Source organism: Camelus bactrianus, chromosome 7 (assembly GCF_048773025.1).
Source record: "Camelus bactrianus isolate YW-2024 breed Bactrian camel chromosome 7, ASM4877302v1, whole genome shotgun sequence".
NCBI lineage: Eukaryota > Metazoa > Chordata > Mammalia > Artiodactyla > Camelidae > Camelus > Camelus bactrianus.
Genome location: NC_133545.1, coordinates 15663663 through 15805990, shown reverse-complemented (window position 1 = coordinate 15805990; position 142328 = coordinate 15663663). Strand labels below are relative to the sequence as shown.

Sequence of the window (142328 nt, the reverse complement as noted above, 5' to 3'; positions counted from 1 at the left end):
ACCACATTGAAATTAGACATTAACTTATAGAGACACAATGTATTCTTAAAATACTGAGTCTTCTATTCAAGGTAGTATAAGATGTGCAGTTCTGATACCATACCTGCTAAAAAACATAAAGCAGAGGGACCAAGTAATAAGCAATCAAGGAGTTGAATGCTTCCTCATGATATAATGGATCAGGTATTCATTGAGTTCCTCCTGTGCTCCAGATACCTATGCTAGGAGTTGTGAAGAAGACAAATGAATAGGAGACTCATTCCCTGCCAGCAGAGAATGTTTAAGCTAGTTGGCAAAATAAGATAAGATATACACAGAGAAATATAGGTAGTAACAGTAAGTAAATGACAAGTGTAGACAGTAAATTACAATGGATTTCTTAGGCTAAGGCTATCTCACTCAGGACTAAGCTAGTCAATGAGTGTTTATCAGATAACTTGAGCCTTCATCAGCTTTGAAGGACGTGATAGATTAACATCATAGAATTTTAGAATAGGAAGAAATCTTTCGTTTTACAGTTGTGTAAATGAAGCCCTAGAAAGGGTTAAGGCTTTAACTTTTTCCTAATTGTTAGCCCAGAAGGGAGTTTTATTATGGAAAGATAATGGTGATTTGGAAAAGATGAAGGCTGAGAGGAGTTCGAATAGACAAAGTCATAAATGGCTTGGATAGAGGGGACGGTGTAGCTCAAGTGGTAGAGCACATGCTTAGCATGCACAAGGTCCTGGGTTCAATCCCTAGTACCTCCTCTAAAAAATAAATGAACCTAATTACCTGCCCCCCAATAAACAAACAAACAAACGGCTTGGATAGAGTAAACAGTGAAGTTACTCTCACAATTCTGGGGTACTAGAGTTTTGTTAACAGATACAGTACTATTTAGGTTATCTATTTCTCCTTGAATGGACTTCGGTGGTTTGTGTCTGTCAGTGAATTTGTACATTTCATTCCAGTTATCAAATTGATTCAGCATAAAATTATTCCTAATATTCCTATATTAATACTTTTTATGTCTATATGATCTGTAGTGATATTTCTTTTTTCATCCCTAATATTAGTAGTTTGTGTCTTCTTTCTTTTTTCTTAACCTGGCTAGAGGTTTATCAATCTTATTGATCTCTCCAGTGAGCCAGCTGTTGGCTTCATTGATTTTCTTGTATTTTCTTTCACTATTACTAATTTCTGCTTCTGTTATTTTCTTCCTCTCTATTTGGGTTTTAACTTGCCCTTATCATTTCAGTTTTTTAAGGTGGAAGCTTAGGTTATTGATTGAAACTTTTCTTTTTTTCTAATGTAGACATTTAATGTTATAAATTTACCTGTAATTACTGCTTTAGCTTGTTTTATAACTAAGTATATAACCTATTTTGATAAATGTTCTATATGCATGTGAAAGGGATATATTGTTGCCGTTCTATGGAGTGTTCTTTAAATGTCAATTAGGTAAAGTTGGTTGATAATGTTATTTAAATTTACCATATTGTTACTGATTTTTTGTGTACTTGTTCTATTGTATATTCAGAGAAGAGTGTTGAAATCTCCAACAGTAATTGTGAATTTGTTTAGCTATGATTTCTTATGTCAGTTGACATTTAATTGACACACATTGTAAGGCAATGGTTCTTAACCCTAGTAGTCCTTCAGAATGTGTTTGGGAAATGAGTGGGGCTACTTTTGCTCTCGACATTGACTGTAGTGGTGGCATTGGTGGTAGGTAATTCCAGGGATGCTAAATGTCGTGTTAAGTTCAGGATTATCCATCCCAGTAAAGAAATGTTCTGCCCCAAATGTCAGTAATTGAGAAACACTGGTTAAAATCAACTTAACCTGTAGTGGAAAATACATTGAAGTTTTAAGATATAAATTATGGGTAATAATATTGCAATAAAATTCCTAACATATTTTTTCACATCATTAAAGTAGAATAGATATTTAAACAGTGTTTTTCTTTCATGTGATCACTTTTAGACAGTTGCCTGATTTGCTGATTTCATTATTATTAATCCATATAATAAATTTACATATAAACCATATATAATTAATAGGTGAAACAGTTGAGGAATCGGGCAGATGAAGATGCTCGAATGATTCACATGAGTATGCAGATGGGCAACGAACCACCCATTTCACTTAGAAGGGATCTGGAACACTTAATGCTCTTGGTAAGCCATTACATTGGATGGATTGTCATCTCCCTCCCTCCGTTTATGTTTTCAGTAACTTTGGAAGATTTCAGGTCTAATATCTTAAATATACAAATGAGTTCAATAAGAATGTAAATTTTTATTTGAAAGTAATTTGTAACTTATAGACGTTTTCCTACTGTCTTTGTTTACTCTTTGCAGATTGGTGAACTATATAAAAAGAACCCTTTTAATTTGGAGCTTGCGCTAGAATATTGGTGTCCCTCAGAGCCTCTTCAGACTTCCACTATCCTGGGTTCCTACCTTGGGGTGGCTCATCAGCGACCCCCTCAACGCCAGGTGAGCTTTTAGTTTTTCTACTTTCATACTCTGGGGTGGTGATTGGAAATCTTAAAGACATGAAAAACGATATTTCCTGATGTTATTGCTATTAACAGAAATGAATAGTATTATAACCTTTAGACATTTACACTTTATTTAAGGAAATTGAAACTCTTAAATTGAAGATCTGATCATTTTGGGGTTTATATAGTCAGCCCTTGTATGCATTGAATCATAAAGACACAAAAAGGTGTCTAGTTTCTTTATAAGTCACTAATTTGGACTTTGTTAGTATTTATTAGCTTCTGTCTGTCCTATATAGGCATACAATGACCAATGTACGTCATTCTTAGCAAGGTAGGGAAGATAGGGGAGGCACAAATACTAAAGGAAAAGGCCTAGAAGTTATAATTAATGACAAAATGCCTATGAGTCAGTAGATAATATAGGAAAAAGTCCATTTTCTATCCTGTATTAACTAAAGTTTGATATGCAGCAACAAATAAGATGGATTGCCATATCTGTCATCATCTTTTTGGGATTTTCTATTCTAGATGCTTTCATACCATATAATATAATTTCATTTATGCTAGAGTTGAAGATCAGACCCCTCCCCTCCTTTTACTGTATTTCTTACATTTATTGTTCTACTTTTTTCCCCATTTAAAAAATGTTTTGGAGAGGATTTACTAAAAAATTTTAAAGATTAAAAAAACTTTCCATTATGAAAGTTTTCAAACATATGGAAGAGAATAATTATAATGAATACCAACATATCTATTTAATAGCTGTTAACATCTTGCCATGTTTACTTCTCTTGTTACTTCTACTGCTTTTATTTTGCTGGGGTATTTTAAAGTAAATTATAGACAGCATGGCATTTTACCTCTCATGGGTTACTATCTCTTAAAAATAAGGATATTTTTCTTCATAATCACAAAACCATTGTCATTGTTAAACCTAACAGACTTGACAATTTTCCAGAGATCTGTAACATTTTCAGTGCTGAGTTCCAACTAATAAGTCTGAATGTTTTGTTATTGATAATAGATTTAAGGCATAAGCAAGAGTAAAGAGAAAACTAAGAAGTGAACTTACAGAAGTGTAGGAACATGATACAGGCAAGAACACAAAATAGAGTATGTGTAGGTTACCATCAAAAATTCTCTCAGGTTCCTAAATATACTAGATTTGACTAGGATTTGGGAACTCTGGGTTCTAAATATGTCTTTGAATTTGCTGATTAATTTTAGATAAGTAAATTTCTTTTAATTCTTTTATATATTTAGAAAGTGAACAGTCTTATGTTTTGTAACATTGAGATGTTTTGAAAAAATGTACTTTATGTTCATAAAGATATTCTATAATTGCATTAAATTGCTAATGACAAAGTTGAAAATGTAATTTTTCATAAATAGAATACCAGATTATTTTGCTTTGGGGGGTTTTAAATGAGAGTACTTAATTTGTTTTAGTGCATACATAGTCTTTATTAGCTACTCCATGTTGGCTTAAAGTTAAGGTATGCTTTATGTAAACTATTGGCTTTTTCCTATTTCAGGTTGTCTTGTCCAAATTTGTTAGGCAAATGGGTGACCTGTTGCCTCCAACTATTTATATTCCTTATTTGAAAATGCTTCAGGGATTGGCCAGTGGGCCCCAGTGTGCCCACTACTGTTTTAGCCTGCTCAAAGTCAATGGCAGCAGTCATGGTAAGAAAAATCTGAATGTTCTCTGAGCTTGTTGTGACGTTCTTGAGTTCAGTATCCATGTACCTAGTAAAGCATATTATGCTAGGCATATGCATTATTTTTGTAATGGAGAGAAGCACACTGCTGGCTCTATGTAGATGATGCCTTGATTATGGTCTCACAGATTGGGGAATTTTACCATTTGCTTTGTAAAATACAGTTCAGTTTAAGAAATCAGAATTGATATAAATTTTCAAGAACACATCTGGTGCTCAAAGCAAAATATATACCCTTGCTACATAAGTTTGATTTCTTTAGTTTATCTTCATAAGTCCTTGTTTTCTAAATTTCTGTGCTTACAGTTTTTCTGTCAACCTTCTCCCAGTTTCCTCATTAAATTTTCAGACTTGAGTCTGGTTAAACCAAAAATACTATAAAAGGGAAAAGAAAGAAATATATATTAAACATCTCTGTTAGGTAGATATTATTACTTTAATTTTCACATGTGAGGAATCCGGTTTAGAGAAGTTAAGTAATTTACTGAAGGTCATAGGTAATAGGGGAACCATGATCGGAGCTGAGATCTGTCTGGCTCCAAGACGGTGTTTTGGCTATTCTGTCAAGGCATGCTTATATTGTCTGCTAGACTTTTGGTCTCAGTGTTTGGTATGTAACGGAGTAGTGTAGTTTACAAATCTAGATCACAGTTATCTCTTTCTTTGGGAATTTAAGCTCAACATTTTGGAACTACTCATGACATGAGTTATATGACAACACAGAGTACTGGCCTGGAAATGAAGTAGGTTAACTGACATCCAAAGTAATTTACTTTTGCCTTTATATGGGCACCACCCAATCTTAAGTCTCAAAGAATTAATCCAGAGTTGTAGTTTACAGAGGGTTTCTAACTCATTTTCAACGTACTACTTATCTAGGACAAAGGCAAACAAAGTTTATTGTTTTAAATTTATTGTCTCCCTCCATTTCCAAGCAACTGCTTAGACACTTTTGAAAAGAAGTTCTGTGCTGTGTTTCTTTACAGGTGAAAATATTCAGGGAGCAGGTGGCAGTCCTGTTTCCTGGGAACATTTTTTTCATTCCTTAATGCTTTACCATGAACACCTCCGGAAGGATCTTCCAAGTGCAGATAGTGTCCAATACCGTCACCTTCCTTCACGTGGCATCACTCAGAAGGAGCAAGATGGATTGATTGCTTTTTTACAGCTCACATCTACCATCATTACTTGGGTAGGTAACCCATCCGCAGCATGTGAGAACATAATTTTATTTGTATTCTAGCACAGTGGCATTTTAAGGAGCCCCCAAGTTTTCTTGTTATGCTTAAAGTGTATGAATGGTAAATTTAGCATGTGTAAAGCATTCTGTTCTTAAGCTCTTTGTTTCTTCATGTAGAGGGTGTCATTATGATAACCCCTGCTTATTCCAGTAAGCTTATATTAAAATAATAACCTAAGCCCAAATGAAAATAGAAGGGCAAATAAGAGTCAGTTGTTCAATACACATCCTTTTAGAAGGTTTCCTAACATAGGTATGGATATATATGTGTTAGTGTGTATAAAGAATATTTTTAATTAAAAAGAAAATATTTACTCAATCTTTTTTTCTTTCCTTACACCAAACCATTTTACCTGCCACTAGCAAATGAATTTTTGTAAAAACATTATTATCATTATATAATTTCCCTGCTCAGAAATCTCTTCTAGTTATTTTTTTATTGAAGTATATTTGATGTACAATATTATATAAGTTACAGGTGTACTGTATAGTGATTTACAATTTTTAAAGGTTATACTCCATTTTTAGTTGTTATAGAATTTTGGCTAATATTCCCCATGTTGTACAATATATCCTTGTAGCTTATTTTATACATAATAGTTTGTACCTGTTAATCCCTTACCCCTGTATTGCCCCCCCTTCCCTCTTCCCATTGGAAACCACTAATTTGTTCTCTGTATCTATGAGTCTGTTCTTTTTGTTAATATTCACCAATTTGTTGTTCCACATATAAGTGATATACAGTATTTGTCTTTTTCTGTCTGACTTATTTCACTTAGCATGTAATACCCTCCAAGTCCATTCATGCTGTTGCAAATGGCAAAATTCCACTCTTTTTTATGGCTGAGTAATATTGCAGTGTGTGCGCGTGCGTGCGTGTGTGTGTGTGTGTGTGTGTGTATCACATTTTCTTAATCCATTAATCTGTTGATGGACACTTAGGTTGCTTCCATGTCTTAGCTATAGTAAATAATGCTGCTATGAACATGGGAGGTTCATGTATCTTTTGGAATTAGTGTTTTTGTTTTTTTCAGATATATACCCAGGATATATTGCTAGGTCATATGGTAGTTCTAATTTTAGTTTTATGAAGCACCTCCATGCTGTTTTCCACAGTGTCTGCACCAATTCACATGCCCACCAACAGTGTACAAGGGTTCTCTTTTTTCTACATCTTTGCCAACATTTGTTATTTATGTTCTTTTTGATGATAGCTATTCTGACGGGTGTAAGGTGGTATCTAATAGTGGTTTTGATTTGTGTTTCCCTGATAATTGGCAATGTTGAGCATCTTTTCATGTGCCTGTTGGCCATCTGAATGTCCTCTCTGGAGAAATGTCTGTTCAGGTCTTCTGCCTATTTTTTAAACGGGCTGTTTATTTATTTATTTTTTTTGATGTTGAGTTGTACGAACTGTTTATACCTTTTGGATATTAACCCCTTATGGGTCATGTCATTTGCAAGTATCTTCTCCCATTCAGTAGGTTGCTTTTCTGTTATGTTGATGGTTTCCTTTGCTATGCAAAAGCTTTTAAGTCACATCTGTTCTTCTAGTTGTTTATATTGTTCAAAGCTAAGTTCTTCAGTCTGATATTCTCTCTGAAGGATAGATACAGTGTCTTCTAACTTTTTGGTTTTAATAATGCTTTAACATTGTTGAAAAATCAAAACATAAAGTGTATAATTATTTCTCATTGAATTAAAATGGAGTGATACTTGATGCTATGTGTGTATTTCCATTTTTTTTCCTTAGAAAAAGACAAGGTATTTTATTCATTGATATATTACATTATAGTACAATATATTACATTGTTCCAGAAAGGATTTCAAATGCCTAGGTAAGATTTATGTGACCCTGGCAGACTGTTTATCTTTTTTTGTATGAATTATTTTCCGTTGTTAGAGCTGTAAAAGTAACTCTACAAAGGCTGTTTTTCCTCCATGTTTTACATTGTCTGGGCTGGTGATCTGGTTTGATCTCTTGGTAGAATTCAGGCATTTGCCATGGGCTTATCTTTGTTTTAGGATGTCTTAAGCCTGTGAATACTCAGTATAAGTGTTAGCAATCTAGCTGATTGCTGGTCATTTTTCTTAGCTTTTAAAGATGGAAAGTCTCTTATTCTTTTTGTATTCTGTTCTTAGAGTGAAAATGCTCGTTTGGCACTCTGTGAACATCCTCAGTGGACCCCGGTGGTCGTGATTCTGGGACTCCTGCAGTGCAGCATCCCTCCTATACTAAAGGCTGAACTACTGAAGACACTTGCAGCATTTGGGAAATCTCCTGAAATCGCTGCTTCCCTCTGGCAGTCACTGGAATACACTCAGGTAGTGTTACAATCTTTCTTACTTACATTTTTACAGTTTGAAAAGTGAGGTTTCATAATGTATAAGCAAGCACATCCAATTTGAAACTTATAGTATACCATGAACTTCCCAGATAGGGAGTTAGGATTTGGTACCAAGCATAACATCAGAAACTAATAGGCTTGGGTTTTTCTCTTGGATCAGTTCACAACTTCACTGGGTTGCTGGAGACTGGCTCTTCTCTTAAGACTTTGTTTCCCGTTGTCTGTAAGATTAAAAAATGGACAGAATTCCTCAACTCTGTCTTTGAGACTTAGCTGATATAAGCCTTCAGAAGTCATCTGTACTCAGTAAACGTGGGGAATGCCTATTTTTCCTTTTTGCTAGTTCCTTCTGTGCCCTTTATGTCCCAAAGCAGATGAGTGAAGTGTCTCTATCAACTCTTACTTCTTTAGATGTAAGCCCTATTGGAATTGTTCTGTTGAGACAGTTATTCGATATGTGGTAAAGAGAAAAAGGAAAATGAGAATGTGTTCTATAGAGAAACTTGTAGGAAAATGGTTAGGTGAAATACGAGTTTGTCTTAGAAGTAATACAACATAGGGAGCCTGTGCTTCTAACACACTGGTGGAAGCAGCTGTTATGAAGCAGCATTCTAGTTATTTTCTAACGTATGTGTCCAGAAGATGTTAGTGAGAGTTATCAAAACAAAAGTTAAGGGAATGGGTGTGTCCTGAGAGGCTGAGTCACTTTTAGTTTAGTATTGATACTTCATTTTTTCATTCATGAGTGTGTCAGTGCTTATCATTGTCCTAAATGCTTAGTGCTTCTTAATACCTAAGATGGAGTGTGATTGGGTTTAGACATTTTTATCCTTAGAGTAAGACTTTTTTCAAAAAAGGATTACACCTAATACTATATTCTCAATTTGCAAGAGATTAAGTAACATGACGTTAAGTATGATTAATTATACCATAGACTATTTATGCCTCTAGCAAGATCAGGACAGAACTTCTTAACTCAAAACTTCTGCCCACATAAGAAACCTGTTTTTAACAAATTTACTTCTTGGTTTTCCGGTGCCAATAGTAGACCTGGTTGTAAAGGACCAGTGTCATAAGCACTGGTGAGATTTCATCCCATAAATTCTTTCAAGATTCATTCCTAGAATATCTGGGAGGAAATTTGCTGAAAACATATCTTGTGTGCACTTAGAAATTACCACTTTTCTGAAGTCTAGGTAATTGAAAGTTTTCCCTGGTGCTGGATGCAATTGCTAATGAAAGTTCATCAGAGACTTCTCAGTTGTCATTTCTGATTGACATTTTAAGATGTATGGATGTGGTGGGTGAGCTGTATGACTGTTATTGCAAAGCTGCTACTTTCACTGATAAATGAGGACTGATCCTAACATTTAATTCTTATTATTTTAAGATACTGCAGACTGTAAGGGTTCCAAGCCAGAGGCAAGCTATTGGTATTGAGGTAAAGTTTTCCTTTTAGCTTTAAATGCTATATTCATACATTCACATGATAAAAAGACTAAGAAAAAAAAATTCTTACCTTATGGAGTTCTATAATTTTCAAATTTAACATATTTTCATTTGAGGGTTTTCTGTGTTGAAATGGAGAAACTTTTTATGAAAGGAACCAAAATACTTTGGGCTTCAGAGTTGGAAAAGTATATTAGATGGTAGCCATCCAAACTGAAAATTTGGTTTGAACTCAATTTAATTAGGTTACTTTAGTCAACCTAAAGTGGGAATTTACTTGTTTTAGTCTCTTCTTCTCATACTCCCTTCCTCTTTTTTGAAGAAACCCTTAAGATTTCTATTTGTAACTTTTGTGTCTTTACCTGTAAATGAAAAATGGTAATATCAGTATGGGTCTTTGGGTGTGATATTATACTAATATTAATGAGTTAATGTTTGAAAAATGCTTTGCACTATATTACAGCTGATGGTTTTATATTACTGAAATTTATTTATTCATTCATTCATTCATTCATTTATTTTGGAAGGTGGAACTAAATGAAATAGAATCCCGGTGTGAAGAATACCCGTTGACTCGCGCCTTTTGCCAGCTAATTAGTACCCTGGTGGAGAGCTCCTTTCCTTCTAATTTGGGTGCTGGACTGCGGCCCCCTGGCTTTGACCCGTATTTGCAATTCCTTAGAGATTCTGTGTTTCTCCGATTCCGTACGAGAGCTTACCGGAGAGCAGCTGAAAAGGTTATGTTCAGAGAAAAACTTTTGTCTCCTTATTCATTTATTGCTCCTTTTTCTTTTATTTAAAGGCATTAGATGCTATAAATTCACTTTAGCTTTTAAAAACTAGTAAAATTCATGTTCTTTTACTGACACATCCATGATCCAGTTGGTTTATTTGTATTAGAAAATAAATTTGGGCATTAAAACCAAAGCATTGACTTTTTAGTGATCAGCAGTTTAACTGATATGAATTCATAGTTACTCAGATCCTTAATTGAACAAATTTTGACCAAAATTGAATGAAAAGTTGTATACTTTTGGCAGTTCAAAACACAGTATCCTTTATCGGGATGATTTAGGTTAGGGATTGAAATAAGTTTACACGTGCACAGCAATTTCTATTGATTAGTAGCACTTCTGGATTGTAGAGTCTTGGCTTAGTGGGAAGTGAGTATTGTAGCTCAATAGGTGTGTTTGCCATGGGTAGAGGCTGAAGGAGCACTGACATTTATGCACATAATTGCTCTGGTTGCAACACATATGTAACTGAGCTTACTGTATGTATCATCTTATGTCATTCTAATGTTACTGTGAGGCAGGTACTATTAATATTCCCATTTTACAGATGGAGGCTTAGCAAGGTTAAGGAACTTGCCTAAGGTCCAGGACCAAGATTTGAACCTAGGACTCTGATTCCAGATCCAAGCTCATAACCACTAAGCTATGTAAGAGACCCTTCCAGGTTCTGATGTAATTACTTTAGTTTATAATACTGTATATTGATTCACAGAGTACCCTTGGATGTATGCAGTGTCATTTCTGCTTTATTTTTATAGTTTGCTGTTTTTGAACCTGTTGGGTTTACTTGTTGTATTAGTGATGATAAAATAATTGAGTTCATGCTAATTTGGGTCAATTAGGAAAATATAGAAAAATATGAGAAGAAATTATATCTCCTGTAATCCTGTTGCCAAAGGAAAGATAACCACTTCTATTCTTTTTCCTTTGCATTTCTACTTAAATAGAGAGAATTAGCTACATTAGCTTGTATCCCTTTTTAACCACTAAACATAGTGTTATGAGGATTTTTTTCATGGTGTTACTGGTTTTTGAAAACAGTCTTTTAATGACTGCATAATCATTACGTGTACCTAGCGTAGTTTATTTTTCATTGCCCTATCATTGGACGTAGTTTGTTTCTAATATTTAGCCCCAAATGACTAAAGTTTATTTTTTGTCAATTGCTTTACAGTTTTTGCCTCTCATGTGATAGAAATAAACCCTGAAAGGGGTATACATTTTATCGAAGCCCTAGAATTCCCTCATTAACATGTATTTCCTTATTTAATGAAAACAATAACAGCAACCATGCCTCATCAATAAAAGTCACTTCTGATGGATAGTGGATGCTGATAATTGCAATCTCTTCAACAAACTGTTCTGATACTTTTTGGCATTTCTTTTAAATATCTTACTTACCTTTTCTTAAGAAGGTCATCATGACCTAAGTGTTTAGAACTTTAGTCAGCCAAGTTCTTTCTTGGTGTTTATTATTTTTCACCCATATGTTTCTGTCTTTCTAGTGCTGCTGCTCTCCCTGGCTACCACTGGTTTCAGTTTTACCCCAACATCTTACCCTAAGAAATTATCCCTCAATTCTGTGAATTTATTTTACTTGGAAGTCTTTTTCAGATTTAACTTAACATCATTATATTAAGAACACTAATCTCACAAAAACAGTGCTTTGGATTGAGATAAATAACTATAAACAGAGAGTTAAAGACGGTGTGTATATTTATTAATCCTAAAACCCACTATTATGTGGCAGTAAGCCTATTTTTTAAATAAATGACTTTGAAATTTTTAAAAAATATAGAAAAATGAATAATTAAAAAAATTTTTTTTCAATGACTGTTGTAGTCCCAGTTCTCAAAATCAGCCTTGAGAAAATTATGTGCCGTGGAAATAATGACTTTAAAATAATAATTTTAAAAACCACCATCTACAGTTACCAAACTTGGATAGAAAATTCTATGTAATGGACTTTTTAAGCAAAGTTTAATTTTACTGTCTGTATAGTTGTATATACTTTTCCTTTGCCAGAAATATTTTTCCTTGTTGATACATAGCTTTTAAAAACACTTTTAATGAAGAGGTGATAATAGGGTCATTTGGGGGAGGTCTACCAGTGATTCTTAACTTCTTTGGTTCAAGCCATGGGATAGAACACTGGTCTGGGAATGAGAAGTGCAGGGTGGACTTACAGCACATTTGCTGCCAGGCTTTATGGTCTTGGGGAAATCATTCACTGCTCTGAGCTTCACATGCTTCACCTGTGAAATAAGGGTGATTAGAGGAGATGCTTTCTCAGATCTGGTCCATCTGAGATCCTGAGAGAAACTGAAATATTTGAAACTTCGGAGAAGTGTTCAAATCTGATGTTGTTTAATTCTAAATTGCCTATGGCTAGATACTGAGTGCTTTAGATTTATTAACAAATCCTAAATAACTGCTATAGAAATGTTTCTTTTACGAACGTTTTACCTTGAAAAATTAGCCTTTAGCATTGTCCTTTAGCAAAGCAAAGCAAAATGAATTGGGATCTCTATATTGCTTGGCATAAAAAAAGTAGAAAAGGGACTTCACTCATTTTCTGGAGAAAAGTGAGATGAATGAAAAACCTAGCAGGCTGTCACCTTGGACTGTTGCTGTTACTGAAATACTTGTGTCTCTGTAGTGGGAAGTGGCTGAGGTCGTTTTGGAGGTGTTTTATAAATTGCTTCGAGATTATGAACCTCAACTTGAAGATTTTGTAGACCAGTTTGTGGAACTACAAGGTAAGTTAATTCTGTCACTTTCAAATAAGATGTTAGCTATTTATAAAGCTATTTCTAATTTATAAATTATTATACATAAGATATAAATTATTTCTGTTTATAGATTAAATTAGAATTTTATATTTTTTGTTAACATTGTTTTAGTCATTTTGATTGTTCTGAGCAAGAGAAAATAAAGTGAAATTTTACTGAGTGGAAGACTAAGAACACTATCTTACAGATTCTTTAATGAGTTAACATGTAATCTGTGGACTAACTGCTGTGTGCAGATCAGCCCTTTTGGGAATTACCACGGTATACAATTTGTGTCACTGTCTCTAAAATTGAAACTTACCTTCATCTGCTTAGATACCGTTTAATTTACAAAGCTCATACGTTTCATAGAAATCAAGGGTGTGACAAAGACACTGATTCACCGTCTCTTGGACTGTGTTATGTTCTATTTAGGAGAAGAAATCATAGCCTATAAGCCACCAGGATTTAGTCTGATGTATCATCTTCTGAATGAGTCACCCATGTTGGAGCTTGCTCTTAGTTTACTGGAGGAGGGCGTTAAGCAGCTTGATACCTATGCTCCTTTCCCTGGTATGTGTCTGAATGTCTTCATATCTTGAAAACCATTTTGATATTTTTGTTTTTTGTAAACTGAAGGTTTGAAGTAGATGACCTCTGAAGTTCTTTTTCACTGTAAGATTCTTTCTGTATTTACAGTGTTGTTTTAGTGAGCCATACAATGCAAGTATATTAAATGCAAGTATATTAAAACTGAATGCAGACTAAAGTACAGAGACTCTCATTATAATATAACTCATATTATTGCAGGGTCTCTGGTAGGTAATTATAATGTCTCTTATCACTTTAACTTCTTTAACATGCCTAACTTTAAAGTACCTTTTGTTTTATTTTCTCCATAGGATTTGTAAAAGCACTTAACTATTGTGCATGGTACATAGTATTCAATAAATTTCATTTAATATTGCTGTTACTACTAATTTAATTCACTTACTGAGTGCTTACTCTGCACCTGGCACTTTTAAAAACACAGTACGTATATTAATACATTTAACCTGTGCAGAGGTCCTATGTGGTAGATATTGTTTCCATTTAATGAATAAGGAAGTTGATACAGAAGGAGGTTGCACATCTCTCTCCAGGGTCAGGGCTGTGATTTGAACATAAGCAGTTTGGCTCCAGAGCCCATATGTTTTAAATTTGAATGATCGGATTATAGATGACCCTTATATTTTCTACGTCCTTATTTTCCAAATTGTCCACAGTGAATGTGTATTATTCTAAATCAGTTTCTTGGCCTCAGCACCATTGACGTTTTTGACAGAATAATTCTTTGATGTGGAGGCTGTCCTGTGTTTTAGGCCTGAACCCACCAAATGCCTGCAGCACATTCCTTGTTGTGACAGCCAATGTCTCCAGACATTGCCAGATGTGTTCTGGGTCCAGAGTCACTCCCGTTTGAGAACCGTTGCTGTAAATAATTATGGAAAAGATACAGAAAAAAACACTGAGAAGCCATTGCATTAATGTAATCTGGGTCACAGAAGTTACTCTGATTTGCCTGGGTGAGCAGTTTTGTGAAGTTACTGCTGAAGGTTTGAAAACTTGAGGGCTTTTTGAATCTGGAACTTTTCCTTTATCATGTTTTCCTAAGAATTGACTATGAGTTTCTAAGATTCACGTGGAACTTTCTAAGTTTGATTTTGGTCCTTAGGGAAGAAACACCTGGAGAAAGCAGTGCAGCACTGCCTTGCACTTCTCAATCTTACCCTGCAGAAGGAAAACCTCTTCATGGATCTTCTAAGAGAGAGTCAGCTGGCTCTAATAGTCTCTCCTTTAGAACAGCTGTTGCAGGGAATCAATCCCAGAACTAAGAAAGCTGATAATGTGGTGAACATTGCCAGGTAGGTTCCATTTGTAGGTAAGGAAATGATGTAATGAATCAGATGACACTCTAGCTTTGATTTCCAAATCTGGTCAGAACTCTAATGCATCACATAAAAATCTTTTTAGTCTCATTATTGTCTTCTCTAGCTCCTCTGATTTTAGTTACTCTGAACCTTATAATTTCTTTTTTTTCTTTCTGATTTATTCTATGTCCTAAAAATTTCTAAGTATAAAATGACATAATATTGTTTGCCTCCTGTAGGGAAGTTGGATGTTTGGAGGATAGGGCTGAGGAGCAAACTTTTCTTTGTATACATCTGAACTTCTGGTGGTTTGCTGGCAGTGCTTGGTGGTCCATGACTTGTAGAGGCATCACTCCAATCTCTGCCTTCAGCTTTACATGGCATTCTCTCTCTGTGCGTGTCTGTGTCCAAATTTCCTCTTTTTATAAGGGGATCAGTCGTTGAGTTAGGGCTCTCCCTGATGACCTCATCTTAACTTAGTTGACTGTATCTGCAAAGGCCCTATTTCGAAATAAGGTCATTCTGGATTTGGCTATCAAAGTAAAAATTCTGGGGAAACACAGTTCAACCCTAACAGGCTACATCTAGTTAGAAGGGGAAACTTTTGTCTAATTTACCCAAAAGTGTGTCTCAAATGTTTTTTTGTTTTAAAGATACCTATATCATGGCAATAGTAATCCAGAATTGGCTTTTGAAAGTGCCAAGATCCTCTGCTGTATCTCTTGCAATTCCAATATTCAGATAAAATTGGTTGGAGATTTCACACATGACCAGGTAACTGATTTTGTTGTGGTTGTTATTTTTTGGTGCCTCCTAAGTATATCTTATTCTTGTTTGTGGAGAATTTCTCTGAGGATAAGTACATTTGTTTATGATGGATGAAAGCCTCTTGATGTGTTGGGCTCTGGTTTGTGTTTGAAGACAATACCATTTCCAGTGCTATTACGCACACTGTGGTGTGTGATTCTACCATATATACTATAGTATGTGACCGTATGGCCTAGTGAGACTGTTGCTGCGCTGAGTACATTAAAGTGATTATTAGGTTTATAAGTGTAACTTCTGTTTGTTTTTTGCATCCTTTGTTTCATCCTTTCTCAGTTGCCTCTCCTGAGTGAGCCTCTGCAATTCTGATTTCACTGTTGTGAGTTGTCTAGTTCTGTGGCTTTCTGCTGACCTACATTTGTATCTCTTCATTTGATAACACACTATGGAGAGTTTTTAGATGTTCCTCTTTTAATCCAGTCTGTAAGTTCTCTATTCACTGGATAGCTATAATTGGGGAATCCAGTTCACTAGATAGCTATAATTGGGGAATCTTCTGGGTTTTTTTCTCTTTATAGACATTTGTCCCCTTGTATTTTATGTTGGAAAGCACTGCTTTAGCTAGTTGAGTTTTATTGTGTATTCCTTCACAGTGTTTTGAAATAGCGACTCTTCTGGAATTTTGGGTGGACAGATCATTTTATGTGTAACTGCGCCTCAAATTGCAGGACTCTTAGCATCCCTGGTGCCCTCCCACCGTCTGTCAGTATTAATCTCTAGTTGTGACAACTCAAAATGCCCCCATATATTTCTAAGTGCCTTCTAAAGGCAGTGCACCCAGATTGAGAACCACTATTTATAGTAAAACAGAGATGTCTAATCTGGTTTTTGGATGAGATTCATGAAACCACATGATCATCAGGAGATGTTGAAGATGCAGATTTTCAGGTCATTGGCATTCATTTTAGTATGAATAATTATTACCAGTTTTGTCCTCCTGCTAAATTTCTTAAAGGAATAGTATCTGATCTCTCAGCCCAGAAATATAAAACTGGTGTAAGGAGTACATTTCTAAATAGAGGAGAATTTTATTTTATATTTTAGTTAAGATCTGATAGAACTGAGTATATAATGAAGAGGTTATAAAACAGCAATTTCATTTTTTTTTTTTAAACTAGTCTGATTCTTTGGGAAAGAAGATTAGGGAAGCAAGTTTTGAAACCAATAAACTTTAAAAGTTTTTATTTCTTTAATTATTTTTGTAGTGAGCTAAATGGCAATTTATGGAACTGAGTTTTCTATTAATTAAAAATGTAACTAGATTTAAATACTTTCCTTGGAGCAAACTTCCTTTTTTCTCTACAGACAAATGTTTACGAATATGTCATGCTTATCATAGTTTTTCTAATATTTAGAAACTTACTATAATTTATCTTATTGTAATCTTTATATGGCTTCAGAGTGTAAGTCAGAAGCTGATGGCTGGATTTGTGGAGTGTTTGGATAGTGAAGATACAGAAGAATTTGTACGTCTAGAAGAGGGTAATGTCTTAGATTAACATGATTTTTTTTTTTTTACTTTATATAAATAATATAAAGAAAACTGTTAAATATCTAGTAGTGATGTAACAGAAATTTGAGAATTTGCTAGCATAAATGTATATAAGGCTTTTAGGAAACCTTAAATCTGAACTCAATGTAATGGCTAATCAAGTAACTAAAACTGAAATAAACATGGAGCTTTGGAATACAAGTTTTATATTTTGCAATCTGACTTAGGTTAACCTTTTATTGTTTTGTAATTTTGTTTGTGATTTCCACATTAAGGATCAGAACTTGAGAAGAAATTAGCTGGAATCCGTCATGAAACGAGAATCCACATCTTGAATCTTCTCATCACCTCTCTGGAACGCAATCCACCCAATCTTGCTCTCTACCTTTTGGGCTTTGAATTGAAGAAACCTGTCAGTACCACAAACCTACAAGACCCAGGTATGGCCGTAAGACACACAGGCATTTATTTCTTTTGATACTTATGTATCTAAATGGTCATTTATTGAATTCTGGACTCATGGGGATAATTCACTGAAAGAAAGAAAGAATGTATGAAAGGTAATGTAATGGGTCAATCTTTAGGGCTTAGATCAAGTCTGCACAAACTAAGGCTTAGAAAATCAATATTTAACAGGTTTTCTGTGTCAGTAGTTGAAAAGATGTTTGCAGTAGAGTATATGTGTATGGAATTTAGCTTTTGTAAAGGTTTTTCAGGTTTTTAATGCAGACATTTTAAAAGAAAAACTGAATTTCCTTTTTGGTTTCATGCAGGAGTGCTAGGTTGCCCTCGGACATGCCTTCACGCCATCTTAAACATCTTGGAGAAGGGAACTGAAGGGAGAACAGGCCCGGTGGCCGTGAGGGAATCTCCTCAACTTGCTGAACTGTGTTACCAGGTACACAGAAGGCTGCACTTTGTAGCACTTAACGATAGAAGAAGCTTAACTAGGTGCTTCAATCCATCACAGATAGGAAAGTATAACAGTTAGGACTGAGCTGAAATGAGTTCATTTAGTAGTTTGACCAGTCTTTCATTAATGTATAAAATCCATAAAGCACAAACCCAAGATCCTGTAGATCCATAAGATCCTATATGTTAATCACTTGAAAAATAAGGGAAATTGGATGGCCTTAGACCAGACAACGTAGGAACTTCCCAAGGATGCTATGTTTCAAATTGTTTCTTTTTGGTGTAGAAAGTAGTGGATTTGGGTCAGAAGACCTCTGGTTCCTATCTTTACCCCTTAAGTAGCTAAGTCACTTTGGGCATCCTGTGAAACTTCTCTTGAGTTTTTAAAGCTGTGAAATGGACTGTTGTGAGACTTAAATGAGAATGTAAGAATGTAAGGGAAAGTGCTTTTTAAGAACCATGTAAATTATGCAGCCCTGTAGCTATATATAAGGTGGTAGAAAGTCAAATTAATGTAAGATTAGACTATAATGAGAACTGCTGTTTTACTTGTGTTTTATTGTTTTATTTTTTGTTTTCTTTATTTTATAAGTATTTAAAGAACTAGGCTTTGTAAGATACAACTAATTTCTCCATTTAAGTTGTACTCTGATTCACATTTTCATGACAAGAAATACGTCATTAACTTTTAGTAACATGGAGCTTTTTTTTTGTTATTCTCCTATTTTTCTTTTTGTAATTCTTTGCTCTTTTCTTCTGTCCCTGGCTATCCAAACAGCCCTCATGCTAAGTACTACAGGGAGGTCTTCCTGTGAATCCCTTAGTAAGGGAACAAACTTGATGTATATTTTAGCACAGTGTTTACAGAATTTGAGATACTTAGGTAGAAGCAATTGATGTGGTTAATCATCTGAGCTAATGGAGTTAGGCAGGTTAAGTAATTGAATGAAGCCAGATTTAAGAAACATAGATGGGGAGGGAGAGAGGGTCGGAGAACCTGGCAGACTGGAGAGCACATGCCCTGCTACTCGGCCCCTGCTCATTTGTACCAGTTTGGAATGCGAGCCCTGGTTTGCCAGATCCTCTGCTTTTCAAAACACTGTACTGGCCAAACAAAACATGTCTAAACCAGCAGTCTGCCAGTTTATTACATATGCTCTGTGACTCTGCTACTTGAAGTGTAGACCAGCATCATCAGCATCCCCTCCTGGGAGCTTGTTAGTGTAGAATCTCAGGCCCTACTCCAGACCTGCTGATTCAGAACCTGCATTTTAATAAGAAGTGCTATTCCATATTTAATGAGAGACACTTCCATTACCTCTAGGTTTATACTCTACTATGCTTCAGGAAAAAAAACAAACCTCTAAGAAGAGCTTGTTAGTTTAAAAATAAATCTCAGTATATGAGAGGGAAATAATTTGGGCTTTATTGGTACTTTCATCATCTAGCCTTGGAAGGCCTTCTGGGTGAAGAGTTGACACTGAGCTTTTTGCCTTTGCTCTCTTCTCTTTAAGGATGGAGAGTTTTTCCTACCTGCTTTTGGGAACTAGGAAGGATACTGGGTACACCCTTGTAAAGAGGCTTTTCATGCTTTTGGAACTCACTTTTTGTGTCCTTCTCATTCTAACAGTATTACCTCCCATATTTTTGAGCATCTGTCCTTGTGTCTTTTTAACCTGCCATCAGTAGGAATAACTAGTTTTTGTTTTGAGAAGTTCAATATTTATAGCGTATCAAAAACAGTATCAAAGCTGTTTAAAAGAAAAGCTTATATCTGCAACAGAACTATTTACGTTTTTACCTTGTGTTCTCTTATCTTTTTGTTGTGCATACATATTGTATATTTAGTTACGTTCAGTAGACATACCAGCTTGTGTCCTTCCCCTAACTCCACCTCTGTAAATGTTCTATGCTGCTACAATGTAAATTACACTTAGATTGTTTCCAGTTTTTTACTGTGCTTTACTCAACATTAGTTATCTTTTGTTGTTTTATATTTTTCTTAAGACTATATTTCTGGACACAGATTTAATTTACAGCCAGTTGTCATTACTAGTTTTCTAAAGTCACAGCGAACACTGAATTGGTGAATACTGAACCACTGCTCTTTGGAAATATATAAGGTTAGATTCCTGCAAGGTATACTCTAGTCACAACACTTTCATCAACTGATGAATGTATAACCTTGGTTTTCAGAAGTTACTTCCAAGTAATTTGCTACTAATAATAGTTAAAATACTAAAACTTGATAATTAACTATATATGATTTCAAGATTAGTCCTATAATAATGTCATCAGCATTCTCCAGTTGTATTCCAATATATTTTGAGTTAGTGTGCCAAGAACTGCTTATAATGCTGAGCTTCTGTTTTATATATACATGTGTTTATCCATTTTGAGTTGTTAATGGGTCTTAGTTTCCACTTAGTAGACTTAAGCTCACTTTTAATCTTAAAATGTGTAATGCAGAAAACTGATTTGGGGATTTTCTTATTTTATTGTAATTCTTTAGGTGATATATCAGTTGTGTGCGTGCTCTGATACATCTGGTCCTACTATGAGATACTTGAGAACCAGCCAGGATTTCTTATTTTCTCAGTTGCAACATTTACCGTTTTCTAACAAAGGTAGGATATTATTTTCCCTTATTCCTATAACAAATTTGTAAAATTTGTGTTGAGTGATTTTAATTTCCCAGCATTTGAAGGTAGCAGTTTTAGAATTCGTGGAATTTCATTCTCATTTTGTTACTTTGCTTCTGTGTTACATTAGGTTGCTTTTGTAATTTGTGTTTGAGAAACCTGATATTTTAACTGCCAGCATAAACTTATTTTAAAGTAGCCTGTTAATGATGGAATCTGAACCTTATACTAACATAAAATTTTTTAATTGTTTTGAAGGAATAAGAAAATATTTATATAAGATTTCAGAAATTTAGATTTTTTGAGTGAAAATTGTTTTGTAAAAATCTCTGTTTTACTTCTGTTTCTTGTCTATATATTGAAACCAATTCAAGTCTTGAAATGAAAAGTAGAAAACTATTTATGGTAACTTTAGTTTATTGACCTGATCAACACAATTATCCCAGGCTTACCTATGTTTTATAGGATTCTATTTTATATAATATTCTTTTTGATCAATTTTTAATAATATTCTGAGTTATATTATATCCACATAGTAGTGGTTTTATTGAACTTCTTAAAAGTTAATTTTGTATCATCTTTATGTTTTAGGAAATCTAAGCTCACAAATTTCATAATAAATTTCCATTACTGGTGATTATCAGCTTCTATTTACTTTTTAAAGTATGGTGTGAGAGACTGTTGGGAATTATCTAATGGCAAAAATTTTTCACGTCATTTTTATTATAAGTGTATTTTAGTTTTAGTCTGAAGATTTTGTTTATAAGGTTTTTAAGAAACCTTTTTTTATACCTAATTAGAAAAAAAAAGTTAATATCTTGCCTATTATGGTGTCTACTTAAAAAAATGTACCTAACTTTGCTCATAGTAATAATTATTATTAGTAGTAGTAGCAGTGTTTGGTGAACTTTATATAATTTAGGACTTCAAAGCCAGGCATTTAAAAATAATATTGGATTCAGAAACTTCTGTTGTAAGTGATTCCCGATCCGAATTATATGTTAGACCAAATGTCCTTGGTAATCATAAGACATCATAAAATTGTGGAATTTAAATTTATTTCAGTTTTTAAAAATGTATTTTTTTAATAAAAATCAAATTGTATCATAGTTAAAAAGTTAAATATTTGAGAATTACTTAGGTTTTCTGTTTAAATACTAAATTCTGTGTTAATGAATTATGTCATAGACTCAGAATTCTGTAGATTTGTGTGAAATTATTCTGGCAACAGAAACTTGATTCTCTTTTGTTCTTCAGTTGCTTTTGCTCACTTTTCATAGACAGGTACTAACTTATTTTTTCTCCCTTGGCATCTGTTTTTTTTTTTTCTTTTTAACTTTACAGAGTGATAAATTATTATGTTGCCAAGTTTCATAAATTATTAACTTTATGATATATGTGAAAATGTCTGATGAGTTACGGATTTTAAGTCTGTTCTGATCTTGTGTTATTGTTCTGAGAAATTAAGCATGTCTTTAAATTTCAGAATATGAAATATCTATGCTGAACCAAATGTCATGGCTGATGAAGACTGCCTCAATAGAACTAAGGGTAACTTCTCTGAATCGTCAGCGGTCACATACCCAGAGGCTCCTACACCTCTTACTGGATGACATGCCGGTGAAACCATACTCAGGTGAACATGTGAATGTTGGCATTTGTTTTGTTGTGTTGCCGCCTGGTCTCTGAATGCAAGCACAAATCTGAGTCTTGTGTTTAGTATGTGATTGGAGGCCAAACAACTTCTTTCTGCCTTTAGAATTTTTTTTTTCTTTAAACACAAAATTTAAAAATCACCCATAATTGCCATTATATTATTGTTTGAAGCATCCACATTTTGCTATATTCATATACACAAATATTCATTGGAGTTTGTCACACTTAGCCCGCATGACCCAAGATATTCTAACATGTATTTTACATGCAAATTAAGCATGAGCTTTTCTGATCATCTCAGTGGCATGATTAGGTCCTGCCTCTTTTGGAGCTTTGATTATCCTCATTACAGTTGTGAACTGGATCCCATAGAGACAGAAATAATTAGATGAATGTTGCTGATAAGTCCTCATCATCTTTGCATTTTAATTATCCATTTGTAAGGGGCTTTTTGACCTAGAAACAATGACATAGAAATAAAATACCTTATGTTTGTTATTTCCAAATAAATTTTTTGAGTGTGTTGTTCTTTTTCTGATCTGTTATTACTGATGCTCCAACAGATGGGGAAGGAGGAATAGAAGATGAAAATAGATCTGTCTCTGGGTTCCTGCACTTTGACACTGCTACAAAAGGTAAAGCCCTTTGATTTGGTAATACATTTGTCGATAAGTATATATCAAATTGCCTAAAATTTCAGGAGAGAAATAATGCCTTTATCTGCAAAATCTGAACTGGTATAGAAAAGCTATGTAAAGGGTTATTTATCATCAAAAAAATTTTTTATAACTAGAATGATAGGATGGGAAAAATAATTTTGCAAATGGATATATTAGAAATAAAATCAAATTTAGATTTCAGCACAGTCTTCAGTTTCCAGAATGATAGTACTGTCTTTGTGAGCTGAGTACAATGGTTTGCTCTTCTCCTCAGTGTCCCAAGTAAAATTGAACTACTTTTTATTATTTCTAGTGCGTCGAAAAATTCTAAGTATTCTCGACTCCATTGACTTCAGTCAGGAGATCCCTGAGCCTTTGCAGTTGGATTTCTTTGATCGAGCCCAGATTGAACAAGTTATTGCTAACTGTGAACACAAGAATTTACGGGGACAGACAGTCTGCAATGTCAAGGTGAGCATTGTTTTAGACTGTGTACAGTATTAAGTAGTTCAGGCATTGAGTTGTTAGGAAAAAATAACTTTTTTAATCTAACAGAAATAGTGGTTTATTGGTGTTCACTTTTCAAACAGCCAGGAAATAAAAGTGAATAGGCCACACTACAGGGTTCCCTGTTACCTTCCTCTTAGTAGTCATGCCGCCCAGCTATGACTGTGGAGTGGTTTTAACTGTTTAACTCCCTACCAGGTAAGTGGTAATGGCCTCACTAGTAGGAAGAAGATACCCAGGCTGCACTGAGTTTCCTGCCACAGAGGCTCTTTGGTACCACTGTTTGGAATGGGATATACCCACTGTTTTTGACAGAAATTGGACAGTGCCACTATTAGTTCACATGTAAAGGCATCTGAAACTTTTCCCTTTAGGGCAGTTTATAGTAATTGCTAGGTAATTATTCTACTGGTGTCTGAAATGGTCTTATTTTTTCTCTTTTCTCAATTATATAGCTTCTCCATAGAGTTCTGGTAGCAGAAGTAAACGCCCTTCAGGGTATGGCAGCCATAGGACAGAGACCTCTACTGATGGAGGTGAGCCCTGTTGAGTATATGTCAGTTTAACCTTTTAACTGCTTAAACTACTTAAATTGCCAGTAACAACTGGTTGATTGAAAAACAATAAATTGATTTCTAGTTCATCAATCAGTAAACTACTTAAAAAATTAAACTTTAATCTTTCAGTTTTGATTTAGAGCCGTTATAAGCTGAACTCGGGTTAATGTCTGGATGCCAGAGTAAATAACATCTTTTCTGCTAAGCTAGTTGAGGATTTACAACCTGCCTATATTGTGTAATAGACTTCACTTGCTCCCTCTCAGTGAGGGAGGAAAGAGTCGTTTCTCATCACACATGGGGAAATATGGGTAAGAGGTCAGATGGGAAGGACCACATACATGGAAATGGAAACACAGCCAGCTAGCCCAAAGCAGGAGACAGAGAAATAAATGACACATCAAGGAAACATGCCATTGAACTTGAGTTTTAGGCAACTCTCGTGCTCCACAGTAAGTATAAGTAGACAGTTGCAAGAAGGAAGATGGGTTAAAAAACTCATTTCCACCCATATCACCTCTGCCTTCTGCCTTCTGCCTTATACACTCACCCACCCGCCCACACAAATACACACACACACACACACACACACACAGCCTTATGTATTATTTTTCATAGCTCTGGCCACCAGTATAACATGAAAAGTTATCTGCTGGCTGGCATGCATGCATAAGGTTTCCACAGTATACTATAAATGTTTTCAGATCAACTGGCAGTGTTAAAAATATAAACCTGTTGGTAAAAGACATTATTTGCCTGTGTGTTAACCTTGTGATTCAATTTCTGTGGCTTCAGGAAATCAGCACTATACTTCAGTATGTGGTAGGAAGAAACAAGCTGCTGCAGTGTCTTCATGCAAAACGGCACGCACTGGAGTCATGGAGGCAGCTGGTAGAAATTATACTGACAGCTTGTCCCCAGGACCTCATTCAGACAGAGGATCGACAACTGATTATTCGTGATATTTTACAAGATGTGCATGATAAGGTGACATGCTTTTTAAATTACTCTATACTGCTGAACAAATATTTACATCATTTAAATAGTTTGCCACTCTCCTCTTTTTCCATTTTAGATTTGGAGTAAATAGAGTTGTGCAATGCCAGTGTTAAGACTTTCCTTGAGAAATGTATTAACTCTGTACAGTAATGGCTCTCAACTAGAGTGTGTATCAGAATTTTCTAGGAAGCTTTTTAAAAATAAACATAACAGATCCTACCCTAGACATACTAAATGGAACACTCTAGTGGTAAGCCCATTGTGTCAATTTCCTTTGAAAACCTTAGGAAATATAATAGGGATTTCTTCTGGTTAAGAACACATCACTCAGCATCCAATTTAAATTTCTTTTTATATATTAGCTTTCATTTTCTTTGCACAATACAATTCCATTCTTACATTCTTATGGCAGATGAAAAGCTAAATGTATAAAACATGTTAATGACTGTACCTGAAAGCAGGATCCTCACTCTGATTTGTCTTTCTGCTTTAAGATACTGGATGATGAAGCAGCACAGGAGTTAATGCCGGTGGTGGCAGGTGCTGTGTTCACCCTGACTGCTCACCTCAGCCAAGCCGTTCGCACAGAACAGAAGCAACCATTGGTCTTGGGACCCGGAGAGGCCCATTATGCGCTTATGCTTGATAGTCCTTTCGCCTCACCTCCTCCAGCAGAAAATCCAGTGGTGGGCTTTGCTTCTATTGGCGATTCTTCACTTCACATCATACTGAAGAAACTGTTAGACTTCATTTTGAAGACAGGTTTTTTAATCTGAATTTTCTATAAATTACAACTTTTGTATTTGTTTTAACCTTAATTTGAAAAAAGGTTTTTTACTTTACTGTATTTTCCTAGGTGGTGGATTCCAGCGAGTGAGGACACACCTATATGGCTCTCTGCTTTATTACTTACAGATTGCCCAGAGACCAGATGAACCAGACACCTTAGAAGCAGGTATAATTAGAGAGATTTCTAATCTTTTCTGTTCTTAGAGATTGGGGGTTACTTTAAATTTTTTAAGAATCACTTTTTCATCTTTGGATAAGCCAAGCAATAATAAATGACTCTTTGTGGATAGAATCATTAAATTGCTTATTCTAACGTCAAGGAAGAATGTTTAGTTTTCTGAGATTGTGATGATAGTACATGAGAGATATAAAAACAAACCCTCAAATACTACTTTAGCTTGTATATTTTTATAACTCCCTCTCACCTCTGGTCCCATTGAACAACACAAACAGTACATATCTAGTTGAATCTTTAAAAATGGCTGTTATTCCACAGTTTGGAAGTAACATTTATTTAACCATTTGCTTTATTCATAAGCATTTAAATTGTTTCTAATTTTTTACATAATATCTTCTTAGAAAGTAATAATAGCCAAGTGATATATTTATAGTAATGTCCTACCAGCTTAAATAATGCACAAAAATACCTTTAAGGTCATTACAAATAATAGTTCAGAGACGCTTTTTAAACAAATAGCTTTTTTAAGAGATAGTAATGGAGATTTCACTCCCCACTGCTTTCTGCCAACACACCTCCCCCATTTTCCTCTTGACTGAAAGAAAAATTTTAACTTTGTATTTAGTTGAATTGGCAAAAATCACCACTTAACCACTAGGTGGAGTTCTACAACATGCTGTATAAGAAGTCATTATCAAGATGTGAATATAGTGAGATCATAAAAGAAAATTCTCCTTTGTTTTTAATTAAGTGATCTACTTTTATCCCTTAATCATTTTTTCTTAGTCATAATTATTGCTTATTTTGATTTATTTTAAATAGCAAAGTACTTTATTCCCTAGATACTATTTTTTTAAGTTTAAAGTTAGAAATATTAAATTTAATAAACATTTATTGAGCATATACTTTTGTGCCAGACACTGTACCTACTTCACATTTGTTTTAAGACAAAACTGAATTTTTAATATTTGTGTACTTATTTTTCCATACCACTTTTACTTTATTTTTAACATTACCATATATAGTGGGTACTGGGCAGCCATGTTCCCTGTTTTGTTTAAAAGGAATCTGACAAATAGAGGCTAAGTGACTTGCTTGTTTGTGACATGTCTGAGAATTAGAATTCAGTTCTCTCAATTTGTAGCAGAATGTTGTTTCTCTCAACCTTAGCATGTCACATCTTCATCTTTTTATTTTATCTTTTTGTAATTGATAATTTTTCCTTATTGTAATTTGGTAGGTAATACCAGCAATGTGTTTATAACTTGTATCACAGTTGATTAATTTCTAATATATAAAGGGCATCTACAAAACAAAAATCTCTGTAAGTAGATCCTATTACCTTGAGCTGGCAATGCAGTAGGTCTAGGGAGGAACCAAAGATTATGTATTTTTTGATAAAATTATTTGGAGGATCTTATATTTCTCCCTAATTAAGAACAGTGTAGTTGAAATCTGACATTGCTTTTGCATATCTAATTCCTGGGGGTTAGCTGACAACCATTGACATCATGAGTCTCTCTCTTTGTCTGTATTCTTTTCGCTTTCTATTTTCTCTTGTTTCTGCCAGAGATCACCAGGAGGAAAATGTAGGTTATTTGACCAGAGCCTACATGTTTAATAGGAACCACAATTATTATATTCTAGATTTCCTTATTGATCTGTTTCTTAAGCTCTAGTATTATAAAAATATTTCACACTTAAAAACAGATTGATAGTGACACAAATATACATTTTTCAGCATATTCTTAATCAGATTAATTAAAAAAATTTATTGAAGTACAGTCAGTTATAATGTGTCAGTTTCTGGTGCAAGATTAATGTTTTTAGTAAAAGTTTATATAGCCAACCTATAGCATTATGTATGTACCTTGGTGTAGAGGATATAGTGTATCCTGCTTAGTTTTATTTCCGTGAGATTAGCCTTGTTTGAATGTTTTGTTGTAATTTTAATAAAATGGACTCTATTGCTGTTTAAAACAGATTCATTTTTAACTTTCCATTTTTGTAGAACCTTATCATTCAACTTTATAGTTGATTTATGGAAGATGTCAGTTTGAATTCTTACTCCTAAAATTGTTTAAATTGTTGCAATTTTAAACATTATTATAGGTTTTTCTCACATGTTCTTTTTTCTTTTAAACTGGCTTTTCTTTTTTTTAAGTTTGACCAGTTAATGATATTCAATAGTATCTTTTATTTGTAAGTAAGAATTAGGGATTATGGTAAGAGTAAGCAATTTTCTGCTCTGCTCATAATTCTTTTGCACTATTGTAACTTTTGATCAGGAATATTGTTGTTCTTTGTTTATGAAACGGAGTATCCATTCATCTTAAAAAAAACAATTAGAAAAGACACTCCATTGCCATTATTAAATTTTTAAGAATCCTATCATGAGATTTTCAGTTTTTTTGGTCCAGGTGTTAGTATGATGCAGAATTACAGTATAACTGTATCTGTGATTTTAGTCAAAGTAGTGGAACTGAAAGGATTTCATAAAACATCTTGCCTATTGTTGACTCTGTTCTTTTGAATCCAACTCCACTAATGACTTAAAACACTAGTGTGTAGTAGATGCAGGCCTTTTGCTTGAGGTAAATTTAGATGTCCATTTCTCACCACTCCTTTTACTTTTTTACAACCTGAGTCAGGTCCTAGAACCTTAGAACGTCTAAAAATTAATACTCAGTTATTTAAAAAATATCTTTTAGCTTTCATTTTTTATTTCAAAATAAATATTGATTGTGGGAAATTTAGAATATAGTAATGAACAAAAGGAAAAGAAAAGTCACACATTCTACCCTTCTAAGATAATTACCACATTTTGTTTATAGCCAGCCATCTTTTTTTACTGATGTATGTCTTCCTTTTTCTTTCTACTTAGTATTTTATCAGCTTTTACCCTGTCATTATATAACATTTTTAATACCTCTGTAGATTTTGCCAGTTATGGATATACCATAATTTATTTAGCTTACCCATTGTTAGCCAAATTCTCAAAGATAAAAACAGACTGATTAGCAGGATAAATACAGAAATTGGTTCTCTTGGAGTCTCATAATTCATTTTGATTTTTTTTTTCTTATTGAAGTGTAGTTGATGTTCAATACTATATAATTTATAGGTGTACAATATAGTGATTTACAATTTTTAAAGGTTATACTCCATTTATAGTTATTATAAAATATGGGTTGTATTCCCTGTGTTGCGCAATATATCCTTGTAGCTTATTTTACACGTAATAGTTTCTACCTCTTAATCCTCTATCTCTGTATTGCCCTTCTCCCCATTTTGATTTCGTTAATAGTTTAGCCTTTTCCTAATGCCATTTAGTGGCATCTTAGTTATCTTAGTGTACATTCATGGAATGGTGCATTGTGTTCTTTAAGTTTACCTGCTCAGACTCATTGGTTTATGGGTCTTTGTGTACAGACAGTAATGGAAGGATTTTTTTTGTTGTGTGTAAGGTGTAATTACTCAGTTACCAAGCTGCTTTTTGTTGAAGTGTTTTACATGTCTTCTTTATAACCCTTTAGCCAAGAAAACCATGTGGGAAAGGCTGACAGCCCCCGAGGATGTATTTAGTAAATTACAGCGAGAAAACATAGCCATCATTGAGAGCTACGGTGCCGCCCTTATGGAAGTGGTCTGTCGAGATGCTTGTGATGGTCATGAAATTGGAAGGGTACGGTAACTCCTGCTTAGTATTGTAATTGGATAAATATTTTGACTTATTAAGGTATAAATTGAATCAACTTTTCAAGTGTATGTTACATATTGAGAATTATTTTCTGTAATGTATTTTAGTGAATTTGCTTATTTGCTTTAATTTGGGATTTTTTTGTTTGCTGATATGTTTTGTTTAATTCTGTTCAGAATCTTAATTCGTTCAGAATGTACCCTCAGAGTAATCTTTTTGCTAATTTTGTTTCCTTTCACTAATAGAAACAGCAGAGATGCTGCTTGATAAATATCTGAGTAAGAATGCTGGATAAGTAGCCTTTATACTAGTGTATCTTTCTCTGCTTTGTGGAGGAGTATGTGTATTTATATATCTTTTAAGTATTGTGTCATACTGCAGTGAGGAGGTAATTTCCTGCTGAGAGAAAATTACGTAGCATTTGAGTCTTGTAGTATGCTCTCAACTATGTTTTTAAAAATGTTTTTATGCATAGAAAAAAGGCTGGGAGGCTATAGATCAAAATTGTCTGTGTTTATCAGATAATATGTTTTCTGTATACTTTTCTTTTTTTCTACAATGAGCATGTAAAACTTCACCATTGGAGGGAAAAGCTATTTTTAAAAATCCTCTTTTTTCCAACAAGTAATGTTTAGATTCTGCTAAAATATATTTAATGCCATTACTTTAATGTGTTGAATTTTGTTTCGGAAGTATAACTATCCTGAACTTCTTCCTTTTATTAATAAATTGAGATTCTGGGTATATAGCTTTCAACTTTTAAAAAAGGAAAGGAAGAATGTTGTATTGCTGGCAGCCATTCTCCTTGTAAGAAAAGTTCCAGGAGTTAGTGTTGTTGATTTGGGTAGTCATCTCCGTGTTTTGGACTTTGATTTGTTTTCCCTGCAGATGCTGGCATTGGCTCTACTTGATCGGATTGTCTCCGTAGACAAGCAGCAGCAGTGGCTTTTGTATCTTTCTAACAGCGGCTATTTGAAGGTGCTTGTGGACAGCTTGGTAGAAGATGACCGCACTTTGCAAAGCTTACTCTCTCCACAACCTCCCCTTTTAAAAGCACTTTATACTTACGAATCCAAAATGGTAAGGCTTTATATTCATTTGAAGTTAGATCAACAGGTCATTTCCTCTTGGGGTTAAAGATGTATTAAAGAAAATTAACATGGCCTATGTTTTGAATATTTCTATCTTGTAAGCTGTAATCATTTCTGAGGAGTTTTGAATTTGGGGACAAGTGCTAGAAATGTTTCTTCTGAGCATGCCAGATTGGGTTGATATGATTCTGAGAGGGTTGGTTGGATGCTGAGACAGCTGCTTACTCACATTGCTGATGGTGGCGAAGCAAGATGATGCTCGCTGCTCTATGAGAAGAGTGAGCAAAGATGTGCTTCCTGACAAAAATCAGACTGCATTAGTTGCCTACTGAAATTCCAATGGAGATGTGCTGGTTCTACTTTAAACACAGGATTTTCAGTACTGTATATAGAACATATCATTTCCTTTCCTCCAGATCTGTTTTAATTTCTGTTTCCTCCTGGTTAAAAATGCCACAGGTGCCACAATAAGAGAAGCAATAAAGTCTTACCTCTTTTTTCCCTCCTTCTTTCATTTATTCAACAAGTATTTATTAAATACCTGTTATATACCAGGCATGGCACTAGGCAGTAGAGACAAAACTGTGAGCAAAACAGTCTTTTCTACCCTCCATAAGCCCACGTGATGATAACAGAAACTACGGTTTAGTTGAATGCTTAATCCATGCGAGGCACATGTGGCATTTCAGATATGCTGTGCCATTTACTCCTCATAAAAATCCCATGGTAAAGGTGGTATAGGGTGCCCCGTCATAGCTAGCCCAGAACTTCTCTTTAGCGATGATTATAGATCAGAAATGTGCCGTGAGAAAGTCTCATTTTTATATGAGATCCTTGCATATGATCTCTGTACTAATGATTGCTGTTTTATAACTTCTTAGGCATTTCTCACAAGAGTGGCTAAGATACAGCAGGGTGCTTTAGAGCTGCTGAGATCTGGGGTGATTGTGAGGCTGGCACAGTGCCAAGTCTATGACATGCGCCCAGAAATGGACCCACAGGGGTAAGTGTCCATATTGATTGGCTTTTTAAAAAGTTCCCAGTAAAGGATTATTACGGAAAACATTCCAAACATAATTTTGCCATTTATAATTGTGTTTGAGCAGTACTCTTTCGTCTTGATGATTTTCTTTGGTCGAATACCCCAGCCATTTTACCAGTAAATGGATGTTGCTAGTGAGGGTAAACGTGGGTAGGGACCTAACGCTTTCCATTTTAGAGCAGTAACATAAGAGGAAAATGGGAGAGCATTTTTGTTGGTTGATGTTTTTCTTCATGACTTTATTGTTCTGTTCAGTAGAAATACATGTTTTCAGTTATAGTGGCCTTTTAAAGTACTGTGAAATTATAATTTGTTGTGGATTTTCTATTCCTAATGACTTGAATAGTATTTTATATTTTTCTCATTTTAACATTTTACCAACTGCTTGCTAATTTGAAAGCTTCAAGTAAAATTATTTTAAGTTTCAAACTTTTTAGCAGATTTCTCAGTTGAGTTTGATGATGGATTTTTTTTTTTTTCTTTTTTGTCTACATGGCTGCAGTACTGTTAGGCCAATAGCACACCCTCCTAGCATTAAATAACATTTAGGTCAGTCTTAGTAGTTTTCTTCGAACGATCCATTGCCAAATTGAATGTTTGAGTTTTTCAGGCTTAACTATAGAACTATTTTACTTCTAGAGAAAAAAGTTTTTTAAAATATCACTTCCTAAAGTTTTAAACATGAGAGTGATTATTCTCACCTTATTTGAAGAGGTTGAGTTAATTATATTTCTCAGTTCATGGCATATTTTTATCACCTGTCTTTGGAAAGTCTTTCTATTATTTCTTTTTATTTCCATTTTCTGTTTTCATTCTCTTCTCTTCAACAGGCGATCTTTTTTTTTGTCTAAAAATTTAAATGTAAACAGTTACAATAAATAATAGTTTATGAATACAATATTCTGAGGTGTAATCTTAAATGTTAAATAATTTTACAACCTCATTTTAACTTTTTAAAATCTAGTTCTATTTCACAGAGTGGACGATGTAGATTCCTTTTTGGCTTTGGGTATAGGAGAGGGAAATTTGGGGAAAGTAATTTTTGTTTCTGTCTGTTTCTCACTCATAGTCTCTGTGGCCCAAGGGAACATTTAGAGTAGAATAAATATGTGCATTCGGGAATTTTAAGCATTGTCTTTTCAAATTATGCAAATAGGCTTTACTAAGAGTTTTCAAAGTTCAAATAACTCTGTTTGCACTAACTGTACATATAGGATACAGAGTACTCATTAGTAGCTTCATATCTTACTCAGCCCCCTGTGATTGTTTGCCATGGAGATGGTCAGGGACTGTTGGCGTGTACCTTAACTCTTGGACTGTTGCTCTCTCCTTGTTCATTGGGAATGAATCCAGCATGTTTGGTATGAGAGACCCCCCAGTGTTCATCCCTACTCCGGTGGACCGGTACCGCCAGATTCTCCTTCCAGCTCTTCGCTTGTGTCAGGTCATCCTCACGTCTAGTATGGCCCAGCACTTGCAGGCAGCAGGGCAGGTAAGAGGAATCCTTAGCGTAGAAATTATCTAGTGCAAATATCGTTATTTTACAAATGCAGAAGCCCTAGGCTTAGAATGCTTAAGTGAATTTACCTTAATCAGTCTGTTTGTAGCAGAGCTGGATATTGAAAATAGCCCCTTGACCTTTGCTCTGAACTTCATGGCCTGTTTCTATAGTCTTTTTTGAATGAAACACTACAGCTAATTAATAGAATAGTGAGATGCAAGCAAGCGATATATATTTGTTCTTCTACAAAAGGAAGCAGCTATGTGATAGAAATAAACTGGCTTCTAAATTATAATTTAATTAGTTTTTATTAGAGAAAGCCATACCCTTTATTAGACCTTGCAGAAAGTACAAAAGATAGATGATAACACCACATTTAGTTGTGATATTTAAAGAATGAGTAATTTAAATGTGAATGTCTAATTAATAAAATGTTTTTCCTTTAACCACCAGAAGTTAGTTTTATTTTCATTGATTTTCAGTGAAATCTTTAAAAATATATTTTTTCTTTAGTAATGCAATATACAGTTTAGCCTCTCAGTGGGTAACTGGGCTTGTTGTTATGAATCTGCAGGTAATTTATTGTATTGCTCTGACCTGTGGTACCCCCAGGACCTGTGTCCTAATAATTTATGGTATTTTATCTGCTTTCCCTACCATCCATCTTCAGACTTACCTCACTAAGGTGGACTGCTGTGGTTTGTAGTGTGGCACCTGATTTTACACTGCATTGGTCTAGCGGACATTCTGCTCCCTTTGTACATGGGCTTTGAGTCAGTTCTTTAACACTCGGAGACTTTCTTTGTCTTCTACTTTATTGAGATTAAGATTTTTTAGTAGAAGCAAGACATTATGATATAAGACCAGTCTTGTCCTGAGCATAGTGGAATCATCTTAGTAGCTTCTTTAAAAAATACAGATTACTGAATTTCATGTCTAGCAGTGATGGGCTGAGCCAGGAATCTGCATTCATGTATAGAAGGGCACAGTTCTGAGTGATTCAAATGTTCAGACTGTTGTGGCAGAGTCCCTGCCTTCAAGGCATTTATAATCTAGTTAAGATGTTTGGATGTGAAAATGAGTCCTCTATGATGGTATGTTATAAAGTGCTAAGCTGGAAGGGCAAGAGTATGGAGGTCAAGGTTTATATCTTCTTTATTTTCACCTTATCAAAAGGAGAATTAGACGAAAGCTTTTATGTGATTATCCCCATATCACACTAGCCAGACTTCCATAGAGCCAACTTGAATTCAGTAAGTCATTTTTGTATGCACTCATTTTAAATTCATCTTCTAGTTTCAAAAAAGTCAAAAATAAAATAGGGGTCAAATAATAGTTTTCATACAATAGTTCCAAGTTATACTCTTCTACAGTAGCTTCTAAATATATTAATTTCTTAGCTTTCTTGTGAAATTTAGTTAAATGTTTGCTTCTTGAAGAAATAAACTATGCAAGTGCAAAAGACAGCTGCATGTCTAATCTTCATTACATTAAATTGCTTGTCTCCATGTTATTAAACAGATGAATATAACATATATCCATTTCTCCTCCTTTTCCTCTCCTTAGGTATTACAGTTTCTCATTTCACATTCCGACACCATACAAGCAATCCTGCGCTGTCAGGATGTTAGTGCTGGGTCTTTGCAGGAATTGGCTCTGCTGACAGGAATTATAAGTAAAGCAGCACTTCCTGGTGAGTTGATTATGTTGAATGGATTTTTATCAGTGCTTTACAGACTGACCTACACTTGCTAGGAGGAGGTTATTATTACTTTGCAGCTGTGTATGACTTAACTGGAAATTAAAATTAAGAGTTAATTGCCTTTTAAAAAGTAATACATTTATAAAAATGATATAGGGTCAGTATAAAAAACTCCAAAAGTTCAAAAAATAATTAACACTCAAAATCCCACTATGTAGAAATTACCAAACGTTAACATTTGGTAAGTAGCTTTTGAAACATTGTTCTATTTGTATGTTCTTGTGGAGGAGATGGTGTGATGGAGAGAAACAGGGACATACAGAGATAACTTATGAGAATGGGATACCTTTTACATGCAGTTTTCGAAAACTGCTATTATTTTACATGAACTTAACAGATAAACTAATTGAAGAGACTGAAGACTGATGAATTCCAGAGAAATGTTTCTTTACTACAAGTGTACAAGAGTATTAGTTCTTAAAGATCTCTATGATTAAGAAGAAGAAAAGATTATGAAAAATTAATAAGATATTTTGGTCATTAAAAAAATTTTTTTTACTACATGTAGATTTTAGACAGAATTAACTAGCTCCTGATACGAAAGATGAAGTAATGACTTATTTTACAGTTTTTTTTTCTACCTACAGATATTATATATTATCTTTACTTTTTCAAGTAAATACCATTTACATTCAGTCCTGCAACATAATACCTCAGCTATTTAGTTTTGTTTGTTTATTTACATGGATTCACAGAAAAACACCAATTCTTTTTTTTCCTCCCATAACGTCACCATTCCTGAGTTTGTTCTTTTGGTTTATCGCTTGGTATTTTTAATTTGTATTGAGTACCCTTTCCCCAAGCAAAAGTAGATAATATTCCTTGAATTCGCTAATGTTTATGAATGTCTTAAGTTTGCCTTTGTTCTTGAGTGACAGTATGGCCAAGTATGAGTTTCTTTTCCTCAGAACTGGTAATATTAATGGTAACTCGTATTTATTAAGCATTTACGTGCCAGGTACTATTTTAAACACATCATGTTAATTGACTTAATCCTCACAACAGTCTTATGAGGTAGAACCATTATTGTCCGCATTTCACAGATGAGGAAACTGAGGCACAGAGAGGTTAACTATTTCAGAGTCACACAGATAATACTGTAGGGTTTTCCAGGCAGTGTGGCCTCAGCCTGTGCACCTAACTGCGAGGCCATATTGCCCCCGTTTTTATGCTGCTTTGAAGAAGTCTGAGACCAACCCCTGGTTCTGCTCCACCACCCCCAGGATTTTTTCCTCTCCGGGCATGCCTTTGTGCCTGAGCCCTTCATGCTGGGAAGAGGAGAGAGTTTGGCAGGGCAGAGAGCAGTGCGTATTAAGGCACTTGGAGCCTGTGCTCCTTCTGAGGGGATCCCAGCATCAGCTCCACCCAGCCTTGGTGTGTCTCAGTCCTGTGTGCGTATTATGCTCATTTCCCTGATTCATTCCAGTGTCCTTAGATGACACCAAGACAGGCCACCCTTCTTGCCTCTGCTAAGATCCTGTAGTGCTATGTAGTAGTTCTCCTCCTAATGGTTTTTACCTTGATTTCTCATAATTACTAATTCTGCTAATTACTTAATTTACTTAATCACTCCAGTATGCCTCTTTGCAAATTGCAGGGTCTCCACGAGAATTTGCTGGAGTTTGTTGACTTATCCTCTTTCCTCTGTACGGCTTCTGAGGGGTGGGATGAGAGTCATGAGTTGAATCGTGCTGCTTACTCCCCTGGGATTTTCTCTGTCTCTCTTTTTTTCTTAACCATCACCATTCTTTAGTATTTATGGCATAAGTTGGCCTCTTTCTTTTTTTTGGTGAATTTCATTTATTTGTAGGTTGATGACAGGAGGGACATTCTATGATACTACTCCATTCTGCTATCTTAATCCAGAAGCCCTGAGCAGGTATAGAGGGAATTTACCTTTTATCAAATCCTCTGGCAGGGTGATTTTATTGATGAATTCTCCTTTCATTAATTTTTGTAAACACTTGAACATTCTGTATTTTGCTAATCGCAGCATTTGACCCTGTCACTGTATTAAGGTTATATTCAGAAAAGCACAGTTTATTTTAATATGCTCATGATAAATTCTAACAAAATAAAACAAGAGTAAAAGCACCCTGACCAGCAATATCTGCTCCCTAAAAGGAACCAGTTATCAATTTATACTTCATTTTTCTAGCAATTTCTCTGCATATGTATATAAATTGTTTTCCTCCTTATACAAATGAAATCATACCATACACACTGCTCTGTAATTTTTTTCTCCCATTATGTCTTGGAGATCTTTTCTCATCAGCATCTGTAGTTCCTACTTCATTCTTTTAATTTTTTGTTTTTATTTTTTAAATTATTTTTTAGTTGAAGTGTAGTTGATATAAAATGTTAGTTTCATGTGTACAGCAAAACAATTCAGTTATACGTACACATACATATATATATATTTTCAGATTCTTTTCCATTACCGCTCATTACGAGAAATTGAATATAGTTCCCTGTGCTATGCAATAGGTCCTTGTTGATACTTCATTCTTTTTAATTGGCTGAATAGTTTCCCAGTTGTGATGTAGTTAACCTGACCCCTATGACATGTTGACTATTTCCAGTCTTTTTAAAAATTTCAAATAGTGTGGCCTTTAATAACTTGTGTGTATATGTATGCATTTTTGTATATTTGAGCTGGTGTGTTTGATAAATTCCTGGCAGTGTTTGTTCACAAGTATATATACTTTAAAATATATATATATTTTAAGATAATACAAATACCCTCCTAATTTTAAAAAACAATTCAAACTCCTATCAACCCTACTCTCCCAGTTCAGCCCTTGATTGCATATGGTTTTGTATTATCATATAATTTCACAATATATTTTTGTCTTAAATACTAGCACAGTACTGGATATGTTGTACCTCCTCAAATACATATCAGCAGGCTAATTTTTTGTCTGTGACCTACAGATATTCTGTACAGTGTTTTGGAGTTGAGGATGATATATATGGTACGCAACACTCAGGTGGCATTCAACTGAAAGTACTTACAGTATCTGAGAATTGGTGGTCTTTTAAAATAGAGGCAGCAGTTTTGTGCAGGAGGAGTGAAAGAAGTGGGGAACAGCAACACAGGTTGCAGAGATCAGAAGGTTTAAGGACAAACAGGAAAAAGCCAAAGTTCCATGTTGGTGTTAAGTGCAAACTCCAGCTTTCAAGGGGTTAAGATGGAAAAAGGAAAAAGAAGGTGTAAGAATTACAAGCAGCAAATGTGGAAAAAAAATATTTCCAGAATTTGATATTAATCAAGTTTTTGCTTTTGTTTTGTTTTGGAGTACAAGGAGGACCTGAACACATTTTCAGATGGTGAGGAAAAATCCTCTGTGGCAGGGTAAATTTTAGAACGTAATTGAAGGAAGTGATTCTGGGAGCAGACTCCCAGAGGAGGTGGAGGTGGGAAGGGATAGGATCCAGTGGAACAGTGAGGCGCCGGTGAGGTGTAACAAGCCGGCATGTGCCAGGTCATATGAGTATTTTCCATTTGTGTTGAGGTGATGGGCTGAGAAATCTAGAAAGAGGAGGGCTTGTCATTATAAGGAGCAAAGGATAAGGTTCTGGGTTATGGGCTATGAAGTGTATAATTGGAAGTAAGAAATGGTTTAAAGGACCTGTGAAAACACATGGAAAGTTAGGGAGGCTAGGATAGGTTCAGGTGGGTTCTTCTCAGCATGACGGCAGACAGGGAACAAAGAAATAAACCAGTGGGGAGAATGACCTATGGGTTTGTTTGGAGGGCTCAATAGAAATGAAGAGAGCTCATGGTACTATAAAAGCTTGATCAGCTTGGTTTAGGAATTTTGTAATGAGTCCAAGCTGAGAAATTGAATGGAAACTTCTGTGTCTGTGCAAGCTATACTTTGCCTAATGGAAAAGGGAAAAAAATCAAATAATACAATACCTATAAGAGTTAAAAGAAAAAAGGAATGTATTTCAGTCTTACTGTTTTATATTCTAAACTGTTTCATGAGAAAGTAATTTATTGCTGAGTTTAGAACACTTTTAATTTTTATGGTTATAAATAAAAAGATTTTTCTCAAAAACTTTTAAAAGTGCCTTTTAAATATCACTAGATTTAGATTTCATAGCAATGAACATGTGATGGTACACTTACAATCTTTGTAAAGTCGTATGTCTCAAAACTCCTTCATGGCAGAGTCTGTCTATTCACGCATTAAAGAATATAAAGTATTAAAACTTTTTTCTAGTTTTTTAAAATGTTTTTATTTTGTCTATTATAATACAACATTTTAAAGCATTCTAAATTTTATAGGTATATTAAGTGAACTTGATGTTGATGTAAATGAAGGCTCTCTAATGGAGTTACAGGGACATATTGGAAGATTCCAGGTAACTGATTCTTTCTTCTTTAAAGAGCAGCTATAAGACTTGTAACAAAATACAGCCGTCCTCTCACCCATCCTCCCCTTGCTGCCCCCGGACCTGGGTAAACCCTTTCAGTGGTTTTAATTGCTTCTTTGGTATCTCTGAATAACATGCTTGTGTTGGTACTACTTGATTTTCCAGTTTTAGTAATCATCTATTGACCTTCCATCAAGGAGGATGAGAATTAGATCTCTTTACTCCTGTTCTTTCCCCCACACGATATGTACATTTTTCATAACACACCCTCCCCGACTCAACCTAATCATATGATTTGATTAGATTAATATTTAGTGTCACATTATTCCTGCTATGTAATTTATGAATAAACCATGGGCCATATGTTACTTTCCTGTGCAACTTTATGTTTTCCCTAGAGTAAAAAATTGTTTCTTTATTTGCTTGGTTTTATATACTTATTTCTAATTCACTCCCAAACTCTCCTCGAGTTGTATAATCTCCTTCCAGTATATTCAAACATATTAGATAGCTTATCAATTAGGTATTTTATCACAGTCTTTCTGGGAGCCTCCTGGCCTGCTTTGACATGAACATCTTCACTTTTTTTGACAGCAGAGGAATTATATGTATGAGGTAGAATTTATATTGAATTGTTTTTGATACAGTAATTTTCTTAACTAATCCTCTTTTTATGAGCTATTACTCTAGTTTCCAAAAGAAAAACTGCCAAAAGCATTTTTGTGTACCAGTTTTTAAACTATAGATTAAATAACGTAAGCGTTATCACTGGGTCCAAGGGTATATAAGTAGTACTTTTTGAGTCATTGTCAAATAGCACTCCAGAAAGGCTTGCACTCTCTCCAGCCAAGCCAGAGTACTCTGATTTTTTCTCAGTCTTCTAACTTTTTTCATTGTTGGGGAGAAAAAAATATTTTTGATGGCTCTTTCATAATGTGGCCTCTGGAAATGCATTAGTGCATCTGATTTATCTGTAAGAGTAGCCAACAACCAGTTTCAAGTTTTAAAAATAGATAACAGCTATTTTGGCAAAGTAAGTTAAAATTATAGTCTCCTGAATATATTTTACTTTATCCAAACTTTTAATTTAAACTAACATCAGTTTAAATCAGATATTATATATGTATTATATCTGTATAGGTAGGTATGTGTGTGTATAATATCAATTTTTAAAATACATTTTTTTATTGTGCACTTACTATGTGCAGAACGCTATATACTAAGCACTTCAAATACAATTCAATGTCTCGGGTAACCCTAACAACAATCTTATAAGGTAGAAGTTGGTATTATTACTGTAGAAATATGAACTTAGAGGCTTTCGGACACATAGTAAAAAGTCATGTACCTATAACTGGAACCCACATCTCTTGATTCCAAACCCATATGCTAACCACTGGACATACTGCCAATTTTGCAAAGCTTGTCCTTTCCCTCTGAAAACCTGAGGAACAATTGTATTCTCAGGCAAAAAGTACTAACATTTCAAACAAATGACCTTTGTGTTTTATCTGCCGAGGTTACCTCTGTGTTCCCATCTCCTTTTTTCCCCCATCTCCTTTATGAAATCTCCCGAAGCAGCCACAGGAGTAACAGCCTTTACATTTGAGCCTCAGTAGATAAGATTATCATGGACTTGCTTTTATTTGCCATCTTATTTTGCTTCTCATTGTTTATTGACTAGTATTTATGTAATGGGTATCTACCAAGAAGTTATTTGGTGTGATACAGGAAATCTTTTGGCAAGCACATAGGTTATAATGGGGATTAACTGCTAAAAAATGTTGATTTTTAATGAGTTGACTGCCAAACAAATACATTTGCAGAAAGGTGGATTTTAGTAGTGCTAAGTTCAGCTGACTCAGTTGGAAGTAAGAAATCAGATGCTGTAAAGAGTGATTTCTACTGCCTGCTGAATTTTTCTTTTTTATATCCCTTTAGAAAGAGAGGTCACTAACTTTAAACATATCCAACTAGATATGAACAAAGTATCTTTTTCTTCCTTAGCGCCAGTGCTTAGGACTACTAAGTCGCTTTGGTGGCTCTGACAGACTGCGTCAGTTTAAATTTCAAGATGGTAACGTGGAGGGGGATAGAGTGAGCAAGAAAGATGAGATCGAACTGGCTATGCAGCAGGTAAGAGGAATGAGAATTGTGTAACTATTCTTTAAGATTTTTATGTTTTTGGAAATACTTGAGAAAAATAACAGATGTGGGTAATTTTACAAATTGATCTATTACTTTGTTCTCCTTCAAATATGAATTTCCATGATATTAGGGTATTTAGGGAGCTAATATTTTTGTTCCTGTTGTTCTTCCTTTGTAGATTTGTGCCAATGTCATGGAATATTGCCAGTCCCTCATGCTACAGAATTCCCCTGTACAGAGTGCCGTGTGTCTCTTCACCCCCAGCCTGTCAGAAACAATTAACAGAGATGGGCCCCGGCAAGGTGAGCTAGTTCTCTCTTCCTGTATTTGAGGAGTGAAGTTGCTGGGATCATGACAAGGTCTAGTTGGCTCCAGTAAGATGTAATTTTTTCTTTTCCAGTAATTGATGGGAAATTTTTTTAAATGACTTCTGTAAGAAGGGGTGATGAGGAGGTACTATTGTCAGACCTGTGGATGTAGCTGGAGAGCTTGAGAGAATAGAGACATTCAGGATTTTCTGAGGCTGAATCTGGAAGAGCCATGTGGGAAGAATATAGTTTTATATAGTACTTGAACCCCAAAGAAAGAATCTAGAAGTGGAGAGTAAACAAGCTGGGTAAAAAGTATGAAAATATAATAAATGGTTTGTATGTTAAATCATGTTAAGCTGAATTTAGTGCTTTAGTTGGGTTTTGTATTATAGCTCCAAATTTCTGTCACATAGCAAAGTAAAATTTAGATAATTAGTAAACTGATGTTGCCTATTATTTCTTAATGACCCAGTAGGGAAGATTTAGAACATGAAGCAGGATTTTGCATTGGTTAAAGCTGTTCTCCCATGGGACATTCAAAAGCCAAAAGCCCATTTGGATCTTGGTGGTTGTAATGAACTGGTGGTGATTTCAGTAAATCTTCTGTTTGCGGTTTCTGAGAATCGTTTTGTCACGTTTTCATCCTCTTATATATCGTATTTTCCTTGAAAATTGCTTAATCCGATAAAGTATGTATTTAACAGAGTGACATTATGAAAGCTGTATTAGTTTAACAGCATATAACTTCTAATTTATATAAGTTATGCTAAGAACTCTTGTTTGTCTAGCTTCATTATACAATGTCCCAGCTGGTGGAATTAAGAAAAAATTTTTATTGAGATTTTATTTGCATACAACAAAATTCCCCCATTTTAGGTATACAGTTTGAGTAATTTTGGTCATTATATATAGTGTGTAACCACTACCACAACCAAAATACAAATTCCCTCCTCCTTAAAAGTTTCTTCTTGCCCCTTTGTGTTTCATATAAAAAGAATCATATAGTATGTAGTCTTTTCTGTGTTTTGACTTCCTTCATTTAGCTCAATGTTTTAGAAATCCATCTGTGAGTATTACTATTTTGTTCCTTTTATTTCTGACTAGTATTCCATATTAAAAATATACCACCATTATACACTAGTTGATAGACATTTGGGTTATTTGCATGTAATGTTATCTGGGGACCAGGGCACCTAATTTCACTAGGAGAAGGGTCTCTGTAAAGACCTGTATCATGAGGACTGTCAGATCTTCACTAAAGACTGGTAAAGGAAACCTGGCAAGTCAAATGAGTCTAAGATGGTTTTTTTGGTGGCCACGTCCACTGACAAGGGACTCTTCCTCTCCTCATGAGGATTTATGAGATTTGACTTTGGAGTGAATTCAAGGGAGATTACCATCTGGAAGGAAGCAGACACAGATCTCTCCTTCAGTATTCATGGCAGTTGGGGCCATTAAACAAAGATTATCTCCAAATTAAACTTGAAATTACTAAGGTATTTCTCAAGAAATCCCTCTGTCACCAGAGGAGATTGCTCTGTTTGCCCCACATAAACCATTTCTAGCATTACCGCTCTCTAGTTCTTCCCTCAGCAGACAGCTTTTCCAGCATTGCTCTGTTCCTTCACACCTTCATCAGAAAGTAGTCAAGTAAAAGGCAGAGCATTTTGTTTTGCTATCCCGATGGAGTTGTTGTGGTAAAAGACTTATTAAATTGTAAATTTAATTACATTTTTTGAATATTTGTTAGTGTTCTTGTCTCTTTGAAAGAATGATTTGAGCTGGGAATTCAGCAACAAGAAAGATGCAGACTAGAAATGAATCCATATGACTAGAGCCATAGGGTGAGGCAGGAGTTACTCACCTGGGGTCAGGAAACTACAAACGGTGCATTTGTGTGCATGGGGTGGAGAGTAGGGGGTGGAGAGATGGGTGTAAAGGTCTGTAACTTCCATAGAGCTCTCAAAGAGGTCTTCACCCAGTAAAAGGTAAGCATTATTGGTGTCCATCAGCCAGATATCCTTATTTTCTCGAGGCTCCAGCCTTATGTACCTGCCTCATTACAGTAGTTCTTAACCACTTCTTTGAACTGTCTCTTCTTGGCTTGGTTTACATGCTCTTAAATTCCTGGGCTTTCCTTTTTAGAAACCAGGCCATTTGAAATTCATATAAAATGGTTGTAAGTAGAATTTTTTTTTTTTAATCATTAACTCTGCTAGATACCCAAGCCCCAGTGGTTCCATACTGGCGCCTGCCTGGTTTGGGCATTATTGTCTACCTGCTGAAACAGAGTGCTAACGATTTCTTCAGCTATTATGACAGTCATCGAAGGAGTGTCAACAAGCTACAGAACGTGGAGCAGCTTCCCCCAGATGAGATAAAAGAGGTATGAACCTTATAATGAGCCGTGGAGACTTTTGAGAAGCCATTGCTTTCAGTAATAAGGACCAGGGGACTTGTGTCAGACTTGCAAGTAAAGATGATATGTGCAGTGAGACAAAAGGAATTAAGGCGATTCCGCCGCGTAGCTTGAAGAAGAGGCCCTCACACTTCGTAAACACAGAAAGTCGACAGAATGACAGTGAAGTTGCACCTGCTCAAGAAAACCGCCTGCCATTCAGTAGAAAGGCTGCTGACCTTTGAATAAAGAGTTTTGCTAATTTATATGCTAAAAATTGGTGCTGAGAAACTTAGGTTTCTATTGAAGATGCTTTTTCAGTTAGAAGTGATTCCTTAGGTAAGATGTCTCTGTGTCTTAAGCATCTTCAGTATCTGTAGGTGAATTTTTCAGACAAATGGGATGGTGTATCAGACTTGACTGGCTTCTCTCAATGACCCAGAATCATCCCTTGGCATCGATTGTAGCTACAGATGCTGAGTTCCTAGGCTTGCTCCCTAAGCAGCCTGCCTTCTTTTCCATTTGGCCCAGATGAACTCTTAGGCATCCCTTGGCCAGTGCTGAAGCTTCTCGGTGTCCCATGTGGCGACCTGGCTGTTGAGCCATTTTGCCATTCCTGGTTCACACCAGGTTTTCTGAAAAACACCATGTCACTCTTAAGAATAGTCAGAGCCTACTCCCTCTCACCATTCTCCTGATAGTTCTAGGGAATATTTATTAAGACTTTATGATGTACCAAGCCCTAAGCTACATGTTCTACCTGAATACATGAGGCTTATATTATTGCTTCTCCCATTTCTCAGATGAGGAAACTGAGGCACTGAAAGATTGAATAACTTACCCAAAGCCGCACAGCTGGCAAGCACAGGTTGAGGCAGGCATTACTGACTGGGTTCAGGTAACTCCTGAAATTATGTGGTTTACACCCAGAAGTTCTTCCCCTTTGTGTACAGCTTATGGGTGATGGTAGTACTCACAAGAGGAACTGCAGTATCACAATGAAGCATGTGGACCCCATCAGCCCCACTTCAGTACACCTTCTGGCCCCTGTCCGTGTCTGCATATTAAATCGAACCGTTGTGCTTGCAGGTGTGCCAGATGGAGAAGTGGTCAGGGGATGATCTGGTTGATGATCATATATTTGTTACACTCCAGAAGTCTGATTTGCCTTTTCTTCATAAGAGATCTGACAGCTGTTGCAGAAATCCTCCATGGCACTGTGACCCTTACTGCTTGAAAATCCCACTGTTTTGCTTTGTTTTACTTTGACAGGAAGTTCAGGGTTGGTGGGCCCATCAGCAGATTGGAAGTGCCTATTTCAGGAACTGGGCTTTTTCAAAAAGCAGCAGATGAACATTCATTTATGAATTCAACTGCTTCTTTGGCTCTTGTTTTTTAAAATTACTAGCTTCCTAACTAGGTAATAAATTCTTGTCTGCAAGGATGTTTAAATTTATTTGAATGTTTTTCACAGTACTTATCACAAGTGACCACTGATAGTAGATTTTCATTAAATTTTTGTTACCATATATGTCATTCTTAATACCGTTGTTTGTTTCTTTTTCTTAGTTGTGTCAGTCTGTGATGCCTGCTGGTGTTGATAAAATCTCCACTGCCCAGAAATATGTTCTAGCAAGACGGCGTTTGGTGAAGTTGATCAACAATCGAGCTAAATTGCTTTCCCTTTGTTCTTGTATCCTTAATGGAACCACAGTGGGGCCTGAAGGGTGACCTATAAGAGTCTTCAAATGTGGGAACTGTTTCCTTATTGTCACATTATTTGGGTATCAAAACCGTATGGAAAGGGACATAATTACTGTTCATTTTATTCCAGTAAATGCCTGATATATTTTTAAATTGAAAATTTTTTTCTTACCTTTGAGAGTAACTAGTAATCCTCATAATATACACAGACAGTTTCTGCCAGGACAGGAGACGAGGACACTGAGGGCTTTGCTGGCTTTGCTTCCTCTCAGCACATCATGCTGCTTTCTGGGGAGACACCTTCAGTGGCTCCTTACGCCTAGCCTGTTAGACTGAAGCTGTGTGTACATGACTGAATGGTGCACTGTCTTTCTCCCTCTGCTCAGAAGCTGGTTTGTAAAATGGTGTGAGGAGTTTGTTTTCCTTTAACCTGAGCTCTCTAGTTATCATAGAGACCTGCCTGTTTATTCTTTGGCGCCATCTGGAGTACTACTTGTTAAATTGCACTCCCACAGATTCTCAGGATTCGTTGTTTGCCTCCAGGACCTCGTTTAAAGGCAGAAGACTACAAGGTAAACTTTATTCTGAGTCACAATGCCTGTAGATTTTAGCACCTTGAAAAACTAGTTAGATTTTAGTCTGTTTTTACTCTACAGGTTACTAAGGGTGGATTAGGTGTTCGAGAGCTACATAGTTACTATGCATAGCTGTGTTTTGTCTTTCCCTCTGTCCATGGGAAATTGTGTGGAGCACAAGAGCATCTTAGAGGCTGCTCTTCAGATGCTGCAGTCGATGGCTGATGCAGGTTCCAGAGTCCTTTGGGCACAAACAATTTTCCAGAAGATTGGAAGTGGGTCAGCCTAGGCCATTATGCTTGTTGCTAGAGCGAGCTTCTGTGACTGATGGGCATGTATTGGATCCCTTAGGTGGAAGGAAACAGAGGGAAAGCGTGAGAACCCTAGTCTAGAACAGTGAAATGCTTCTGAAGGGCTTCCGTTTACTGAAAGCTGAAATAGAGTTCTCAGTTTTGACCTGTGCTTTTCATGGCCCTGTGGTTCGTTGTCATCAGGTTCTTCCACTGTGTAGTGGGCAGACACTTGCAAAGCTGATTTGACTGTGTCTTTTATCTCTAGATTCCTTCGCTTCAGAAACCAGTCTGGATTTTAGACGTGGGCTGACTGTAGTGAGCCAACATGATATCGACCAGGTAAGGTTCTTTTCTCTTTCCTTTTCTTTTCTTTTGGAAAGTTAAAAAGGGAAATCCCGTATGTTAGTAAGATTATAGTTTTCAAGGTTGCATATAAAGACCTGATTTGAATGCTGGCATAGCCATCAAATAGCTTTGTGACTCAGAACAATTTCCTTAGCTTCTGAGCCTCCATTTCCTCAGCTAAGAAATGGGAATGATAATTCAGCTTCAAAGCATTTTGTCACAATTAAATGAGGCTTTATGTGTGAGACTCCTAGGGTAATGTCTAGAACACAGTGAAAGGTCAGTAGTAATTAGTAGGCATTGTGATCTGGAAACTCCATGTATCAGCAGCAGCATCAACAGTCACTGCTATTTAAAGCAAAATTTAAAATTTACATGTTCATACAAGAAGGGAAAGAAGAAAACACATTAATGTCATACCAATAAATTCTAGGGTGGAAAATGTGAATGTTGACTTAATTTGGCACAGGAGTAAAGCCCACATTACAAAAATTTAAAGATATTTTAAATTGGAGGACACAGAATGAAAGAAATCTTTGAGACTACTTTATAATGAAATGTCATCTGTGTTACCTCTAGCTTCAGGCTGACGCCATCAATGCTTTTGGAGAGTCACTACAAAAGAAACTTCTGGACATTGAAGGATTGTATTCAAAAGTTCGATCTCGCTATAGTTTCATACAAGCTCTTGTCAGACGTATCCGAGGCCTGCTGAGGATATCACGGAACTGAGAGCTGGTGCTTGTCCTCTTCTGAGGAAGAGATGAATTGGGGAAACCTGTCTCCTTTTTATAGTTTCTTTCTAAATTATGACCAAAAGATATTTTGCTATTTCTTTCTTTATATATGGACATCTTTTCTGTAAACTTCTTTGCCTGGTTCCATCTTCACTAGTGAAAAAATAAATACTTTTTTAAAAAAAAGTATGGTCAGTCTCTTGAAATTTATCTAGAAAATGGTCAACATCATCAGGAATTCAACAAATAAACCTTCCACAGCGATGGTTTCTCCCCAGGGGTATTATTCTGATGTAAATTAAAGGCATAGTCTGGAAATTCTAATTTTTTCTCCCTTTGTTGCTACATTAAACTTTTACGATAATGCTGTTTAATAGAAAAGTGTACTCAGTACTGTGTATTATAGAAATGTCTCAAAAAGTCAAGCCATCTCTTTACTAAAATTATTTTTTTCTTTTCTGCATGTAAATGACAAAATAATTATTTGCATTTGTTCCTTAAAATGACTGAAATTTTTCAAATTGATCATCTACCTACATTTCTCATATAATTAGTATGATGGCTGCAGTTAGGGAAAAATTCTTTTTCCCTATCACCATTCACCATCCTGTTACTTGTCTGGTTGTATTTAAGTGCATATGACTGCATCATCTGAAAGACTACTTTTCCCTTTCCGGTCACCAGTATTCAGCCTAATATATAGAAGAAACTGCTGAGAGGAGAAAGAGTCTTGACTCTCATGTAGTGATAAAAAATGAATACTTAATTCTACAGTGTTCCTTTTTTTCCCCTTTCTTACTCTTGAAAGAAAATTTCCATGGTTTTTTAGGCATCTTTTAAAAAAAAGGTTTTGTCACTGTTGTATTTTGAAATTAATCTACTGCCCACCACTTAGTAACATCAATCTTTAACTAAAAGCAGCCTGTTAATAAATAGCATTCTTAGAGGGATGTGAATGAATAAATAACTGGTACAAAATGTAGTAATATTGACTGTTGCTCCATTGGTCAAGCATATGGTAAGCTTTATCATCTGGAACACAGACATAACACAGAAATAATCAGAAAAGAGCCTGGGGCACAGAATCAAAGCAGTTTATAAACTTCTGAAGTGTGACGACTTCCACAGGACAAAGATGCTAGCTAAATTTGGAGTTAGTTAAGATTTTGGATTTACTAAGCTTCACTATTTTTTTTCCTCTTCATTTCTTCCAAACTTACAGCAGAGCATGGAACAGAATGTGGGGCAGTGGAGAAGTGTGGGAGGGAGGAGCAGGAAGGACTGCAGCTGCATGGATTCTGCTTAGAAGGCTGACAGAAATGCTGTTTGTGTGATAAAACATGACAGGGAGAGGCAAACTCAGGGCTGCAGGGGACATGCCTGACTTGGCATTATCTGGGGTGTGGCGAGAAGCTATTGGATGCAGCATGTGCTCTTCAGCAAAGTAAAGGAGATTAAACAGATTTTAGATAATTTGTTCAAAAAAGCTTTAGCATTTAAAGGGTAGATTCGGGGGGGGAGGGTATAGCTCAGTGGTAGAGTATGTGCTTAGCATGCATGAGGTCCTAGGTTCAGTCTCCAGTACTTCCATTAAGAATTAAACCTAATTACCACTTCCCCCCAAATAAGGGTAGATTCATCTATTCCTCAACAATAGCAAATAAATATAGGAACTTAATATGTTGTTTTTTACTGAGTTAATCAGTTTGGTGGGATTAGAAAATAATCTGAATGCACATTAAGTTTGAGATCCATCTTATCTGTGTTTGATGCTCAGAATCACTAGTATGGGACTGAAAAAGGCAGACTGATCAAGAATTAAAATTTGGAAGGCAAGTATCACAGAATGGCAAACAAAAAGGAATAGATAAGGGAATTGAGGCTAATGGGCTTGACTGAGGTTCTGATCTCTTGGGTTTAGACCAGCTAGAAAGGGAGGGAAGCCAGGAGGAAGCGCTAGCTTGTGAGAATATGGAACAGCTGAGAGTTTGGACCTCTGGCAAAGGTCAAAGGTGATAGGATAGAAGGTAGGATTTTTGGGATATAATACTTCACAGGTGGATTGACACAGTGTGGGTTATGAACATGGTGGATTGCTGAAGTAGGGTGAGGATCAAGGCCACTGGAGGTATGGAATCTGAAAATGCAAGGGTTCTTGGCCTTTGAAATCACCCATGATTATGATAGCTTGGGGCTGAAAGGCAAGCTATTAGATACCAAAGTCTTCTGCCTAGGAAGTCAACAGATTAAGGCATTGTAAAGGAGTAGAGGGAAGCCACGAATTTTAAAGGAATTTTTTTAATATATGAGGACATTTAAGTAATAACCTGAAAGTAGCAAGAGTCCTGCCTTTCTTGAGAACCCCTGGTTAAGACTTGACTGACTCAAATTTTTACCTAGACATATTGGAATGTAGTGTGTTACAGCCATCCATCAGCATCTCCTCCTTCTTGGCAGCCACTTTACTTCAGAGACCCTGTCCCTTCTAGTTATAATTGATTGGGAAGCAACTGATACCAATCATCATTCCTTTCCCAGGAATTTGAAAATTGTAATGAAAGAGTGATCCAGTCTTTCTATTGGATGGACCATTTAATGAGTAGATTCAAGTAAGTTACAGTGGCCATATTTTGAAAAGCAGAAAATAAAAAGGCAGAGAGAACACTGAAGCAGATGTTTGAAGAAGGGCAGAAATGGGGAGGGAATGCTGCTTAAATTCCTAAAGCTTTCCTCCCATTCCATTTAAGCAAATATGATTTTGTTATTATTTGGAACCAGAATTCTACCTAATATAGCAGATGAGGGTGGATTCATTAGGCTGAGAAGAAAAAGAAAATGGTGGTCTTGCTTTGTGTGTGTTTGTGTGTGTTGATGGAGGTTGTAGAGGGATTTAAGACCAGGAGTAGGTGGTGGCCCACAGGGTGAGGGGGTGGCCCTGTGTGGAGCGAAGACAGGAAGAACTCACTGTCCACACCAGACACAGAATAAGCATTTATTGATCTTTTACATTGTCTTACATTATCCCCTCAATAATTCAGCAAGGAAGCTGGTGCTGGCCCCATTTACACTGAACAAACGGAGGTTAAGTAACTTGTTTATGGCTGCCAGGAAGTGCCAGCCAGTCATGAATTGGACCCAGCTGTGCCAGACTCCGAAGGCCTCCATCCTACTACTAAATCTCTATCATACATTCTCAGTGCAGGTTACCCAGCATATCCATGGAGCTTCTGAAAAATACAACTCTCTGCGTGGGGCCCCGATGGAGTATGGTGCAAAAGCTCCACAGGTGATTCTGCTTTGCATGTGGATGTGAACCACTGCCTCCTGGAGTCCTTCTAGGTCAGGGAGGCCTAAGACTGGCTGTGCATTAGAATCGTTGAGATGCTGGTAATAATACAGGTTCCTGGGCCCCAATCCAGGTTAACAGAAGCGGGATTTGGGGACTGGGTCCCAGAATCTGAATGTTCAAAACTTCAGGGCAGCCTTGGAACTTGGAACTTGCTCATAGCGAGCCCCACGTGGTCTGGCAGGTCCGCCAGTTCAGGAGGTGATCCAGAGGTGCCCCGCCATGGGGAGCCCGGGCGCCGAGAGCCGCTTCCGGGCGAGGCGGGAGGTGCTGGAGGGGCGGAGCGGGCCGTGAACCGGAAGTCGACTGCAGGCTCCGCCCATCGCGCCGGGGGAGGCAAGCTCGGACCGGCCCACGGAGCTGCTGCCGCCCTTCGCGCCCTCCTTGCCGACATCATGCTCCAGTTCCTGGTGAGTGGAGCTGCCGCGGAGCGAGCCGGGGGCTTGGCCCAGGGCCCTCGGGGCCTCCGGCCTGGGCCCGGGGGCCTGGGTGGGGATCCCGGGGATCCCGCGGGCCCCGCAGCCCCCTCGCCTGCCCATCGCCTGTCGGGTGGGCTGTTTTGTTTTGTTTCTGCCTCGCCCAAATCTTTTTGCCAGTATTTTTCTGCAGCTATTCGAGCCCCTAAAATTTTTGAAGTGTCAAAGCGTGCGTTTTCAAAACTGTTCTGTGACGTGCCTTGAGTAGCTCCCGGGGTCCTTAATGACTTCTGCCTTCCCGCCCCGACGTAGACACGTACCCCATTCCCGACTTAGAGCCCTGCTGGTTGGCATCTTTGAGAACGGAGGAGGGCCAGGAGGGGCCAGGAATAAACTCTAAATGAGTAAACCACCAGAGTTAAAGGCTTAGGGAGCTCTCATAGCTTCCGGACTGAGGATGTCTGGTTGCTGGCATGAGTCAGACCCTGGTGTACAAGTAATTTTTCCAAAATGCTCATTCTAGGGGAAAATGAGTGTTACCACGGGTAAATAAATAATTTCTAATGGCTCTTTATTTCAGTTAAAAACGAGTTTTCTGGCAAAGCCCAGTGTGTTTCAAAGATTGTCTGGTTAAAGGTTTCAGGAGGACTTGCCAAATTTCCAAGTGAAAGTCTTTCAAGTTTTTGTGCCTTTAAAAGTTCGTGTTTAAACTCTGATTCTGATAAGAGGTAGGTGTTCTAATAACCTTCCAGGTGGCCAGTGGAAATTGAGTGCTCTTAGGATGAGGTATTTTCCGAAATGTTTCGATCTTTTTTGGGGGAGGGGGGCGAATTTAAGGCTTTGATTGAAGAATAACATGTAGAAAAACACACACTAATAAGTGTGCAGCTCTTGAATTTTCATCAAATAAGCTCACCTATGTGACCAGCACTCAGATCAAAAATCTGAACATTACCATCTCCCCAGAACCAAATGTTATATTCTTTATCAGAGAGATTAAAAAAAAAAAGTGCCCCTTTGTCCTTTTTGAGATGGTAATTGAGTTTTAAATCTTTAGGCCAGAAGAGGGTATCTTTGATGTAAATTGCCCAACTAAGACATGGCTGCTCCTCGACGCCTGGAAGTTTCTCCAGTGTCCTAACAAGGTATTAATTTAGGCGTCAGTAGAAATAATTACAGCCATTTAATTGTAGGAAACACTCAGGTTAAAAACAGTATCAGCCCCAAAGTGTAATGTGACATAATTGAGCATCTTACTGCAGCTGTAGCTCATTGATAACTGGGAGGACATGGATTCATTTACACTTAAACTCACTCTGCAGAAGCACTTACAAAGTTAGTTTTGGAATAAACTTGGCTTTTGTATAAATATGGATGTGACTGATTTGAAAATTCAGAATTCTCAGCATTTCAAGGAGAGGTGCTGAAGCCATTCGTTAAATTCCTAGCTCAGAAGTAACACAGGTGTTCTCTCACCTCCTCATTGCATTTGAAAGAAGTGATAGCATTACTTTACTTTGTACCTCTGTCAGATGACTCACTGGCTCAGTGATCTTGGGCAAGTCTTTCTCTTTGCTGAAAGCTGTTTCATCTATAGAACAGTGGGGTTGAAATAGATGATCCCTAAGATCTCCTCTAGCTCTTACCCTGTGACCAGCTATCATGTCCTCGTGCTTAAGAAGTCAGTCTACAGAACCATCATTTTTAAGCACCGGGAACTTGGGCAAGTTATTTAAATACTCCATGCTTCATTTTCCGCATCTGAAAATGGGAACCCACTTCATGGTTTTATTGGACTAAAAGTGGTTAATACATTAAAGTACTCAAAACAGTGACACTTAGTAAGGACTCAAATAATGTTCAGTTTCTCTTTTGCAAGATATCAGTTGAACTCTGATTTAGTTCCTTCTTAGGAATGAGGATTAGTTTTCCTCAGAAGGGAAGTGATGGAATAGTCACAAGCTAAGTATCTTGGAGGGTTCACTGTCACCACCCGCGTGGGACCCTCCGGGGTGTTTCCTACAGTTGTCATTTCCAGGAGCACTATGTGGAAGCCACAGCACCTGACTGTGTTGCTTATATGTTCTTTTCATTGTTCATTTCTCCTTGAATTAAAATATTTCCCCATCGTCCCTATATCGAAACTTGTTCCTGTGGTTCAGCTGCCTCTTTCCTCTTCCTTCTACTGCAGTAGCTTCTTTAACTGCAGCATGGTTTAGCCACAGGTTTTGTAAGGAAGCTTTTGCAACCTTAAAGGGAAACGTGATACGATGGGCGCTGCTTGGGGCTTGAGCACACTGCCTGTTGTACTGTAACTGGGGTCACACGCTGCTTTTCTTACCTCTCAAAGTGGCCACACTTGGCACTCTTAATCACCTCTTCTTTAATCCCCTCCCTACCCGCCTTGGCTTTTGGATCATGCATCCCAATACTTTCCAACATTCTTTCACGTTATAACGCATGTGGTCTTATTTTTATGGAGGAACCTGCACTGAGTGCAGGTGACCGGCCCTGGGTGCTGGCCTCTCCAGGGGCCGAGGGGATCAGTATCTTGGTGCACCAGCCGGGAAATGGCCCTATCTAATCTCTCCAGTTTGTACTGGCTGCTTCTCCGTGCTTTTGGTTTCTGGTGTTTCTCAAGACTCAGTCCTTGACTCTCTGCTCTTTTCTCCTACACCCTTAGGGGGTGTGTTCTTGTCATGTGTCACCTTCCCCCCCTTGTTGACAGCTTCCAAACTACCTTGAGTCTTTTTCTCTGAGCTCAGTTCCCAGTCATTGACTGCCTACCGAACATCTCTTGTTGTACGTACCCTCTACCTTAGACCCATTACCTCTTCCCTTCTCTACCCCGTACCCCCACCTAACTTCTTTCTTTGTTCACTGGTCCTGGCTTTCTCAAATTGGAAATATTGACATAAACTTTGATTTTCTTCCCTCCTTCATTCTCCATATCATTTACCAGCTGTATATTCTTGAGCAAGTTACTTATCTGCTCTCTGCCTCAGTTTCCCCAACATAAACTGGACAGTAATAGTACCTGCTTTATAAGATTATGAAGAGCATGTATTAATTCCTGAAAAAGAGTTAAAATGCTGCCTTGTGCATAGTTAGCCCTTCATAAATGTTAGCATTGCTTTAAGCCATCAAATAGTTGTTACCTTATGAAAAGTTCTGTTTTTATGTTCCCACTACCAAGTTTGTTGAACAGGTCTTTTTCTCTCCACGCTTGGACTAGCTACCCTAGCCTAGTAGGTATGAGTTGGAAAAGTTATTTTAGGTTTTCTAGTTCAGCTAATATGCTGATGCTAAAGTCTTCACTACTGAGGGGGCATCCAGTTCATGTTTGGTCACCTCTAGTTACAACAGGCTATTTCTGTTTCACTTTTGGTCAGTGTCTCCTTCCCTGGTTCTACTCTGATGTGAAAGAGCAATTCTCGTTCACATGACAACTTTTTACGCATTTGAAGAGCATTACCTGGTACCTCTGCCTAACCCCTCACCTCCACCAGTCTTTTCTTTAGGCCACACAGCTCTACTTTTTCCATCCATTCTATCCATTCTTCATGATTTCAGGTTCATGCTGATCACTCTTCTCTGAATATTCTAGTTTTAAAATCTTTTTTAAAAACAGTCCCAGTACAGTCTGATCACCCATAGAAAAGCAAAGCTGTTTGTTGCCTTTTGTTCAGTGTTTTCCTTGACACCCTTGGTTCTGTCCTTTCTTACAGCTGCTAAAGTCCAAAATCCATCCAGGATTTGTTGCCTTATTCACATGCTCAGAAACTGTCATTGGTTCCTGTGTCCTTACCTATCACATTGTAACCACTTTTACTAGATTTTCAAGGGTTTCTAGTTTGGCCCCATTTTCCTTTCCTACTGCCCGTCAGCATATATCCTTTGTTTTAGGTTGGTGGGTTCATCTCACCCATCCGTACCAGCCTGCAGACCTTCGTGCCTACATACCTTCCCGCCTGGTTTCCCTTCATCCTCCTTTTTGCCTTCCCAGCTACTCTTAGTGGCCCAACTCCCATCTTTTTCCAGGAGCCTTCCTGATGACTTTAAGCTTCTGAAACCATTACACTGTTGCAATCCATCTCCTCATTTATGTTGTACATGTCTTTCATCAGCTTTTTTTTATTTTCTAAGAAATAGTCTTGCCCTTTGTTTTTCTAGGTACTTTTTGGATTTACCTAGTATTTTTTTTTTCTTCCAGTTTTATTGTATTTAGTTTTGCCTGGGATTTCTAGGTACTTTTTAGTTTTGTGGTTTGTTAGTGACATTCTTTTTAAAATTTTACACTGTAACAGAGCAAAGGGCTTATTTGCTCTCTGAGCAGAAAGCCAGACTAACAGCGGGTGTTTGCTGCAAAGTAAGGGTTTCATTGCAGGGCACCCAGCTCGGGAGTGGGAGACAAGCCTCAGATCCTCTTCAGCTTGGTCTTTGAATTTGGGGTTTTTTAAAGGGGAAGAACAAGAAGCTGGGGTTAATCATCGTCTTGTGATATTTCTTCATTGTTGTTTTTGAGTCAGGATGTCTCTGGTTTGCAATTCTTTGGCCGGTGGTCCGTGGCTTGGGGGCCTGTTAGTTCATCTTGTCCTGGAGAAACAACCTGAGTTTATACGTTGGGGATGCTATCGACAACAGCAGTTTGGTACATTAATGGTGTTATTAACAATGGTGATTTTACTCACCTGACTCTGTTTGATTAGTGTCAGTTAGCAGAGGGTTGAGGTCAGAGGAGACAAGAAAGGAGATAAAAGTTTTGGATAGAGAGGTTGGTTAATCATAGACTCAGCAGGGGAATTCGGTTTTCGGAGGATGCGGATTCAGCATTTTCAGATTAGTTGTCACAGATGTGTAGAAAAGCTAATTATTTTGGTGTACTGATTTTATATCTAGCAGTCTTGCCTGTCTTACAGCTCTAGTAGTTTGTAGATTCAGTTCTAAGTGAATCAGGGAAGGCAGTGCTGTGAAGGCAATTATATCTCCAGTAAAGGCAAAAGTGACAGTTTTGTGTTCTTTTCCAGTTTTTCTTCCTGTCTCTCTTGCTCTCACTCTCAAGCTAGAAGTAGAGTGTATTCTAGTGTTGTTTCTGCTTTTAGTGCAAATGCTTCTCAGGTTTTAGTATGATTGTGTTTCTGATATTTTCTAACATATTAAGGAAATTCTATTTCTTAAGAGTTTTTATTACGACTGACTGTTGAATTTTATTATGTTGTTTTCCCTTCTGGTGATCATATGACTTTTCTCCTTTAATATGTTACTGGGAATTCCATTAGATTTCCTAACACAAAACACTTAAACTCTGTGGCCTAGTCAGACCATCATTTGGTGATGTGCTGTGTTTTGTTCATTTGTACCTTCATGTATTTTATTGTAGTCTTTTTAGAATAGATCATAAATTCCATAGGAAGAGGCAGCATGCCTTATACTTAGATTTCCCAAGCAAATGGCACTTAGTCCATACTTTGTGGTTGATTTTATTTATTTAATTAGATATTCCTCTCTTGCCTATTACTACTCTCAGATATTCATGAGATACTTGCATATTTGAATCAGCTTCTGTGAGAAAAGGCAAACCAGTTCGGCCTGATGTACCTCTTTCCAGAGTGTTACTGGCTAACTTTTATACATGACCCTGTTTAATTTACTGGTTCAGTTGAAGAATTAATGGCTTCTTTTTGGTTCTTTCTTCATTCACTGAGGAAAATTATTGAATATAATAAAATCTAGCTTACATCTTAAAAATGTGCTTCTCTGTGGTGGTAGTAGAAGGGATATAGATTATATCCTCAGCAGATTTTTATTTTAATGTCCAGAATGTGAGTTTTATTATTACTTGAAGCAATTGTTAAACATATTTGAAAATCTCCACACCAAGTCTTGTGTGTTTAAAGGCTAAGGTACAGAAAAGGGTGAATTTTTTTCCTGCTTCCTTGGAATGGAGAGGCCCTCTGACAGCTTCTGTAGCTGAGACTAAAACTGAGAAATAAAATTATCAATTTATCTTTTATTAGTGTTAGATAATGTGTACTTTTGGTTTTCTTGTCAGTTTGTAGCTTTTCTCATCTGAGACCATGAAACATTTTTAGGTGTCTTTTTGAATGCTAGTTGTGGCTATATTTGCTAAATAAAGTGACATAATTTTTAGATTTCTTACATCCTTGTTGGTAACTATAAGATGGTTCAGATTCTGTGTCATAACTTGGGTTTGGGTGTGTACTTTTTAAAATTATAGTTTAATGAGTCATATTTCAGACTTGTCAGGTTGTAGTTACTCTGAGTTACTGCCACCAGCCATCCCCAGATAAAAATTATAAATTATTTACTGATCTACACATGTGACTTTTTGATTGGGGCAGGAGTTGAGCAGCAAATGGTGAGAAGAGTCAGATTACTTTGGAGTTGGCTTCCTTCTTTTTTTTAAGACTTAGTGCTTCTTTATATAAATAGATACAGTGCTGTAACTAACCTGCTCATGTGTCTGTACACAAAAAAGAGTCAGCTGACAACATTTTCTGTGGACGTCATACACACAGCAAACCATTTATCTGATGGTCCTCATTTTTTCACCCTCACATTTCCATTCTTTTAAAACACTTGTCCAGTGTTGTCTTTGATTTCCTCAGTTTTATCCCACATAGCTGACATTCTACCAAATCTTACTGATTTTTTTAATATACAATTCACATCTCATACAATTCACAGTATAGAATTTAATGGTTTTTAAAAATATGTTCACACAGAGTTGTGCTAGCATCACCACCATCTATTTTTTATATCTAATATTTCACTGCCCCTAGAGAAACTCCATACCATTAGGATTTATTTCTCATTCCCCTCACACCCAACCCTGGACAACCACTTATTTTGTGTCTCTCTGGATTTACCTATTCTGGACATTTCCTTTAAGCAGAATCATAGCAGTATGTGGTCTTTTCTGACTGCCTTTCACTTAGCATAATGTTTTCAAGTTTCATCCATGTTGTAGCATGAATCAGTGCTTCATTCTTTGTTATGACTGATTAATATTACATTGTATGAATATACTACATTTTGTTAATCCATTCACCAGCTGATGGACATTTGGGTGGTTTCCATCTTCTGGCTATTATGAATAATATTGCTGTGAACATTCATGTGCAAGTTTTTGTGTAGCTATATGTTTGTTTTCTTGGTTATACACCCTAAAGTGAAATTGCTTCCTCAGATCGTAACTCAGTGCTGAACTTTTTGACAATTTGCAAGACTGTTTTCCAAAGTGATTGCACCATTTTACATTCCCAACAATGTATGAAGGTTCCAGTTGCTACATATCGTTGCCAACCCTTAATCATCTTTTCAGTTTAAGTCATCCTAGTGGGTGTGATGAGGCACCTCATTGTGGTTTTGATTTGCATTTCCTTAATGACTAATGTTGTGGGGCATCTTTTCATATGTGTGTTGGCCATTTATTTATATCTTCTTTGGAAAGATGTCTATTTGAATCCTTTGCCCATTTTTAAATTGGGTTATTTGTCTTTTTATTGTTCAGTCATAAGAATTCCTTATATATTCTGGATACTTATGTAAGTCCCTTATCAGATATATGACTTGCACATACTTATTTCATTCTGTGGGTTGTCTTTTCACTTTCTTGTTGGTGTTCTTTGAAGCACAGACATTTTAAATTTTGATAAAATCAAATATTTCTTTTGTCACTTCTGCTTTTGGTATCATATCTAAGAAACCATTGCCTATCTCAAAAGATTTACTCCTGTGTTTTCTGCTAAGATATTTATAGTTTCAATTCTTACATTTAGGCCTTTGATCCATTTTAAGTTGTTTTGTTTATGGTGTGAGGTAGGAGTTCAACTTCATTCTTTTGCACGTGGGTGTCCTATTGTCCCAGCATCGTTTCTTGAGAAGACCGTTCCTTCCCCATTGATTATCTTAGCATCCTTTATTGAAAATCACATGACTGTAGATGAACAGGTTTATTCCTGGACCCTTTGATTCTAGTCCATTGATCTTCATTGATCATGAAAAACAACTCATTCACATTTGCTTGCTATCCCTTGTGCCTTTTCTAGTCTATATTTATTCAGTTCTTTTTGAGTCCAGCTACCAGGTATACTCAATGTTTACAAAGCAGTGCTTTTATCATGTTGCTGATAAGAGTAGTCAGTGGCTCCCTGCCATCTTCCATGTAAACTAAACTCCTTTGCTTGTTTTTGAAGTCCATCAGCTAGCCCACCCAGCTCTGCATACTTATATTTCTCTCCATTTTTTAGTTCAAATTCTCTTTTCTAATCAGACTTACTTTTATTCAGGTCATCATCACATTGTCATCCCTGTCTTGTATCTTGATTCTCCACTGTCACTTCCTTTTCCAGTTTAAATTTAAAACTTCTTCAGCATCTTTAGAGCCTTTAATAACAAATTGAGGTACTTTGATCTCTTTCAGGTATGATTTCTGGAAAAAAAATCACTTCTGAATCATTCATTTTGTTACTTGCATCCATTACATTCAAGGTCCTGTGCTGGGTGCTGTTTTCTGTTGTTACATAGTTATTTTACTTATATGGAGTTTTTCTTCCTATACATCATATACATTCTTTAAGATAGAGACCATTTTATAATCCTTTCACAGGGCTGATTATGAAATTGAGTTTTAGTATATAAGGGTCTGCAATCCTTTAATCAAAACAATTGGAGGCCAGATGTATTTGGGATAATTTTTTTTTTTTTTTCAGATTTCTTCTCACCCATTTGTCCGCTATATCACTGCTCATGTCACTCCTCAGTCCCCAAACTTCTGGTATTTTACCATTTATTGTCCTCAGTATGTTTGTAAGAAGAAGCCACATATACCTAAAGTCTCAAAATGATGCAGAGAGGAGTCACATATTTAGTGTTGTAGGCATTTCCCTTCCTCTGTACTATCTTCTCTGCAGGGAGTACGCTGGGGGGCCCATGTGATGTGGAGGAGGACTGTGGTGAGGGCATCCAGCCACCGGGTGGACTGCTGATGAGGCTTCCAGGTCTTGGCCTGGAAGAGGTTAAGCGTCCTTGGCCTGCACAGAGGTTTCTGACTCATTTAAGACCTTCTGTATTCTGGCGCCATCTAACTTCTCAGACTGATGAGTCACTGTTCCTCAGATTTAGATTTTACTCTTTTAGATTCTTTATTTATTCAGATTAAAAAAAATTTTTTCTCTGTGTAAACTTGTCTGTTGAGTATCCCATAAACAACATATAAATGCTTTTCTGGCTTCATGCATTTTCCTCGACATTTCTCTTAATGTGCACCATTTCTCTTATTTTGTGTATTTAATTTTACAATATCCCTTTGGTAGACTTGGCAGTATTTCTGAAACTGGAATTGGATATGACTTGTCTAGAGGCCCATGGTTTTTGTTTTGTTTTGTGTTTTTAAATAACTGCTATTTTTTTCATGTGCCCTGAATGCCTGGTAAAGTAGCCAGAATGAAGCCACATTGGATATGCCATATTTATTTTGAGACACACATGGTAAGAACCAGGAATCCTAGAATGTTGGAGATGGAAGGAACATTGTTAATGTAATGTTTTATAAAATCAGGAAATGCAAATCAGCAAAGCGCCAAGGAATTTAAGTGTCTTGCCTGAAGGCAAACAGCTAGATAGTGGTAGGACCAGAAATGTAATTTCTTTTTCTTAAAAATTTTCAACTCTCTGTTCTTTCTGTTTGGTGTTAGAGCTAACATTTTCAGATGACTTTTTCCCCCCTCTTCGTTTAAGCAAATTTAATACTCTTTCTGGATCTGGGAAGCCTCTGACTACCTGGTTTCAACTCATGGAAATGAAAAAAAAAATCATTTTGCTTCTTGGTAAAAATATTTCAGATGTGTGATTAATCAGATGATCAGAAAATGGTTTATATGTGTACTTGATAACCTCTTTTATGCTTCTTAATTACCAGCAAACCAATTTAAATTAGGCTTTTGGTGTTTAAAACTTAGTAAGGATCCAGCTGTATTCTGTGCCCCATATGCATCTCCAGTTTGAAGACAGCTCACACCACTGTGACCAGTACTGTTAAGTGCCACACTGTTTTTCTGTTTGCCTCTGCTGTGTATTGAGTAGGAGCAACACTGATTGAAGAAATGATTTTTAAAAAAATCAGATACCAGTCTGAATTTATGCAATTAGAAATTAGGCATTCAGTTGGAGATTTTTAATTATTAGGGGAAAAAAACCCCAGGGCTTTATAGATCATCATTAAAATTCAATGTTTAAGGAGTTTTGAAGCTCTTTTGATGTGAAGGGGGTGATTTAAATTTTCACCAAGTAGTTTTTGTTCAGGAAAACGTCACCAAGTGGGATAAACACTTACAGTTCTCTAAAACCATACCCATCTCTCTTGTCAGAGCTGGTCAGGGGACCTGTGTCATCTGCAGGTCCTAATTGTCCTGCCCGTTAGCCTCCACCCACCGCAGAGTGCTAAGCTGTATGCTCTCTCAGTTGTATGTCAGTTTCCTGTGCTTTATGTCATCGTATATTTCAGTTTTTGAGTAGTTTCCTAGGCCTCTGTTTCCTCTTGAAATATGAAAAGGTTGAACTGTGAAAGTCCCTTTTCTGAGATCCTGTGATTTAGCTGAATACTTTTTTAATCGAATACTTTTTATTTGATGTAGCAAGAAATAACAAATCTCATACCCCCCCCACAAAAGACAAAAATAAATTGGAGCTTTTAACAACAAAAAAGAGAATATTAGCTTGGGTTTCTAGAACTTATAGCCAAGTATTTATGGGGGTTCTGAGGGGAGGGGCAAGGAGAATTTGGGGTAGATGTATTCAGTGCTACTGTGTATTCTTTTGTATGCTCTTTAACCTTTCGGGAGGATATTTGTATGCTTATTTTATGGAAGGAAGATATGAATTTCATGCTATACACAGACTGGGCACTGGTGTTGTCTAACTGTCCTGAGCTCCTTGGGACAGTATTGTCTGGTTTGGTATCAGATGGCACAGAACTCAGTCTCCAGTGTGACTCTTCCCATTCTGTTCTTACAGCTTGGATTTACTCTTGGCAACGTGGTTGGAATGTATCTGGCTCAGAACTATGACGTAAGTGACGATATTCACATCCTCCTTGATTCCACATGATTAATACATAGTGACTTGTGTTAGTTGGAGTAAAGTGTGCCTTCTGGTGTAAAGGAGGGCCATAGGTCTGAGGGAAAAGTCCTGAACTTCGTAGAAAGATTTTCCAGTGTTTGAAAAAAATATTAGAATGCACAGAAACATCTGTCCTCCTTTTCACGGGAAGAGGGCACAGTCCCATCTGTCCCATTCGTTTAGGTAGTCTCGTCATGATCCTGGGCTGTGTGTTTAGCTCAGAGTAATGTTAAGTTAGAGGCTTACAGTTCTCTGGAAAAGCATGTGAACTGAGGCTGTAATTGGGTCACCTGCTCAGTCTCCTACCCGGGAGTAGAGATGACTGAGTAGTTTGGAGGTGGCTCTGTCTACTGCAGCACACTTAGGGAGGACAGAGTTGCGTGAAGTGGGGAGTTGTATTAGCTTCGCGTTACAGATGGGGAAGTTGAAAACCAGGTGACAGCACCACCCATAAATGGGGATCCTGAAAGGATTTTGTTTTAAAGAGACAAGGAAGGGAAACATGATAGTAACTTTTGATTTGTTTGGTAGTGAAGCTTTCAATGTGACAGAGGGAGTTCCCTTAGTCAACCTTCACTTGAGTCATACGGTTTTCTGGGCAGGGCCTTATTGACGTATGTCACGTGTAGCGTTCATGTGTACAGCTTTTACTTGGCGCTGGATTGAGGGGCTGAGTGGGTATATAAAAGTAGAAGTCAAGTCTGGCTTTTGGAGAGGGAGCCTCCTTTAACTTACAGCCTTTGATACCCTTCTTATGCAGGGTATCAAAGGCTAAAAAACATGACTGTTTAGAAGGTTTCTTTTAGAGGAAAATAAAAAACCATTTATCTTTGGAGGAAGACAAGTGAAAGAATATTGATTAGGTAGATGTGAAATTATAATAATTTCTTTTCTCTTTAAAGATACCAAACCTGGCTAAAAAACTTGAAGAAATTAAAAAGGATGTGGATGCCAAGAAGAAGCCCCCTAGTTCATGAGGCTGACTCCAGCACTGCCTTCTGGAGAGACTGGTTCCACTGTTCTCGAGGGCCTCCTTTACCGTCCAAACCAAAAGCTTCTGTTTTAATCTACTGTCTCAGCAGTTTTCTTCTTTGCTAGATCCAGCATTGCCATAGAGCACAAGTGGAGCTACAAATTAAGAATGACCCTAATTTTTCCAACATCCTCACTCCTTTCCTTCATCCTTGAAGCCACTTGGGAGGTCCTAAAACTGGAATTATGGTGCTAGATTAGTAAACATGACCTTTAATTGGTAGTCTCTCCCTTATTCTTTGGGATTTCTGCTACCTGTTTTCAAAAGAAAAACTGATGAGTTTTATATAGCTGATGGGATATAAATAATGCTGATTTCACAGTTTAGCAATTACAATGGGTGTTTAAACATGTGGTACTAAATTATGTTGTTTCAAAGTAGTAATTAAAATCTAGAAGTCAGCTTTGGTGAATTATCCATTAATTTTATATTATCAGGAAGCTCCATAGTTGCTAATTTAATCAGTAAATCAATTTGCTATTCATTAACCAAAAAACTGTTCTGAGAACCCTGTCACGAACTGGGGAATTGAAAAATATTTAAAATAATGGCCTTTGTCCTCAGTAGAGTTCATAGTCTAGTATGAATGTTTTCTCTTAATGATGTATTGGATCTGGCTCTTTTCCTTCATAAAAATCATACTTATTTGAAGGGGTTACAAGCGCATTTGACATTACATGGTGGATAGATGAGAAATTGTCTATCAAGGAAATTTTATGCCTTTTTACATCTAAAAATGTATTTACATTATAACTTTATAGTGATTCTCATAAGAAGACTTTGTGTTACTTTTCTCTGCAATTAGAAATTACTCTTGTAATTTGTCAAATGTATAATCAGTCCATATTTTTTTTAATTAAAAAAAATTTAAATATGTAACTTTCCCCCTAGGTCAGTAAAAAAGTTATTTGGAATAAAGGGCCTGCCCCACCCCTGTCCTCCAGCTCCTAGTTTCTCTTCCTGGAGTCAGGAACTGTCACCAGTGTCCTGTATACTTTTGAGAAAGATTCTGTGCCTAAACACACATGTGCACACAGGTTTTTATACAAATGATAAAAAACTATATAGAGTTTTCCCCAGTGGAGGTCACTCCATATCAGTATATAAAGAACAAAGAACCTCTTTCCTTTTGTGGCTACATAAGGTTCTGCTGAATGACTGTGCCATAGTTTATTTCATCTGCTCCTGATGAACGTTTAGGTTGTTTGCTGTCTTTTGCTATTACAGTGATAACCTTAAACCTACTGTGCAGGGGATAGCTACCAGCTAAAGTCCTGGAAGTGTAATTAGCACTAAATATAAATAAAATCCTGTCTTACTGGGTGTTTTGTATCAGAGGGCTTGTTGGGTAGCCTCACCGATAATGCCATTTCTGAAGACATTTTAGCAGAATCAGTAAACTGGAAGAATGACTTAGAAATACCCAGACAGTGATGACACTGACACTAAATGTGATTGTAAAATGAAGTGATTCTACTACTCTTTGAAAATATGGATCCCTCATACATGGAGATAAGTTTTGTCCCTGTCCGGTTGTCCTGGTGTTTGAGACAGATTAAGATCATGTAATGGTTTGGCTTCTCCCTTGGAGTATGTTGGGGACAAGTGGCTTATTTTTCTGAAACTGTTGTATTTTCCGTAAGATGCGGACACAATACCTACCTCATAGGGCTTCCATGAGAAACAGCTGAGATAATGTATGTGATGTGTAGCACAGTGCTTTGCAAATTTCCAATAAATAGTAGCTATTAGTCTAAACATGCTGCTTTTGGTCAGAATACTTTTGTTGTTTCTGCATTCACTTTTGGAACCAATCTATCAGCCATGCAAAATTTGTCATCATTCTATGGTCACTCTCTGTTGATGAAAATCCAGAGTATCCACCTTGATCCTACCACCTAGTTTACAAGGTTTGATCTTGAATGACCGAATTGTTAGCAGAATGAACCACAGTCTTGAAGGATAAAGGTTTACCATCCTTGAGGGTATTCAAAATGCCACAAGCTTAGAAAGCTGTTTGCAAAGAGGGCTTCTCGGTTATCAGCCATGGAGCAGTGTTACTTGTGTGTGTGTGGTATCCCAGGGCAGCTTCTTTGGGGATGAGGGTCACATAGATGTTGTAAGATTAGGTCCCTGTATATTCTACATTGTAAACAAAGCTGGTTTGGACTTAGAGCTCCCCTCAGGAGTGACACTTAACCTTGCTGGCAGGATCATTTCTGCCAGTGGGAGACACCCAGCAAATCACCTGCATCGTGTAAACTGCTACACAATGAATGCAGCCTGACTTCGTGGTCACCATTCAGATCCCCTAAAACTAGGAGTTTTAGGTTCTTGCAGGAGTGAAAAGGAGCTGGGAGTTCTCAGGCAGGATTATCTTGACAGAGACATTGTTGGAGGAACCCAGAACCATAGTAGACTTTAGGGAGTGCGGTGATGGTGATCATGATGCTGGAAGTTATGTCCCCTGTGATTTGTAGAGGCCCTTGTCTCACAGGTCATCGGAGGAACAGCAGAACCACTGCAAGACAGTCCTTTTTTTTTTTTTTTTTCTTTAAAAAAAAGGTCAGAAACTGCTGCTGATGTGATTTAAAGAAACTTTGCTACACTTGACCATAAAAGGAGGGTTACGTAAAATACTGCTGAAGGTTACTAACGTGAAAAATGAGATTTCAGGATTGATGTTGGGGACTTAAAAAATACATTGAACTTGAAAGCTTATCTTTAAACTGTAACCCTCCCTGACAAAAAACCAAAGGGAGAGAAAAACCAAAACAACCTTACTTAAAATTGTCAAAAGGCGCTATATTTTATACGTTACCAGTTGATGTCTTTAGATGTCTCTTCTGATGTAGTGTTTTATACAATTAAGCAGTTTTTGGTTTAAAGGAACAATTTTATTTCCTTTCTCACCCATTTACTCAGTTTTCATTTGTGTGACTCTAGCGAAGAGTGAAGATGTCCGGGTTTTCCAGGCGTCTGTACTTGTGGGCTCATGGAGCACAGGTGACATGCATGGTGTTTCCATCTCCACTGAGCAGCTGCTCCTTGGATACTACACTGGGGTTTGTTTTTCTGCTGAGAGCCGCCACATGTTAAGTGCTTTTTCTGTGACTCCTCCTGAAGGAACACTATATACTGTACTGGAGCAAATGAGGCTTTTCTTCAACTTCCCGGCTTGGACTTTGCACGTAGCATTTCCATTCCTTACGCAGATGAATGAGTTCTTTTTTCCCCTACTGTTAGGGCCTTGCCTTGTGGAAAGGAACCAGGTGGTGAAGGGGAAATATTTTGAGACTTTGGTTTTACTAGGGAGTTTGTGAGACTTGGATTTTCAAATGTTCAGTGTATACCTTTCCTAAATCTGGGTGCAACCTAGTTAAGTGCTGAATACCTAGTGGATGGCATGTTTTGAGGTCCTGGGAGAGAAACGAGCCAAACTGAAGTTTTGTGGAAAGTGCGTGGAGCGGGACATTGCAAAGCCTGGGTCCTGGGCCTGCTAATGAAAAGTGCAGTGTTGTTGCCTCATTCTTTTGTGCACAACTGTACAAGACTGGGCCAAGCAGAGGTGCATGTAGGTAGTGCGGGCAGCGGGCTGGGGTTCGTTCAATGAGGGCAGCCCCGGGACGGCTCCCTGTGGCCGTGGAGCTCAGTTCCCCTTGTCTTCTGATGGTTCTGTTCTCTCACTCTAGTGAGAGTGAGTCTAGTGTTTAGAAGTACTTTTCAAACAGGGTCCCTGAATGTGAAACCACCTACTTTATTTGCCATTCAGTTAAAGAAACAGGGATCTATTCTGACAATACAGGGAGAAGTAGCTAATATAGCACGTGAGTCCCTGTGCCACGTACATACTAAGGTAAAAGATCATATAGTGTGTACTTCATGGGTGGCTTAAAGGAACTTCAAAGGCAGCTTCAAGCAATTTTGATGTTTAATTGACTTCAGAATAAGATGCAACTCTAGTTAGTGTCTTTGTTTCTCAGTTTCATCATCTATAAAAGGAGTTGGTATAAGATGATCATTCACAGCTTTTCCACCCATAGTGTGATACTAAAAGATAAAAATCAAACGTAATATATTTGCAAGAGACACAAGACTACCAAGTAGGGCTATTTGTCCCTGTCCAACAGCAGAGCGATTTTAGAAGACAGGGAGTTAGTCGTATCTGACATTTCCTGCTGTGGGAATGAGCAGTCTTGTTTGCGGAGAGTACAGTGCTGTTCTTTAGAGTGGTTAGTAGACCAGACAGAAATAAATGCTCCTTCCGAATTTGCTACCTGAGTGAATTAGCCCGGCTCGGAGCAATGGCAGGGGGCGTCGCACTGCCGTCCCTTTCAGAGACGCAGCTTCTCAAATAGCTGAACGGCAGCCAGTCATTCTAAGTCAGCCCAATTCTTACTGAATCTTACTGATTATCTGCGCCTTTGTGTTATTGTCTGACTTAGAAGCTTGGTGTCTTAAGTTGTTTAATGGGTCAGACGTTTTTTGACAATTCAGCTACCCTCACAATAGGAGTAACAGCCTGACTCTTCTGAACGTTTTAGAGCAACACAACCATGGTGGTGCTGGCCTCACCACGCCAGCTGTAGTGTACCTAATGTTGGTATTTCATTTGGGCTCGTTGGGGCTTCACTTTTATAAGTGGCCAGATAACTTGGCCTAAGTTAATTGGCAGAAGGAGTAATGTTCCTGGTTAAATCTGGGCAAGTTTGGCACAAAAGCAACTTTTTAATTCACGGATGTTTGATAAACTAAGGGAGTGACTTTGTTGGTAAGTTATTTTCAGACCCTGGGCCACAGCTGCTCTGCGGTTGTGGGAAGACTGCACAGACTGCCAGTAGTAACTCAGAATCAATTCGAAGGGTGCAGTACCTACAGGGTTCTCCTTTCCCCAGATGTATTTAGCAGGTAGCTGATGGTAGAAATCAGAAATGTGTAATGCCTGAAAACTGGATTGGGAGCGATACCCAGTTGTACAGCAAGGATCTCTGTCATGGGGGAAATGGTGCCGTTCAGGAAGAAGGAGGCCTGGATTTCCAAAGTGACTTTTCTCACGGGGAGCATTTATTGAGCAGGTACAGTTTACTATACTGTTTAAGTTGCTGGGGACTTTAAGAGACATGAGACATCTCCCCTCCCCTCAGGGGGCTCGTTAACTCGTATAAAAGGACTGGCGTGTTTGGACCTTTTTGTACAGGCTTCTCAGGAACGAACTACTCATTACTGCCAGAAGAAAGCCTGTCAGATATCATTAATAGTCTTAACTATTAATGGTCTTAACTACAGTTTCGGCCTCCTTAATAAGGTAGGTATGAAAGTTTCTTCTCTCTCCCAACACTTAGCCAGCACAGTGGTATTGATGGTTGGTGATGAGTGACAGAGAGCTTCCAATCTCATTGTGTCTTCTTTCTCTTTTCCTCTGACAGACAGAACAGCACCAGCCTCTTTGTAAAGGGAAACGCTATTTCTTTACAGGAATTTGGTGCCGAGGTCTAGAGAAGCCATTGAAGAGAGACGCTTAAAAGGGAATCAGAGCAGTGATAAAAGAGTACTGATTGCCACAAAGAGGACTACTAAGAATTGCCTTTTTGTGGAGAGAACTTAGGACAGAAACACGTAGGAGAAAGGAGCCGACGCTGGGTCTCAAGTTCTGGGTGCGACTTTCCCCCAGAGAGGAGCTGTCACTGGCTTCACCCTCTGTGCACAGGCAGGGTGACTGGGATTTCTCCTTCAGCTCCTAAGAGGGATCAAGATGTTAACAGTAACGCCAAACCCAGTGAGACTGGTCAGTTTGCGAGACTTAGCCTCTGAGGAGCATCTGAGACAGGCTTTGGACCCTTCCTGTCTTCATTAAGAACTGACTGGAGAGATAAGATACGAGGAGGTGAGAAAGGTTTTGGGCTTCCTTGAGCTGTGGTGCTAAGGAAGGAGGGCAGAGCAGAAGACACTGACATCCAAGCCTGTGCTTTGGGTTGTTGGAGGCTCCCTGCACTTAACTCGAGGTGTAGATGGCGGAGTCTTCTGGTGGGGCTGTGTCCTCCTGGTGGTTTTCTTGGCCTGTTGGTCAGGTTCTGCTGGGTGCTGGTCGCTCCTTTGGTTGGGCCGTTTGCCCACTTGTGTTAGGCCTGGTGGGTGATGTTACTGGCCTGAGCCCAGGTGGGAAAAGTGTCCAGGTGGAAGAGGCTAATTCCCCATGTATTGATGGCCACCATCACTATCACCAGGCCAATGACATTGACCCCCAGACCAGCTTTCACCTGCAGGACACAAACCAGCACAGCCTAGTCACCCTGAGCAGGCAGCTGCACGGATCCCCATGAGCTCCCCTGCCTGAGCCTCAGCCCTGACATGATCACAGCCCCCCTGCTTGGCCTGGTGTGTTCCAGTCACTGCCAGGGGTGCTGGTGGTGACTTGTAGGGGCACAGGACTTGGGAGGACCGGCGAGCAGGGAGGGCGTGGGGCTGGGAGAGGGCCGTTGGAATCACCCCACCTTGTAGCACTCTCCCCATCACACAGAGGCCTAGAAGGTGTGTGCCTGGAACACCAGATCCTGGAATGTAAGTTACACTAAAAAGGGGCCCTGCGGCTACGTGATAGGGAAATTGTTCATCAGAGTTAAACAGAGCTCTTTAAAGCAGGAACCTCTCAGAGCCTTTAATGTGCTGACTTGTAGGAGAGGTTATCTTCTGTGAAGCTTTGCTACTGTTTCCTTTGACCCCCAGGAAACAGCTCATGGACGTGGCGAGGCTGGGGTTCACCTGGGGAGACGGGTCTGCTGCCTCTGCTTCCGCAGGAAGGCGGCACAGCTGCCCTGGCTGGCGTGGGCCTGTGCTGCTTTCTGCAGGGGATGTCACCCCCACGACCCCGACCCCCTCTGTTTCTGCATGGCACTGACACTCGCAGGCGGAAGGGCGACGTGAGGGATGACGGATGGCAGAGCCAGGGCCGCTTGGAAAAATGTTCAGCAAGGATGGCTGGCGTCCTGCCGGCTAATGACCAAATATAGAGAGTGTCACCACCGCAAGTCCGCTGGCTGGGATTAAGTTGGGAAAGTTGTGAGGGAAAAATGAATGTTAGGAAGTTGTTCAAGCAGATGACTGGATGTGTCGCCTTTCTGCCTCCGGCCTGAGGCTTGGACTTATTAATCATCCTGGCCCCTGGGTCTTTTGATGTGGAGAACTGCCCGTGTTTCCTAGCAGGTGAGAGGATGCAGATTCTGAAGGAGTTAAATTAAGATCGTTTAGAGCACCTAGCTTAACCTCCTCACTTAACTGGTGAGGAAAGTGAAGTCCTGAGCCAGTGCCAGGCTGGGAACAGAACCCAGGACCGGCTCACTGCTTGTCATCTGGTGCCTCTAAAAATTACTGCCTCTGATCACGTGACCAGGGTGGAAGGCTGGGGTGAATGGTGGGAGCACACGGCAGAGGGAGCAGGGGGCGGGGGTGTTGTGGGGACTTGAGAGTTGGGGCAGAGCTCCGTATGAGCAGGCTGAGGGTTCTGCAGCAAGATAAGGGGGACAGAGGGGTGGCCAGGACCCCCCTTCCCTGAAGAAATTCAGATGACTTAGGTGAGCAATTTGAAAGTAGAAAGGATCTGAATAACTGCCACCAGCTTGACACTCTCTTCCTTTTCTCCATTTGATATTTACAGGGCTGCTGAGAACAAGTTTGGATTCCCTCAGCCAGGGGGAATGGGCCCTGTTTGAGTCAGCCAGGCCCCAGTTACTTGAATTTGTTTTTTCGTCCCTCCCCAACCCCATCAGCCTGGGTATAAAGAAGCTTAGCAGGGAGGAGTGGAGAGTGGATGTGCCCAGCACTAAAATCAGCAGCAAAATGTCTCCTGAAAGCCATCTTTTGTGAGCTTAGCTGAAAGCTGAGGCGTGAGCTATGGACGCTTTATTTTGTCATTGTTGCTTTGGGGGTTTCTTGCTTCAGGGAGAGAGTGGAACAGAAGGTCCCTGTGCTCACAAAATATCTTTCACCCGAGGTTCATACAGTTTCTCACACTTAACCATCTATGAGTAAACCAGCACCGCTTTGAATGAACAGCCTCAGAGTCCAGTGACGAAACTGAGGCAAAGACTTGAACAAGCTCTCACCTGGAACTGGGTCACATCCTGTATCCGGCCTGGCTCTCTCTGTATACCCACTTTTTCCCAGAAAAGGGTTGAGGAGCACATTATTGCTATTCTTGGTGCTTGTGGACCAGACAAAAACCTTTCACCAGGCCCAGTCTTTCTGCCACACTAGACTGAGCGTTGACAGATCAAGGACACTGCTTACAAAATAATACACTTCAGGAGAAGGCAGTGGAGCCAGCCATCCTTGTCCTCAGGGTGGGGGGGGGGGCGGTGGGGCTGGCAGGAAGAGGACACCAGACTCACCATGTCTTTGATCTGACAGTGCCCGTAGCTGAAGACGATGGCGTTGGGGGGGTTGCCCACAGGCAGCATCACTGCAAAGGAGATGCACATGGTGACAGGGATCAGGGTGTAGAGTGGATTTATGTGCAGCGTTTCCGACTAGAAGAGAGAGTTCACAGAAACATGAGCGTTGAGATTAGACTTGCATTTCCTGTGCTTACCATCATGAATGTGCTTTAAATGATGGCTTGGTGTTGGCTGACCTTGGCTGGACGCCACGTGCTGGGGGTAGGTAAATCACTGCCCTCAAAAGTAGGCAGCGCCGCCTACTCAGAGGGGCTCCTGCTGCTCACTCACTTCCCCTGGAAACACGGCCTCTGAGCTCCTTCCTAGAAGGTATGTTTCATTTCTTGGTGCTGGTCTTAGGAAGTAGTTTTACAATTTTATTCTTTAGCTGAGAAATTCTTCAAACACATGTCTCATGAATAAGCTGCTTTGATTGAAATAGACATCTCTCGCTTTTAGGGTGCAGAACTAAGGTTTTTTTTTTTTTTTCCCTAGGTAAGATAATTGCCTTCCCTATATGGGATTTGAGCCTGTGGTCTTGCCCTCAGTGTTGCCAGGTTTTCACTAAGTGCATTCCCATGCTCACACAAGCAGGGTGATGGAGAAGTTGGAGGGAGACATCTGAGCAGGGAGCTGAGAGTGGCTGGGAAGGGTCTGGGGTTAGAAGGAGCAGGAGGAGATTATTTTGTTGGTGATGAGGAGGACCCTTCCTTTTATTGGTCCCACCTCACGGACTGGGACAGATGCAGCATTTTGTCTTGTGTGTTACCTTTGGGGCTGCTTAGCCAAGCTGAGATTTGGCAGTTGCTCCCCTCCCCTATTCCATTAATCACAAATTGTTCTGACACCGTGGAATGAGGCTGACACTGCTCACAATTCTCGGAATCTCCTGGACAGAGAAATTGGGTGGAGACGGTAGTGACAGAGCTGCGGTTTTGGTCTCTGCAGCTGAGAGTACTTCTGGGGGCATTTGCCTCCATTTTCTGCAGCTGTTTCTCCTGCCCTCCAGTTAAGTCTTATCTCAGAAGAGAAAGGTTGACAATGACTGTGGGGATTTGGAATCCTAGGTTTAAGGTTATTTTGTCCATTCTTGTTTCCATTCAGGGCTGCCCCTAAACTAAGCCTAGTCTTTTGGAAAAGGGTTTCTACAGCTCTATTATTAATTATCTATTTACTTATTAGTTACTACTTGAAAACTTCATTTTTTCAAACTATGGCTTGAACACCAATCAGTGAAGGCTGTGGCAGTGACCAGAGGGGAGAGTGTGGCCATGGAACTATCCCCAGGCTGGGGTCTGCCACTGCCTGTTCCTGGGGCAGCCTGCCTGGACATCTGAGCGCCCTGCTCTACTCACCAAGGTGCACAGGATGGGCAGGAAGATGGTGATGGTGGCTGGGTTGCTCACAAACTCTGTGACAATGGACACCAGGATGCAGGCCAGCAGGGTGACGGCCCATGGTGGGAGGCTACTCAGGGACAACATCTGGTGCCCAATCCACGTGGAGAGGCCAGAGCTCTGCAGGAAGACAAGGCGATGCGGTAAGGAGAGAGGAGGAAGAGCACACTCCGGTGGAATCCTCAGCCTCCAGAAGGCCCAGGTGGGGGGCGGGAAGGGACCACCAGGAGCCATCTAATTTGCCTCCCTATTTTCAGGCAGACTGGACCTACAGACATTTCTGATTTTATGATTAGATCATTTCTGTAGCCCAGAACTTTTTTTTTTAAATGATTGTACAACATCGTCCCAGGTTTCCTGGGCCGTCGTTACAGGGCATGGAGAACCACCCACTCTAACTGCTGCGATCCTTCTTAGCACGGTGATGACTCGGCCAGGACTGGAGACCTTTGGGGCGATCAGCCCCTCCACTTCAAATTCATTACTCTTCCTCTAGCCTCTGACACTCTCCCTGTATGCATTCAGTCAATACACAGACTGCCAAGTGTAATCCTTAATTCTGCTTTTTGAAATCTGTTCCTCTTATTTTATTACCCATAAAAGGGAAAAATTATCAACATCTTTGGATGATGACATCTTCTGGTTTGGGGGATGTGAGTGGGCAGGGCTGGACATTAGGAGTTTCATATGAGTAACGAAGGAGAGAGGGAGTGAGTCTATCTTCATTTAGTGGGGAAGGTGCCACCTCTCTGGCCTATAAACATAGTCATCCAGTCTCAACCTGCTTTAGGTTCAAGTGTCATCATGGATCTGTGATTGCCCATATTTTTTGACGACACGATATAAAGGCATATTGCCATGCTTAAACCCTATCCACCAGCAACATATCAACTCAAATAAATGAATATTTCCACTTAGAGTAATTCATTTGGTTGGAAGATGTTCATCTGCCAATGATATGGTCTCTTCCCCTCCCCTAAAAATGAAGGGCACAGTTGAGTTTTTGTTCTAAAAAACCCCAAGTTGCCATATGCATTCTCAGGCTCTCCCACTCCCCTCCTCTCCCTTCTCTGGTTGACATGCTCTGGCTTTTCCCCTATAGACTGCAGACGCATTCGAGGCCTGGGGAGCAGGCCAGGAGGCCAGGTGAGACATTTTATGATTCAAGCTGTAAGCCCTGCTCATGCTTTACTGTTAAAGTCAGCCTCACTGCGTTGTCAGTGGGCTACCTTCTCTCCTCATTTCCAAGTTCATCAAAAGCTCGTCTGATCTCCACAGCACCCTGGCCACTTCACGGCAGGCTCACAGACAACTGATGACCAAAGGACTTCTCAGTTCTCTGTTGAAGCCATTTTTACCTCGGAGCACTTTCTTTTTTCTCAAGTGATTGAGAGCTATAAATCCAATATGTGGGAACCACTTCAATTAATGGTTGGTTCAGAGCCTCAAGGCCTATGGGAGCTCCGTAATTGTTGTCTCTTGTGACACATTAAACCTTGCTCACTGGACAAAGACAGGGGAGGGAGAGCAGTTAGCTGAGTGGAAACTGTTTCATAAAGAAATGGAGTTTTACTTATGTTATCCAAATAGTACTTGTTAGTAAAGTGAAATAACTTAATGGCAATTATTTTTTTTTCAGAAGAACTAGTTTATCATTTGAAATAAACTGATAAATTAGACTGCACAGTTTAAAAAAAAACACAACAAAGGAAATCTTGCTTTTTTAAACCCTTGGTATGAAAACGTTTTTCATTGGATTTTTCCTCACTAAAGTTAAGACTGAAATTATTTCAGATTCAGTAGGAATCACTTGTACTTAAATTATTAAGTTGGTAGAGTCCATAGGTTTTACAACTATACATGTACAATTTTGGTTAAAAAAAAAGATCTTGCCAGGCTGGGCTCAGAGGCCAAAACTAACCATTGAAATTCAACAAAGATAAATATGATATTGTGAACTTGGAATTAGAAATATTGACAGCATATATACAGGATTGGTTGAAGGACCTGAAGCTTAATAGTGGCTAACAACAATGAGAAAAATGAAGGGTTTTAGTTAACTACAACTTCAATATAAACACTGACATGAATGCCAATGAAGCCTTATAAAAGCTTCCATGAAAATGCAGACTGGGGCTTGGGTAATTACTCTACAGTAGACTGACCACCCCTGGACCATGTCTGACCAAGGGCAGAGCATAGTGAGTCCTAACAAGAGGGACCAGCGTGGTAAGGGGTCACTGTGACGAATGGTTAAAGGGATTAGGGAGTATTAGGTGGAAAAGAAGATGACCTAGGGGGACCTAATAACTGTATTATTTTTTATCATTGTTACTGAGGAGCAGGTTTCTGAGGAGAAAGCCAGAAGACCTGAGCTGAAAGTAAAAACAGCTGTTCTCTGTTGGCTGAGCAGGGCATGCCCTGTCACTGGAGGTGTTCAAGCTGGGGGCTTCGTGGGGGGAAAATCTCTCATCGGGTGGGAGATGGGACTCAGTGTCCTCCATGTTCCTTCCAAGTGGAGGGTTCTCTGACCTCACTGATGATGCAGATAGCATGTAGGCCCAAAATGAACGGGCGAACAAAAGTGAGCCAAGTTCAGAATGGCCTAATGTGCAGAGAGCAGGCAGAGGAAGAAAACAGTGACAACCTTAACCTGACTGAGTCTTAAGGTTGTTTCTATTTCAGGAGGGGCTAACGCGCTAGGAGATTCAACTATTTCCCACCAGCCCCCTTTAAAAGACCTCATCCCAAATCCTCCCAAGCAGGAAATCAGGGGACACTTACATCCGCTTTAGCATGTATTCGCCAAAGGGGCTCAATATATGCCTTTGGGCTGACGGAGAGGCAATTTGCTGTGGGTCAATCTGAGGCATTTCTGGACCCTTACAGACACATCTGTCACCACTGTCAAAACCCCAGAAGAAGATGGCTACAAAATCTAAGGTCTTTTGCTTGTAGCAGTGTGGGCCCATAAGCGAGGTGTGAATGCCTGTGTGTGGTGGCTGGCACAGTTGATCTGTAACTGTTCCCAGTAGTGCCAGCTTAGAAGCTCAAGGGGGGACAGGCTATCCATCCTTGGCTGTACTGCTTCCCTTCCCAGAGACTTGGGTGAACATTAACCTCTCCCTCAGTGTCTTTGCATCTTTCCTCCCAGAAGCATAATAATTCATTAGGTAAAGCTGCTAGGAAAATTATTTGGCCAAGTAAGAACAGATTCAGGGGTTACCTTGCTGCCAGAAGCTAGAGCATAGCCTCCTCCCACCAGAATGACAATCTCCCAGGGCATGGTCTTCTGGAAGTCCTTCCACGTGATGATGGGCTCCATCCCCAGTGAGGGCTCCTGGTCCTCCCCTGGATCACAGGTAGACAGGGAGGTGGAGCCAGGTGAACGTAATGGGTCTGGTTTGTGGAGATAGGGGTCTAATGGATGAACCGGATGATTTGGGAAGATGCTCTGCTATTCTAGGGTGGAACCGGGGGGGCTTCGGTAAGGCTCCTTCTGAAAATTCTGACTTGGACCATTATTTGGCTAGAGCCAGCACCAACCTCTTCCCTTGAACTCCTCTCACCATCATTCTTTTTCCCAAAGCAAGGCTTCTTGGCTGGAATCAGGAAGAGGAGGAAGCCAAGGAAGACAGAGACTGTGGCATCAGTGCGATAGCCCTTCCTGGCAAAGAGACAAGAGAGCTGGAGGAGGAGGGTCGGGAAGCCTCGGGGTAGCACCCTGTCTCACACAGTCTGAGTACAGTGCCTCTCTTTAGGACCCAGTCTCGGGGATGTCGCCCTTCCTTCTTGCCAGCTGCTGTCATGCTATCCAGTGGTAGATTTAATGGGCAACAGTTAATGTCCAGAGGCAGGGCCCGGCCAGGGCAGATATCTTAGTGTGACTTTATGGGCCTATCAGGAGGAGTGATCAGGAGTTCTTCAGATGAAGAGAAAATGGTGAGCCTTCTTTCAGGGGAGGGTCATAAGCTGGTGCCGAGAGCTTGTGGCCTGTGGCCCTGGCCCTCTGGGGGGTACACAGGGAGGCCCAGGAGCCTGCACTGGCCTCTTCCCACACAGGCTCCAGCTGCCGTGGCCGTCATCTTCACAGGTGATGTTTTACTTTACAGACATTTCTCCTTTAACTCTCATAACAACTATGAGATAACTGAGGTCCCCAGAGCTTCAGTGACAAGACCAAGGTCACGTGGCTGCTGGGTGGCAGCACCTGATCCCAGTCCCAGACTCAGACGCCAAAGACTGTTTTCTTCCTGACTCCACCCTGCAGCTTCCTGAAAAGAGGGGACTTTCAAGAGAACAGAGCGCTTCCTGAGTTCATGACTGCCCAGAAGAGCCTAGGAGGGGACCCCCGTGGGTCCTGCCGGAAGAGTTAGGGTGAGGGCTTGTTCTCAGAGACGACATCACTTACTTTTCAAAGAAGGAATCCCAGCCGGGAACAAAGCCAGGCTCCCGAGTAAACCACAGCACCGTCATCAGGATGAAGAAAAACCCAGTCACCATTTCAGGGTAGCTGTAAGATAGAACAGAAGGGCCCGCTCCAGGAGTTGGGAGATTGCTGTGAGCTTTTTCACTTTGCCCTGGGACGCTCCTGCATTCCGAGCTCCGGGACCGGAGACGTAACGTGCAGTTACTGCTTAACCACCTGGACGTGGATGGTAGCAACGGGAAAGGGTGGCCCCTCGAGTCTGGGCCAGCTTGACTTTGGCATCAAATAGCACCTCCAAATGCCTGAGGAAAGCTCGCCCAGCTCAAGGGCCGCTGCTGTGCGCCCCCTCGCCAGCCACCCGCCTGCCCATGGAGGGAGGGCCCGTGAGTGGCTGCCTCTTACCTGATGGCTCCCAGCTTTTCATATTCCGCTCGGATCCTCTTCTCTGACAGTTCTTCCCTTTTGGTCTTCTTCTTCTTGCTCAGGGAGCAGGTCTCTTTAAAACTGAGAAAGGAGAATGAGCAAAATAGTCAGGGAAGCACACTTCTAAGGCCCAGAGCCGATGGTCTTCGGCAAATACTAACTCCTGGTGGGCTGTGGTCCCTCGTCTCCCTGCCCTCCCACCTGTCATCCGACTTCATCTACCAGAGTGCGCAGCCTCGTCAGCCTGCCCCCAAGCCTTCCGGGTGCGTGCATCTGGGCAGACCCCTGCTACTTCCACATGCAGTCGTGTCTCCGGGATTCGCGTGAGTGTACTTATGTAGGTTGTTTCTACACACTCGTCCTTTACATAAGTGAGAGTCAGTGTGACGTGGCGTATGTCTGCAGATGCTTATTTATTTGTGTGTTGCACGTGGTGTGTGTGTGTATCTGTCTAGAGACGAGGCTGGTCTGGGGTAAAAGTGGGTGTTTTTTTCAATTAGTAACAGTGGAGGCATTGAAGTATACAGCTGTTGTTGGTTTGACAATTGTGTCTGAGGTTTTTTTTTTTTTTTTCCAAAGTCGGCTCAGAGAACATTGCCTCTGAGCAATGGGAATGTTGTGTTCCATGGACTAATAGCAAAGCATCATATATACTTTCCCTTTATGTGTTATAAGCTGACCAAATTTGAAGCATATGGTAATGAAAAGAAGGATGGCTAAGCAGATGAATATTAGAGATAATATTGCAAGAGGAATGTCTAACATTATTTTGAGGGTCAGGAACATACTTCGTATAACTACTAAGTATATATCAGCCATGTCTATAAAAGTAAGCCTAGGGCAACTTCTACTTGGAATCATTTCTTTAGAAATTAGTTCAAATTATATGCTTTGAGAGAAGTGAAACCACATTAAATGCTCCAATTCAGACTCTTTTGTGAATCCAGGACTTCCTCTAACCAGTTAGTTGAAATTAAGACCATTTCATCGTTAAGCTCAGAATGAAGTGAGGGGTCCATGGATGTTTAAAGTGTCTAGAAAAGGTGATGCCTAGCTCATCTAGACCCCTGCGTTCTCCTCGGGCATCCCCTGTGGTTCCTTGGCAGCCCCCCACAGAGTGGTGCCCTCTAGGGCTTGGGCTGAGGCCCTGGGTGGACAGGAGGGCCTCAGCGTCTTGCTGGCAGGGCCCTGAGACTCACTTGCAGCCCAGGAACAGCCAGTGCATCCAGAACCAGCTGACCACCAGCATGATGAGGGAGATGGGGAGGCTGAAGAGGAACCAGGTGCCGAAGTTGACCACTTCTGCAGCTGGGTACTGGCTGCAGGGGAAAGAACCAGGTCAGTGATTAGAAAAGTGTGGGTTTCCCTGTGGTATTTTGTGGGTAATAAGCTAAATGCTCCTTAAGAAGACAGCAGAGCTAATGGTAGAGATAATGATAAAAATATGGCAAAACATTACCTTGAACTCACTTGATGGCTGCAGCTGTACCCAGCCCAGCCAAGAATTATGAAATAAAGCAAAGAAAGGCATCCAAGCAACCAAAATTGATATCCCTGAAGTGTGTCTACTTTGCACTCAGGAGAATCTCTCCAAATCTCTTTAATTTATGTAAAGATTCTGGTAAGTTTACTCATCTGGTTTTCAAGACAACAGAGAAGGGAGAGGGCAATCTGCTGCACTTTGTTTATAAAGTCATCAAAGGAATGTGAGTTTTGATGGGGGGACACAAGGCATCCCTTCTGGAAAACTCTGGTCTCTAAGAAGCACATGAAGGTTCCAGATGTTAACTGTGCCTATTGGAGAACCATGACTTGGAATCTCCAAATCTTTGATCAATGTCTGCTGTTGTCCTACGGGTCCAGGGAGGTTATCCAGAGGATCCCCGTTCATCACTGAGCAGAGCTGTGGCCCCAGCCCAGGTGCTGTTTCCTGGGGAACCAGAATGAACCACGTGTGAGCCATGACTTTAGCCTAAACAAGGCCTTGGGCCCTTCTTGTAGAGGCTGGGCACAGAACTCCTCAAAGGTAGGAGCAGACTCTGCCCCTCTTTTCACACTAGGCTCTACACGGAAAACGAGAGAAAGACCAAGAGCAGGATCCCCCGCAGAGAGAATGCAAGATGTTTAATCTCCTGTCATCACAGGGACATCTACTTTTGCACAGTGACCTGGTCATGGACTTACCTTTAGGAACATTTGTGCACCTCTTGGAGAAGTTGTAAGAGCTTGTGCCCTCCCAAAAGGCCAGAGTGGGTCACTGATAGTGGACATTGGGAAGAAGGGCTTTTGGAGCCAGAAGGATACCAGAGGGTAGAAATCAATCGGCGACTCTATGGGCTGCCCTGGGCTAACTGGCATAAAGTCTGTCGCATCATCTTTCTCTGTACCTAGGAGCCCAGGCTAGGCTGGGCTCCTGGACCCAGGAAAAGGGGTGGACTTTAAGAACTGATTAAATAGGCTTTTGTGGTTGAATGTGAAGGCCTAGTACCATTTATAGAATTTTTAAAAGTGAGAATATATATACTTAGTGTATCAACTAATTTGTAGATTCTCGCACACAGCCAGATGAACTCTGGGGGTGGTCTGTTCACCAATGCCAAGAAAAACAGCACGGTGGCACTTTCAGACCAGGGAGCCCACCTTCCTTTCACAGAATCCCTATTGTCCAAGTAAACCACAGTTCTGACTAAATATACCATTTTACCACCCAAGAAATAGACTAAAAGAATATGAACTGGCCCAATCACCAAGGGGACCAGAAATTAAAGAACAGAAACTCAGAGCTGAGACAGAACATTGTGGTGTGAGGAGCTCAGATCCTGGGGAATTCGGTCATAAGCTTTGACTGAGCCTTCCTCTTCCCACATCCTTCTTCCTTTCCTCCCCTTTTCCTTCTTCCCTTCCTTCTCTCCTTCCTTTTCCTGCTGAAATGAGAAGTGTGTTTCTCCCCGGTCCTTGATCAGTTTCTTCACTTCCTGCCCTGCACTCCACCCTTCTTGTCTTCCCAGTGATGTCACCGTAAGTCATCCCCTGTCCCCCAGATCTTTAATCGTCCTCTCGTCTGAATCATTCTAAATGTCTTCTATCATAAAAACCCCTTCTTGACTCCACTCTCCCTTTATTATCGCCCCATAGCTCTCCTTCTCTTCATAGCCACCTCTCTGTTTCCCCACCTCCATCTTACTCCTCAGCCTACTGAAATTTGGCTTCTTTTCCAATCATTTGACCAAACTGCTCTTGCCTAGGTCACCAGTAACTTCCGTGTCACCAAATCTAATAGATAATTTTTGTTCTTATTTTGCTTGATCATTCAGCAACTTTAAACAATATGGACCATGTTATTCCCTTGGGTAGAATGATACCAGATCTTCCTCCCCCCTGTCTGCTACTGCTTTATTCTCCCTTTTGTAGTCAGTCTACTTTAGATGTTTGTGCTGAATGTTTACCCCTCCTGCTCCACTTACTCTGTGTGTTCTCCCTGAGTAATCTCCATCACTCCGATGGCTTCAGTTTCCATATGCGTGCCACCAGGACCCACTCCTATCTGCTTTGCGGGGCCCAGTGTAAAATGCAAATAGGGGGCCCCTTGTTCTCTGACAGCAGAGCATTAAGACACACATGGGGCCCTTCTGAGCATGTGGCCTGTGGGGCTGCACAGGCTGCATGCTGTGAACACAGCTCTGCAGGCCACCGACTCCAAATCTATGCCTTTAGCCTAAAACTGTCTCTTGAGATTCAGAGCTGTGTCTCCAGCTGGACATCTCGATCTCTACATCAACATTTCCTATCTTTCCCCTCATTTAGGTCAAGGGCAACTCTATTTCCCCAGCTGCTGGAGCCCCGGGCCTCACAATGAGACTTGGCCTTTCCCTCTCTCAGACTCTTTCTAATCCTGCCTGGGCTGGTCAAGTCTAGTTCTGAGTATCTCTCAGATCTGGCCATTTCTCCTCCCGCTGTTACGCAGGCCCCCACCAGCTCTCTCCTGGCATCTGCAGCAGCATCCCAGATTCTCTCCCTGCTACCTGCCTTTCCCTCTCCAATCCATTTTAAAAATCCAGAATGAGTTTTCAAAACTGTAAACCTGATTCCCTCACTCCCTGCCTAAAATTCTTCAAAGGATTCTCACAGCCTTCCAGATGAAGTCCAAGGCCCTCAGTGGGCCTGGCGAGGCCCTCTGTGATCTGCGTGTCTACCTCCCTGGCCTCCCTTTGCCCTCTGTCCTTTTATGTGCTCTGCTGTCTGGCCTCTGAGCCCTCCTACACTGTTTTCTTTGCCTAGAAGACCTCCCTTCCTCTACTTAATGCCAGCTCATGCTCCAGGTCTCCCCTTCCATCATTGCCTCTCTAGGGAGGCACTCCCTTCCAGTAGACTGGGTGGGCTCCCCCAGTGGGGCTCTCTCTGCTGAATCTCACCCCTCTCAGCACACTGAACTGTAATGACTTGATTGTCTCTGTTCCCTCTTGGTACAGAAAATGTCTGGTTCAGTTTTCTGCTGTATCTTTACACCTAGTTCTGTTCCTGACCCATGGTGGGTGGTTAGTAAATATTTATTGACCAAGTAAACTGCTTACTTGTTGAAGTGTTCCAAGAAAATGAGGCTGGTAGAGGTGCCGATGATGGTGGTCAGGCCCCCAATGGTAGCAGCATAAGAGATGCTCAGCGAGAGGCATTTGCAGATCATCTGGTCATGCTGGGACTTGTACTTTCTTTTGAGTTCCTGGGTCCTGGGGCGGGGGGTCAGGACCAGTGGCTTTTCCTACCAAAGGAAAATCAGTGAGTTTCTCCAACCCAGCTTGGGCTGTCTGGAAAATAGCATGAAAAACAAGGGACCACGGTACAGGAGGAAGGTTTTAGAAGGACAAATCCCAGTCCCAGTTCTGCCGTTTACCAACTTGGGCAGCCCCGTCTGAGCTGCAGTCTCTTCTTGGGTAAAATGGGGCAAATCCTAGTTTCTCTGCCAGACTGTTGTGGAGAATAAATGGAAAGCACTTGGAAGCCTTGCTGGCATTTAACAAATGGTAAGCTGTTATTATTTTTGTTGTTATGAATATTAACAGAATGTTCTGTTTTTTTACTTGAATTCCAATAGAACCGGTTGCTTTCCACTTTGTGTTTAAATACCAAATAGAAGATGGTTGTTCTGCATGGAGTTAGGATACAGTCCTGGTTGGGAGACGACTGAAAAATCAGCCTTGCATTATAGAAAGAGTCTAGCTTTCATTGGGCCGGGAGTCAAAGTGTGTAGTTCGTTCCTCACTCTTTTTCCTTCTTGCCTACTGGCTTTTCTTCCCACCTTCCCCTCCCCCCTGCATACAGGCTTTGTGTGTGAGGCCTTGCTGTGGTCCTCTCAGGCCCTGCGTGGTCCACATGATGGCCTTTGAGGGTCAGAAGTTACTGACCTCTGGTCTCAAGTGTGGACTTAAAGCAGCAAGTACCCCCCCGACCCACCAGGTCTGGCCTCAAATCATGAGTCTAAGAGTGGCCTGGCACATATGTCAACCAGATAGGTCATAGGAAAGCCATGGGGGAGAGGCCAAGTCACCACATTTCTCAAAGCCCTTAACCACTGTTTCCTAGGAGGGCCCAGGAAAGGCTGGACCCCTCCAAATTTTCCTGAAAGGCTCGCTGATTATCAGAGCTGGAGGAAACCTCATAGATTCTCTGGTCTAGTGGTTTTCCACAATCCTTTCTTCTAATGAACATTTACGTGGACCTCCAATAGAGAAAACATAAATGTAGCATTTAGTGGTTATACAACTATCTTTTAACTGAAAGTGTGCACATGTGGACAGGGAGACTGGGATTTGAATCGAGGTGCTCCTCTCACGAACTCTGAGGCCTTGGTACATGATTTCATCTCTCTGCATCTCTGTAAAAGTGGAGTTCAAAATTGCTACCTCATCGAGCAAACGCTCAGCATAGGGCTTGGTATTTAATAAGTGTTTAATAAATGATGGCATTGATTTGTTTCATATGGATGTGACATAACTGAGATGATTTTGATGAACACAAAATTTGAAATCAAAGGCTGTAAGTGACAGTTGCAGTTTTACACCAGCTTCAACATCTGTTTTCCTTCTGCATTTCGTTCCCATGACATAGTGCCAGGAAAATCAGGGGGCAGAAAAGCAATTGCCTTAAAGTCTCAGGATACTCAAATGTTTGCCGTGCTCCTGAAGCACCTTTGAGGAATCGTTTGAACACTTCTGATCTAGACCAACCCTCAGCTTTCTTAGTTGAAGAAACTGGGGCTCCGGGCAGTGGGATGACTTGACGAAGTCAACAGTGAGTTAGATGTCTTATCTCTGTGACACCTGCAGGCCAGACACGTGTGTGGATAGAGTGCCTGGGGATGACAGCTCACTAACCTGATGCTCTCACAGCTCCAAGAGCCGTGCCCCTGGGAAGCGTAAGGCACTTCATGTAGGAAACAGGATCAGGAGGTGCAGTTCCATTACCTGGGATGGGTGCTGCTTCTTGCCCTGGTGGTTTGCTGTTTTGACGGGGTTGGTGGTTGTGGGCACACCATTCAGGTTCTGTTGGGACAAAGACCACACTATCAGGAAGAGGGTGTGGGGGCCTGGAGAAGCCACCTGATCATCCTGGGGGCACCCATGCCTCAGCCCAGTGGGACTCAGAGACCAGAGCCAGGGGGAGCCTGAGGTGAAGAGCAGCCCCAGCTGTGCCTGCCTCCTTTTCATAGGTTCCCATCTGGCTGGGGCCAAGCATCCCATTTAGGGAGGCTTTTGAAACTTGGCAGAACGGCAGAACGTGGCTCTGTCCTTACAGGAGAGCTTGGCTTTCTAGAACATCATTAGCTAACCCTTCATTTTTCTTTAACACAAAGAAAATGAAAAAAGATCTCCCCACAACAAGGTCCACAGTTTGGACTGATCACAACCCATCCTTTGGGACTGCGGTGAGAAGGGATGTAAAACCAGCTCTTTGGCAGAGGGGGGTGGGGGCGTTGTGGGATGAGGCCGAGTAGCAATGTGCAGGGAAACTTGGCTTTCCCCTATAAATGCATCCCTTTTCCTAATAATACTTCTGTAATGAATCCCTCCTGACAGGAAACCTAAGGATGAATCTGTGGCTCTTGAAAATCTGGATGGCTGAACATTGGTTTTCCGTGAAGAATGGTTAACCCGTACTTTGTGAGGCTAAGCCAGGGCTCAGGGCTGGGGCTCAGAACCGCACGGAGCCTCACGGGTCCAGGCTCAGGCTCTGCTCTCAGATCAGTGGAGGCCACTGGGCTCTAGGAGGGACTGCCAGGCATCTCCATCCCTGAGTCATCTTGAGGGTCTTTCTAGTATCTCAAAGCACAGAAAAAACCCAAGGCCGTACCTTGTTTTGCATCAGAGAACTGAGGTCTGCATTCGACGTGCTGGAAGAAAGCAAAGAAGTGGGGAAAACAGCAGTGGCCCAGGCTTGATGAGATGGGAATTCTCCCCACACCAGTGTTTGGTATCAGTGACCCTTCTAGACTCTGCTATTCTGGGCTTACAAGGAAGACCAGCCTCACCCTAAGAGATGCAGTAAGGTTTCGTGGGGACAGGAGCAGGGAGTTTCCTTTGAAGGGAAACTGAGACTCTTAGCAACAGTGAACGAGGAGTGCTTATCTGGTACTGAGCACTCAGATATGGACTTGAGCATCCCAGAGATCTGTGCGGCAGGGATCACTGCCTGCATTTACAGAGCAGGGAACCAGGCAGAGAGGGTACTGGCTTCCCGAGGGCACCGGTGCTAAGAGGAGGAGCAGACAAGTTCCTGTCTCTGTTTGCCGGGAGAGCCGGGCCCCAACCGTGTTCTCACTGGCTGACTCAGTCACTGTTTAGAAGGAGAAATGCCAGACGCTTGTCTGAGGGGACAGGAGCAGCGAGGGCCAGGACCACACGTGGTGAAAAGCAAGTGACAGCAAGAAGATGGGGGCTACTTTCTCATCAGCAGCTGCACCTCCGACGGCGGCAGCCATCGTGGGTGCCCAGTCCCTCCTGCCCGTCCTGGTCCCCAGCCTTTGCCCTGAGTAGAGAGAGAGGAAGGGGAAGTTTAACTACCAGCATCAGAGACTTACACCGGGCACTGAATGCAGGGTTCTGGTTTGTCTTAGTTCTGAGGACAGTGGGGGGCAAGAGCTCAAATACTGGGAAGACCAGCGAGAGGTGCTGGACACCCGTGCGGGACGTGGGGTCCTGTGGTCATCAGCCACCTCAGGGCTCTGTCAGGGAAGGATGGGAGTTGATGGGGGCTCAGAGGGAAGCAATCTCTGGGGAGAGAGCCGTTAGCCTGGGAGGAGGAGAGAGTTGTGCATTCCCTGCTCCTTCCCACATCGGCCGAGGAGGTCGGCAAGGAACCCCCAAGACAGCGTGGGAGGTGCTGGCCCTCCTCACGGCCCTGGCTCCCACCAGCACTCTGCTGAGGGAGTTCAGAGGCAACCTGAGCTTTGGCTTTGGAGTTTGGGGACACATTTTTTAATCCAGAAAAGAACAAAGGCAAGAGGCCACACTGCCTGACAGGCCAGAGTGAGGAGAGGAGACCCGCTGCACTGGGAGCAGCCGTGCTCTCAATGTCCAGGGTCTTGTTGGAGTGGGGGGCCCACAAGGAAGGTAGCTGGGCTGCAGCCACCTTGAAGAGGCCCTGCCCAAGGGGCGGAGGCAACCCCAGAAGAAAGAGGCTGTGGGGAGTGCCCCCAGCACACAGAACCAAGGGGGCATGAGTAGTCATCACCGCCAGCAGGCCCAGGCTACTTGGAGGTGGCCGCAAGGGACACGCCGAGGACCCTGAAGGTGAGAGCCTGACACGTGACAGTGTGGGGATCTGGGTCCCAGAGAGGACACTGACCCCACTCTACAGTAGCTCCGGCCAAGAACCTTTCTGCCCCTTTATCTTTCCCGCCCCTACAGCCTCTGCCCTAACCCTGGAGAGGTCGGGAGTAGCAGAGAGAGCTGGTGAGGGGAGGGAGGGGGAGGAAGAGTGAGAGACAAGTCAGCTGTCTCCTCCTCTGATTCTGCAGACCTGGGCTGGCGAGGCGGGTGTGAGTGTGAAGTGGGTGGGAGAAGCCTTGGATGAGAGATTGCAGTTTTGATTTGAGTCTGGACTAGTTGCTGAATATCTGAGAGTGAGATCATCCTAATATCTGAGAGGAACTGGAAGAGCTGTGGGATTTGCCTGAGGTGTCGTCAAGGATCGGGAGGGAAATCCAGTGTATCATGGTTGGGGACATTTGGGGAGGGGGCGGGATCAGGCTGTTCCTGCTGGCACCCGTCTGCGTCTGTCCCTGAGTGCTGGTTCCACTCAGTGTGAGTTCTCCACTGTTTAATGAAAAGAGCAAACTGCATAACTGAGCTCTCATACAAATCTAACTTTCCAAATGTGCTGTTCATCACAGTATTCCTTGAAGGCCACATTTTGATATTGAATAAAAGAAATCAGCTGTTAATGGATCTATCGCACATGAGTGTTTGAGACGATATTTCTCCTTTTCTAAAAGCTGATGCTTTGTGTCAACCCATGGCTCCCACACCAACTGCCCTCTGATCCCTACCTGCCACCCAATCTAGTCAGATCATGTCTTACAGCTGTACAATGTGAGTCTCGAAGAATCTCCAATGACATCTCATATGAGAGCATTTTTTCATTAATAGATTAAATATTGTTCTCCCCAGAGGGACATCAGTTTAGATGAAATTCCACTTGGTAGATGCATGGACCGTCCATAGACCCCTCAGAGTCAGGGTGGTCTTTTCGATCTCTTCCCTCAGCACTGCAGTACCTTGTGGTTAAGGGAGTTGCCCTTGAGATCTTGGCAGGTGGCTTCTGGGTCTGGAGGGGACATCGGGGTGGGGGCAGGGGAGGTGATGGGGTGGCAAGATGTGAGCTTGCCCATACATCTAGAAGAACTTCTATGGGCTCTTTCCTGACCTCTGGAATGGACCTGGAGGGGCTCTGTCTGGGAGGAGGGCAGTCATACTCACTCTTCATTGACAAAGATGAGTTCCAGAGAAGGTTGGGTATTTACATCAAGACCTACAGTAGCAAAGGAAAGCAGAAAGTGAGATGTGGAGACCGGCCCCGACCCTGAAGGGCTGGGGCTGAATGGGGAAACGAGGGCATAAAGGCTCCTGCTCTGCGTGCGTGATGACCCTCCCCCTTCCCTCGGCTTCGAAGGCACGGCGGGGTCACGGACATGGATAGGCCCAGGGTCTTGTAATCCTGGAGCATTTTGGGGGAACGGCGCAGTGGTGGCTGCTGTAAGCAGGGCAGGGAGGGAGCGCTGGGAATGGGGGTCACAGAGAAGCTGCAGGTTGCCAGGGCTGGCGCAGGATAAAGGGAAGAGGAGAGGAAGCAGCAGAAGCTGGGAGTGGTGGTGGTGCGGACGGGGTTGAGGGGTGCTGGGGGCAGGCGCCGAGCTGGGCAGCATTGTAGGAGGAAGGTGGAGGAGCAAAGGGGAGATGGACTCCGGCAAACTGTACTGATGGGCTCGGCCTCTTCGGTGCTGGAGTTGCCGGCCATGAGCTGCTCCTCGTCGGCACTGACCAGCTCCTGCAGCACGGCCTCCACGATGGGCATCACCATGGCGGTGGTGGACGTGTTGGAGAGCCACATGGAGAGCAGCGTGGTGCAGCACATGAAGCAGAGCAGCAGCCTGGAGGGCGGGGCGGGGGGAGCGGGACACGTCGCAGCACGCCAGCCTCCCTCCCAGCCCAACTGCCCACCTCGCAGGGCAGCCCGCTGGGGCCGGCTTGGTCCAGAAAATCAGGTTTGTGCCCTGCATTCAGCTTTGTATGCCCCGGGCGTGGCACAGAATAAACATTAAATAAAGATGTGTTGAATGAATGAATCACACCCCATGGGCTAGCAGCCATAGCCGAAACAACAAAAACAAACAACAAAAACAGCAAAGCCCTTGCTTAAGTGAAGAAGAGCTTTGGTAGTAGGGTCCCAGGGTACGGACTACTGATGGTTCCCTTCTCTGCGGACATTAGCTCGGTGACGGTGTGTGTTTTTTATATATAAAGGAATTATTTTTTGGCCCTTGCAGCTAGCAGTTCTGTGAGTGCCATTACATCCCTGGCTTTGTAGCCAAGTCACTGCAGTTATTAGTGACCAAACAGGGATTAATGGGTAGGGCTCGTGGCTCCACCCACTACTTGTCCCACTACGAACGAACGTGTGGAGAGCACACCCCCAAAGGCACAGTGGGGGTCCCATTTCACTGTGTGCACTTTTCCAGCTGGTACTTAGTTGATGCTCGGAGGAAAACATTAACAAAGATAACTCATTACTCTTTGACTTTGAAAACATGCAATGTGTGTTTGTACAGATACAGTTCTTGTTTCCATAAGAGAAGCCAACATAAAGACTGCCTGTGTGGGTCACTTTAGGTGGAATCACTGACTTCGTGCAGTTTGGGGCTGGCACGTTTATCATGTGGATTATGACCGGATGCCAGAGTCCTGAGGGTGTTTTGTTGAGGCTGACGGAGGCATGAGTTTGCCTCCCTGGACGTGCCCTGGCAAGCGGAGAGCCCCACGAGGGTGGGAACTTGCTGGTGGATGCGGTAAACAGAGAGTGGAAATGCAACGGGGATAAAAATTCTTGAAGACGGTACCCAGCGGTTTTAAAGAGCTGCAGAGTCCCAACATGATGTGAGGAAATGCTGCTGTGTGTGCGGGCGGCAGAGTGTGGGGTGATTAGTGAGTGAGGGGGCGAATCCTGCTGAGTTAAGCTGTAGTTAAGTGGGAGACAGGAGCATCATTTTAGTATAACCTGTACTCATCTAACGACTAATGCTGAAAATGGATGCCACGTTACTTATTACGCTCTCTTGGACTCCCAAAGGAGTCAGGGCAGCTTACATGAAGTGTTGCAAGAAAGTTGTCAACGAGAAGGAGGTGAGGACGCTATTCCAAAGGGAAGGTAACGGCGGGGTTTCCGACAGAGCAGGATTGAGTTCACAAAAAAACCATTTATCCTGACCTTGCTACACACCCTGAGCAGCCTTCTCAACAGCAAAGAGAAGAGAGGAAGAAGCTGAGGGCCTGCACGCACTGCAGGTGTCGGGCTACATGCCACGTGTTTGACAGGCCTGGGTCTGAACCAGGGACAACAAAAATTCAGAGTGGACAGGAGGAAAGTGCCATAACTCCTTAGATGACAGGGGAGGAGACACCCCTTCGTGTCCAGCCTGCTCCCTGACACCCCGGCAAAAGTGGGGAAATAGTTTACGTCTGTTCACCTTGTGTTACTGAATAAGCCCCTTATATTTTGGAACCTGCTGCCCTTGGGGTCTGGGTTACTCAGGTACCTGATTTAGACTGTGACAACAGATGATACCAAAGTCACACACTCAAATCTCCATTCCACGGTCACAGGCCCTGTCCCTGGAGGGGGAGGTCAGAGCCTTGTGGCCTTGGTGTCCTCCACCCCCATTGGTAGAAGCCTGACTGACTGGTCAGTGGGTGGCCCACTGGGAGCTGGGGGGTGGGCACTAAGTGTGACTTACATGCCCGGCTTGGCTCCGGCCATCAGGACCATGCGCAGAGCAATGCGCTTGTGCAGGTTCCACTTCTCCACGGCGGCCGCCACGCAGATGACACCCACCAGCAGCAGCGTGGTGTTCTTGAAGTACTCGGCCGCCACCTGTGGAGGCCAGCGCGGTCACCCCACCCGGCCCCCACCCGACAAAGCTCGCTGTCAACCAGAGGCTGGCAAGCAAGAGGCAAGGAGATGAGGGTTATTAAAACAGCCCACTGTTGTATACACATTGCATACATATAATATCTATTATTTAAAAAATTTAATACATATACACATACTACCTTGCGCAGGCACTTTGCTAAGTCCTTTACAGAGATAATTTCATTTAATCCTGACAATAATCCCCTAGAGCAGATATTCTCCACTTTCTAAAAAACACAAAAACATTCTGTTTAATTATATGAATATGATTTCAAAGAATAAACATATTTATAATTTTATCCTAATCCTTAAAAATTATTAAAATAACCCCAGGTTTGTCCACAAATCTCATTTTCTTTAGCTTTTTAGAAAATTACATTCATTTTTTAAATTAGGAAATCAATACATGTTTAAAAACTTTGAGATACATAAAAATTAAGATAAAATTACCCTTAATCCTACTACTGTTAATACCTTGGTATATATTTTCTCCAATTTTTAAATATTGCTATGGACACATAATTGGACTGATAAGGTGTGTCCTGGTTTATATCCTGCTCTTCTTCATTTGACATTGTGCCCTGATCATTTTCTTAGGAGACTTAGATTTATTGGGGAAATTCATGCTAATGGCAGCACAAAGTACCATAGACTTTATTTGGCCATTTTGTTGTTGAATATTTAGGTTGATTCCCCGCCCCCCCTTTTTTTTTTTGCTACAAGTGATTAACCTTATGTAAATGTAATGATTTCCTTAGGATAGAGTTCTTGAAGATGGCTTCATAACTCGCCTTAAACCTTTAAAAAGACTTAATTTGAATAATTCCAAATAATTCTAAAGTTCCAAAAGGATCCAAAATGATAACAGCGCAAAGAATATTCCTGTCTTTCTACATTTTTTTCCCCTCTGAACCATTTGAGGGTAAGTTATATACACTTAGCACTTTATCCCTAAATTCTTCAGTGAATATTTCCTAAGAATAGGGATTTTTCTCTCACACAGCCACAGCTTCTTCCCCCTTTTTAACGATGAAGAAATTGAGACCTAGCCCTGTTCAAACATGTTTCCTGTGTTTGGGCTCCAGGACCAGCTCTTCACTGATTCCCTCCTTGGAAGATTCTCTTCTTATCTCTGCTCTGAACAACCAGACTTCAAAGCCCAGTTCAGACCTGGTGCCCAGCAGAAAACCTTCCTTGTGACTCTAGCCTCTGATTCCAGAACATTCCCCGTGGGCATCATTTGTCCCAGAGTCACAGAGCACATAGGGCAATGCTTGAATGGTTGCTTCATCCTTGTACTGTTTATTTTGTGTGTGTCCCTCTCTGGTCTCCCAACTGAATTTTAGGCTGCAAAAGGCCAAGGACCACGTTTTGTGGTAAATCCCTTAACATTCTAATAGGATACTATGCAAAAGTAGATGCTCAATAAATGCTTGTCACATATGTGAGAGGTGTTCCCAACAGTGGAGCCATGACAGAAACTGAGGGGAAATAAGAGAGAAGAGTTTAACTCCTAACTTAGGAACCCTCTTAGAGTGAGAAAAGAACATTTTTAACTGCAAGAAAAGTAAACATTGGACAGGGAAGGGAATGCACATATAATAAGATCTGTGGTGTCTGAAGTAGACAGAATTGTCATAATCACACTGTTACACTTTGATTATTGGGTTATATTCCTGTACTGGGAGGATAGAGGGAAGAGAACTGGGGGTGTAAGGGGACAAAATCCTTATCTGCTGTAATCCGAAGTCAACAGATAATGCGTAGAAGTGCTAACTCAAGAATTAATATAAGAGTATCACATGGGAATGCAGAGCTTACTACCAGAAGCAGCAATGAGCAAAGTTAAGTTATTGACTCTGGGTGGGGGAAGGGGGGATTCGGTGGCGGGTGCAGTGGGGGATGGGCGGGGAAGGAGACTAATGTTTTTTATTACGATCTTTTCAGCATTATTTGATTTTTAAACTCTGCACGAAACACTTCGAGAAGGTAAAAGCCCAAATAAAGGCAACCTGCCCCATTTCTTCTCTCTCTTGCCCCATGGAGGTTTCCTTGTGTCAGGCTGGTGTGGCAGAAGGATCAGCACTTCTCTCTGTGACCACTTCCTGCAGGAAGCGCCCTCTGCTTCTGGTTAACCTGTCCTCAACTCCAGTCCTCACTGTCACTGTCACTAATGCTCCCGGAGAACAGAGAAGGCCCCCTGCCCTGCTGGGCTGTGACTCTCAGGCAGAGTCCCCTCTGGGCCGTGTCCGTGGGTGGAGGTGCTGCCCTCTAGCGGGAGGTGTACACACTGCTGGGACGCCTGAGGGCTGGCTGAATTGGGGGCCTGGGACTTTTCACACTGCCCCCTTACCTTCCCAGGCAGCTAAGAGGCAGCTTTGTGGTGGAATCAGTGTTTTAATTCTGTCTACCAAGGAGGGAAACCAACAAAAGACCTGATACATCGTTGTCCTGGGTGCCCGTCCCCCCACTGGCTCCCTGGCCTATGACCCTCTGTGAAGCTTTTAAAGAGTCAGTGCTACCAGGGTTGCTTCCCCAGGGAACTGACTGACATTTAAGTTTTTGCCTCTTTGGCATGTGTCATAATAGAACCCCAGTTTGTGCTGGCCTTTTGGGAGGCTCAGAGTCTGTACAACAGGTGGGGGAACCTTCTCTGGGCTCCTTTCAGAGGGAAGGAGAAAAGAACTAACATGTGCATAGCACCTTCTACATACCAGGAATTTTGCATTTTGCATTCAGTTTCTCACTTCAGGTGACGAAACAGACTCAGAGAGGTTAAGGAAGGCTTCCAAGATTGCAGTGTGAGGGGTGGAGTTGGGATATCAATCCAGGTCCATCTGAATCCAAAGCTAGTTCACCATATGGTGGCCAACTGGAAACCACCCATCTAAATCACTCTAGGGGAAATTCTTGGTCTCCCAGACAGCACGGGGCAGCCCACATCCCTCATCTTTATTTGTAATCACAGCCCTGACACTGGATCCAAATACCAAGGCCTGGTCCAGTGTAAGCCGCAGGCCCAGCATTAGCGGGGTACCGGCCCTGTGCTGTCTTCTTATTTGTTGTTCGGTGGGCTCAGGTCTGTTCCTGCGCTCTCCCTGCCCCCTTGTAAGCAATGCCACGTGCTTGGGTGATATAGCCTGGGGGTAGTCTGTGATCATGATGTTACATAGTCAAATGGGGAAGAGTGAGGGCTCTGGAGTCAGCCAGGACTCGGCTGTGTGACCCTGGGCAAGTTATTCAACCTCTCTGGGCTTCACTTCTCTCATCTAAAAAAAAAAAAAGGATTATATGAGTCCCTATCTATTGTAAAGTTACTGTGAAGATTGAATGACACACGCAAGCCAGCAAGCATGGCCGCCACATTGACAGCCAGGTTTCCTGGTGGCTCTTTGTGACTAAGGGGTCCACACAGAGGCTGACCTGGTCTGAGGCCACTAGCACACAGAGAGGACCCAGGCACAAGGCTGCATTTTCACTTTGATACATAAATCCTGTCCTGTGGTGGTGTTGGTTGGTTTTCCAGCCCACTGATTTCTCTTTTACAATGAAACCTTGGTTATTCAGAACCCCTCTGGGAGTTCCAGGATTCTTGAGGATTATTTTAATCGTTTTCCAAAATGTGTTGCATACTCAGCTTTGCCATGAGCATTCCTTTCCCCCCATCTAATTTCCAAGACTAATATCCTGTGAGTTGGGAAGCAAGATAATGAAAATGGTTAGAATTCTTTGCAAAGAGAAATTAGATTCTAAAATGAGCGCTCCTCCCATGGCTAAAGTGTGTGGATTTTGCGCCATTTGTGTTGGCAGTTTTCTTGCCTTTACTGCTTTTCTGCTCTGTGGGTTTTCTCCGTGCGCTGAATCCCTGAGCTTGGAGACCGCAGGGATTTCTGGCCTGTGTTTAAGAAGAGAAGGGCTCAAGGAGGCTGGTTTCAAAAGGTGGAGACTCACAGGAGAGCCAGAGCTCAGGCTCTGGAGTTCAGACGACCTGGGCTCATGCTGGCTCCCCGCAGATGGGTCGTATGTTCTGGGACCAACTACTGAAGCCCACACCCCCACCACTCCAACCATTTACGTAACAACACACAGCACATTGAATCCGGCACAACGTGAGCCTCGAGGCAGCCAGACCTGGCATGTAGGAATGGCTCACTAAATGTCTGTTATTATCATTAGAGAAGTGAAAAGATGAAATGCTTCAAGATGAGATGGGGGATTAAGAATCCGGTGTGACCAAGCGGGGGAATAAGAGAAAGAGACGAAATAAGGAGGAGCAAGGTGAACCTAAAAGATGAAAGATTCCGCCCAGTTTTCTTAAGTGAAGGGGGAGTCCGTCTCGACAGCTTTCTAACCGAGCCTGGGCTGAGAGGCCCAAGGGGCAGGAGTGCCAGCGAGTGTTGTCTGTTAACTGATGAGTTCATTGTTAGTGACTTGCCCGAGACGTCCATTAGTGGTGAGCTTTTAAAAACATCACTTTCTTTGGTCACAGAATTATTGCTCTCTAGATATGTCAGGTTTTAATTGTTTCAAAAAGTTTTTTTTTGTTTTAATGGGAAGGGGGGAGTTGTGGCTCTAATCCCAGAAGTTTGAGGAGAAGGGAAGTCTGGACATTGATCTCAGCTCAGCATTTTTCTCGCTAAGAATGAAGCTGTCCTCTGGGGGTGGGGAGGGGGAGACAGAGACAGACCAACTCGTCATTCACACAGCAGAGCCAGGTGCTGTGAGGGGCCCTTTCTCACTCAGAAAGCTCTGAAATCCTCACAGCTCCCCACGAGGTGGCTATGTCCATTATTCTTGTTTTCCGGATGGGTAAAATGGCAGTTTCGAAAGGTTACACACAGAAAGAGAAGAATGCTGCCCACCGTTCTAGCTCTACAAGGTTCAAGTCATTAGCCACTGTGTTGTGATCCCCGAGGGGAATTCAGGATGGAGAAAAACAGGAAGCATTCTCTGCTTTGATGACCAGCCCCTAAATAGTTAAGATGTATATCTAAGGAATAATTTCAATGGCCCCAGGTTCTTGCATCACCCCACAGATGGAAAAGCACTAAAATCATTAACTTGAGATGTCTGTTGCAATTAGCAGTAATTTTTTGGTGTTTGACTACATGTTTTTTTCCAGAGGGGGTAAAAAAAGTTCATATATATCCTGGCTCCTCCCTTACCTCTTAGAGCAGTTGCTCAGAGCTATCTGAGAGGCTGTCTCCTGGGCTGCAGTCCTCAGTAAGTTCCCCGAATAAAACTTAACTCACGTATTTTAGGTTGTGCATTTTTCTTTCAGGTGACAACACAACTTGCTCAAGTCCAGTTAGTGACAAAACTGGATTCAAACTAAGTTCTCCCCTGACCCTTTCTGCATTGTCACTGTCCTTGCTCATGTTGGTGGCAGCCAGAGACTGGCAGGATGTGTGGACCTGACTGCCCTGACATGGGCATGGCTGGCAATGTGTGGGTCCCCTCAGAAATGCAGTGGTCACACCCTGCTGCTGGCCACACAGACCCAGGCTCTCTCTGCAGGTCGGCCGTGGGTGGGCCTCTTCACGTGGCGGAGTGTGGCATTCCCCCAGGAGACAGTGTGGTCTCTTGGAATGGACCTGCTTTGAGGCTTTCGTGGTTCATCTGAACAGTGTTGCAGTGACCCCTGGAGGGGATGCCTGGGCTGGCCCTCCCCCAGCGTGGAGCTAAGCCCCCATCAGAGCTAGAGCCCCCCACACCATTCTAACCATGGCAATGCAGCGAAGTCCTGTGTGGCTGCCTCACTGCCTCTCCCGGGGGCAGGAATGCTGCTTCTGCCAGGTGAGTCTGTGCGGGCCCAGACACCCTCCTTGTCACCTGCCTGTATTCCCTGAGGACAGAGGTTTTCAAACTACTCACTGCCTCTGAAACTTCAGGGGCCCATGTGGGAATGGGGTGGCCACAAGGTATCGGTAGGGAAGGCCCAGTGGCCTGGCTCTGGGCCCCCATGCCAGTTGGAGAAGGATTTCCTCTTCCATCTGTTTTACATATTGATTCTACTAAGATTTAGTTTAAAGAAAAGGTTTTGTTCCTCAAGAAAACATTCTTTGCAAACCCTACCCTCGAGAAGTCTAAAGCAGAGAGACCCAGATATGTGCTGACCTGGCCCAGAAGTCAGCCCAGCTCCTGCCGAGCTTGGAAATGCTGACACTCAAAGTGCCCCCAGGTTCTTCGGGTCTGTATGATCGCCCATGTAGCTCTTCCCATAGAAGTATTAGCTTGGCCTCAAAAGGCTGCAAGACCTCTAGGCTCCTGGTGTCAGGCCCCACTTATGGCCTGGCTGTGAGCTCAGCTACGGGCTGTGTCTGGATGGCTGTGGGTGATGGCAGTCTGGGTTAACAAAGTCAGGGTCTAGGCACTGGTCAGGAATCCAGTGGGTCGGAGAGATCAGGAGCAAACAGGGAAGCAGATTTCATGACGTCAGACTCAAGCATCACTTGGCTGTACAGGTTGTTTTGTTTTTCCAGCTGGAGCTGCCTTGTGCCTCTCTTGCCCTGGCAGGAACTAGAATCTGAACGAGACTTGCTGGGGGCCTGCAGTGCAGGGTCACTGAGAAAGCAGAGGGAGTGTGTGTGTGTGTGTGTGTGTGTGTGTGTGTGTTTGTGCGCACATGCGCGTGCATGCATGTGCGCCCACACATGTTGTGGGGTAGAGCTAGAGAGCAGATGTGATCACTACCAGAGTAGTTCCTGACCCTGGGCATCCCTGAGATTCTTTCCAAGCCCCAGTGTTCAAACCATGCTGTTTAGTTCCCCAGAGCCCCCCTTGGCCCCCACAGCTATGCCGTTCTCTTATAAAGTCAATCCTGGCTCTCTTGATTGACACAGGTACTGTGCAGGCTATGGTAACACATTAGAAGAGCTGAGAGGACTTTCAGGGCAGATACGATGACAATAATGAGAGCCACAATGGAGGCAGAACAAAACAGCAAGCCCGAAAACAAATCTAAAATACAGGACTGAGCCTTGTACATCAGCAGAGGGAAGCAGTGGCTGGATGCTTACAAGATGATAGAATCCTACAGTCAAAGGGCCTTTAGAGCCCGGCCCCTCTTCCAAGGCACGGAGTCTACCTCTCATGCCCCTGACACGGTCATCTGGCTTGCGCTTCCGGGCATGGGCACAGCAGGACTATGCGTGGCCCCCATTTTGGAGTCTCCCCTAGAGAGGGGGAGCTCCGTTATGGTGCTTTGACTCTGGTTCTGGTTTGAGCTTCTGAGCCTGGTGTGTTGAGCTGTAGAAGCTGGAAAAATCGTGCCCTTCTTGAATCTTCATTCCTTATGTGACTCAGCTTCTAGATTTTAGACATCTTGGCTACCCACCTCCGAATGAGCTCCTTATCCAGAAATTGATATTCTGGACACATATGTTTATTAATTCAGTAGATTTCAGTACATATTGGCCAATGGGTAAGGGTGCAAGTTCTGGGATCATGCAATCCTGGGTTCAAGCCCTGGCACCACTACTTACAACCTCTCTGAATGTCAGTTTCCTCCTCTGTACAATGAAGGTAAAAATAATGGCCACTCTACAGAGGGTTACATGATACAGTGTATGTAAAGGACCTCCCATCGTGCCTGGAAAGGCTTGACATTTTAGCAGCTACATTGGACTGACAGATGGTTCCTACTGAGTCTATACTCAGCTGAAAGCCAAGGGTCTTTTTCACACAAGCTGCTAACATTTATCCTTATTAAACTTCATTGAGCCAGTTCCAGTCCATTGTCTCATCCTGGCAACATTGATTTTGTCACCGTGCATTAGCTTGTCCACCCAGTTTTGAGTCATCAGCAAACCCAATATCATGCCTTTTATATTCTCATTTGTGCTCTCTCTCCTGTACGATGCCAATATGTTACTCAGGATTCTTTAAGTTCAGCTATTCAGTCAGCACTCTAGTTACTCAACTGTGCTGTCATCCAGCCCATATTTGGCTCCTCTGATTGAGAAATTTTTATCCCTGGAAATATTAAAGGCTCCAAAGGAAAAGTTAATTTACATTCAACAACTCCTATTTAAGGGACCAGGGAAATTATAATGCTTTATGGAAAGATCTCAATCAAAAAGTGGTTGATGTAAAGTTTGGATACTTGGCAGGGTAAATTTCATTTATCTAGAACATTCTCTCATGGGGAATTGCATAAATCCTCTGCAGGGCCAGAAAATGAGACATTACTACTTTAGGTCTTCTGTGTTATTCCATGCGGTTTATACTTTCTCTCTGTAAGAACAGGAACTCGTCAAGGTCAGGGGCCACATCTATCATTTCCTATCTCTTTTCAGCACCTGAGTTTGACGGGGAGAAGACAGTCTAAGCTTTGCACACAATGAACTCTTAATACCTGCAGTATAACAAGTCATCACTATAAAATAGAACTATTAATATACACACATCCAGCCCCAGTGGGAAACTCAAAGCATTAGCTATGAGATTCAAGAGGGCAGAAATTATTATTATTTTTTTCATTTTTGTCAACTGCATGGTATCTGTAACATCCCATATTACCCAGGGTAGGTAAAACACCCAGAAAATATTTTTCTGAATGTTGACTGAAAAACAAAAGCCACAGTTTCAGGGTCTCACTGATCCTATTTACACGCCTTCCTCCGTATGGAGAGTACACTGCTTAACACACCATCAAGAAGCACTGCCATCAAGAAGCATTAACTGAGGGCTAGGGCAAGAATGGCCCGTGTGCGTAAGACATCATAAATCCTAGCGGGCGTCAATCTTGCTGGAGAGAGGATGCGTCTACGGCCAGTTTATATCTGATGTGTCTGATGTACCATTTAAAGGACAAAGATATCAGGGAGGCTTCATGGGAAGAGAACAACGCTTTTGAGGTTTTTGGAAAGGTTTAACTGAACAGGGTAATTGTGTAGGATTTTAAAAGCTGAAGGAATTGGAGAGAACTTTTCAAGGTAGAAGAAAGACCTGAGTCCTGGCAAGGGGCTGGGCAAGCACAGGTGGGTTTGGGGGAGTGACAAGCAGATGACTTGCCTGGAATAGGGGCTCCTGCAGACCCCCAGCCTGGCTGTTCCTGGTGAGCCATGGCACATGCAGGTGGAGGGGTGAAGTTGGTGGCTGTGGAATAGACATTTTCTCTGTCTGCAAAGTTGGCTGGCTCACAAAGGGCTGTAACCCGTGTCCTCTATCTCGTTGGCATTGCCTCTAATCCGAGTTTAGAAGGTCAGGATGTGTTTGGCCTAAACTGCTCCAGGTAGCCCAGCTGGTAAACATCATCACCAGCCAAAGCCACTTAATCAGACAGCTAGGGTAGGATTTTTCTAACCTCAAATGATAAAATCTGTCCCCTGGTTCCGCCAGTGTTTTCCATCTTTAGCCTTAGAAAAAACAGCACCTAATCTCTCCCTGAACAGTCTTCGTTTTTTCCTCCCGGAGTCATGTTATCTTCACAAACTACTGCCTCCCTAGACCCCTTATAGGCTTGGCCTTCCTGGCTGTGCAGGTGGGCACGCCCTTGGATGAACGGTTGCCTGGCAACATGTTTACTGCGTGGAGGGGCTGACTGGCCCACCTGTCTGTAGGATCCGGCTCAGGAAACCCTTGGGGAAATAGAGATGGCATCTACCTTAAGGCTAAGGCACGCTGTTGGCTTTGGGGCTGCCTGTAGCGAAATACAAAGATATTAGTCTTCTAATGAATAGTCAGAACACTTTAAAATGTTACCTAAGTTTCAATTCTTTCTATAACTTCATTTTTTCCTCCATTCTCTACTTTCACCCCGTGACTCATTGGCTTTTGCTTTCACAATTTTAAAGAGAAATCTGCAGAACAAGTTCATACATTTCTCTCAAGAAAAGTCCTGTTTAAGGCTGATTGTTCCTTTAGGCACATACAGAGATCCAAACTGCCTGTTCTCTTCCCACAAAGGGGGACAATGGAAGCGACTTCCTAGTGCTTCAGGTCCCAGGCCAGCTTTTATGTGGGTCCCCAGGATATTAGCGTTAGATCCATCTCTGGAAAAAAAGCACTGCTGAGGGTTTGGGGAATCCTATCCTTTCTTGGAGAGTCTGAGGCTACTATGACTACTCAATGCCAACAAACAAACAAACGTACCAACAACCCCCAAACTAAAATGCCCCGCACCAAAAGAAACAAAAACCGGCCAGTTGAGTCCATCCACTAGAAGGACAACCTGTTAATTTGCATCAAGCACAGCAATTAAAAGGTTGGTGTAATTTTATCTTTCAAAAGAAGTTCTGTTATCCATGGTTAAGGCATCCCACAGACCCAGATTCATTATCCCTTCCTCACACCACACAGGTGAAGAGATGCACAGTTCTCAGCATTAACTCACCATGAAGCTACGTCATACATTACGGAGTGTTTTTCTTATGGTAAGGTAAGCAAGTGTGTGGACTTTGAAATCTAATAGGTATGAGCTTGAATCCAATTCTACTATTTCCCATTCTGTGATCTTGGGTAAGTTTCTTAAATCTGCGAATCTCTTTCCTCATCTGTAAGATGGAAATATGAATATGTAGGGGTCTCAGGAGTATTAAGTTACATGTAGATATGTGTATATATATCACTGCTGGTATGGGGCATGACTAGTTAGGAACCATTAGTTCCCTTTCTTCTTTCTTCTGTGTCTCTGTCCTTCACTAACCTCTACCATTCAATCTTCTTCAGAAACCCTGAATACAGACCAAATGCTATAGCGAGACAGTCCAAATGGAACTAGGTGTTAATGAATGAGGACTGTCCATCTTGCTCCTGGTTTCTGGCTGTGGTTTTCTTCTCTCCAAGCAGCAGCAGACTTAAGTGTTTGCCCTGAAATTTGACACCCCCCTGGGCTTCATGTTAACACCTCCTGTTAGAGCTCTAAGAATGCTAGAGAGAGAGAGAGAGAGAGAGAGAGAGAGAGAGAGAGAGAGAGAGAGAGAGAGAACAGAGGGCAGACTCCAGGTGGACAGCAGATAAGGGAAGAATATGCAGTCATCTTGCGTTGGGGAAGAAGGAACAGAAATGTTTTTTAGAGGAAGTGGATGAAGACATCGTCAGGTCTCAGGGAAACATGGTAAGTCTTTCCGTCAGCAAGCATTTATTGAGCACCTACTCCATCTGGGCTCAGCTTTACCGTGAGATTCCAAAGATATGGGAGCCTGATTCCTGCCTTTGATGGACAATCAGAAGGCTGAGAAAGATGAGCAGCAGTCTGGTTGAATGTGCCAAGCACACATTCAGGCTGAAGGAGCCATTGGCTGTGATTAATCCAAAGGCTTCCTGAAAGAGGCAGTTTAGGGGAGATGAGGGTCATGCATTGAAGGTAAGGAGCTCAAGGTCCAGAAGAGCAGGTGCCAAGGCTAAGCGCTAAGAGGATGCTCCAGAGGGTGAAAGAAGTGCCCTCCTTAAGTGCTCTGTGAATCTCCCTTCACCTTGAGCCCTCCTTCACTGGCCCAGCAGGGACCAAGCAGGGAGCCGGCCACTAGTGGTCTAACCTCGCTAGATCGGAGGACTCCGAAGAACGGGTAGAGGAAGGCAGGCACCAGGGCTGCAGCTCCAAGAGGCACCGCCTCGGACACCCAGTACACAGCAGTCACGATCAACACATAAGCACACGCAGCCTCCTGGAAGGGAGGGAAAGTGGGTGATTAGTCACAGAGACAGTCACTGCCACTGCGAATCCAAATGAGACTCCGGGCAGAGGTGGTAGGCACGTGGGCTCAAACGTGACACAGCCCTGGGAGGTGCAAAGCTGGACTTGGCAGAAGACTTTGGTGGATATGTGCCAACATATTTTGGTGGGTGAAATTATGGCTGCTCCTGGGGTGGACAGATGCCTGGCACATGGTTTACATCGATTTGCAACAGGGTGGCCACTGGACTGTTATGCTAGCACAGCTCTGCTGGTTCCTGAAGCTGAGCAGGGTGGGGACTGAAATTAACTGCAGTGTCCAGACCCAAGATCATGCACTATAAAGCTGGAGTTCACAGCTTTAACTTGGGCCAGGGAGAATATTTTGGTGTCAAGTCAATCAGACACTAGAGGTTCTTGGAGTAGCTGAAGGCGGGGATTAAGTTGTGTAACTGGTTCACATGTGACTTCTGAAACTGGCCGTTTTTGGGCTGGATCATTCCTTGTTAGGGGGAGGGGGTGCCCTGTGCATTGTAAAATGTTCAGCAGCATCCCTGGCCTCTACCCACCAGATGCCAGTAGCACCTCCCCAACTGTGACAACCAAAAATGTCTGCAGACATTGCCAAATGTTCCTTGAGGGGAAAAATCATCCCTGGTTGAGAACCAGTGCCCTGACCAGTGTCTGGGACTTCATTCCACCTGCCTGATGCACATGGAAACACCCTTCTGACAAAGGGAATGAAGAGTGCTATCCACCTGGAAGGGAAGTCCTGGAAATGTACCAGGGTTTTTCTCAGTTCATTCACTTTGCTGGTTGTACAACTTTGGGGTGCAAGGAATTAATAAGTACAACATTCTTATAAAAAAAATCAGTTCTCCTTAACTTTAGCCTCCAGTAATGCTGGTTGCCCGGAATTACTGATTAATGGTGGTGAGAAAGGTCGCCGGCTTACTCTTGGGAGAAGTTACTATCCAAGGGCTTTACTGACGGGCCCCGATGGGCCAGCGTCTAGAAGATCCAAGCCGGCTATGGTTTCTCCGTTTATACCTAGTTCTAAACCATCTGGGCTCAGGTCTGACCTGCCCTGAGGCTGGCTGGTGATCAAGGAACCTGACGGATCTTGTTCTTGTTTATCTCTCCCTTGGGTTCAGAACAAGCATCCTCCAACCCTTACACACAAGTTACAAAAGGTCGCCACGATCAGTGAGGGGCGTCAGGAGTGATTAACCCAGCCTGGCTGGATGGGACCTTGCTCCCTCCTGGTATGCATGGATTAGGGGGTTGGGGCTTGAGAAGTGGGAACTGGGCCCAGCAACTGTTGACTGTAGCTCCCACTGAGATTTCCTCTGGGGCCAAAAGATCAGAGAGAAGTTAAAGCTTTTGGAAGTGCTGATAAGACAACAGAATCAATGGGGGGGGGGGGGGGAACGGGAGGGCTCCATCTGGAAAGGAATGCAATTTAGAGAAATGCTCCTTTTATTGCAGAAATAAAAATACCCAAAGGAGTTCACAGCCCTTTCACCCACTTGATCCCACTTAGTCCTGTCTTTTTCTCTCCAATTGAAGAAAAGAAGATAGAATGTCTTTCCCTCACTGAGAAGCCCTTACTCCTTCTTGAGAACCTTCAGTCTTTCTAGGCTTGGTCATTAAAGGACCACACATGAAGGGAGGGGAGAAAGGGAGACACACAGAGAGAGAGAGAGAGAGAGAATTCTATCATTCACCATTTTGGTTTGAATTAGGAGAATCTGGGTAAGCCAAGGTAAACTTTTTGACTGTAACTATAGTTAGAAATTAGGTTACTGGAGGAAGTCACCAAGCCACCTTCATCTCAAAGTATTAGGAATCGATAAACGACCATCATTTTAATCTAAACTTCCCTTAAAGCAGAAGAATGGCCAAGAGATCACCTTCAGAGGGCCTTTCCATCTGTTTTCCATTCAGTTCACCCCTGGAGTTTACGTCAACTTTCTTTGGCCCCTTCTCAACCTTCTCAAAATTCAGTGGGTAAGTGTATATTCAGAGAACCCAGAACACTCTGTGAAGTTGATTACAGGAGTGAGTCTGGCCGGGGTCTGGTCGGAAGCTCAGTCAGTGTTGGTTGAACTGAATTGGGCTCCTCTGCTGGCCCACAGGTCTCTCCTGTCTACTGGAGAAAATATTCTGGGAACCTCCAGCCCCTTATCACTGCCACTGGTCAGCAGGTGAGGAGGGGTTGGTGCCTATATAGTGCCTTTAAGGGATAGTGTTATCAGCTTTTTTGCTCCTGCTTATAAATAAAGGAGCCAGTTCCAAAGTGGCACTTCCCCATATTGGACGTTTCCTGACTCCACTACTAAGTAATGTTTGTATCTGCTCCTTTCCACACAGTCAGACCACCCCAATGAAATCCCATTCAGACTTTACTGGAAGGAGCTTGAGGTCTGATTCTCTGGTGTCATAAATGACTGGAAGGCCTCTTTGAAATTTCGCTTGGGACTTGGGTGCAACTTTTACCCTAGTGGGACACTGAGGCAGGGCTGAGTTAGGGATGACCCCCACCCCTTGACCCTCCTCTTCTGTAATACGGTAAACTGAGTCTGGGCATCTGGTTTTAGAGCGTTGGGCAGGAAAAACAGGAAGGTCATTCTAATCCTCCCTAAGATGTAGCTGCGCTTTGTCACTTTCAAGAACCGTCACACTGCAGGCCAGGACTTCCTGCCTAGGTCACTTTGCTCCAGCGCAGAGCTAACAAGTCCACGTAGGAACTGTCAGGACTAAATGTCAGAATCTGAAAGTATGATGCAAGGGGGCTGAGAAGAGGACAGACGGTCGACATGGTGGTTTATGCTACCTTGGGGGTACTGTGGCCTCGAGGTGCTTCTACACCGTCACAGAGGAAGGGCAGTGTGTTGCTGACACCATGACACATGGAGAAACCGTCTTTGTGGGGCGCACTGCAGTAAATAGCGAGTAGGCTGCAGCAAGCTCTGAGGGCTCCGGTCACCCCCGGCTCCCCCCCAGCTGTCCTGAGGGCCGTGGGGTCAAAGCACGACCGCCTACCACCCCCTGTGCACCGACGGGGAAGCTCTGAGGTAGCGTATTTTGTTTCCTTAAGGCACTGGTTCTCAACTGGGGGTGACTCCCCCCCCCCCAGGGGATATTTGGTAATATCCGGAAGCATTTGGGGCTGTCACAGTGCGGGGGCGGTGCCTGTGTGCTACTGGCACCTAATGGGTAGAGACCAGGGATGCTGCTAAACATCCTACGATGCACAGGACAGCCCTCCCCCCACAACAAAGAATTAGACCCCTGCCCCCACCATCACCCATGTCACTAGTGTGGTTGTTGAGAAACCCAGTGAAAAGGGGCCAGGTCAAGGAAGGGCAGTCTCTTGGTTTTAGTGAGTCAGCTTTAAAAATCTCTTCAAAAATTATTTATAGACCCAGCAAAGCAGAGGTTCACCTGTCTTTCCTTTCCTCTCTTGGTTTGTTTTTTTTTTTTTTTTTTGGTCACAACACCCCTCTTATGTCGAATTTATAGATTATTTTGTCTATTTTGATAATTTGTTATTTTCTTTTTTTCCTGTGGATACGTCTCACTAGTCATTAGTCACCAAGAAGCTCAAAGACAGGCACCCAGGATGAAATGTAGGCAACACGACACCCTGGAGTCATGGTCCCCAAAGATGGGGCTGACTTAGGGGATGCGGTGGGTGTTTGATGCTGCTATGGAGAAGAAGGTGCCACTTGGTTAGATTTCCCTCAAATTCATCTGCCAGTGAGTAAAACAAAAACAAAAACATGAAAAGAAAAAAAATCAGCTCATTTGGACAAAGCAGAAAATTGCCTAGGGTACAGTCCAGGAAAACTGTCAGCACCAATCACTGTCTGCTAATCCCAGCCCGGTTTCCATCAGCGGCTCCCTGGCACTCTGGGGTATTTATTCTACTAAAGATTTAAGCCAGTTTGTTTTTAAGAAACCATCCTAATTGCCTCTGACTTTATAATTTAATCTTGGTTACTAAGTTACTCAGGGAGCTGAGCTGAGGACGCCCTTTGCCTCCTACCAACCTGATTAACCTCTCTTAGCTGATTTTTCCTTAAGTCTCAAGGGTAGTGCCAGCCGGGGGAAGGGGTAAAGGTACTGGGAGGAGGAGGGGGAGGAGGGGGAGGGAGGGGAAGGTAGAGGGAGTATAAAGGGAATGGAGGCAAATGAAGATCTTAGAAGAAGCAGACCCGTGGCTCCTTTGCTCACATAAGTCTGGACAAAATATTATGGCACAGTCTAGAGTTGGGGGCTCTTATTTATTTTTTATCAAGTCATCTGTTGTCTCTCCTTCAAGAGCACAGAGAAGAAGACACAGAGGATACAAATAATCAAAGGGTCATGTGCATGGGACCAGGGCAGGAAGCCAAGTTCTGCTTTCAGCTCAGTGGGAACTTGAGAGGGGAAGTTTCCAATCCTGGTTTTCAGAGCCGACGGTGGTTGTCCACAGACCCTGGCTGGATGCACAAGAGCCTGGCCAGGGCCCCCACCCCACCCCACCCCACCCCAGTCCTGCGTCCACAGTCCCCTCCCCCATCCTTCTTCTCAGGGTCTGCAGGGAGGTCTTCCTGCACTTCTAGCTGCTCTCCCATAAGGATGGTCACATGTTGACTCCCAGCAAATACCGGCTCACCAGAGCTACCTTCTCCTTATCAGCATATGCACTAGGCCCTGCTCCCAGAGCCGGCTGGCCCACTGCTTAGGGTCACACACATCAGCCAGGCCAGGCCCCACGCTCCTGGTGGGGGCCATGGTGCTGGGGAACTGGGAATGGGGTAGCGGGGTGAAAATGGCAGTTTTGAGGCTGAAAGTATTTTAGCCTCCTCCAGGAAAGCATTTCCAGCTCTATAAACCAACAGAAAACCACGATGAAGAACTGCATGAACACCCCATTGCCTCCGCCGACCTCCCCTCTTTGCCCTCCCACCTGACCCGCTGGCCCCAGGAGGGGACCGGCTGGTACTCACGCTGCTGGGGTGGAGCATTGGCAGAGGCAGCAGCAGGAGCGGCACGAAGATGACGAGCAGCAGCTTCCAGGCGCGGAGAAGGCCCTTCAGCAAGCCCATCCTGGGCCTCTGCGCTCTCCTCCCCTCCGAGCCCGCGCCCCGCCGGCCAAGTGCCTGAGCTGCTAGCAGTGCTCGCCCGGGTCCGGAAAGGCTTCTTAAACCTGCCTCGGCTTCCAAGAGTCCTCTTCGTCTTAAGCACAGAACAGGAGGGCAGGTAGAGTCCCTGTTTGCACCAAAGGCTGGGCTCCTTGCCTCCTGTTTTAGGTGGGATTGGTGAGCATAGTTTTATGCCCAGCAAAAAGGCAGCAGGAAAGGACGGTAAACCGGGGCATCGTGGATTCCCTCTTTGCTTGACCAGTAATGGAGCAACTTCATTCTAAAGCTCAGCAAAAGCCCCCTTAACCAATCAAGAGTATACCTCTGCTGCAGCTGTCTGGTCATGAAGAAGTCATTTCAAAGCTTAAAAAAAATTAAAAATGCCGAGAGTCTACTGCGCCTGCCATCATGTTCCCTCTCTCTGATGGCCTGTTTTGGGCAGTACCACTTTCACTTGCTGCCTGTGCAGGCTGTACCCCCTTCCCTTAAAAAAAAATCTAGTTACCACCCCCCCACCTCCCCTCTTCCCTTAAAACAACCCCCCTAAGATTGTAAGCAGAGGGTGCAGACTTCAGGTAGGGCTGGTCTCCTCTCCCAGGACCTGGCACCTTAACTCTGTTCAAATTTCTTTCCTTCTAATTGGTTCCCCATTATAATTTGCCTTGAGCCTGGGTCTCCAAAGCAGAAAAAAAAATCCCTAAGACATTCCTTTTTGTCACGGGACAGTCTTGCTGGAGGCCCACCTTAACTTCCCTTCACCTATGGGAAGCAGGACTGAGGCGGTAGCCACGCCCATTCCTAACAGCCAATCAGCACGTTGGAAAGAATGAATCGATATCTCTTCCAAAGGCAGTTCAGGATTGGTCCCAGCAGGGTCCTGCTGATTCTGCCGAACCTAAGCAACTTGCAAAGCTTATTTTTGTTTCTCCAGCATCCTAGGGGCTGGAGTGTTGACCGTCATGGTAACCATAATCCCACTTCCCTAAGCACTGCACAGGACACCGAGCGTTCTCTGGAAGGTCCTCTTGCTGACCTAGTCCTTAGGGAGATGATATGTCTGGTGGCAGGGAGAAAAAAATATTAATTCTGGAGAAATTTGCCCCAGAGCATACAATATTAAGTCTTTCAGACTTGCCTGGTGGCAGAGATCGTTTGCTTCAACATCTGGGTGAATGTAAAGCGTCTGAGTCAGCAGAGGGTATTAGCCTGTCGGAGACCACAGACCTGTTTAGGGAGAGAGGGAAGGGTCGCTGCTTCTCTGGAAAAGTCTAGGTGCCTGTATCATTTCAGAGGCCCTTGGAGCCCAGATGTCAATGATCCTTCTGGCTGGAGTAAGTCCTCAAATTTTCCTCTCTGAGGCTCTTTACCCCCTACCCCCAAAATAAATAAAATAAAATAAAAGGCAGAAGGCTTCCTTTGGCTGGTATGCCAGGAGGAGGTGTGAAAAAAAAATCGATGAATTCAGTGACAGGGCCTTCGCAGCCCTTGGATTCTGCAATTTTTGCTGCTTACAGATCAGGAGAAGGGTTTCTTTTCTCAGGAAGGTCATGTGGGTATGAGGCAAAGAAGAAAAAAAGAGAGAGAGAGAGAGAAAACCCCTAAACTTTTATAATTGGTAGTCCTTGGCAGCATTGCCTTGATCGGAGAGGTACTGACCAGAGTCAAGGGTTATGAAATCCATGTTCTCTTGAATTCACAGAATGCAAGGAATGGCGTTCCAAGGTCTGCTATGCCAGTTGGAAATAATCCCCAGGCTAAAGGCAAAGTGACTCCAGAAAAACAGGTCTTCTTGACCCCTAAGGCAGGAGCAACCACAGATGACCCAGATCCCCTTTGAAATTGTGTTGCCATTGTAGAATAGGCTGCTATGACTCATCTGTTTAAATTCATGTTAAAGACCAGCTATTTTCAAGCCTCATTTTTGGTGATGATTTTGCAGCTCAGAATGAACAATACCACATGTGTGATGTTTTGGTGGCAAATATCAAAGAGACTGGATGAAAATAAACAGCTGAGGAAGTCAGCGTTTGCTGTGAAACCCATGAGCCTCTTCAAATTCCTTGGTGAGATAATCTGAGATAACAAAGACTCCACTGAGCCCGGGTACTCGCTCATGACATTTTTATTACACCGCAAGTGAGTATTTGTTAAATTATAAAATTACGTTAAGGTGAGTGACAAAGTGAGACCAGTAGTTCTCCTTCAGGAGTCTATCCATTTTTCAGACAAAGAAAATATTTTTTAAAAGATTATTTTATCTATTGCTTAAGAAATGTAAGACAAATTTCACTTCTATGAGGTATCAAAAGGAGTCAAACTCTTAGAAAATAGAATGGTAGTTGCTAGGGGCTGGGAGGAGGGAAAAGGGGAATTGCTGGTTCATAAGTATGGAAATATTTTTGCAAGATAAAGACATTCTGGAGATCAGTCATACAACTATGTGCACGTAATTAACATCACTGTACCATACACTTAAAAATGGTTTGGATGGTAAATTTCACATGATTTTTTTTTTACCACAATAAAAAAAAAAGGAAGATGTTAAAATGAGTTAGGAAAGCAAGGGGCACCATATAAAGTCATGTACCAAGCATATAACTTGAGACCAGTGTACCTGTGGAAATACCTTCTGACTGATTTACCACTTATGTGATTCTCCTTTAGTTAGATTCAAGGTGAGATGACAGAGCACTGACAATTTCAGCACACAAATGTTTTCCAATGTCTCTTGAGGGACACCAGAGGTAGCCATAAGAATGCCAACTATAGAGGAAAATGCCAGAATTTTTAGATCCTTAAATTTCCCGGTGGTATAGAAATGGCAGAATAGTTCCAGTAAGTCACGGGCAAATTTCTACCACCAATATCACACCCCAGATTCTTCAGTCTATGAATAAATATGACAAAACATGACTTGGTTTTGACTGTGGTGTGTGCAGTGTGGCATTAATGAGGCAAAATGGGAGAGTCTGTTTTTGTCCAGTCTGCACCTTCACTGCTCTTTGGGCAAAGAGCTGGGTTTTTGGGTGGTAGCGGTGAGTGGAATATTTGATTTTGTAAATGAAGTCATTACTATAAAACTTTTTGTGGGTAAATAATTAATTTACATTCAGAGTGAAATAGTGTTTAAGTATCTAGTTACTGAAAATGAAATTTTCATTTGTCTTTAAAAAGGTTGTACTCCTCTTGTTTCTATTTTTTTCAGTCATTGATTGCCACCTAAGTATGGCCCCTGATTTATAAGTGCAAGAGTGCTTTTAATTTTTTGTGGCAGGTTGAATGAGCTGCCATTGGTCTCCCTGGCCCTGGGACCATTCTCCTACTACCAGGAGCAGCCATGCTTCTGGCATGGCTGGCAGGGACGACAAGGGTGGGTCTTTCCGCCTGGTGATTGAAAGAAAGCTCTCAGATCCGTTCTGATAGGGGTGGAGCCCCAGGACAGCTTCTGACTGTCAGAGTATTGCACGGTGTCCAGGGATTGAGACCTCTGCTGACCCCCTCCCTGCCCCACATCCAGGAAAATCACACAAAGTGGAGGTAGGGCATGAGGCTAATCTGATTTCTGGGCAATACCAAACTTGTCTTTTTTGTTTGTTTGGTATTTATTTATTTAGGTTTTTTTTTTGCAGGGGGAGGGTAATTAGGTTATTTATTTATCTTTTTTTTTTTTTAATGGAGGGACTGGGAATTGAACCTAGGACATTGTGCATGCCAAGCATGCACTCTACCACTGAGCTATACCCTCCCCCTCAAACCTGTCTTGACCTTTGTTTTAGTCAGTGATACTTGAAGGAGACGGTGAGCATCCAAATATGGGCAGGCAGAGATAGAGCAAGAAATCCAGCAGAAGATACTTGGAGGTGGATCGAGGAATGGATACAAAGATAATCCAAGTTGGGCCCAAAGACAGAGCAGCAGAGACACCAACTAAAATTTTTTAAAAAAGAAAAAGACTAGTGGAGTAACCAGGGCAAAGTGAACAGGTAATACTAGAAAGAGAAAAATTGAACAAAAAGTATATATCTGAGCGTGCATTTGAGGGAGGCAAAAGAGCAGTGTCATCCGGGAATGAGAACCAGAGAGACTGACAGCTAGTCCTCTTCTGAGCCCGAGAACATCAGGATGCAGAGCGAGATTTTTCTCTGATGATGAATACCTTCCTGCATCCTGATATTTCTCCAAAAGATTATGCAGCTCATGCTGCTGCAAAGCTCACTTATTCAAAGATTTTAGAAGTCCAGACCAGCTTTTGTCATAATGCAGAACAATTGTTAAATACACATTTCAGAATCAAATTTAGCCCAGTGAATCCTCACTTAGTCAAAAGTCAGACTTCTTGCAACGTTATCCTCCAGAAACCAGCTGCAAACCTAGGAGAAGCTGGAAAGATCTCTGAGCTGGTGTTTTACTCCCAGCAGAGGCCTCCACCTATTAACCCTTACTTAACATAGAATTATAATAAGATTCACTATCTTGTTTTTCAGGTGATGGCCAGTAAGAAAGAACAAATTGCAAAGGGGAAGTCATGTTGTAGCAAAGAAAAGCACGCTCTTAACAGCCTGACAGTGAGGAAGGCAGCAGAAAAACTCACACCAGGCACAGAATTAGCGAAGTCTGGGACCTTTCAGGGTTGGATGACAATTAGTCCAGCAGATGTCTCAGGTCCAGGTGTCCTCCCTGTAACATCTCCTGGGTAGTTAAATGATAGTGGACATTTCGGAAGTAGGGGAATCTTAGAGATGATCTCATCTAACTCCTTCATTAGAATGTTTCCAATATACTAAATAAAAGCTTAAGATACATCATGTGAATAGCTTAAAAAGATATCAAGTCAATATTACCAAAATGAAAGCTTTGGCATTTGAAAGGGTAAAATTCTGTCATCTGAAAATCACTTTTATTAGGAGCACTTAATTCTTGGTGGACGCTAGATAATTTTAGCATTAGGATAGGCAGGACTGGGTGTTGGTGCCGCCTCTTTTGTTATGGCCCTTTCTGCATTAGCTTGGTTTCTCTGTTCAAGAAGGAAGGCACGATGGTCACGTTTCTGTGGGCCCCCTTTGTGTTCCTCCCCTGTATTAGACCAGCCTTCAGAAAAGAACAGTCCAGACATACATGTCATAATATTACTGATTTTCCGACTGATTATTCTTGGCGACTTTTGGAAAAGCTGAAAAGTGTATCCTTGGCTAACAATGTATTCATTTTTGTCTATAGCTCTAGTTTCTTTAGAGCTTACTACAGAACCTTGGGAAGATGTTCAGTCAACCCAGCACCCTGACAGGACCAAAGAGCTCTGTCCCCCATCCCCCTGCCACACCCAGACTTCTGTGATGTCTCCCCCAGCCCTGTCTTCACTCTTGGGTGTTTGTGTCACAGTCACTCAGTGTTGAAGCATATCTGAGACTCCTGCCTGTCACCAGGCAAACATTTGGCCTCTGGAGGCATCTTGAACTACCATTCCAGCCCTTTTTTTCCAGCCCAGGTCACGTTATGAGATGAATCAGATGCGACTGTCAAGAAGTTACAAGGGGCAAAGAGCATTGGGTTTTCTTATATTATCTCTGCTACTCTGAGTTGGTGGTATTGTTTTGTGGCTGGTCTCTGTAAATAGAGTAGAGAATGAAGAATTTCTAGATTACTGTGTGCTGGTCTCTGCTCCACAGTTCTGGTGCTGGCCAGTCTCTCAGGGAGACGCTCTGGGGTCTGAGGACCGCATCAAGTCATGCCTCAGGGCCTGGAAGAGGCTAAGAAGGGACTGGGCCCAGACATCCTTCTGATGCCCTTGGGACCCGGCTGTGCGGTAGGCCGTGTAGGCCAGGGTCAGCGCTGTCCTTTCGAAGTCCTCTTTCTTGAGGATGCCGGGGTGGCTGGAGAGGTGGGCGCTCAGCCGGCGGATGTCGGGGATGCTCTTGGGGATCACGCTGTTGCAGATGGTGTGGAAGTGGGAGGCCTTCCGCAAGGAGGCGAGCTCCTCGTCCCTGATGGAGATCTGCAGTTCGGGGCTGATCTCAAGTCCAGCCAGTAGGAACTGGGGAGAAACAAGGGGCGTGGAAAGGCATGAATCAGGTGGTATTGGTGAGGACACTGCAGGGATCATGGTCACACGGGCCCATTTAGGGAGGCGGTTGTGGAGAGAGCTTCGGAATTAAGAGACCTGGGTTCCAGTTCTGACTTTCCCACTAGCTGTATAAACTTGGATGACTTATTTAGCTTCTCTCAGCCTCAGTTTCTTTCTCCGTGAAATGGTTAGTAACAACAATACTCCACTGGGATATTAGAAGGAGTAAATAAGTCAGATATGGGCGACATCTAACACTGTGCCGGTACAAAGCCACTATGTAAGTGGCTACTTGTTTCTAGTGTTCCGAATCACCCCCTGCTCCCCTTCCTCCCCTTCTATCCTCCAAAGATCTTCCAAAGCACGACCTCACTATTTTGGATAATCTAAAATCAGAAGCTGGGAATTTGAAAGATGCAGAGAATTGTGCTAGGAATAAAGGGGGATACAGAGATTTGTCCTCGTTTCTCACTTGTTCTTTCAGAGTAGGGGTGGGATCTGTCATATGCACCCCCCGCTCAGTGCCAGGCTCACGTCAGGAACCTAATAAGTACCTCCTGGACTCAGAGTCTTAACTCTTCTCTCTGTCTCCTGCCTCCCCCAGCTCTAATCCATCCTCCATGCTACTGTCTGTTATCTTTCTAAAACAGATCTGTTTCTCTGACTCCCATGTGCATGACTTGGCAAAGGCTATGCATTTTCCAGCTTGTTCCCCGAGGCAGGATTTGAAGTCTGCCCCCCGGCTCAGCTGCTTGGCTGCAGCAGACTTTCTCCTCCTTAGCCAGGCAATTCTAGTACACGGAGGATGTCAAGGCAGGAGGGGAGCTTTGGCGGTCATTGGAGTCCCTCGTTTTACAGATGAGAAGATTCAGGCCCAGAGAGAAACGGGCTGATGCAAGTTCACATAGCCAGTGGGTGGCAGAACCAGAACTAAAGCTCAGATCTTGAACCTGGAATTTTATTGCTGAACCAAACCAAGCAGCCTGGGGAAATTTACCTGTGGTTTAGAGGAGAAGAGAGGTCTTGCTAATGGAGGTGACAGAGGCAGAGGAAGAGAGCCTTTGGGGCAGCCCCAGACTGTCACAGTAGAAGGTTACTCAGACATGGCTCCACTCAGACAACCACTGCGGGGAGACTGCTGCCGAGTCATGCCTGAAAGGCCTGGTGGGGGAATACTGCCCAGTTCCACTGCTTGGGTGCTGGCAGTGGCCCCTCTGTGCCAAGCCTACATCAACATGCCTTGGCTGAATCTCAATACCGTTATTCCCTGGGACGGCATGTGGGACAGGAGAGGCCGTATAAGGAACCCCTTCCTTGGGGATGGGCAGGATTCCATAGCCTCCAAAAACACGTCTAGGCCGGTCCCCTGGGCAGCAGAGGCTACTCATTTTCAGGGGCTCAGGTCACTCAGGTCACAGAGAAGGAGCTGTGCCCTCTGGGTGACCTGAGTTACGACTCTGCCCTCTGCCTACCTCATAGAGGAGTTCCACTTCCTCCAGGGAGCTCTGCAGGACGGGGTTCAGGGGCACCGACGAGGACCTCTTTGGCCGGTGGGCGGCAGGGAAGAGCACAGCTATAAGAAAAGAAGAATGAGCTGGCGGGGCTGCGTGTGCCCTGGCTTCTCCCACGGGTGAACCCTGAGGGTCGCCCCTCAGTCTTGAAAGGGACTGACTCCAAGTGGGGGTGGACACGAAGTGGGAGAGGTGACAGCCAGCCCTGGTGGGTCCCAGAGAACGACCAGGAACGTCAGGTGTTACTGTTTCATACCAGCGACTTCAAACCTGTCTTCTCATAAGACTCATCTCAGAAAATTTAGAAAAATATGTATGTCTGGGGGTATGTCTACCCAGGGGAATTGATGTTAAAACAAAACAGAAATGAGCAAACAAAACCCCCCAAATTCAACAAACGAGTTCCTTAATACTACTGTTCCCCAATAGTATCGCACATTTCAGTACTTGGTCAGTATGAAGTGCTGGTTTCTGTTTACTGATGACTTTTAATCAGAGACTCAGACTCCTGGCTATTCCTCAGCCATCCAGAATAGAGCTGCCAAGAACTTGAGCACCGGTGACAGAGCGCAGGCAGAGACCCGTGTAGACCCTGACACTGGCTCCAGGGGGTGTGTGGAGCCAAGCCCAGGGCCTCCCCTCACGGCCTGACTCAGAAATGCATTTGGTATAAAGTCAATGACCTGACACCATAGTCCCTCAGTGGTTGCATCTCAAAGTGGCAGCTGGAGGAAGATATGTGGGCTGCTAGAGGTGGGGGGGGGGTACCAAGAATTAGGAACTGCCTGAGGACATGTAAGGAGGAGACAGAATATGGCAGAGTGTCGGAGTCATTACAAATTGCACTTCTCCAGGGCCGTATCAGGCAGAAAGCAGACAGCCCTGCCCACCCCACGGCCCGTCTGCGTCCCAGAACACCGTGCAAACATGATTGGCAGGCCTGCTGCCAACTGACAGAAAAAGGGGCAGCTTCCTCAAGACACTTGATTGTGATCCACCAGAAAACTGGGCAAGTAACAGTAGAAATCTGTGTGACTTTGCGGTAGGTAGCGCCCCCTGAAGTTGTGCAGAGCACAATTTGCCTAACCATACATGACAGCTCTGTTTAAAAATTGTGCCCTTGGGCCATCAAGAAAAGGTCCGGTGACATCCAGAGAGCTGTATTGAAGAAGGGAGCTGCATAATCACTCAGAAGGATTTCTGTCAGAAGTGACAACAATGAAACATCTCCAAGGCAAAGGACATTTCCTGAAAAGCTCACTGGTAGGAATCGCCCGCCTCCTGGAGAAAGCTGGTTGGATGCAGCATTGCTGTAATATTGCTTCTGTGTAATCCATGTATTATCTAGCCCTCGAGTTCCCCGGGGTCTAGGATAAATACGGTTTCATGTTTCTGCACCCCGAGGGGAGCCTGGCGGGCCTCCAGGGTCGGCTGACCACGTCCCTGCATCTAAGGGGCCTTGACTGGCAGAGTGACGGCCTGCTTCCCCAGACCATATCTGGGGAAGGAGCCTATGAACTCCAGAGTGATATTTCCCAGCCTAGAATTTTAGCAGAATTTGTACTCTTTGCCAGAAAATGGCCCATTTCCCCAAATTCCCACAGAATCATAGATGTTAGGGGCTGAGAAGGCCTTCGCTTCTGCTCACTCACGGCCTCTGCCTGTGGTCTCAGGTGGAGCTCGGGAGGACGCGGCCTCTCCTACTGCACTGGGTCCGCGAGCTTGACCACACGCCAGAATCACCCCAGGGCGCCTGGGTCCCAGCCCCAGAGGTTCTGATTTAAGTGACCAGAGTGCGATAGGATGAAAACCTCTTCTCTGGGTGGGATCTGAGAGCAACTTGACTTTTTTTTTTTACTTTTTCTGTTATTGTGAAATTAAAAATATTGTTCCCTTAAAAAAAAAATCGCACTGCAGCACATGAAGGGGAAAGGGATTCTGCTCCCTCCGGGATGGCTGCCTCCTGGGAGGTAATTCACGGCCAGACCTGCACTTTCCTCTCTCCTTTCTTTCCCTGCAAACAGCAATACTCCTTTGACGTGCACACCCCAGGTGGACCCTTAGTTTTCAAAATAAAATAAAATAAAATAAAATAAAATAAAATAAAATAAAATAAAATAAAATAAAATAAAAGAGTTGGGATGAAAATATTTCCTGATGCAAAGCTGAGCTTCATAATGGAAACAATGTTTCCAATAACCCTTGTGCTCATAGTTTTTAGAACAATAACACAGCTTGGGGAAGATTGTTAGAAACAGCTTCAGCCTCTAGGCTAGGGCTGATTATTGCTTCGGAAAGTTTGTGTGGGAAGCACTGGAATCTCAAAGATGGACCCCCCTCCCTCTGTCCTCCCATGACCCCCAGCCTTCCACCACCTTCTGCAGGTGCCCCTCATGCTGCTGCTGCTGCTTTGACGGCGTGCTTAGTGCAGGGGCTTTTACGACCCCTCGGGTGGTGTACGTGCAGCCAGCTCTGGGGAAGACATCTCAGCAGCTGCCCATGTCTGACTCCCTTTGAATGAGACGAGGTCCGGAGACATGAATTCATCTCCCCTGGAGATGCTGCAGGTGGTGGGGGAGAAATAAGCTGTGTCTGGTCCATGTCAAAACATTCGGGTAAGAAGCTGAAGGTAGTCACTCCAGATGTCCTTGTCCATAACGATGAAGGCTGGGCTGTGCCAGAAATGCAAATGGCCCGAACAAGAGCTGACCAATGCCAAGAGGTACGTGCGCAAAGCTTGTTCCCACATCGTTAGAAAATCAGGCCTGTTCCCCTAGGAAGCGTTTCCCTGTGATCCCCCCATACACTGTTGAGTTCCTGCTCCATCTCCTTATTCTCTTTACATCTCCTTCCTGCGTCCTTTCTACACATGTCACATCTTGCTGTCTATTGCCGGCTGCTGGGAGGGAGAAAATGGGTTTTAGGCCTCTTCTGCTTGATCTTGGTGCCTGCATAAAGCTCAGTATATATATTGAGTGCAGTCTCAATAAATATATTTTGGAATGATTTTAAAAATACACCAAGTATTTAAAAAACACCACAACAAAACAAAACATTACTGGAGACTCTTTAATTCAGGCTTTGCTGGTTTTATTTCCTTTCCCTTTTGTCCCATCTCCCAAATTTATGAGGTCATTTTAAGTTCGGCTCCCTCCTCACTGTAAGCAATCAGTAAGCTGCTTTGAGCAGGACAGTCCTCTCAAGGCTAGCAGTTCTGAGGCCTGAATGCTCCCGCTGGACGGCCGTTACCTTCTCGGAGGGAGGAGAGAGAGCAGAGTGGGGTGGGGAGGGCAGGGCAGAAGGACCCCACTGCCTCCTGGGCAGTGGAGCCTTGGGCAAGAAGGCTGCTGGGGCAGTGTTTTCAGAATCACTGGCTTTGTGTTTCTTTTGCGTGGTGTAAAACTGGGCCCGTTTGTTTCTTTCCTCTTCACTTAACGCTCCACGTCCAGCCAACTCTCCAGCTATTTCTTCAGGTTGTGAATATGCTCACAAGGGCCACTCAGTGTGACCAGGGGATGCCAGAGACTCCCATGTGTCCTTGCATGAAGGCCCGCTGCCCGGGCTGGCCTTGGGACAGGGAAACCAGCCCCTCCCCCTAACTTCCTGGACTCATGAGCCTTCAGGGGACATTATCTATGATACATTGGTCTAACCTGCCTAGAACAAATGATTTACTTGCTAAAGTTCATGCCACATGCACTGAGTTAGTTCAGGAACTGGATCCAGAAATTCACGTGTCTTAGCATATTCTGTCCATGTCTTCTGTTGAGAGACACATTTGGACCTCAGGCCAAAGTTGTTCAAATGTGGAGCCTGGATGTCGCAATAGCTTATGAGCCCACTGTGAGCCAGTCACTGTGCTTTGTGCTTTCCTCGTGTACCTTGTGAGCTAAGTATTCACATCCCATTTAATGGATGAAGAAACTTGCTCTTGGCACCACCCCCCAACCCCACTTGTTTGTGGTAGGACTGAGATTAAAATCCAGGTCTCAAGGGCTTCAAAACCCAATCTCACTGATAGGCTGAACCATGCTATCTTTTTGTAGGTGCATCTGCCCCAAGACCAGGCATTCTTCATTTCTCTATTACTACAGGAAGGCTATATGCAGTTAATTATTAATGAATGTGTATGATATAAAACATATTCTTAAATGAACCACACATATTTTTAAAAATCTCTAATTTGATTTGTAATACGCTAGGCAAGTTCAAATTTCTATAGCCCTATGATCCTTTGCACAAATCCTCGTCTCTTTTGCTCCCTTTTTGTTCCTTTGCAATCACTTGGCAAAAGCACCACCCATCTCCTTACCTGTTCCACACCTGCACCTGTGTTAAGTGGTCTCACTTGAAATTCACAATTGTTACTCTCACATGGGTCCTGAAACACTGCCTGACCATTATTCCCTGATTCCTCTCACTCTGTTTCACTAGGGAACAGATGATGATTTCACAGCTCCTCCTTTCTCCTTCAAGCAGTTCCCTCCACCTCCCCGGAGACTCTTACTTCCCTCCTGTAATTGTACCCTTGCTCTTACCCAGAGACAGCTTTTCCAAGTGTGCATGAAGTCGCCAGTAAAGACGGTGCTCACCTTTCCACCTTTCTCTCCCACATCGTTAATTTTTCCCTGTCTACTGAATTTTTCATGAACACGTGTTGCAGCTGCTTCTTTAGGGAAAAAATTCCTCTCATCCCCTGTTCTTCTTTTTCATCTACTTCTTCATGTTGCCGACTCCTGGTTTCAACCTGGGTCTCTCCTCCAGCCACACTTACTTCTGTACTGATGTTCGGCTTTGTCCTCCCAAGCCAGACTTCTAGACATCCGACTGCCTACAGGAGTCTCCTTTTGGATTTGTGATATTTCTCTCTCCTGATCCCCAACCCCACCCAACTGCCCCCTCTCCTAGCACTTGGTCCCCATCTCCCGCAGTTGCTCAGGTCAAAACCTGGGGACTCATCCTTGCCTGTTCTTTTCCTTTCACACTTCACACCCAAATAATCAGCAAATCTTGTTGGCACTACCTTCAAAATATATCAGGAATCTGGCTATTTCTTACCATATCCCAGCTAGCCTTCTTGTCCAAACCTTGAGCCTTTTCCCTCAGGGTGTCTCTGCTTCCATCCTTGGCTCCCACTCTTATTCTATCCTTAACACAGCAACGAAAGTGATTCTGAGAACTCGTAGGTTTGACAGTGTCAAACCTCTGCCCAGAACCCTCTGTGGCTTTCCATCTCACTCAGAGTAGAAGCCAAATACCTTCAGATGGCCACCAGGTGCTGCATGACTTGGGTCCTTACTGCCTCTCTGAGCTCATCTATTATCCCCAGATGATGCCAGTCCAGCCACAGGCCTCCTCACTGTTCCTTGGGCTCACCAAGCTTGCTTCTGCCACAGGCCTTTGCACTTCTGTTTCTTCTGCCTGGAATACTCTTTCTCTGGATACTGCATGGCTCACTCCCATGTTTCCTTCAGGTCTCAAATCACCTTCTCAGTGAGGCCCTCCCTGACTACCCTATTTAAAATTATAATCCTTAAGACCCTCTAACCTGTCCCTTCTTTATTGCTATCCAATGAACCAGATGTTTTATTTCTATATGGGTTTAGCGTTTGTTTCCTTTCACTAGGATGTCAGCTTCACAAGGGCATGGGATTTTGTCTGTTTTTTTCACTGTATTCCCAGTGCCTAGTATCCTGCCCATGACTGTTTGTTGAATGAATAAACAATCTCATAGAACCACATTAACTATCCTTATTACTAAACTCCATTCTTTTCAGAATGCTTCACTAAATCCTTCCTTTTTTTAACAGAGTGATTTTAGAACTGATCTGCAGTTACAGGTCCTGGCTCATTATCAGGAAGTAGATATTGTCTCCTGTCTCCCTCACACCCTCCCTTTATCTCTGAGGAGCCCATGTTCCCGCCTCAGAGAAGCTACTTTTAATGATCTCAGTCAAGGCTGCCACCCGTCTCCCAATTGCCTTAGCTCCCCCAAGCCTTCTTGCCCAGATATGCAGGCAGAAGACTTCTTAAAAGGAGGAGCCTGTCTTTGATTTGAGCCTGATCTCTTTGACTTTTTATAACCTGGGATAAAAATCTCTCCTCTCCCATCTTCCAAATAGTTTAAAAAGAAAAAAAGAACAGTATGAAAGCTGTTGTCATGGTTTCCATGTAACTGTGTGCAGCATCCATACCAAAGAGCTCATTGGAAAGGATTCAAGCCGTGGACCACATCAGACCAAAATACAACTGTATTTTTAATGAATCAGTTGAAGCAACTCTATGGAAATGACAGTGGGTGTGGGAAGGGAAAGCTCTCAATTATAAAAGATCTTTTGCCAGAGCCTACTGATGTCATTTACTTTTTTGCTCCTGGGCCAGCCCTATAGAAACACAGAGATACTCTGACGGAGCCAGGACGTTGGCCCCGTGTGTTGGGGTCCCTGGGAGTGCTTCTGGAAGGGCTGCTCTGAGTCAGCTCCCCTTGGCCAGAGAGTCCTACACACCAGGAGGACCCCTGGACTGCTGGGAGCACCCTGAGGGTGGAGTGGCATGAATGAGGACAGGGGACCTCTGCCCCTACAGTCGGGGTCTGGGGAGTCAGGGTCCAGCTCTAAGCTTCCAGCTGAGGTGTCTGGTGGGGTGCTAACTCCTTCCCCATCCTCCAGTTTCCCCACTGTGAGTGGTTAGAACAGCTCCTGCCTCCTGTACTGACTGTGGAGTAGACGGATGGCTACACACGGTGCAATCAGTCATGCTGGTCTGTTAGTCAGTCAATACTTATTGACCACTTCCCTTCTTGGAACATTCATGGCTGAAAACACACACTAAAGTTGACACCTGAAAATGACATACATTCAGCCTAATAACTAAGGGCTAGCCTTCCTTATTAAACTGCTTTTCAAAGAAATAACATACGTATTTAATAAAAGCATAGATACTTAATAGGAATTAATACATGTATTTCGTTTTTTAAGACTGGCTAGTCTACCCCAAGCCCCGCAAGCGGTGCCCTGGCAGGACCTGGGTGGGGCTGAGATGTGGGCCAGGTGTGTCTGCCTATCCGGCTGCCTCACTGACCACAGGTGAGTCATTTGGTCTTAATAAATCGGGGGTAGGGGGCTGGACTGGCATCCTGGCGTGGAGAGCTGCCTCCCAGGGCGGAATCCTCGAGAGCGCTTCTCAGGGAGAGGCTGGGAGAATGGTAGGAAAAAAGATGTCCTGAGGCAGGGTGTATTCCTTTTGGATTTATTTCCACATTTCTACACGTGGAGGCAGAGGGTGGAGGCTGGGGTGGTGCTGAGGGGTGGGAGAGGAGGATCTTGTACGGAGAGGTCGCCCTCAGACTGTTTCCAAGGACATTCTTCTAAATTATGTGTGGGGTGGGGGTGAGGTTGGGAGTCGGGTAAAGATGAAGGTGAAAGGAACAGTTAGTACATTTGGGAAAACTGGTTTTTCTTTGGGTGTGACTCCCATTGCATCTTAAAAAAGTGGCAATTGTGTCTTCCTCTTATGATTAGGAAAAATACTAAAAATGAAAAAAAATCAACTACGTGGAAGACTTTTGATGATGATTGGAAGGGCTCCGTGTCATTTGTTGGCTCTGAACACTGACCGCTAATTCAGCACTTAACATCAGCTGCTTCACTGTGCCTCTGTTTCAGCTGTGTTGGCTCTGTGTCTCTATAGATTGTTATTGCTACTGAGGGGCAGTCCTTCCCCAGAGAGGAGGGGTGGGGCCAGGGCAGCAGCTCCCGGGATGTTGCTATAGATCCCTCTGTTGAGAACCTCAAATTTCTTTAATGAAAAAATTTTAAGTGGCAGGTAATAGCTGATATTTATATAGCTGCCCGTTATTTACAAAGCATTCTATATTTTTTAATATGACTCTCACATGACAACAAAGTTGTCAGTTTTTTTTATTGTTAATATGTTACCTGTTTCTAAACCAAAGCTCAAAGGGGTTAATAGACTTGCCAGATGTCACACAGCCAACGAAAGGCCGAAATTAGATCTTTGTGTTCCTTGCAGGGGCTGGGTAGCTCATGACGCGGCTATTGTGTTTATAAGCCTGGTAACAAACCAAATCATCTCATTTGGCTTTCTAACAGCCTGTGTATTACGAAGAGTGGAGATTATCATCCTTTATTTAATAGGCAAATTGAGGAAGGTTTCCCAGTATCACACAGGGGTAAGTGGCAGAACACAATGCTGAGGTCTCTTTGCTCTATGCTTCCAAGTGTTGCCCCCAGGGTTTGTGCACCTGATGAGCAGGGAGGGGTGTGTATGTTGTGTGATATGTTTATGGGAAAATGCTATGTTAATTATTTGCCTCTGGGCAACAATCATTTAATAGCCCAGTTCAGAGAATTGGCAAGTCCCTAGTCTCAGGTTTTAAAGTGAAGGAATAAAAACCCTAATAAGAGCAGTGGCTTTTGCTTTGCTCCATTTCAGATGTGCTGCTTGGTGCCCCAGCAGCCACTCCTTCCTTTCCTGACATTGTCCATGAATGGGAGGCTTATTCCCACAACTGCTGGGCAGTCTTCACCCCAGTTTGAATCTGTAGAAACACCACTGAGCCTGACTTCTTTTTCCAGTTCTTTCCAGGAGACAGACCTCAGTTGACTTTAGGCAGTGGAAAGATTTCAGTTCAGATCAGCGTGGAGCGGTCAGCACCGTTGGTCCCTCACTTTCTGAGTGATAAACCCAAATTGGCTGGAGGTGCTGCCAGCGTCTACCCACAGGGGCCAGAGAGGATGCCAGGTCGCCTCTGAGGAGCTACATCCCGAGGGAAAGGAGGTCGGCTGTGGAGAGAAGCCTTGCTGGGCGCCTTCCTTTCTGAGGTGGGCTGGCCGGGGCAGTAGGACTAGCAGCTGGGCAGACATGAGATGCTGAGGGCTTACTCTTCCTTTCCTGCTGGGAAGATGTGTCCACTCCTGCTCAGGAAGCAGCATGGAGACCTCCACGTGGACAGCCCATGCCCAAGCCTCTTCTCAGCCCTCCTGCTGGCCAGCAGCCCCGTCCCATCACGTTAGCATCAGTCTCCCACACCTGTTCTCCGCACGCTCTGCCTGGCTGCTGCAGCCTGGGGCGAACTCCAGGGAGTCTGTCCACATTCTCTGAACCAAAGATGACTTTGCTGTAGCCTGTCAGGAAGGGATGCCCTCTGCATTCTTCACCCCGACCCAGTTCCCTCAGCAGCTTTGACTTTTTCAGTGTCATCTCCCCATCACCTTCTAACACTTTCTAGCACGTCAGGAAGCATAAAGCAATTGGCAGAGACGAGGTAAAAGGCGGGCCCAGGGCTTTTAATTTCCTTCCGCCCCTCCAATCCCCCCTCCACCAAATTCCTAATTGTACTGAAGAAAGAATAATGAGCATCAAATAAATAAATAAAAAGCAACTCACCCCTGCTCCATCTGTGGGACAGAGTGTCCTGAGCATCATAACACAACAGCAGAAGCAGCAACGTCTTCCAACACATCTTTTCCTCCAGAAAGGTGAACAGTCTCCCTCCAACCTAATGGGACCCCAGGAGCTACAGGTATGCCCGTACTGGTCCTCCCCGTGTGACGATATAGTTCTTACTGTCCTTCCTTTTCCAGACGTGCTGAGATGCCCTCTCCTGCCTCAGAAAGGTGGAGGCAGGGGCTGCCTCCTGGGAGGAGAGGAATGGGACCTCTGTTAATCCTACTCTCTCTGGGATTGGGGGACTGGGCTTCCACAGAGAGACTGTTTTTGAGCACATCTGGAGTGACTCACGGGGCATGTGATCTCCTTGGCAGTGGGGTGGATAAATATAATTTCTGTACTTGAGTTCCATGTGTTGGATGCACCCACTGGAATTTTTCTTTAACAAACAGACTCGCGGAACTTGTTAGAGAGCCCGGCAAAGAGCTGGCAGCAGTCCCTGTCGACACATACACACACACACCCTGGAGCCAGGGGCGGGGGCTGCAGCAAGAGCTGGGAGCTTGCCTGACATACACTGGGGCCGACTGGCCCAGAGTTGCCTTCAGGATGGCAAAGTCATTGTTGTCGGGGCTGAGTGTCACTTGTGGCCCGTCCCTGGACTGGTTCCAGTGAGGAGCAGGAGAGAGCTGCCATGGTGCCCACCACTTTGATTTTCCCAGGCAAAACGGTAGTGTTTTTCCATGCTTGTTTTGGGGAGGCATTTAATTAATTTTTTTATTGAGCTGTACTTGACATAGAGCCTTGTGTAAGTTTGAGATGCACACCGAGTTGATTTGACACACTTATGTGTTGCAATATGTTTGCCACCACAGCATTTGTAAACAATTCTATCACGTCATGGTTATTATTTCTTTCTGTGGTGATAACATTTAAGATGCATGAGCCAAGTGTCTACCTTGATTTTATCCAGTACCACTCCCTCACCTTCTCTGAAATTCCAGACATGCAACATTAAAGCTTGCAGGCCGTTTAAAGTAGATTTCACTCTGTGGGTTTCCAACCTGTGAAGGTGGTACCCAGGGTGAATGGGCCACTGGGGAGGACACCCCCTCTGCTTTAATCAGAAGTCCTTTGTTATCTGTTAAAAGAGGTTGCTTGAAAAAAAACTTGACTATAAAATTTGATAAACAGTGATCTTTTTAATATTAAGAAGAGCTGTTGGGTGTGTACTTTGTTCCAGGCACTGTGCTAGGTGCTCTCCATGTATTAGCTGATTTAATGCTCATGCCAAACAATGAGGTCAGTATAGAACAGCCCTCTCCAAGGGATTATAATTTGAGAAACAAATGTAATTCAAAATGTTCTACTAGCCACGTTAAAAAAAAGTAAAAAGAAACAGGGAAATCAATGGTAGTAACATATTTTATTTAACCCAATATATCTAAAACATTATTTCTATGTGTAATCAGTATATTTAACAAGATATTTTCTACTCCTATTTATTTCTTTGGCAAGAGGGAGGCAATTAGATTTTTTTTTTTTAATGGAGGTACTGGGGGCTTGAACCCAGGACCTTGTTCATGCTAAGCACACACTCTACCATTGAGCTATGCCCTCCCCCTTCTATTCCTTTTTCATACCAAGTCTTGGAAATCCAATATGTATTTCACACCTATAGCACATTTCAATTCAGACGAGCCACATTTCAAGTATTTAATAGCCACGTGTGGCCAGTGGCTACTGCACTGTGCAGTGCAGGGCTAGAAAGTAAGAGGGTAGGGTCTGCAGCCAGATGACCACAGTAGGTTTACTTAACATCAATCGCCTTACATAGTTACACATTTTTTTCTTATGATGCAAATTTTAAGATCTATTCTTTTAGCAACTTTCAAATATATGATACATTATTATTAACTATAGTAGCTATGACATACATTATATCCCCAGAACTTATTTATCTTATAACTGGAAATTTGCACCTTTTGACCACCTTCACTCATTTCTCCTACTTCCCACACCCCGACTTCTGGCAACCATCAATCTGTTTTCTGTTTCTATGAGTCTGGTTTTTGTAGATTCCACATGTAAGTGAGATCACATGGGATTTGTCTTTCTTTGACTTATTTCACTTAGCATGATGCCCTCAGGGTCCATCCATGTTGTTGCAAATGGCATGATTTCCTTCTTCTTTATGGCTGAATAATATTCCACTGTATATACACATATCACATTTTCTAACCCTTTTTTTGTTGATGGACATTTAGGTTGTTTCCATGTTTTTGCCTATTGTAAATGATACTGCAATGGGCATAGGAGTGCAGATATGTCTTTGAGATAGTGATTTATTTCTTTGGATATGTCCTCAGGTGTGGAGTTGTTGGATCATATGGTAGTTCTATTTTTAATTTTTTGAGGAACGTCCATACTGTTTTCCATAGTGGCTGCACTAATTTACATTCACACCAACAGTGCACGGGGTTCCCTTTCCTCCACATCTTCACCAACGCTTGTTCTCTCCTGTCTCTTTGATGCTGGCCATTCTGACAGGTGTGACGTGATACCTCATTGTGGTTTTGTTTGGCATTTCCCTGATGATTAGTGATGTTGGGTACCTTTTCATGTACCTGTTGGCCATTTGTGCATCTTCTTTGGAAAAATGTCTATCCAGTTCCTCTGCCCATTTTTTATTGGATTGTTTGGTTTTCTGCTATTGAGTCGTGTGGATTCTTTATATTAACCCTTTATCAGATATATGATTTGCAAATATTTTCTCCCATTCTGTAGGTTGCTTTTTCCATTTTGTTGATGGTTTCCTTTGCTGCTCAGTGTACTTCCTTTTTCAATCTGTGAAGCTTGCCCAAAGTACAGGACTGGACACTCTGTAGTTGCCCACTGAGTATTTGTTGATTGATGCTGAAGCTGAGGAAGTTGCCAAGAGAACCCCTGTGAGCGAGGAGGTTGCTGAGGAGGGAAGATGGCCATGACTGGCCTGGCCACGGGAAACCAGGCCCAGAAATCCCAGGCTTGGCCTCCAGTCCTGGACTTTCTCACCTGCAGACGCAAATCATCAAATGTCACCTGCTAATGACTAAGCTGAGATGAGGACTAGCATTTGGATATGGGCTGGAAGCCAGTGGGTTTGTAACTCATTTCATTTCATAAGGTGATTGGCCAGGCCCTCTCTCCCACTGCTTCAACCTGCAGCAGGAGGTGAGTGTGTACAGTTTCTCCAGGAGCCTGACCGAAGTCTCGGGAAACCCTGGCCTAACGCACTGATTTTTGTCTTTCTCCATATTTTTCTTGTTCTTGCTGCACTTCTGTGCACACTGGTTAAGACTGGCAAGCAAATGGAATCACTGCCTTTTGTAACAGCACAGTGGACGCATAACAGTGGGGCTCCCCAGAGCTACTGACGGTGTGTAGAATGCTTTTTGTAGGGGAGGGATGTTCCCCTCAAGGCAATAGTTTTCAAGGGCACCTTCACCTCTGAACTCCCACGGCATCTACCTGCGTCTCTCTTGTCAGCACCATCTTCCAGCTTACTTTGTCTACCATTTGCTGGGTTCTGACCACACAGCTTATTTTATTTCATTCAATTTTCACAGCAGTTCTGTTCACTGGATACTGTAATAGAGTCCATTTTACACACGGGAAACTGAAGCTTAGAAAGGATAAATAACAGCGTCACACAGCTACTAAATGGTAGACTGCCTACGAGGGGCTGAGATGAAAGAAACACCAGTGAAGCAGCTTCTATCGATTGGAAGCATGATACAGTAGAGGGTGTGCTGGGCGGGGACCCAGGTAATAGTAACACGGGCAGGGGGCAGTGATTCTGTTCCCATTTGATTGTCATTCACTCATTCATTCATTAACTCTTTGAGCATCTCCTCTGTGCCAGGTAATAGATTTATCAAACCAAATAAGACATGGTCCCTGCCATCAAGAACCTTCATTCTAATGGTGCTTATTTCGTCTCAGCCCCTCGTAGGCATTCTACCATTTAGTAGTTGTGAGATGGTTTGACGGCACTGCTCTGTCCCTGTCACCAGGAGATGCCGAGGAGTCCCAGGTTTTCCACAGTTAGGAATCCAGCACGGCACCCAGGTTTGGAGTCTCAGGAAGCCTCCCTCTTTGTGCAGCTGGCACCTTGAGGCTGGATTCTATTTTCAGGCTGTGCGTGACGTAATTTGGTACGACAATCAAAACACAGCTGTAATCATGATGTGCCAGCCTCCGAAGCTGGACAGCCGCCGGCCTTCCCTGCTCGCTAACAGTGTGAATGAGTCACCCGTTCTGTGCTGGCCGTGCCGGGGGCCAGGCCCCCTCCTGCGCCAGCCCGGATGAAGGGAACACTGTGGTAATTCAGCTCCTGGGTCGACGTGAGGCCTCCATAGCCGGTGTGGCCAGCTTCGCTTGCCAGAGCAGTCACACAGGGAGTGAGGGTGGCCCACCGACGGATGGGCCAGTTGAACAAAGTGGGCCAGACCTCTCCTCTGGCTGGAATGCCGTCAAGATCAGGCCGCACTGGCAGAGCCTCTGAAGCCGGGTTTACGTGTCACTGAGGCACCCGCAGTACCATCAGGTCAGCTGCTTGGCTCCGGGTGGACCCGATGACTGTGTCATCTCCACTCTCAGGCAGGGACCTTGACTTGTCCAGCCGGGGTCTTTGTATTTCTCAGATGAAAAATAACCGATGCCAGCCTTTGCTGCTAGGGTTTTTTCTTTGTTTGAGGGAGGTTGCTAAAACTGGGACATGTAGAGATTTAGGTGGAACAAATTCTAGGTGTTCCCATCCATCACTCAAGTTTTCTAACTGCTAATAATGCCACAAATTCTTCTCAGAATTATCCCACAGACAGTTTCTGGTGTCCCCCACATCGTACAAGCCACTCTGGGGAAAACATAAACGGTGGCCTTGCCCTCTGAGAGATGGTCAGATAGCTTGTAGAAGCCAGACCAGAGAGCACCTCAGGGCAGATGTTAAGACCCCTCCTTTACTGAGCAGGTATAAGGCAGGTAAGAGACCTTGAGAAGGGATGCAAAATGATTTCTTTGAAAAGCCTCTTTTGGTATGGAAAGCTCTCAGGAGAAGGTGGTCTAATGTGCACATAGAGTCCCAGGGTATTCGGAGAGGGAAGGACTAGATATTCACTTTATTAGTCAGGACTTGCAAGGTTATGCTGCTTTAGCAAATAACCCCAACATTTCAGTGGCTCACGACAACAATAATATAGATTTGTTTCTCACTCATGCAACATATGCATTATGAATTGGCCATGGCTTTACTCCACATTGTCTTCATTCTGGGATCCTGGCTAGTGGAGCAGCTTCCACTGCTTGGGCAACATGGCAGAGGGAAAAAGATTCGTGTAAACCACACTCTGGTTCTTACAATTTCTGCTGTAAAATTGCACGTCCCTCATTTCCAGTCCTCTCACATTTAAATGGCTGAAACAAATCACAGGGCAATTCCTGATTTCAGTAGGGCAGGAATGTATAATTCTCCCACAGGATGGAAAAACAGAATATTTTGCGAATATTAGTATAATCTTCCATATGTATTTGCATCTTCCTCCTGAGATTCAGGATTAGGGAGATGTATTGGTGTTGGCATCAGGTGGCTCTAATCATGGCCAGTCTCAGGGATTGGTAACTGGATCCTCCAAATGAAGTTACCAGGGATCTGGAGATAGATGGATGGGTAGAGAGACAGAGAGATAGAGATATCTGATGGGTCCACCTGAGTGAGGCTGGAGAGGGGGGTAATGGTTCTGGGTCCATGAGGTGCTTGCGGGAGCCCATCCTAATCCAGTTCTCCAGGGGTTGGCTCATCCTGAGAAGCAGCTGAAGGAATCCTTGGGAGAGAGGAATCCTCAGATTCCTGGTGTAGTTTTCTTTTTTACCTCCAGTTTTATTGAGAAATAATTGACAGATCACTATATAAGCTTAAGGTGTATAGCATGATGGTTTGACATATTGTGAAATGATTACCACAATAGGCTTAGTTAATTAACATTTATCATCTCATACAGATATGGTACAAAATTACTCTCTTAACAACTCTTCTATGTATCATCGGCAGTGTTAACTACAGTCATCATGTTGTACATTCCATCCCTAGTACTCATTTATCTTATAACTGGAATTTTCTATCTTCTGACCACCTTCCTCCAAGTCTCCTTCCCCCTGGAATAGTTTCTTTCTTTCTTTTTTTTTTTTTTTAATTGAAGTGTAGTCAGTGACAATGTGTCAACTTCTGGTGTATAGCATAATGTCCCAGTCATGCATATACGCACATATATTTGTTTTCACATTCTTTTTCATTAAACGTTATTTCAAGATATTGAATATAGTTCCCTGTGCTATACAGAAGAAATTTGTTTTTTAATCTATTTTTTAATATAGTGATTAACATTTGCAAATCTCAAACTCCCAAATTTATCCCTTCCCACCCCCTTTCCCCGGCAACCATAAGATTGTTTACTAAGTCTGCAAGTCTGTTTCTTTTGTAGATGACTTCATTAGTGTTGTCTTTTTTCTTTTTTCTTTCTTTCTTTTTTTTTAGATTCCATATATGAGTGATATCAATGGTATTTTTCTTTCTCTTTCTGGCTTACTTCACTTAGAATGACAATCTCCAGGTCCATCCATGTTGCTGCAAATGGCATTATTTTATTCTTTTTTATCGCTGAATAGTATTCCATTGTATAAATATACCACAACTTCTTTATCCAGTCATCTGTCGGTGGACATTTAGGTTGTTTCTGTGTCTTGGCTATTGTATATAGTGCTGCTATGAACATTGGGGTGCATTGCAGTAGTTTCTAGACTGAGCATAGCCCAGAGGGATCCCTGCTAAGGTTTCCAGGAGACACTTTACTTATTTTGACTCGACACCCAGGGAAATGAAACTTCTCTCCAGCTACCAGCCTGCCACTGCTGTTGGCACAGCTAGAGAGGACTAAGTGAGATCTGACCCCTTCCCTTTGTCTTCTTTGCATTTTCTCCCCCAGCCCCCACCTACATAACTAATAAGAACTCAGATGTCTTTGGATATGTAAAGGCAAAGAAACTGGGGCTTCAGAAAATACAGACTGGATTTCCAGCTGCTACTAACTCTGGGACCTGGTTGAGGTATGCTATTTGTACTACAAACCATAAAGAGGGACATCTCAGTTACATAAAAATGTATAAGTCATAATTCCTCCAAGAATTATGACCTAGAAAGCAAGACATACAATTTAGAAAAATGCAATCAAGGCAATATTTGGTAAGAGCAGCAGGCATTAAATGGGAGGGACAAATAACCCTTCAGTATGTTAACCCACTGATATGCTGGGAATGTTTGTTACAGTTGGCTATAACAGGACTAATATTCTCTGTGTGTGTGTGTATGTGTGTTGTGGGGAGGTGGCAGTAGGTGTTGGAGATCCCAAAGGAATTTCTCAAACTGGAAAGTTCTCTGGGGTGGACATCTTGGCTGCTTTTTGACTAGATTCCATAGAAGGAGACATTGCTGAGACTTTATGGAGGAAGTGGTTGGTGTCTGCAAATTGATTTAATTTGCTCCATCTTCTCCCCTGAACTCTCTCTCCTGGAAGGGATTTGATGAATGGATATGAAAATACACTATTTCATAGTGTAACTTACATAACTTAGTGGAGCTGTAACTTACAGTAAATGTCCCCGTCGTCTTCAGAGCCAGTGGGTGGCCAAGCTGGGAACCTAGGAGAAGTAGCTGGGCTGGAGTCTAGTTTCCTGATCCCAGCTGGCCTCAGGAAGAGAGGCTAGTTATGCAGGGAATTTCCTGCCTTTGCAATCCTTCATGCCAATAACCACAGTTTAGCAAATTCACCTTCTGGTTCCTTTTGGTGAATTTTCAAGAAGTACCTCAAAAGCTCTTTTAAGTTTGTCCTTAAAATCCAAACCCAGTTCAGGACTGGTTCATTTTTTAATCAGACTTAGCTAAATAACTGAAAACTAGTTTATTTCAGCAGCTATCAAAATGGAAGAAACACTTTTTCTTTTTTCTTTTCTTCTTTATTTAGAAGTGCCAGGGGAGAGGGGTTGGTGGGGAGAATTGAAAGAATTAGAGGTGGGTGGAGGGCAGGGAGGGGTTAGAAAATATCTTGTTTTTGGATGGCACCCTCAGGGGCTGGGAAGAGGCTGACTGCAGTGGTACGAGGCTGTCAGGAGCTGATTATACACAGTGTTGTCATTTTAAGAAAAGTGGGAGACTAGTTTAGGGAAAGGAACAAGGAATCAAGTAATAGACAGGCACCACCCCTGCCTGTCGTGAGGATGAGAGAGACATGAGCTCAGGGACCTTAGGATCCCAGGGAACAGTTTCACTCCCTATCATAGAAAAGCAAACTGGGTGGATGTGAGGGGTGTGTGTCTTGATTGGAAGGGGCTGGGAAAGCAGTGCTGTACTGGGTCAGCTGGTGCAGATGAGGTATTCCTGGGGCACACACAGGGTAATTTGGGAGACAAGCAGGGTTTAAAAGGGAGATAGAAGGATCCGAAAGTCTTGAGTAAAGGCTGTTTAGTTGTGACATCTATACCTGGTTGTCCTCTTCCCTTTTCTTGTGAGCTCGTAAAGAGTGGCGCTTAGTAGAGAAATGGAACGAGTTAGGAAAAGGAAGAGGAGGGGTGTGGAAAGAAGGATGAGAGAAGACCAAGAAGGAATGAGATGGAATTTGTGTCCCCCCGCCCCCCGCCCTTCCCATGCTATGTTCTGTCCCAGGAATGTGTGAGGAGGGGAGGACTTCACTGGTCGGTGCCCGTGCTGGATGGTAACTAGCGCCATAGTAATAATGCAGACCATCAGGAGTTCACGACCATGCGGTTCAGTCAACATTAGTTGAATAAATCTTAAGGCAAAATGGTTATTTATTTTTTATGTGTATCATCCAAATGATTGTTCCTAGCCTTTTCTTTGCATGGCCCAGAAAGACCCTTTCTGTGGTTGGATGCCTGACTTTGTGCTGGAGTTTCATCGGGCACTGCAGTTAGACTTGCGAGGTGTAGTATGAATGTGTTAGAGCTTGCATTAGATGAAGTAAAAATCAGGAGGAAGCAGAATGAGTGGTAGGCATTCCCTGAAGGATCTGGAAACACCATCTGACAGAAGTGCTCTGGAGACTGGCTCATAGTCTTGTGGGCCTCACGCTTTCCCTTGTAGCTCAAGGAAGGAACTGCTATTTTCCATGGAGAACAGAAGAGCTGGTGATGTGGGCACACGCGTTTGCATCTCACCATCTCAGCTGACCTCTCTCAAATCGCTTCCAGTGGGTAAAACGGGAGGGCATCTTTACTTCATGAACATACGTCATCTGGTGAAGAGAAACAGGCGTGTTTCTTGTCCTTGAATAAGGCGTCTCATTGGTGAATTCATAGGTGCAGGAGTCACATCTCTGTTTATGAGGAGATGGCTCTGTGGTTCAGGGAAGACATTGTCGTCACTTGTGGGCAAGTAGGAGCTTAAGAGCAGCTCTTACTCAGAGAAGAGGTTGAGTTAGAGATCTCATTGCTGAAAGAACCTTCAAGGTCAGCCAGTACCTTTCTCCCTCATCACCTGTGACCCATGGTGGTGACTTCTGTTTAAGTTCATTTGAACAGAGAATTGAAGTAGTCACAGGAGACTAATTAATTAAAAAAATCACATGAACGTAATAGCCCCAAACTGAAAACAATGCAAATATCCATCAACAGGAGAACAGATAAACAGAATGTGGTATGTTCACACAAGGGAATACTCTCCCAAAATAAAAAGAATGTATGACTGTCACATCATGGATGAACCTAAAAAACACTATGTTGAGCAAGAGAACATGAAGTTGATTTCAGGTTGAAGAAAAGGCAAACTATACTATGGTGATAGGAGTAAAAAAAAGTGGTTACTTCTTGGGATGAGGGTGGCTATTGATTGGAACAAGGCATGGGAGAAATTTCTGGAATGATGAAAATGTGTTATGTTTTTATCCAGATGCATAACACATAGGGGGGTGTGTCTGTGTGTCTGTGTGTGTATTTAAGGTCTGTACCTTTAATTGAATGTACCCACCAAAAACAAAACAAAACAAAACAAAAAAACCCTCAAACTGAAACCCAAACAATGAACAATACCGAATGGGAAATATGTGGTTAACTGAGTAAGGAACATTTCTTGTTGATAAGTTCAATGGAGCAAACTGACTAGTAAGCAACACTAATAGAAGTCCTCTTGCCTAGCAGTTTAAGTAACTTGGGAATGTTACTTACTGTCTCTGAATTTTCGTTTTTCTTCTATTAAAAAAAAAAAAGAGGATTCATTTGTTCCTTGCACGCAGGATCTGCCACGTTAAATGGCACTGGTCTAGCAGGGGAGAGGACACACAGACTCCAATTCCAGGCCTCGGCGCTATTCTGCCGGGACAGGGAGCCCAGTAATAGAAGTACACGTAGCTGCCAAAGCCGGCCCTGCCCTGTCTCCTCTCCCTGCCTTTCCGGTTACAGCCAGCACCGCAGGAGCAGTGAAAAGGCCTGTGTCTAGGCCCAGACGGGGGCCTCTCTCCTTTCTCCAAGGGCCTTGCTTCCCCTGTGCTCCAGAGCCTCCCTTGTCTTCCAGCCCAATGGCCATGAAAGGCTCTTTCTGTTTGGTGACTGAGTTTAAAGCCAAGGAAGGAGGGAGGGAGGAAGGGAGGGGGAAGAGAGAGAGAGAGAATCTGAGGGCACTTGACTCATGCCCAGCCCCAGTGCCTAACATATGTGGCTAAGAATCCAAGTCCAACTTCCCCACAGGGAGGCAAACGACAAAGGTCCTCCTTCAGGCAAAGAAGGAACATACATGTTCCCAAGGCATGTACTGAGGTGCCAACCCCCCCCCCCCCCAGCCGGGCCCACCGCCCCAAGCTGTGGAGCTGGTCCTAAGCAGGGTCTCTCCTGCTCTTTCACTGCCCCAGAGCCCCAAAGGGAGAGAAGTGGGGTGCTCGGACCTGGTCACTGGAGCAGCATCTGGGTGATTTTACACCTTCCTTCATGTACTCAGTCCTTTCCTCCTGACCCAGGGAGGCGGACAAGTTAAGTGTCTCTTATTTGCTGATGGGAAAACTTAGGCTGGAGATAAAGGCGTCCTGACAGAGGTCCTCGGGCAGAGATCACACTCGCCCTCCCTGGCTTAGACTCAGGAGCCACACGGGAAATCAGTTTATCTCCCTGGCCTGGAGCAGAGTCAACAGACCTTGGTCAAGGCATTCTTCTAATGGGAGCAGAGTTCAGGAAAAAAACAGAGATATTGACCCAGTGAATCCACAGATTCCTAGGCAGGAAGGGATGTGGAGATCAGAGATTCCACTGTTATTTTACAGATGAGGAAACTTAAGCTGAGAATGGTAAAGTAACTTGCTTAGGAACAAAAGCCAGTCAATGATGGAACCAGGAAAAGAACGCAAGTGGCCGTGTGCATAAAAATCCCCGAGCCGACCGGACAGACCCGATCACGTCACATCATCCACTAGACCAGGGCTTCTCAGCCTCGGCGCAGTTGACATTTGGGGCTGGATAACTCCTCTGTTCTATGCATTATAGGATGTTTAGCAGCATTCCTGGCCTCTACCCACTAGCTGCCAGGAGCACTCCTTAACCCGGTTGTGACAACCAAAAAATGTCCCAAGACATTGTCAGATATCTCCTGGGGTGTGGAATTGTCCATGGTTGAGAACCATGGCAGTAGAGAGCCCATGCTTTCAGTTCGACACACCAAGATGCATTGCGATGCTCTTGTTATTTGTATATCTGTCCCAGGTATTAGTCTGTAAGTCCTTTGAGGGCACAGACAGGGTCTGATGCACCTTTTTGTTTCCTATGTCTTGCGCAGTACCTGGTGAGAGATATGCAATAAAGGATTCTGAATGAATGAATGAATGAACAAACTAACTCCCCAGGAGACCCTGGAATGTAAACTTTCATTCCCTGGATATCTGGTATTATATTAAACATCAAGCCGGTAGAGGCAGGTGGAGAGGCAGGAGGGTGACCTGCTTGACCTTCTTTCGGCCTCCTGTTCACCTGCTTTGTCATTCACTGTCCCAGCCCCACAGAGGCGTCTTCTCCTTGAGCTCTATTCCTCCTGCTCCAGGCTCAGTTATGTGGTTTCTTTTCAATCTTGTAACACAATAGAAATAGACATGACACCAAAGAGATTTTTCTCACTGGGGGTAAAGCCAGCATTCTGGAATGTTAACCCTTAAGATTCTCATAGTTAGAAGCCAAAAGCCCCTAAAGAATACCATGAGCAGCCATGAGGGCCCCTGGAGGATTTTTGTGATGGAGTCATAACATTTTGGCATTGGGAAAAGTCACACGTTAAGTACAAAGGGAAACGTTTCTACCACAAAACCTATCTTATTTTTTTTCTTAATCCCAGAAATCTTCACCGATGTTGTCTTTGGGCAAGTGACTAAACGTCTGTGTGTCTGTTTTCCAAACAATTAAGTGCTTGAGAGGGTAGAGTTCTTTTTTGTAAAACAAAACAGAACAAAAAACAAACAAACCCACCAAAACACATTATCAGAAGACCTCATATGCAAAGTTACAAAATATAAATTTCAGTGAATCTCAAGATTCACTGGATTCTTGAAATTCATGGGAACATTATATTTTATGGTTTACTTTGGGCAGAATGAAAATGGAAGGGGCTGAGAGAAAACACAAGCTGTTGGTCACGTGGCTCTCCTAGGGGAATTAATTTTAAAAAATGAGGGACTGAGCTTTCCAAAGACTCTACTGGTCAATTAATTCAAATAGACAAATTGACTTGAATGTAAATGGTGAAAGAGGACACAGTTAAAGCAGAAATAAGGCCAGAAAGGGGAATAAGGAAACGGCAGTGAGAGGGAAGAACGACTATGTTGTAAGATGATTGGGTACTATTGGGCTGATACGATTTTAAAGGGGAATTTTACCAAGCTACTGAGACGCATGGAGGGTGCTACCAGAGACCCCTCATGTCTGGCCTCAGGGTGTTAGAATTCATGTGACTGCTCTTCAGCCTAAATTTTAGCAGGTCACTGTCAGGGAAAATGATTGTTGCTTGTTATTGACTGATTGCTCCTGGGGAAACAGCAGATAAACCAGTGAGATAAACCAATGAGAGAGCCAGAAGGCTTGGGGTCCCATATCAAACGAGGACCTCTGAACAGGACCCATGTGGAGACGGGAGGGAGAGGTTAGGAAGGTGCAGAGTGAGTGTCAGATGTCTCAGGAGGAGCTGGGAAACAGTTTGCTCCTGGGACTGCCATTGAAAGAGGAGTTGGGGCAGGAGCTGGGCCCCTGGGTTCCTGCGACTTGACTGCTCAGGTCAAGTCTGGCAGCACCATAGGGAGGGACATGAGACTTTCCAGCCAGCCGGGGGTGCACAGACTCACAGAATTTCGAACAGGAAAGGTCTTAGGGATTTCATTGAAACTTTGATTTTCAGATGGGGCCCAGGGGTATTGACATATGCAAGCGGGAGTCCTCCCTGAAAAAATTTCACCGTCTCCTCTAGAGAAGTGGTCTCTGTTTTCTCTGAGAGCACAGAACATATGTATTGGGTTTTTAGGTGTGCAGCTTGACCTCAGGCAAGCAAGTCTGAAGCACCAGATATGAAGAGCCTCCCAGGGAGATTTATCTCTGATGCTTCTTGGTGGTGAAACTGGATCCATATCATTTCATATGCTTCTTTGGGGGGTACCCACATCAATTCTCATCTGCAGGTGACCAGCCCAGGACTGTGTGTTGGCCAGAGCCAGCCTTGGGGGAGGGTACAGGAGATGAGGGTAGAGAGAGATGATGTGGCCAGGCTGCCAGATTTAGCACATAAGAATACGGGATGTCAGTGGGAGGGTATAGCTAAGTGGTAAAGTGCATGCCAAGCATACATGAAGTCTTGGGTTCAATCCCCAGTACCGCCATTAAAATAAATAAATAAACCTAATTTACCCATCTCTCCCCCTCAAACAAACAAAAATAGGAAATCCAATTAAATTTGAATTTCAGATGAAGAATGAATGATTTTTTCTAGTATAGGTATGTCCCCAGTATTGCATGGGATATGCTTATATATGAAAAAATATTCACTATTCACCTGAAATTCAAATCTAACCAGGCTTCCTATGCTTTACCTGGCAATCCTTTCTTGGGACTGTCAGCAGCAAAGAGGCCTGGATCTTTGACGATGGAGTGATGTTGAGGGAACTGTGCTGCTCCTGTTTCAGGAGGGCTGCCTGGCCCTCTTCTCTCATTCCTTCTCTCATTCACTTGGGGTTCCTAGAAGAGACAGGAAATCCTAATGTCTTGTAGAAGTCCAGGCAGTAAAGGAAGGACAGAACAGCATTTGTAGGTCATTGCTACCACGGATTTGTTCCTCCAGTTCCCTTTTGTCTTGCTCTAGCAAGAGGAACAACTCTGTCTTTAAGGATTTGCAGACAGAAGGAAACGTGGCTAGATAAAGCTAGCACCCAGTGGAGCATGTGTCCTGGGGAGATAATGGCTCTGAACCTGCTAAAACAAATGGTCTGCTTTGTTCTTGAATAATAATCAGTTGGCAGCTTTGTTCTCTCTTCCTGGCAGCTGGATGAGGTGATTTTGATTTCAGAAGCAGTGATCTAGGGTGGACCACATTAGACAGGGGTGGAGGGTCAATCCACCACATCAGGGAGCCCCACATGGAGATGCAGCCCCTTGCTGCAATGTATTTCCCCACTGTCTGTCTTATTGCCCAAAAGTTTGCCATTAAGTCTTAAGGTTAATGACCTTCACCTTAAAAAAATGCATACATCCTTGAGAACCACAGCATATTAACCAATAATCCTTTTGGAATAAATTAGTTCCTTTTTCCAAAGGCTTATTAACAACAGAAACTTATTTCTCATTGAATTAGTTCTTTAGAGCCTTCCTAACCCCACATTTGGTTGTAAGCAGGGTCTTGGGGATACTGGATCCTAGGAAAGGGAATTCTTATGGAGACTAAGAGCTAGAGAGGTTGGCCCAGAGAGAGAGAATATGAAGGAAGCCCAGGAATTAAGGGTCTGGGCAGTTCAGGAGAACAAGGGAAGCAGGGAGAGGGGAGGAACAAGAGGAGAGGAGACACAGAGAAGGGGACTGGGCAAAGCCACCTAACTTATTTGGTGCCATCTCTGCTGGGGCTCCCATGGACGAAGCACCCCTGACTTTCTGGACAAATTTGGGTTGGGCATTGCTGAGGTTAGGGCACTGAATTCCTGTCCTGCTCCTCTGTGTGAGTCGGAGCCAGTCAGTTCTACTTAGTTTCCTTACCCCCTCCTCCCAAATGCCAGGAGACAAATGAGAGCACAGAGAGGGAGGGCTCTGCCCAGCATAGCTGGGAGGGATGCACTGGGCTGCAGGGAAGGAAACCCCCATCCAGTGGCTTGAACCTTACGGGGCTTCTTCCCCTCACGTGACAGCAAGTCCAGAGCAGTCAGTATGGGCTGACGTAGTACTTGAGCATGTCGTTTGGGATACAGGCGGCATCTATCATCCTACAGGAGAGGAGGGCAAGGGGCTTGGAATCAGTGTTCAGTAAACTGCAGTGGCCCAGAAGAAAATCCCTGGAACATATCAAGATAGCCCTGGCCTTCTGGGCCTTTCTCTTTCCACCTGGAGAGCAGCCCACCATTCTGATGTTGTGGTTTCCAGTGCCACTCATCTTGCTGACTGCTTGCAGGTTTCATTTCCCCCACAGATATCTGACTCCCTCCAGGTGCCACCTGTGCCTTCCCTTCTCATTGGGACGGTACCAGGAACACTGCAGGGTCCAGTTTGGTGCATGGATCTCATTAGATTCTCTGGACACAGGGTGACTTTTTCCTGAGCCTTCCATCCCAAACCTGCTCCACAGGAGGGCAGTGGTCCCCGCTCTTGCTTCCCCTCCACAAAGAATTCTTTCGCCACAGTCAATTCAGTTCCATTTTTTTCCTGAGACTAAAGTCTGAGAAAAAGACACAGTGCATGGCCTGAAGGTCAGAAAGCTTGGACTAGCTGGAGCAAATCAGGCAACTTTCCACTGAAAATGACCCACACTGTCCTCCTCCCCCAGGAAAGTCTGTAAGTCCCGGGGGCCACCCTCCCCTCAGTCTTGACTAGCTGACTGAATGCTGTTTATTCCAATAGCAGCAGAATTCGGAGTGTGATAAGGCTGATTGCAGAACTCTCTCCAGGGATGGATAGAAACTGACATAAATAAGGGTTAGGGGTTCCAGGGCCGTGGCCTGTACTCAGACTTGAGCCGGCTGTCCTAGGAATGTTTCCTCTAGGCTCAGCGTGTCCCCTCCATGTGACAAAAGCTTCCTGATTTAGTGACAATAAGAGCTTTGGAGTCAGGAGGCCAGGAGGCAAGCCCTGGTTTCCTCCCATCTCTGCTTGAACAGAGCTGTACAAGTACTGGGCTCTCAGAGACTGCTTCCTCCTCTGTCAGGTAGGGATAAACATCCTGACTGCTTCTCCCCTAGGAAGGTCATGGATATGAATGCAAATTTCAAACGCTGAGCTATTACACAGCTGTCAGGTAGTATAGTTTGCTGGTTGTGATCACAACTGTGGATGGACTGTGTTAATTTCATCATCAAGGGACAGTCCACTTGGCAACTCAGTCCCTGATTGTCCCTGACCAGGACAGGGATTTCTAAGGCAGTGCCTTGAACATAGTAGCTGCCAATCAAAGTGAAAGTGACATGAATTAGTCCAGATGAGCAACAAATGGCAAGGACCCTCTCTTCTCTGTTTCAGCTCACCCCCAGACTAGGGACACTGTGGTCCAACCAACTTGTTCAAAAGGATTGTCCATTCTGAGACACACATCCCTAAATGCGCCCATGAGCTGGGGCTGGCCACCAGTCAGGCACAGTCCCATTACATAAGCCCCTTCTGCCTAGAAGGACATGAGAACTGCTTCTTGGTGGACACCCTTGTTTGTCTAGCTCTGATCTTCCCCAGGAACTCTTCTTTGCTACTAGAGAGAATCTTTTCATTTTCTGGTTACAAAAAATATATTAGTGTAAAAAAATCATTGGCTATTTCCAAAATGATAAAATGAAAGCAATTATCTAGATGATTCTGGTCAAAACCTTATCAGACATCCCGTGCATGGATATGGGGATGCCAATGGACAGAAGAAACAATGGCTAATATTCAGTGAGTGGCTACTGTGTGCCAGACACTGCCTGAAGTGTTTACACACATGATTGCATTTAGTTCTCCTTGGGGTGAATAGTATTGCACCCACTTTACAGATGAGGAAACTGAGGTACAGGCAGCTCAGGGAATGTACCCAGACAGCTAAGAAACAGCTGGGCTGGGACCTAAGCCCAGAACTGTCTGATTCCAGAG

General features: G+C 42.4%; 4 protein-coding genes across 4 annotated transcripts in view; 2 read left to right on the top strand and 2 right to left on the bottom strand.

Annotated features, from left to right (window-relative positions):
- The window catches only part of NUP205 (nucleoporin 205), a 65238-nt gene extending 17045 nt beyond the window's left edge, over window positions 1-48193 (top strand). The window contains exons 9-43 of the mRNA XM_045511004.2: window positions 2046-2162; window positions 2346-2483; window positions 4027-4177; window positions 5199-5404; window positions 7595-7777; window positions 9191-9241; window positions 9777-9986; window positions 12703-12802; window positions 13250-13387; window positions 14529-14718; window positions 15378-15498; window positions 16950-17031; window positions 17317-17481; window positions 17815-17939; window positions 20466-20580; window positions 22082-22231; window positions 22815-22886; window positions 23224-23381; window positions 23873-23953; window positions 24770-24961; window positions 25468-25735; window positions 25830-25928; window positions 29477-29625; window positions 30529-30720; window positions 31613-31734; window positions 33127-33265; window positions 34841-34967; window positions 39331-39407; window positions 41427-41555; window positions 41746-41869; window positions 44098-44264; window positions 45846-45969; window positions 46424-46552; window positions 47114-47187; window positions 47773-48193. Coding sequence (XP_045366960.2) covers window positions 2046-2162; window positions 2346-2483; window positions 4027-4177; window positions 5199-5404; window positions 7595-7777; window positions 9191-9241; window positions 9777-9986; window positions 12703-12802; window positions 13250-13387; window positions 14529-14718; window positions 15378-15498; window positions 16950-17031; window positions 17317-17481; window positions 17815-17939; window positions 20466-20580; window positions 22082-22231; window positions 22815-22886; window positions 23224-23381; window positions 23873-23953; window positions 24770-24961; window positions 25468-25735; window positions 25830-25928; window positions 29477-29625; window positions 30529-30720; window positions 31613-31734; window positions 33127-33265; window positions 34841-34967; window positions 39331-39407; window positions 41427-41555; window positions 41746-41869; window positions 44098-44264; window positions 45846-45969; window positions 46424-46552; window positions 47114-47187; window positions 47773-47925 — 4818 coding nt within the window. The 3' untranslated portion in view covers window positions 47926-48193. The remainder of the gene's footprint in view (window positions 1-2045; window positions 2163-2345; window positions 2484-4026; window positions 4178-5198; window positions 5405-7594; window positions 7778-9190; window positions 9242-9776; window positions 9987-12702; window positions 12803-13249; window positions 13388-14528; window positions 14719-15377; window positions 15499-16949; window positions 17032-17316; window positions 17482-17814; window positions 17940-20465; window positions 20581-22081; window positions 22232-22814; window positions 22887-23223; window positions 23382-23872; window positions 23954-24769; window positions 24962-25467; window positions 25736-25829; window positions 25929-29476; window positions 29626-30528; window positions 30721-31612; window positions 31735-33126; window positions 33266-34840; window positions 34968-39330; window positions 39408-41426; window positions 41556-41745; window positions 41870-44097; window positions 44265-45845; window positions 45970-46423; window positions 46553-47113; window positions 47188-47772) is intronic.
- A 3103-nt stretch (window positions 48194-51296) lies between these two features.
- STMP1 (short transmembrane mitochondrial protein 1) lies at window positions 51297-65625 on the top strand. The gene is made up of 3 exons (XM_010947671.3): window positions 51297-51686; window positions 62730-62783; window positions 63737-65625. The coding sequence occupies exons 1-3, from the start codon at window positions 51312-51314 to the stop codon at window positions 63809-63811; spliced, it is 504 nt and encodes a 167-aa protein (XP_010945973.1). The 5' UTR covers window positions 51297-51311; the 3' UTR covers window positions 63812-65625.
- Window positions 65626-69421: 3796 nt separating this feature from the next.
- On the bottom strand, window positions 69422-109526 carry SLC13A4 (solute carrier family 13 member 4). The gene is made up of 16 exons (XM_074367875.1): window positions 107838-109526; window positions 102704-102832; window positions 91048-91184; window positions 89015-89283; window positions 88517-88568; window positions 85890-85929; window positions 85004-85081; window positions 83117-83301; window positions 79745-79864; window positions 78525-78626; window positions 78105-78206; window positions 77263-77360; window positions 76920-77044; window positions 73652-73813; window positions 72252-72389; window positions 69422-70124 (listed from the first exon to the last, which is right to left on the bottom strand). The coding sequence occupies exons 1-16, from the start codon at window positions 107934-107936 to the stop codon at window positions 69987-69989; spliced, it is 1974 nt and encodes a 657-aa protein (XP_074223976.1). The 5' UTR covers window positions 107937-109526; the 3' UTR covers window positions 69422-69986.
- Window positions 109527-110076: 550 nt separating this feature from the next.
- Window positions 110077-125318, bottom strand: FAM180A (family with sequence similarity 180 member A). The gene is made up of 3 exons (XM_010947497.3): window positions 124953-125318; window positions 115506-115606; window positions 110077-114003 (listed from the first exon to the last, which is right to left on the bottom strand). The coding sequence occupies exons 1-3, from the start codon at window positions 125026-125028 to the stop codon at window positions 113659-113661; spliced, it is 522 nt and encodes a 173-aa protein (XP_010945799.1). The 5' UTR covers window positions 125029-125318; the 3' UTR covers window positions 110077-113658.
- Window positions 125319-142328: the final 17010 nt, after the last annotated feature.

What these genes read in the sequence shown, in the direction of transcription:
- STMP1 (XM_010947671.3), top strand. Translation starts at nt 51,312, where the DNA reads ATGCTGGTAATAATACAGGTTCCTGGGCCCCAATCCAGGTTAACAGAA. An exon ending in ACATCATGCTCCAGTTCCTG is followed by an intron (nt 51,687 to 62,729) that starts GTGAGTGGAGCT and finishes CTGTTCTTACAG; the next exon opens with CTTGGATTTACTCTTGGCAA. An exon ending in ATCTGGCTCAGAACTATGAC is followed by an intron (nt 62,784 to 63,736) that starts GTAAGTGACGAT and finishes TTCTCTTTAAAG; the next exon opens with ATACCAAACCTGGCTAAAAA.
- SLC13A4 (XM_074367875.1), bottom strand. Translation starts at nt 107,936, where the DNA reads ATGGGCTTGCTGAAGGGCCTTCTCCGCGCCTGGAAGCTGCTGCTCGTC. An exon ending in GTTCTCTGATGCAAAACAAG is followed by an intron (nt 85,082 to 85,889) that starts GTACGGCCTTGG and finishes TTGTCCCAACAG; the next exon opens with AACCTGAATGGTGTGCCCAC. An exon ending in GAAAAGCTGGGAGCCATCAG is followed by an intron (nt 78,207 to 78,524) that starts GTAAGAGGCAGC and finishes TCTATCTTACAG; the next exon opens with CTACCCTGAAATGGTGACTG.
- FAM180A (XM_010947497.3), bottom strand. Translation starts at nt 125,028, where the DNA reads ATGTGTTGGAAGACGTTGCTGCTTCTGCTGTTGTGTTATGATGCTCAG. An exon ending in GTCCCACAGATGGAGCAGGG is followed by an intron (nt 115,607 to 124,952) that starts GTGAGTTGCTTT and finishes CTTTTCTTATAG; the next exon opens with CTGTGCTCTTCCCTGCCGCC. An exon ending in AAGTGGAACTCCTCTATGAG is followed by an intron (nt 114,004 to 115,505) that starts GTAGGCAGAGGG and finishes GTTTCTCCCCAG; the next exon opens with TTCCTACTGGCTGGACTTGA.